The sequence below is a fragment of the Oryctolagus cuniculus genome, chromosome 1 (assembly GCF_051225735.1).
Source record: "Oryctolagus cuniculus isolate XC-2025 breed Fujian yellow rabbit chromosome 1, ASM5122573v1, whole genome shotgun sequence".
Taxonomy (NCBI): Eukaryota; Metazoa; Chordata; class Mammalia; order Lagomorpha; family Leporidae; genus Oryctolagus; species Oryctolagus cuniculus.
The window spans coordinates 164,718,368-164,862,546 of NC_142867.1; the positions used below are offsets into that span (position 1 = coordinate 164,718,368).

General features: G+C 44.8%; 1 protein-coding gene and 1 long non-coding RNA gene across 16 annotated transcripts; one reads left to right on the forward strand and one right to left on the reverse strand.

Annotated features, from left to right (window-relative positions):
• Positions 1-18,587: 18,587 nt before the first annotated feature.
• On the reverse strand, positions 18,588-75,528 carry LOC149128738 (uncharacterized). Of its 5 annotated transcripts, none has more exons than XR_016223443.1 (4): positions 75,421-75,528; positions 70,592-70,684; positions 37,533-37,585; positions 18,588-20,813 (listed from the first exon to the last, which is right to left on the reverse strand). It is a non-coding gene; the product is annotated as an uncharacterized LOC149128738 (long non-coding RNA). The 5 variants fall into 5 exon arrangements; XR_016223439.1 differs by lacking the exon at positions 75,421-75,528 and adding an exon at positions 74,947-75,086; XR_016223447.1 differs by lacking the exons at positions 37,533-37,585; positions 75,421-75,528 and adding an exon at positions 74,947-75,086.
• Positions 75,187-116,002, forward strand: VLDLR (very low density lipoprotein receptor). 11 transcript variants are annotated; one of them, XR_016228948.1, is made up of 20 exons: positions 75,187-75,324; positions 75,766-75,902; positions 91,581-91,700; positions 96,125-96,247; positions 97,618-97,740; positions 99,859-100,230; positions 100,333-100,455; positions 100,542-100,664; positions 101,113-101,232; positions 101,336-101,461; positions 101,932-102,103; positions 102,774-102,927; positions 104,174-104,292; positions 104,994-105,133; positions 105,464-105,605; positions 106,528-106,674; positions 107,548-107,631; positions 108,006-108,086; positions 108,864-109,033; positions 110,671-116,002. XR_016228948.1 is itself a non-coding variant. In XM_008255864.5 (20 exons), exons 2-20 carry the CDS (start codon positions 75,821-75,823, stop codon positions 110,704-110,706), a joined length of 2,622 nt encoding a protein of 873 aa, XP_008254086.1. In that variant the 5' UTR covers positions 75,187-75,324; positions 75,766-75,820; the 3' UTR covers positions 110,707-116,002. The 11 variants fall into 11 exon arrangements, 8 of the variants coding, with proteins under 8 accessions (XP_008254086.1, XP_069923834.1, XP_069924002.1 ...); XM_008255864.5 differs by having other exon boundaries at positions 102,709-102,927; XM_070067733.2 differs by lacking the exon at positions 107,548-107,631 and having other exon boundaries at positions 102,709-102,927.
• The last annotated feature ends 28,177 nt before the right edge of the window (positions 116,003-144,179 follow it).

Here is a 144,179-nt window from a genome sequence, read left to right on the forward strand (position 1 = left end):
CTCTCTTTGTCTTTCTCCATCACTCTGCCTTTCAAATCTAAGTAAATAAATCTTTTAAAGATAGTTTAGTTGAAATAAAGGTCTACCTCCAGCAGGGTAAGTTGTATCTTCTATTTGGCTCTCACTTTCCATGGGGACATCCACAAAGAGACAAGAAGAGGAACCCATCCCATCCAGCTCTGACACCCAGCTTATGGGTGACTTGCTCCTTTCAGGGGTCCTTGAGGCCCTCCTCCACTCCCAACCCTCTGCCCCTTCCCATGCTGACTAGCAGAGCTTCAGCCCTCAGAGACAACTCAGATGGCATCTATCCTCCTCTCTGAACCCCCTTTTCTTTCCTCCATATCCCCAGTGTCCCTCTTGAATCCCATGGGAGTTTAGTAGATTTCAGGAATTAAAACTAGGATTTTAAAGGCACTAAGCATTCAGTAGGCCTTTGTAGAAGTAGGATTTCTGGAGTGGCAGAAAAGTACTACTAACTTTAATGAGATTTTATTTACGGATAATCTTATATCCCTACTGGTAAAAGGGATTTGATCATAATTAATAGTATTCACAAATAGCCTAGTAACAGAAAGTATGATTTACAAACAGCTGAATTATATACTCAATCTTTGAGAGAGATTATGCAAATTTGAGGCTATTTATTTTGTTCTCTTTGCTTTTTGTTCCTTTTACTTTTCCACAGTAACCCATTCATTGATCATTCAGTAACTATTCATTGATCTGCTCCCAGGCACCTGCTAGGTGCTATGACTAAGACCATAAATAAACTAGAGATTCCCTCCCTTGTGGAATTTCCATTCTAGTGGATCTGATGGATATCCAAAGAATGGGGGATGGGGAGATGTAAAAGTAAAACTGCAATGATAAGTGGTAAAAAGGAAGGCAACACAGGACTGTAGTCAGAGATCTCCTTCCATCTAGTCAGAGAGGCCACAGAAAGCTAGGTCAAGGCAGCAGAAAAGAATGTTCCAGGAGAGGGAACAGGTGCAAAATCCACCTAGCAGAGGCAGCCTGACAAGGCCAGGACAGGAAAAGAAGCCCATGCCAGGGACTCAGACAGGAAAACAAGAGGTACAAGACAAGGCTGGACAGGTGGACAGGAGCTACACTGCACTTTAAGCAACAAAATGCTTTACCTGGAAACGGGGACAGGATCAGTTGGGAATGTTAGGAGATCACTCTAGTCCCAGTGGAGAGACCTGGTGATGGTGTGAAATCTACTTACAGAAGGCCAGAGCTCAAGCTAACACCAGAAGTGCTGACCACAGAGGTTAGGGCAGATGCAGACAGACTCTAGATATTGTTCAGCAGGAAAATACACAGCACGGGGCAGTGGCTTGGCATTCACGTTCAGGAAGCAGAGAAATGACTTAGCTCTCCTCTGTATTCTATTTGAATGAGTTAGCCCTTTGCTTCCTCATTTGTTGCTTGTCTCTGGTTTTAGGCACTCACTATTTTTCTCTCTTCATGCTCCTGCTTCACCTTACAAGAAAAAATCCCTAGTGCTTCAACACGAATAATGTGCAGCACAATATTATTCTATTGGTAGAATAATAGCATTATTCTACCAAATCTATTTTTCATATTATAGATTCCCAAATGATTTTTGTTTATAATTTTTAAAGTAAGTGTGGTCCCTACCCCTTGTGTATTTTTCTGCCTGGTATAATTTCTTTTATTGAAATGGGAAATGTGATAGCTTGATATAACAGTGGAGGGTATTGAGTTACAAATAATCAAACCAACTTGAATCAATTTTAATACTAATGGGAGTTTATTATAAGGGTGTCTCATGGAATCAAATACAGAAACGCAACCAAGACTTAGGAATTGGTTAAAATCCCTCAGGATTCTTTCTGCTCTTCTCTGGGTGGTGGCTTTACTCTTTTATCCTATAAGGCTGGCTTTCTCCAATCTTCAACCCACAGAATAGCTCTGTAATAGCTACTGGGTTTATATGCTTCAGGCTTAACCACAAAGACAGACGCTCAATCTCTCAGTGTCTCAAGGGTGGGAATTTAGCCCAGTGATGATCAGGTGTTCAGCCCTGGTCAGTTAACTACAACTGGAAGAGGGCAGGTGTGAGAGTTCAAGGAAGAACCAGCCACTGCCAATTCTGAGTTTCCAGAGAAGGGAGAATTGTTATAAACTTGGCAGACACCCCAAACGAAGCAGGAGGGAAACAATGGCTCCTTTGCTTCAATGAGCATGTGTTCAGCACCAATCACGCTCCATGACTAGGCTGGGCTCATGGATATAAAAATAGGTGGAAAACATTCTACCTTCAAAGAATCTAACATCCAGTGCTGTGAACACCTTGACCTCTATGTACAGCCATGCACCTGTTCTAGACACCTAAAGACCCATGGTCTGCGCCACAGAAACAACATGTATGATCTTCCTATTGTAGAATCAACATTTAGCTCTCATCTTGGATGATAACAAAACATTTCAAAAGGAAAGGTAAAGATTCCAAGGTTTTATTTCCAATTGCATTCAGATGCCAATAAATGAGCAATAAATACCAAAGTTATAATGCAGATTACTTTGGTATTCATATTTGCGATCATTCATCCATCTGCAAGGTGAAAGGTATCTATCTGTCCATTCATTAGAACAAAATGTACCTTGAAGACTTAGGTCAGTGAAGTTGCTAGGGAGGCCCAGATCAGAGGGGTAGAGAGTACCTCAGATTTTGAGTCACACCCAGATTCTGGTCCTCCTGACTCTGTAACCTCAGGACATAGGGGGTCACATGAGTCTGATCCTTATGCTCCAACTGTTCATGTGGGCAAGGTAAAAACGAAAGGAATAGAGGCCAGCACTTTAGTGCAGCAGATTGAGCCCTCTGTGATGCCAGCATCCCATATGAGCACAGGTTGGAGTCCCAGCCTCTCCATTTTTGATCCAGCTCCTGGCTAATGCACCTGGGAACCCAACAGAAGATGGTCCAAGTACTTGGGCCTCATGTAGAAGATCTGGATGGAGTTGCTGGCTCCTGGCTTTGCCCCAGCCCAGTCCAAACCACTGTGGCTATTAGGGGAGTGAGCCAGCAGGTGGAAGATTCTCTCTCTCTCTCAGCCTTTCCAATAAATACAAAATAAAATAAATCTTTTCAAAAATGAAATAAAAGGAATAGGGAGTAGAAGAGGAAGCACTGAGGAGGCAGTCAGGTAGAAGGATCTGTTTGGAGCAAAAGTCAGGAAGTGGGAACTCGAAAGAACTGTTGGGAGTCTTCAAGGCTGATCTAACAGAAAGGTGTCTTGGAGAGGGAAAGAGGAAGGGCTACTGAGGACTCACAGCGGGAGGTGAAGGGCGGGGGGGGGGGGGGGGACAAAAGCAATAGACGCAAACAGATCAGGCAACAGAAGGAGCCCCTCCAGACCTGAGACTTGACTGCCAGATGTTAACTCCTAGGCTGTACACTTCCAATCTTCCCTAATGTGTGACAAGCCTCGCACTTTGCAGACTTGGTCACGTTTAATCTTTCCTTGTTAAACACAGCAGAAAAAGGGTACTTTGTTACTGTAGTAACTTCGACCCACAAGAGAGAAAGGTTCACATTATTTCCTTCAGCTTCCTTATCCAGCAGCCTCCCTCCAGCCCCCGCCTCAGGAGCGCTCCTTTCCTGTCTCCACTTGATGACGAGCTTACATTCAGATTAGCTGTCCCTCTCGGAAGCTTTCAGCTCCTTTTCAATTTCCTGTAGTTTCACCCTCTATCAGATTTTTTTCCACATTTTCAGATTTCACTAAATCCCCATTCATTTGTATGAGCATTGCTGTTCTTTTAAAATACTTATAGCATTTCATATCAATGGTATTATTTTTTGAGTTTTCAACTGTCATCTCCATATGATCCTAAGGGAATAATAAAATATATGAAGATAATTTTAATTAATTAAAACATCATAACAAAAACACATTTTGCTTTCTGACTTCACTCCTCTTTTACTTAGACCATGCATTCCCAGTGGTGAACATTTTGTTTATGGAGGTAAAAATAATCTTGTTAATCACAATGGTTTGTGGTCCTCCAAGTCCCACTCTTATTAAACTATATAACCAGACATACAGAACAGCTATGGAAGCAAAATTTCATGGAGAGAGAAGGAATTAAGAAAAAAATATCTGGCCGGCGCCGCGGCTCACTAGGCTAATCCTCCGCCTAGCGGCGCCGGCACACTGGGTTCTAGTCCCGGTCGGGGTGCCGGATTCTGTCCCGGTTGCCCCTCTTCCAGGCCAGCCCTCTGCTGTGGCCAGGGAGTGCAGTGGAGGATGGCCCAGGTGCTTGGGCCCTGCACCCCATGGGAGACCAGGAAAAGCACCTGGCTCCTGGCTCCTGCCATCGGATCAGCGCGGTGCACCGGCCGCAGCGCGCCGGCCGCGGCGGCCATTGGAGGGTGAACCAACGGCAAAGGAAGACCTTTCTCTCTGTCTCTCTCTCTCACTGTCCACTCTGCCTGTCAAAAAAAAAAAAAGAAAAAAAGAAAAAAATATCTAAGAAATGTCCTTGGGGACAGGCATTCGGCACAGCAGCTAAGCCACCCGTTGGGATGCCCACATCCCATTCTGGTGAGCTTGGCTTTGAGTCACAGCTCCAGTCCAATTCCACCTTCCTGCTAATGCAACACTGTGGGAGCAGCGGTTGACGGCGCAGTAGCTGGGTCCCTGCCATGCCTGTGGGAGACCTGGCCCGAGTTCCCAGCTCCTGGCTTCAGCCTGGCCCAGACCTGACTGTGGCAGGTATTTGGAGAGTGAGCCAGAGAATAGATCGATCTCTCTATCAAACACATGCAATAAATAAATACAAAATAAAACCCTTCTTAATGTAGCAATAATGAAAACTACAAAAATTGAAGAAAGGTTTAGAACATATAGTTGCACAATGCATCAGTTTACAAAACAGTTAAATACAGTATTTCATATGATCGCCACAAAAAAAAACAAAAACAAAAACAGGTGAACTGGCTACTACTGGCCCCTTTTCTGGATATCCAGCTAGATGCTACTTTCCTGCTGTGTAACTTTGATGGTGGCAAATCCCTCCTCCACACACAACAGCATTGCACATCCACCCCTTTAGAGCTATGTGGGCATGACTGGCATTTGAAGTTATATGTCTCTGGGTGGGAAGGCTGTCTTGTGTATTTTAAGATGCTTAGTGGCGTTCCTGGCCTCGACTAGTGATGACTCCCTATTACCATCTAATGGGACAACCAAAACTGCCTCCAGACACTGCATGTCCCCGGGGGAGTAGGGTAGAAGAGAGGACTCCTGGGTGAGAACTACAGACTAAAAACCTGCTTATAGGGAAACAGTACTCCCTACCGTTTGAGAAGTCAGACACGTTTGATGACAGCAGGCTGTGAGTGTGCAGACTGGTACCTCTCACGCCCATAAGGAAACCTAAGCCATAAGAATTGCTAGTAGTATGTTACAAAGCTGGATGTATGGATGCTGATGCTGCATTCATATCACAAAACGATGCTTCAACTCTTCATCCAAATATAACTATTTTGTTTATACAAAATAATCTACATCATGATTATGGCTATTATGCTGACTTTCAGTTTAAACTCAGGTCTGAGCATTGAATTCCATACCATACCATACCATACCATACCATACCCTGCAAAACCAAAACGACCTCACCTCCTTGTCTCACCTCAACACTGTGTCCCCTCTGTTGCCCATTTTACACGCAAATTTCTTGACAATATTATTTTTCATCTATTAATCTTTTTATCTATTGATTTACTTACTCTTTTTTTAACTTTTGTTTAATAAATATAAATTTCCAAAGTACAACTTTTGGATTATAGCGGATTTTTCCCCCATAACCATCCTCCCACTTGCAACCATCCCATCTCCCACTCTCTCTCCCATCCCATTCTTCATCAATATTCATTTTTAATTATCTTTATATACAGAAGACCAATTTAGTACATACTAAGTAATGATTTCAACAGTTTGCACCCACACAGAAACACAAAGTATAAAGTACTGTTTGAGTACTAGTTATACCGTTAATTCACATAGTTCAACACATTAAGGACAGAGATCCTACATGGGGAGTAAGAGCACAGTGACTCCTGTTGTTGATTTAACAATTGACACTCTTATTTATGACGTCATGATTTACTTACTCTTAATGTACTCATAATGAAATTCTAGTAAAAAGACATCTCACATAAAGTGGATGTTAATAAATACATTTGTAAAACTTCTAACTATACGCTTAGCTTGGTCCCACTGAATAAAAGGTTACACACATTGTAGTGTTCTCTCTCTCTCACATACAGGCACATACACTGCAGAAAAAGGCCTGGAACTGCACAGTATCATCTTAACAGGAGCAGGAGAATGAGCATTTCTAATTGTCCTTTTGCTTACCTATAGTTTTTTCTATAATAATTCCATTTTTAAAAGATTTCTTTATTTACTTGAAAGCCAGAGTCACACACATACATACAAACACACACACAAAAAGAACGAGAGAGACAGAGACAGACCGAGAGCGAGATCTATCTGCCATCTGCTGGTTCACTCCCCCAAATGGTCATAACAGCTAGGGCTGGGCCAGGCCAAAGCCAGGAGCCTGGAACTCTATCTGGGTCTCATACTCAGGTGGCAGAAACCCAATGAGCTGGGTCATTACCCGCTGCCTCCCTGTAAGCAGGAAGTGGAGTTAGAAGCCCAGAGTCTGCAGGACGTGAAACAGCACTCTGATGCAGTACGTGGGGGTCCCAAGCAGTGGCACAATAATTCCATTTTAAAACTACACACATTGGGGCCGGCACCGTGGCTCACTTGGTTAATCCTCCACCTGCGGAGCCGGCATCCTATGGGCGCCGGGTTCTAGTCCCAGTTGCTCCTCTTCCAGTCCAGCTCTCTGCTGTGGCCTGGGAGGGCAGTGGAAGATGGCCCAGGTGCTTGGGCCCCTGCGCCCGCATGAGAGATCAGGAAGAAGCACCTGGCTCCTGGCTTCAGATCGGTGTAGCCCTGGCCGTAGCAGCCATTTGGGGAGTGAACCAACGGAAGGAAGACCTTTCTCTCTGTCTCTCTCTCTCACTGTCTGTAACTCTGTCAAATAAAAAAAAACTACACACATTATGATTTTTTTAAAGATGCACAGGTAATCAGAGACTAGTCTAGTGGTGTTCAATTCTCTAATAAGACTGAATAACATCCTGCTCCAAATTTTCAAGAATAATTAAATTTAGCGGGAGAATTAAAATTTCCCCTATATACATTCCTTAAATCTCGGATATTTGCCTCTGCTTGTTTCTAGTGAGATTACAAAAAGGCAAAATAAGCATCAAATAAATATTTGGGGTGAAACTGGGATACCTAAGTAGTTTCAAGTATTTATTTGTGGGATAGGTATTCATGCAAACATATTATTTCCTTTTTGCTGATACAAGTTAACGATGAGTATTTCATGACTTCTAAGTACTGGGGCAGCTAAATAGGGTTGAACTAGACTGAGTACCATGGAACAGCTGCACCTGAGTTTTTTTTACAACTCACATGAACGAGCATGTTGAGGGAGCCCATTACATTATTAATGAGTTCTAATGAATGAATACAATGAAGAAAAGCATTAACTGTCCTAACAGGAATAAGAGAAACAAATGACATGAGAATTCAGAGGACACATGCTAGGCTGTGCTGGGACAAAGACTGGGCACAAAGTTGGACAACAGCTCCCAGCATGCCTTGCACTGAAGTGTGGAAATATGAGCCACTGATATTCAAGGGGTGTGACAGAAAGCAGGAAACCACTTCTGGATCTGGCTCAAGCAATTCACCAGCTGAGAGGAGAGGGCACCAGGACCTGGGGGAAGTCGGAAGTCTTGGGCTGCTGATTAGCAGACACCTGAGTTGCTGAAACACTGCCGGGGTGAACAGCCTGCCCAGCATCCCCTGCACTGCACTGTTCATGAGCAAGATATTAGGCATTACGCTAAGCCTTTGGCATCTGAGAGCTGTTTGTTACATCAGTTAGCTGCGCTGGCGAATATGCTGGGTGCAACCTGAAATCACAAATGCCCAGAACCAACACCGGCCCTGGAAGCTTCTGCACACAAGCTGCTTCGTCAATCTCCAAGTGAAGCTGCCTCCATCTCTTGTCTCCCTGCCTCAGTACTCCCGCTATTAGTATAAAGGCAGGGATGCAGAAAGAGCACTTAGGGCCACATCCGCACTAAGGCATGTGGAAGACGAAGATTCTCTTGAACTTAATGCACTTCCAAAGGCCTGTGTTCATTTCCAAGTGCCCTCAAACACTACAAAGGCCATGCGTGTTTCCACTACCAGCAGGAGGTAAATATTAGCATCTAGAGATGTGGCAAGGGCAAAACTTGTCTGTGAAAAAAAAAAATGTGGACAGGGTTGTCTAACAAACCCAGGGTATTTATCTCAGACGTTCTCTCCCCAGACATCCCGTTTCTAAATAACATTTATTGAGCACCTACTATGTGGGAGTGAATGTGCTTGACACTGGAGACTTAAACATGAAAGTGGCAGTCCCTGAACTAGGAAATATCTGTTCAGGGGACAAGAACATCCCCAGTCAACTTTGTACTGCAAAGTAGATGTTTACAGTCATCTTCTCTATTTAAATAGACATAGACTCCTGAAGAACAAGTGTTTACGACCTCTACCTGCAAGGATTTCCAGAGACAGTGCTCCTTAACAGGCCCAAGTCTACCCTTGATTAAGTGGCAACTTCTTCAGCTTGTCTCCCATTATACATAAATTAACAGCTTTGACTGAACATTAGCTAGTTATCCAGATGAGAAAATGCAATGAAAAAGAATAGATGCTCCATTATCACCAAGAATTTGAGCACATACTATCTATTTACCCCTATCTGCTCGTCAACATCAGTCAATACTGATGTGGGAAAGCTTCGATAGATAATTTTAAGATCATGAGCTGAAAGCTACACCTCCTTCTTTCTGTGTTGTCATGCTCATCCACCTGTCAATCACGGGAGCCCTCCCCAGGAAATACCTGCTCTTACCTAGGATGTCGGGGTGGTACCACGTAAACACTTCCATTTTTCTAAGCTCATAAAAACCTAGTAAGAATGGCATGCTCTCTTCTCCACGTGGACTCAGAACCAGCAGAGCAGGGTATGATATCCCCTTTCTTTGGCTCCATTCTCTCTTAATAAAGTCCTAATGGGCCTGTGTATTTTTCTCACTTTGTTCTTTTAATTTTTTTTATTTGACAGAGTTACACAGTGAGAGAGAGACAGAGAGAAAGGTCTTCCTTCCATTGGTTCACTCCCCAAATGGCTGCTATGGCCAGAGCTACGCAGATCCGAAGCCAGGAGCCAGGTGCTTCTTCCTGGTCTCCCATGGGGTGCAGGGCCCAAGCACTTGGGTCATCCTCCACTGCCCTCCCGGGCCACAGCAGAGAGCTGGCCTGGAAGAGGAGCAACTGGGACCAGAACCTGGCGCCCATATGGGATGCCAGCTCCGCAGGCAGAGGATTAACCAAGTGAGCCACAGAGCTGGCCTCATTTTTCTCACTTTGTAAATAGTTTATAACACTGCATGATGTGTTTGGACCTGTATTTAGAATTCTTCTCTAAGTAAAAGGCAAGAACCTGGAAAATTAAGTTAGGCCCCAACCCACCCCATAACAATACTACAAAAATACTCAGGGAAAACTATGCAGTATTAAATTTAGAATGAATATAAATTTACTGTATTTTTCCTTATAGTTAATATATGCCCTGGAGGAGAGACTTTGTGACTACCCAAATCCTTTTGTTCCTCAAAACTTTGCCCACTGTGTCTAGTATCCACCAGTGGACCCACTTGCAACAATTATCACCGTGGATACAGCAAATTGGCAATTTTCCATGTCCCTCATTTTTTGACATCTACTAATTGGCATGTTTTTAAAAAGAGCGGTCAGCTTCCCATACATAATTTATCTTCACTATGAATAGGTTCCACTTTCAAGAATTTTCCTACCTGCTAACATTTACTAGTAACCCTCAAACCAGCACTCAAGGCATCTTCTTGGTCACTCACAGACATGCGGAAAGCAGCAAAAAATGTTTTGATGCCCACATCCCTCGCTGAGGATGAACAAAACGATAATGCCTTTTTTTTTTTTTTTTGACAGGCAGAGTGGACAGTGAGAGAGAGAGCAGAGAGAAAGGTCTTCCTTTTGCCGTTGGTTCACCCTCCAATGGCCGCCGCTGCAGCCGGCGCACCGCGCTGATCCGATGGCAGGAGCCAGGATCCAGATGCTTTTCCTGGTCTCCCATGGGGTGCAGGGCCCAAGCACCTGGGCCATCCTCCACTGCACTCCCTGGCCATAGCAGAGAGCTGGCCTGGAAGAGGGGCAACCGGGACAGAATCCGGCGCCCCAACCGGGACTAGAACCCGGTGTGCCGGCGCCGCAAGGTGGAGGATTAGCCTATTGAGCCACGGCGCCGGCTCGATAATGCCTTTTTATCTCAGTTCTCGAACTGTCAACAAGTGTCCTTTCTGCAGTCTATTTAGTGCCACACTTTTCATATTTTTGTGCTTTTCTTGGTGATTTTGTTGCTCAAGACAGCTGCAAGAATGGTGCTGAAGTGTGCGCAGCGCTGCTCCCCACGAGAAAGCTGTGACGTGCCTTACAGAGAAAACGAGAGTGTCAGGTGCGCCTCAGTGAGCCCCGACTGTAGTGCTGCTGGCTTTGAGCTCAATGTCAACAAACCACAAAAAATATTCAAGGAGGCATTTAAAAGTAGAAATGCATGTACCACAAGATTATGTAATGACTATTCACCACAGGCTCATAGGAATAAAATTTGTATTTTTCCTTTAAATGCTGTTCAGTATTTGCTATGTCAGTATTCAGTGACTTAATAGAAATATTGTGAATAACAAAATTGACTGTATCTATTTAACCAATTATGTCTTTGCATCACTCCAAACGGTTATTTACATTATTTTACAGTTTATAATCCAATACTATCATTGTGCACTGTGTTGCTCAAAATGTGTGTTCTTTGGCCATTAGGATAGTCACTTTATAGTGGAAAAGCTTAGAGGTGAAGTTCCTCACCAAGTCACCAACACCAACATCACCAATAATGCTAACATTATGTAGCATTATCATAATGCTACTCCAATTCAATGCACTGAGAAGGATGAGGCAACATTTTTTGTATGGATAACCTCAATCCAGTCATGAGAAGATCCCAGACAGGCCTACATTAAGAGGCAGGAAGCAAAATAATAGATCCATGCTCTTCAGGGGAGTCAAAGTCTCTCTCTCTCTCTCTCTCTCACACACACACAAAACAACAAAAACAAGAAATGACTAAGAAGCTGTTTAAAACAGCAAAAGACCACGAAGAAATAATAGCCAAATGCAATGTGTATTCCTGAATGAAACCTTGAGAACAATAACAACAGAGGAAAAAGTGGAAGCTTCAGAGTGAAGTTCAAATGGAGGCTTGATAATACCAGACAAAACAGACTTTAATACAAAAACTGTTAAAAGAGACAAAGAAGGGTATTATGTAATTATTAAGGGATCTATGCAAAAGCAAGATGTGACTCTAATAAATATATATACATGCAATGCAAGGGCACCTAGCTATTTAAAACAAATGTTAATGTATCTAAAGGGAGACACAGACTCCAGCACAACAGAATTGGGCGACTTCAACACCCCACTTTCATCGATGGACAGATCAACTAGACAGAAAATCAACAAACAACAGAGCTAATCTACACCATAGACCTAATGGATCTAACTGGTATCTATGAAACCTTTCATCCCACAGTTAAAGAACACACATTGTTTCATCAGTGCATGGAACTTTCTCTAGGTCAGACCGCATGATAGGCCATAAAACAAGTCTCAGCAAATTCAAAAAAATCGAAATCATACCATGTATCTTTTCTGACTGCAATGGAATGAAGGTGGAAATTAACAACTCTAGAATCTCCAGAACATACACAAACACATGGAGACTGAACAACATGCTTCTGAAAAGTGGGTAATAGAAGAAATCAAAAATAGAAATAAAAATATTTCTAGAAATATTTCTAGAAATGATAAAGATGACAATACAACATATCAAAACTTACTGGATACAGCAAAACCAGTGTTAAGAGGAAAGTTTATAATAATTGGAGTCAACATGAAGAAATTGGCAAGTCACCAAATACACGAGCTATCAATAATCTCAAAGACCTAGAAAAACAACAACAGATCAAACCTAAAAATTAGAAGGAGGAAATAAGTAATTAAAATTAGAGAATAAACAAAATTGAAACCAAAAAAATACAAAAGATTACTAAAATGATAGATTTTTAAAAAATAAACAAAATTTATACACCATTAGCCTAACTAACCAAAAAAATAAAAAATAGGGAGAAGAACCAAATAAATAAAATCAGAGATGAAAAATTAAATATAACAACAGATACCAGAGTTCTGTCCCAGCTGCTCTTCTTCTGATCCAGTTCTCTGCTGATGGCCTGGAAAAGCAGTGGAAGATGGCTCAAGTGCTTGGGCCCCTGCACCCACATGGGTCACCCAGATGAATTTCCTGGATCCTGGCTTTGCATCTGCCCAGCTCTGGCCATTATGGCCATTTGGGAAGTGAACCAGCAGGTGGACGACCTTTCTCTGTTTCTCTGTCTCACTGTCTATGATTCCACCTCTCAAATAAATAAATAAAATCTTTTTTATTAAATAAAGTGTTATCTTACCTCTGTATTCACTGCAGCTGAATTCATAATAGCTAATATATGGAATCAACTAAGATGCCCATCAACTGTGACTGGATAAAGAAACAATGGCATGTTTACACTATGAAATACTACTCTGAGGTAAAAAAACGATATCCTATCTTTTGCAACGAAATTTATTACAACTTGAAACTATTATACTTAGTGAAGCAAGCCAATCTCAGGAAGAGAAATACCATATATTTTCTCTGATCTGTGATAACTAATAGAATACATAAAATGTAATATATAGCAGTGAAATGGACATTTTGAGATTCGATGACTGTTTACATCCCTTATCTCTACTGTTGACAAACAGTATTTTTTTCCTTATACTATTTGTTGAACTCTTTATTTAATGTAGGGTTAATCTTATGAGTATAACATAAACTGAAAATAGATATTTGTAAATATTAAGGGTGTGAATAGGAAAGAGAGGAGGAAGAAAGTTGGGTGCATGGGTGGGAGAGAGGGATGGGTGGTATGAATTACCATGTTCTTAAATCTATAGATAGAATGTATGAAATTTGTATAACTTAAATAAAACAAAATGAAACAAATGGAGGATTGAGTTCATTGTACTATACCAGTGTTAATTTCCCAGTGGTGATAATTATACTGTGATATATAAAATGTTAACAGTAGCGAATAGTAAGGAATTAAGATATTTACAAAGATAATGTAGAAAGTCTATTTTGTATTTTCCTCTAAGTCAAAAAGTAATTCCAAATTTTGACCATTAGGTGGTCTTGCATAGCCTTGGTTGCAGAAGTTGCTGTAGAGGGTAGGGTAGGGTGGGAAATTGCATGTCAGAGATCAGGGAGATTAGAAAGTGCTCAATCTTCCAGAAATTCTCTCTAAATTAAAAAAACTGGGGAATAAGAGAATAAATAGATGCCTTCTATTTTAAGATATTGCAGAAGACTCGCTTGCTCCTAGGCAAGATGCTTTCCTTCTAGCTGGTGACCTTGGGCAAACTATCAAATCCATTTAGTCATCCACAGAATGAAGGAGTTGAAATGATACCTGATATTCCTTAGAGCAGAAAATCTTGTGAGTCTAAATTAACCTTGTTATTCAGCATTGGAAATCAGGTACTGTAAGAATACCCTTTGGATGCTAATGTATTCTCCTTTCTCTGTAAAAAGCAGCAATGTTGACATTTCATGGGAAATGAATCCCAAGAGTTGGAAGAAATTCTGCAGCAGTGCCCCCTGAAGCTCATCTATATAAAATCGATACAATTTGTATGCTCAGAAACAGCACAGACATTCCTAAAATGTCAAGAATTAGACATCGCTTAAAAATGTGGAAGTCACTGAAACATTATTTGGAAAATTAGATCATAAAAATGCATGTGTATAATGATAAATATTTTCTGACAAATATTTTTAGATGGAGATTTGGTAGCATTTCTGATTATATCATAGAAGAGTATTATTTTATTAGACTTAAGTCACTGAAATAAGAAAAATATATCCAGGGCCAGCACTGTGGTGCAGCAGATTAAGCTGCCATCTGAAGTGCCAGCATCCCATATGGGCACTGGTTAGAGTCCCAGCTGCTCCACTTCCAATCCAGCTCTCTGCCATGGACTGGGAAAGCAGTAGAAGACGGCCCAAGTCTTTGGGCCCCTGTGCCAGTGTGGGAGACCTGGAAGAAGCTCTTGGCTCCTGGTTTCGGATTGGCAGAGCTCTGGCCATTACGGCCGACTGGGGAGTGAAGCAGCAGATGGAAGCCCTCTCTCTCTCTCTGCCTCTGCCTTTCAAATAAATAAATAAATCTTAAAAAAAAGAAGGAATTAAAATAGGATAATGAAAAGAGTGAAGCTCTGTTTGTGTCATTTCACACAGGTAATAATTTTCTGACCTATTTTATGGGATGCAATATACTCTGCTAAGAAATTTAAATTTACATATTTTGAACTACAATTAATTCTCAGCAAATTATTTCTTCAAAAGTTAATAATGTAAGAAGTTTCTAAAAATCTAATGCATTAATCACTAATAAATCCAATTTAAATAGCAAAGTCTAATATTAAAAGAGCAATATGGTCACCAAATTAGCAAAAAATTAAAAATGTAGATTCTTGTCCATTTGTGTTTTTATCCCTATTTATCCTGGTCAAATAACTTCATTCTCAAGGTCTTATTTTATTAGCTGCAGTACAAAATAATATAGGCTATACATACAGGATTATAATGAAGATTAAATGCAATAATGCACATAAAATTCTTGGCAGAGCATCTAGCAAATGTACTATATAGAAGGAAAATCAGCATTATATAAGTTTTAAACAGATAAATTATGTACACTTGTATGTGTGATGTGAGTATATAAAAAAGGAAGAAAATAAAACAAAATATAAGCAAATGTTGCCTTTGTATAGAGGATAATAGTAATTATACCTTCTTTTATTGGATTTCTTTCTTTTGCCAAATTTCCTACAACACATATTTCTTCTATAATGAGAAAACATAGGTAATTTTATAAACCAAGCAAGGTAGATAAGGACTAAACCCACAAATGCATTATTTTATAACTTCCTTTCCTTTTAATGATATTTATCTAGTCACTTCTGACCCAGGGAAAAAGACATGTGGAGCTGGAAGGTTCATTTTCACTCGATCTTGGTTAACGTTAGGTTGAGTATGCAGTGTGGCTTCATGGGCAGCACTGAAAAATACTCACAATTCCTGGGGGAGGTTGAAGAGTAAAGGTAGGAGACCTCCAAGTAGTGGCAGAACGAGACAGAACAGCCAGGAAAGGAAGCCCTAAGCGAGGGCTACTGCCAAAACTCTCGGTGACCCGCAAGAGGCTGCCAGCGAGCATGAGAAGAAAGAACAGGTTGAGTTTTTGACTATGGGTTAGTCTGTATACAAAGCATCCACAGAAACTTTAAAAACACCTAGGGCCTATAAAGTGTGCTTGAAAGTCACAACTCCATCCCAGCCATGTGGAAAAATCTCAACCAACTGAAAAAGCAAAAAGTCATTTTGAATCTCCAAGAGAAGTGAGATCAAGGGGCAAGGGGCAGACTCCCACACTGCAGAGGAAGACAGGTGGATACAGAACCTGTCAACTCACCAGAGCAGGAAGTCGCCAGCAGAAGCCTTCACAGAAATCAGGGCCTGAACAAATCACTGGTGGCTCTGTGTGAACAGCTCAGGGTGAAACACTCCAGGGAAAACCGTGTCCCTGTGGGACCTCTGCTACTAAGTTCTCCCAGTGACTACCGGAGAAAAGGAACCAAGTACACTAGAGCATTTTGTTCTGCTTTAACAGTGTCTGCCTTCAGAAGAGCATATTTAACCAAGGCCTCACCTATTCCAGGGTTACCACAGCCTAAATGACCTGGGGGATGTGGCATACCCAGCTCCAGGCCCCTGCTGCCATCCTGTCCCACCTGAAGGAGTTGGAAACGCTAAGAAACAAGCGTGACATTCACGGAGCCGAGGCACAGGCTTAGTCAAGGACTGAGAACTAATGACAGCATGCTTTCTTTTCCTTCGCACCTCACCTCCACCACATTACTCAATGCCTGTGTACAGCAGTTTACTTTAGCCAGGACATCGTGTCCAGCTATCAGGAAAAATTACAAGGCACACTACTAGGCAAAAACACACACGTGGAAAAGACACAGCAGGCATCAGAATCAATTCAGTTATGGAAGGGGTGTTGGAATTATCAGCCTAGGCATTTAAAACAGCTATGCTTGATATGCTGAGGACTGTAATTTATAAAGTTGATAGTAAATAAGAACAGATGACCAGGGGGCAGTGTTGTGGCACGTTGGTTTGAGCCTCCATTTGCAATGTTCACACCCCATATGGAAGTGCGTAGTTTGAGTACTGGCTCCTGGGCTTCCAATCCACCTTCTTGCTAACACATTCTGGCAGGCAGCAGATAATGGCTAAGGTGCTTGTGTCTCTGCTACCTATGTGAGAGAACCTGATTGGGTTCTGGGCTCCTGGCCTTGGATTGACTCAGCCTGTTTGTTGCAGGAATTTGATATATAAATCAGCACATGGAAGAGATTCTCTCTCTTTCACACATGCACACACACACACACACACACATTCTCTCTGTCATTCTATCTTTCAAGTAGATGAAAATAAATAAAAATATACATTAAAAAAAAAAAACAGAAGACCAATATGAAAAGAGAGATGTAATTCTAAGAACAGAAATGAAGAATGCCTTTGATGGGCTCATTATTAGACAACACAGTTGAGAAAAGAAGTTACATGTGAGCTTGAAGATGTCTCAACAGAACCCTTAAAAATTCATAAAACAGAGAAAAAAAGATGGCAATAACAAAACAGAATATTTAAGAACTGTGTGTGGGACAACACAAAAGTTGAAACACATAAAGGGAATATCAAACAGAGAAGAAAGAAAGAAACAAAATAAATGTTTGAAACAATACTGACTGTGAATGTGCCCAAATCAATGTCTGATACCAAACCACAAACCTAGGAAGTGTACACAATATTAAATAAGAAAAATTCAAAATGAAAACAAAACATCAGGTAGGTCCATCATTTTCAAACTACAGAAAATTGATGATTTTTTAAAATGTTATAGGAAGTCAAAGCAGGAAAGAAAGCCTTTATACAGAGAAGAACAAAAGTAAAACCTACATATGACTTCTTTTCAGAAACCATGCAAGCAACAAAAAAGTAGAGTGAAATATTTCAGAGGCTGAGAGTAGAGAATCACCAATCCAGAATTTTGAACTCTGCAAAAGTGAAGAAAATACAGAAACTTTCCCAAACAAAATTTGAGAGAATCTGTTACCAGTAGAACAGACTTGCAAGAAGTACTTAAGGAATATATATATATATATATTTTTATTTTTGACAGGCAGAGTGGACAGAGAGAGAGAGATACACAGAGAGGTCTTCTTTTTCTGTTGGTTCACCCTCCAATGGCCGCTGCGGCCAGCACGCTGCATCTGGCGCATTGCACTGATCCAAAGCCAGGAGCCAGGTGCTTCTCCTGGTCTCCCATGCAGGTGCAGAGCCCAAGCACTTGGGCCATCCTCCACTGCACTCCCGGGCCATAGCAGAGAGCTGGACTGGAAGAGGAGCGACTGGGACAGAATCCGGCGCCCCAACTGGGACTAGAACCCAGTGTGCCGGCACTGCAAGGTGGAGGATTAGCCTATTGAGCCGTGGTGCCAGCCTATTTTTATTTTTCCTACTTTAAATTTTGTTTTGAACTACAAATAACAATTGTTTATATGTACAGGATAAAATCTGATGCTCTGATCCATGTAGACATTGAAGAAAAATTCCATCAAGCTAATGAACATATCTATCACCTCACCAACTTAGCTTTTTTTGTGGTAAGAGCATTAATAACCTAGTCTTTTGGCAGTGTTGAAATACATAATACATTATTGCTTTCAGAGGTCACCACCCAGTGGGAAATTTATTTCCACAGCTGAACTAAGACTTTGTATCATTTTATCAACATCTTCCACTTACCCCACCACTCCTCTTCCCCTACTTCTGGTAATCACCTTTCCAGTCTGTTTCTATAACACCAACCTTTTTAGATTCCACATATGGGAGAAATTACACAATGTTTGTCTTTGTGTGCTTGGTGTATCTGAATTAGCAAAATTTCCTCCAGTTCTATCCACATTATCACAAATCACACAATTTGCTTCTTTTAAAATGTTGTATGGTATTTCATCGTGTGTATGTATATTATACCTCATTTTCTTTATATATTTATACACTGATGGACATTTAGGTTGCTTCCATATCTTGGATATTGTAAGTGATATGAAACAAACACAGGAGTGCAGGTATCTCTTTGACAAACTGATTTTAATTTCTTCAGATATATACCAAGAAGTGAGATTGCTGAACCATATAGTAATTCTATTTTAAAGGGAACCATTATACATTGTTAATAGGAAAATAAGTTAGTATATCCATTTTGGAAAATAGTATGAAGGTTCTTCAGAAGGAAAAAAACCACACAAACAAGTTCCTTATGGAGAAAGAAGTTGATATAATTCAGAAACTTAGATTTACAAAAGAAACCAAGGATATCAAAAATGAAGAACATAATTGTTAAATCATACATATGACCAGTCTTGAACATTTTAATGCAAATATATATTTTGAAAAAAATATACATGGATTTCAAAAATTTTTTCAACAAAATATACTTTTTAAAAAAAGATTTTATCTTATCTATTTAAAAGTCAGAGTTACAGAGAGAGAGAAGGAGAGGCAGAGAGAGAGAGAGGGAGAGAGAGAGAGGGAGGGAGAGAGAGAGGGAGAGAGAGAGAGAGAGGTCTTCCATCCGCTGGTTCACTCCCTAATTGGCCACAATGGCCAGAACTGTGCCATTCTGAAGCTAGGAGCCAGGAGCTTCCTCCAGGTCTCCCACATGGGTGGAGGGGCCCAAGGACTTGGGCCATCCTCTACTGCTTTCCCAGGTCATAGCAGAGCTGGATTGGAAGTGGAGCAGCCAGGACTCGAACTGGCGCCCAGATGGGATGCCAGCACTGCAGGTGGCAGCCTTACCCACTACACCACAGTGCCGGCCCCCAAAATACACTTTTTAAATTCTATTGTTATGTACTTTTTAAAGTCTCCTTATATTAATTCAACTGTATCAAGAATCACTTTGATCTTTCTCCCTTTCTCTTTCTCTGTCTCCTTCTCTCTGCCTCTCAATAACCATAAAACAAAGCAGAACAGAACAAAACAAAACAACCTGTAAATCTCAGGCCAGTCATGATGGTGCAGAGGGTTGTTGGCAACCCATAACGGAGCAGATGTTGTGATGCTGGCATCCCATAACGAAGCAGAGTTCAAGTTGCTCCACTTCTGATCTAGCTCCCTATTAATGTGCCTGAGAAAGCAGCAAAGATGATCCAAGTACTTGGGCCCCTGCCACTCTTGTAGGAGACCAGGATAGAGTTTCAGGCTCCTGAATTCAGTCTGACACAGCCACAGCTATCGTGGCTATTTGGGGAGTGAATAAGAAGATGGAAAAACTCTCTCCCCATCCCTTTCCTGTCCCCTCTCACTCTCACTCCCTCTCTCTCTCTGTCTGTCTCTGTCTCTCTGTCATTCTTTCAAATAATAAATTTTTAAAATTCAGATAATGTGATACTGGTAAAAGAATAGAGGAATAGATCAGTGAACAAAAGAGATTGCAGACATATACACACATACACACATGATTCTATACACACACAAGCACAATTCCAGAAACAGATACATCCACATGTGTAGATACTCCTGGAAACAAACATATACACAGACACCTGCTCCCACAAACAGACAGACATATACACCCTATACACATAATATACAATTGATTTTGAGCAAAGGCAATACAATGAAGGAAAGATGGACTTTTCAACAAATGATGCGGAACCTAAAGAATAAAATGAATCTAGATACAAACTTTACTCCCATCAAAAAATGAACTGTAAAACACAAAACTATAAAATTCCTAGACTATAATAAAGGAGAAAACATAGATGACCTTGGGAGTGGAAATCTGTTAGATACAACACCAAAGTCACGAACTATAAAAGAAATAATAAATCAAATTTGATTAACACTAAAAATTTCTGTTCTGTGAGAGACTCTGTTAAAAGACTAAAATGACAAACTGAAGACTGGATGAACATAATTATGACATATGTAATAAAAGACTCACCCAAATTACTCAAATAACTTTTAGAACTCGACAATAAGAAAACATACAGACCAGCTCCGCGGCTCAACAGGCTAATCCTCTGCCTGTGGCTCTGGCACCCAGGTTTTAGTCCGGTTGGGGCGCCGGATTCTGTCCCGGTTGTTCCTCTTCCAGTCCAGCTCTCTGCTGTGGCCCGGGAAGGCAGTGGAGGATGGCCCAGGTCCTTGGGCCCTGCACTCCCATGGGAGATCAGGAAGAAGCACCTGGCTCCTGGCTTCGGATCGGCGCAGCGCACCAGCCATAGCGGCCATTTGTGGGGTAAACCAACGGAAGGAAGACCTTTCTCTCTGCTCTCTCTCACTAACTCTGCCTGTCAAAAAAAAAAAAAAAAAAAAAAAAAAGGAAAAACATACAAACCAATTTAAAAATGGCCCAAAGATCTTAACAAATGCTTAACCAAGGAAGATATTCAGATAAAAAATACACATATAAAAAGATGCTCCACATCCTATGTCACTAGAGAAACACAATCAAAAACACAAGACATCATTACACAACTATTGGAATGACCCAAATCCAGAACACTGACAACACCAAATACTGGCAAGTATATGGAGCAACAGGAATTCTCATTCATTGACGGTGTGAATGTAAAATGGCATAGCTACTTTGGAACACAATTTAGGAATTCTTATAAAATTAAATGTACAGGGCCGGTGCCGCAGCTCACTAGGCTAATCCTCTGCCTAGCAGCGCCGGCACACCAGGTTCTAGTCCTGGTCAGGGTGCCAGATTCTGTCCCAGTTGCCCCTCTTCCAGGCCAGCTCTCTGCTGTGGCCAGGGAGTGCAGTGGAGGATGGCCCAAGTACTTGGGCCATGCACCCCATGGGAGACCAGGAGGAAGCAACTGGCTCCTGCCATCGGATCAGCATGGTGCGCAGGCCGCAGCGCGCTGGCCACGGCGGCCATTGGAGGGTGAACCAACGGCAAAGGAAGACCTTTCTCTCTGTCTCTCTCTCTCACTGTCCACTCTGCCTGTCAAAAAAAAAAATTAAATGTACTTTTTTCCTGCCAGAAATCTTTAAGATATACAAACTTCATGCATTTCATAAAAGCAAATTTAGGAACACAGTGATTCTTCCCACTCTACCCACCCTCCCACCTGCACTCCCATCCTTCTTCCTCTTCCCTCTCCTATTCCCATTCTTATTCTTTTCAAAGATCTATTTTTTTTTTTTTTGACAGGCAAAGTGGACAGTGAGAGAGAGAGAGACAGAGAGAAAGGTCTCCCTTTTCCGTTGGTTCACCCTCCAATGGTCGCTGCAGCCAGCGTGCTGCGGCTGGCACACTGCGCTGATCCAAAGCCAGGAGCCAGGTGCTTCTTCATAGTCTCCCACGTGGGTGCAGGGGCCCAACCACTTGGGCCATCCTCCACTGCACTCCCGGGCCACAGCAGAGAGCTGGACAGGAAGAGGGGCAACTGGGACAGAATCCAGCACCCCGACCGGGACTAGAACCCGGTGTGGCGGTGCCACAAGGCGGAGGATTAGCCTAGTGAGCCATGGCGCTGGCCTCAAAGATGTATTTTCAACTAACTTTATACACAGAAGATTAATCTTACACTAAGTAAAGAGTTCAATAACTAGTGCAAAAAAAAATCCGTTCCTCAACAGTCAAGACAAGGGCTGTTGAAAGTCATTGCATCTCCAAGTGTTAATTTCACTTCTATAGATTACCTTTTAATGTTCCATTAGTTACCACAGATCAGGGAGAACACATGATATTAGTCTTTATGGGACTGGCTTATTTCATTTAAGTAGAGTGTTTTCCAGTTGCATCTATTTTGTTACAAACAATAGGGTTTCTTTTTTTTTTTTACCATTGTGTTGCATTTCATGGTGTACATAACCCATAATTTCTTTATCCAGTCTTCAGCTTCCAGACATCTGTGTTGACTCCATATCTTAGCTATTGTGAATTGAGTGGCAGTAAACATGGGGGCACAGATAACTCTTTCATATGCTGTTTTCAACTTCTTTGGGTAAATTCCCAGGAGTGGCATGGTTGGGTCATATGGTAGGCCTCAATTCAGATTGTTCTGGTATCTGCAGACTGTCTTTCACAGTAGCTGCACCAGTTTACATTCCCACCATTAGTAGATTAGGGTACCTTTCCCCCCGCATCCTTGCCAACATTTGTTGTTTGTTGATTTCTTATATGAGAGCCATTCTAACTGGCATGAGGTGAAACCTCATTGTGGCTTTGATTTGCATTTCCCTGATGGCTAGTGATCCTTAGCATTTTTTCATGTGTCTTTTGGCCACTTGGATTTTCTCTTTTGAAAATGCCTTTTCAATTGCCCAATTAAATGTACTCTTACACATAAGATCTAGCAATTGTACTTCTTGGTATTTACTCAAAGGAATGGAAAACGTATGTCCACATACAAACATGCACATGATGTTTACAGCAGCTTTATTCACAACTGCCAAAATGTGAAAGCAACCAAGATGCCCTTCAGCCGGCAAATGGATAAACCATCAGCTATCCACAATACTACTCAGCACAAACAAAAGAATGAGCTATCAGCCATGAAATTACAAAGAAACTTACACGTACAATACTAAGTGAAAGAAACCAGCGTGTATAAACTACAGACTACATGCTTCTCACTATGTGATACTCTGAAAAGGGTAAAACTACAGACACAGTCAGAATAGTGGAAGTTTCTAGGGTTAGGGAAGATGGCACGATGAACAAACACAGCCCAGAATCTACAGCAGTGAAAACACTTGGTACGGCACTATAATGGTATATGCATTTCACCATACATCTGCCCAATCCCACAGAGTATATTACACTAAGAATGAACCCTATGGTAAACTCTAATTACATGTGATTGTAGGTTAGTCAACTGTAACAAATATACCATGCTGGTGGAGGGTGCTAACAATGAGGGAGGTCATGCATTTTGGGGAACAGGGGCATTTGGAAATCTCTGTACCTTCTAATCATTTTTGTTTTGAACATAAAACTTCTAAAAAATAAGTCTATATAAAAATCTACTGGGTACCTTAAAGAGAAAATATAATTAGAGTTTCCTGTGACAAACGAATATTGCCATGCCACTGATTATTCTTGAGGTCTTTTTCCCAGTCATGCTCACAGTTTAATAATTATTTTTGTTTCTTTCCAGCATTTTGTGAAGAGACTCCGGACACTGATAAGAATACAAACATTCAAAAGATTAGATGAGGAACTTCCTATTTACACTTTCTACATGTAACAAAAACCTCGATTACCCTTTATGAGTTATTCATGTTGTTAGACAAACAATTATAAAACTAACCCCTTGCAAAGAGCACTGGCCATAACCCCACATAACTGCTAGGTAGACTGGGAGCAACCTCCACTGCCCTTAGCTCTGGGATCATGTGCTTCCCTGAACAGAGCTGGATGCTACTGAGCTACCACTCATCACTGGCACATATTTTTCCAGGGGAGTTAAAATACTCATGCTTACCCAACCGCTTGTACTACTACTTCATCTTCCCCAGGGGCCAATTTGCCTCAGCTGACCATGGTGAAAAGCACAGCCAGTGGCCACAGGAGAGAATCAAGCTGACGCAGTAACTAAGGATGAAATCTATGACTTGGTTTCATTGAATTCAGGAACCAGAATCCTTGAACCAGACGGCTGTCCACCAGCCAAGTCACAAAAGCAGTAGGGCTACCGAGCTGCACAGTATGAACTGGTAGTCTGTGAACAGAATTAAAAATACAATTTAATTCCACTCACTTGTATTTTTAGGAATATGGAGGGGCTATTTACTGGTAAATATTAAGTGAATTATTAAGGGCTACTAACTGTGTTGTTACTAAACTAAACTTAGTATATTGCCAGAGTTTACCAAGGATTCATGCTATATTTTTCTCAAATGAGTTAGTGCCAGCAATGCTTGGCAACATTTGAAAGCTCCCATTGGGCATGCCCCACATATAAATAGAATTCCTGCACATTTGGTAGCAGAGACTTAGGAGGGAGCCTCACCACTGTCAATGTGAGTTGGTCAGGTTTTTAATTACTGCTAATTTTCCTTTTTAATTATAAATTATAAATTCTTCTTGGTTTAGCATCTTCATTATGGATTTAGAATGTTGTGGGTTGTTCAGTTAATACGGGCGACTACTGTGTGAGGGATTAGGCTAGGCCCAAGGCTGACATCTTTATATGCTCATTTGCTGCTCTAACACCCTTTTGAGAAAGATAAGGCTACCATTCTCATTTTATGTAGGAGGAAACAAAGGCACAGAGAACCTAAATAACCTGCCTAAAACCATAGGGCCGAGAATTACAGATCTTCACTGTGTCGGGGCAGGAAGGCATCAGCAAACTTTCTCTGAAAATGGTCAGACACGAAGTATTTTCGTCTCTGCTGTGATAGCCCTAAAGCTGGCATAAGCACTATCGAAACAAATGGGCATGGCTATGTTTAAATAAAGCTTTATTTACAAAAACAGGCAGCAAGCAGACCTTGGCCTGTGAGCTGTAATTTGCTGGCTCCTTCTCCAGAGCCCTCACTCTTAACTGCCATGCCATTAACATTTGCTTCCCAACTTCCACTGAGGCACATACACAGATTAGGAGATGAGAATTCTCTGTTATACCGAGATGCAAAAGCTTCCTGATTCAAGTGTCAATCATCTATACCCTCATTGGTAAAAATGATATAAAATAGGTGCCTGTAAAGAATTAAATTCACTGGCAATGTGAAGAAAGGTAGTTTGTCATTTTTTTTTTGCTGTAATAGATTATCAAAGTGAGCACAGAAAGGTGAGTTAAATTTATATTACAATGTTCTAAGATATGAAGATTATACATAAGTTTATTATTTTAAAGAACGAACACAATCTATATGTATTTGGCCTCAATGTTTTATATGTGGTTGGAACACAAGAGGCGGGGAGGGCGAGGGGTCTTTTTAGCCACTTAGAATTTCTGCAGAATCCCCAACATGAAGGGACAAGCCAGGGAAGCTTCATACAGCTCTCAAATGGCAGCAGCAAGGACAGAGGACATTTTCTATGCAGCCACAACCTAACACAATGGCTGCCATGAAGGACAGTTGCAAACTATGCGTTGAAATGCTAGGTCCTTCCTAAACTATGAGTTTTTAAGTCCTTCCAAAACTAAGAGTTGAAATCCTAAGTCCTCCATGACTACATTTGAAGATAGGACCTTTAAAGAGACAAGGTTAAATGAGGTCACTTGGGGTGAACCCAGCCCAATAACACTGGTATCCTTATAAGAGGAGGAAAAGACATCAAGTTGCACATTCTTATGCACTCTCTTTCCTCCTAGCCCCTTGCACACAAAGAAAAAGCCAAGGGAAGACCCAGAGAGAAGGTAGCCATCTGCAAGCCAGGAAAATGGGCCTCACCAGAAACCAATCCTCTCGGCCCCTGGATACTGGACTTCCAACCTCCAGAACTGTGAGAAAATTAATGGTGTTGTTTAAGCCACCTGGTCTATGACATTTTGTTATGGCTGTTGTCTCACATAATGAATACAGTCCCGACTTTTGAAATTTCACAAGCTATTAGTCAGTTACACATTTACAATCTGTTGACTAAGTATACATAGATAAATATATAAAATATTTTCACAGGGGGCTACAAAAATTCATGGAAAATGTTCATTATCTTTTAATTCCATTTTCCCAGAATTTTTGAAGCTCCTCATACGAAAGCATGAAACTAATTAGGCATAATAAATTCAGTAACACCTGTATGTTACTAGTCACACAATATATAAATATCTTTGGGGGGAATTGTAAAAATATTTGAGAGATATTATTTTATTCACCATCAACTCCCTTACAAGTTATTCCAATGACCCCTGGGTATGCTCAGTCGCAGAGATGGGAATCTTCTATTCCAGGCTCTTCAATGTCTCACTAAACTAGCACTATTCTGGACTAGGTCCCACCCCCACTGAGGGCACGGCACAAACAGAAGAAAGTGTGTCGATCACACTTTGAGAAAATGCCATCATTACAACGATCTCATGAGCCAGCACAGATTTTGAAGAGATGTGATGGCAATGGAATTAAAAACTGACCTGTTGCTATATAATTGACCACATTTGAGGCTTATGTGCCTGACTGAAGGCACATTGGGGAGAAGCACCAACATCTACAACTTAAACTTCTGTGTAAACCCCTTGTGGCATTTATAATTGTAAGAGCTCAGTTAGCATCGTTTATCAGAAAAAAGGTCCAAACTGTGAGTTTCCAAAGTGGGCTCACCATCAATACCATCTGAGGAGTTTTGAACAGAACACGGAACCAATCCTACCCTGAGCGTGTCTGAGGACTTGCTATCCGAGGACCTGCACTTCCACGATGATTCTTCTACAATTCTGATCTGGTCATTTCAGTGCCGTGTCTCAGATCCACATTTGACAATCATGCTAGATGAATATGACCAACGGTCTCAATGAATGGCCACTGCATATCCCCTCTCTTTGCAGCCCCCCCCCCCACTCTTGCTGTGAATTCATGAGAGTGATTTGCTTTGGCCAACAGAATTTTTTAGCAAACTCGATGGAAGTGAAACGTAGAAAATTGTGTGTCTACATGTTTCTATTTCCACCCCTCAACCCTGAGGCTGCAATGAGAATATCTTGGGTTAACCTGCTGGGAGGATAGAAGAGGTACATGGAATAGAAATGAGTCATTCCCCCCAAGTCCAAACTAGACCAGCCAGCCACCACCCTATGCATCAACTGACTGCAGATGCATAAGGAAGCACAGTTAATATCCATCAGGACCAAGCCAGATCAGCAGACTAACCCAGTCATCTGTAGACTGGGAAGAAATAATAGATGGCAATTATCTTAAGCCACTAAAAACTGAGGTGGTTTTGTCCACACCAGAGCTAAGTGACAGAACAACTAAGGTGCTGAGTGACTGTGGGGAGAGCATCTGCATTCATAATGTCAGACTCCTGTTGAAATCTTTCATTTCCACTCTGCTTTGTCAAAGGCAGAGAGAGATTTGCCATCCACGGGTTTGCTCTCCAAATGCTTGCAAAGCCAGGAACTCGGTCCAGATCTATCTCCCGCATGGCTGGCAAGCACCCAAGTACTTGAGCCATCCTCTCCTGCCTCCGAGACATGCTTTATCAGGGAGCTGGAGTCAGGAGAAGAGCCGCGACTCAAACTCAGGACACTGATATGGGATGTGGGCCTAACGCCCAGCCCTTCATTTCTAATGTGTAGGATGATATTGAGATAAGAAAAGGAGACTTGTCAAGGTCAAGTGTCTGAGAAATGATAAATTAAAGCTTAGTTGAGATTTTTTTTTTTTTTTTGCTATAGGATTCCAAAGCCTTTGATATGAATCAAGATAAATCTTCCAAAGGAAGCATTTGTATGCAGTGTTTCCCAGAGTCATTTAACCACAAAACCTCCTCTATCTCACCCCCCATGCTAACAATCATACAGAACGAATATCCCAGAGAGTACACTTTGGAGCACTGTTTAAGATAAATTGATCTTTTTCCTGTTTTGGTGCTTTTCCACAGGAAATAAATGTACTTAAGACGTGAAAATTATAGGAGGAGGAAATGGGGTTAAATAAATTCAAGCAAGGATTTGCCAACCATGAGAGTTCTCCAAAGACAGATTATCTGGCCTATGGAGCAGTGGCTTCTAGCCTCAGGAGTAAAAGCATTCAGAGGGACATGAATCTGAGACTTAGAGGGTTTTTGTGCTGACTCATTACCTTGCCTGACCTCCTTATCCTCAAATGAAGAAAACTGAGATTCAGTTACAGGAAGTGTGAGAGTTAATTTTGTATGTCAGCTTGGCTAGGCTACAGTGCTCTGCTGGGTGGTGTGTGATCAAACACTAACCTCAAGGCTGCTGTGAAGGAATGTTGAAGTGTGATTTAACTTTAAAATCAGTAATATTCTGAGTAGAGTCGAGTAGTCTCCATAATGCAGGTGGATCTTATCCACTCAGGTGAGGGCCTGAAGATCAAAGACTGAGGTTTCCTAGAGGAGGAGGAATTTTGCTTGGAGACAGCAACAGACACCTTGCCTGAGTTTCCAGCCTGTGGACCTGCCCTACAGATTTTAAACTTGCCAGGTCCCATGACCATGGAAGCAAATTTCTAAAAATTAACATTCTCTCTCCTTCTCCCCTGGAAGACAGAGAGCTAGCATGATGTTTAAAAAGTTCCCAATACTGGAGGATGTGTGGGATTAGGGATGCTCAAGTCAAATATTCTTAAATCAAAAAAAAAAAAATCTGAGCCGGCGCCGTGGCTCAATAGGCTAATCCTCCACCTAGCGGCGCCGGCACACCGGGTTCTAGTCCCGGTTGGGGCGCCGGATTCTGTCCCGGTTGCCCCTCTTCCAGGCCAGCTCTCTGCTATGGCCAGGGAGTGCAGTGGAGGATGGCCCAGGTGCTTGGGCCCTGCACCCCATGGGAGACCAGGAAAAGCACCTGGCTCCTGGCTCCTGCCAGGATCAGCGCGGTGCGCCGGCTGCAGCGGCGGCCATTGGAGGGTGAACCAACGGCAAAGGAAGACCTTTCTCTCTCTGTCTCTCTCTCTCACTGTCCACTCTGCCTGTCAAAAAAAAAAAAAAAAAAAAAAAAAAAAAAAATCTGACCCACTTGTGGTCACAAACATTTTGGATAAGGGGCACCCAACCCTTGTCCACACGCATAGCCCTCCCATTGGTTCTCCTTCTTTGGAGAGCCCTGACTAACACAAGCAGATGTCATGTCAAATGTCATCTATATTTCATGCCAGTACTAGAGTATAAAAACCCAGCACTTCCGCCCTGACTGCTTCCTGACTTCCTGAAACTTGCCTTGGGTCAATCACGGTGTCAGGTTTCCCAGATTTCCCGTTTGGGTCCTCCAAGGACTCTTCAGGCAGTCAGCTGAGGCCCAGGCTCATAACTGCATTACAGTGACAGCCAGGCAGTGACATTACTAGTATTACCTTGTTAAGAGGGGCAGATGTTGAGTCACCTTAGGTGGCACAGTAGTTCTGTAGCTGTGTACTGCTGGTAAAGAACTCACAGTCCCTTATGAGCCACACTGACCCAACTTGGCAGGGCCCCAGCACCTATTTATGGCCTGAAATACAGGGGGAGAGGTCACAGGAGGTAGCTGTCTCTTCTGGAATTGAGTCAGACGATAACAATCCAGGTCAGAGTTAACACAACATCTGATTTACTGCACCAGGATCCGCCGATGACTACGCAGCAGCCGAGTGTTCTGCAATTCCTATGCTGATATCCAATATCTAGTCATTTAGTAAAAAGGGAAGAAATGGAGAGACCTCTGAGAAGGTAGACTATACAACAGGAGAGACAAGACAAAAGCCCCAGGGGAGTGCAGTGGTGGTGGGAACACAGACCTGGACCATCTGCCCCACTAGTGAGGTGCTCTGTCCACAGGTTGTCAGAGACTTCTCACACCATAGCAATGACCAGCGTAACTATCCCTTCAGGACAAATGCTTATCACGCTTGCATTTCCTGCTCCTAGTGCAACGCCTGGAACATAGCAGACGCTTAATAAAACGTTCACTGAGTGAAGGAGCCAATTTCACGTCCATTGAGTTGAGCGAACCCAGCATGATCCAGCACCTGAGAATATCTGCTCTAAACTAGCCAGGAAGTACAGACAGAACTGTTGAGTTCTGAAAAAACTTAGTGCCAGAGTTCTATTGTGTGTGTGTGCATGTGCATGTGTGTGCGTGTGTATGTGTGCATGTGCGTGTGTATGTATGCAGCAGTCCGCTGGGGCTTTCCTCACGATGTACACAGATTGAACAGCTGAGACAACAGGAATCTCTTTCCCAGAGGTCAAGGAGGCTGCAAGTCCGAGGCCATGGTGTTCTAAGTCTCTCTCTGTGGCTTGTAGATGCCATCTTTTCTCTGCGCCTGCACGTGGTTTCCATCTGTACCTGGTTGTGTTCTCAGTCTCTTATTTTTAGATGGACACCAATGATACTGGATTAGCTCCCACTCTAATGGCTTCATGAAACTCAGTTACCTCTTTAAAGGCTCCATTTCCAAATACAGTCACATGCTGAAGCGCTGGGGCTTAGAACTTTAGCGTAAAAAATTGGGGGGGGGGGATATAAATACACACACAAGATATACGTAGTATATATGTAAATCCTTTTACAACTTGAAGATCAGGAAGGGACTTTGCTGACATCTGTTCTCTTAACATTTTTTTGTCTGGCTACTTAGATCCCTTTGTTTTTTACTTCTTTTTAAAAACTTATTTTCCATTTTATTTGAAAGGCAAAGAGACAGAAAGACATACAGAAAGAGATCTACCATCTAGCGCTTTATGCCTCCTATGTTTGCAGCAGCCAAGGTTAGGCCAGGCTGACGTCAGGAGTCTAGAAATCCATTCCATGGCCATGACCAAGTCATAATCTTCTTAACTGGAAGTGAAGCAGCCAGAACTCAAATCAGACTCTCTGATATAAAATGTGCACATTCAAAGTGGTGATTTAATCACTGTGTCACATGCTCACCCCTAAGTCCCATCTTCGTGAAAGGAAATGATCTACAAGGCACGCTCTGTGTATTTTTCCCCTAATTAATAATTAATAACCTTCAGGCCAGTGAATTAATTTCTTTTATTTCAAATTCGTTATTTCTCCTTTTAAGATTCCTAAGAGCTGAAAGAAACAGGAATGTAAGAATCTAGAAGTAGCCCACAGAGAAGTTACTGAGTCTGAGCTCCTTGGTTGGGCTTCCCTCTGGGTAGTGTAGGTTACCTGCATTCGTCAGTTTTTCAGCACTGTAACTAAGATACCTGACAGAAGCTACATATGAAGGAAGAAGGTATATTTCTGGCTCACAGTATCGGAGATTCACAGTACAAGATCAAGCAGCCCCATTTGTCTGGCATCTGATGACAGCAGTGGTTGCAAAATGAGTTCAGAGGGAAGATCACTTGGTGAGCCAGGAACAGAGAGACAGCACACTTGTCGTATGTCTTTCAGGTGGCCTCCCTAAAAAACCTCTGATTTAATTATGCAAGTCCCACCTTACCAATCTAATCCAATCTAATCAATGTCTAAGGCAACACTTTCAGACATCATAACTGGATCACATTCAATTCTTAATCCATTAACTCAGGACTCTGGGGATTGAGGGCACCCAAACCACTACATAAACCATAATGATAACCTATATGACCTGGCATATGATAGCCATTCTGAAGATATGTTGCTAAAATAAGGAAAAGTACCTCATGCTAGGCTCCTATTTTCATGGTTCAGAAACATATTTGACCCCTAATGATATACATGAAATCTGTTCCCTTTATATAAATTAAATAACAATAGTAATAAATAAAGCATAGGACAATTCATGCCAGGCTCATTGTACCTTTTTTTTTATCCTTTTCAAACAACTTATTTTTTGAGAGTCAAAGAGATAAAAAGGTATATAAATAGAGAAAAGCTCCTATTCGCTGGTTCTCTTCCCAAATGCCTGCTGCAGCTGTGATTGGGCCAACTTGAACTGAAGCCAGGAGCTGGAAATTCAGCGTAGGTCTCCCACTCGAGTGGCAGGGACCCAGCTGCCTGAGCCACCACCTGCCGTCTCTCAGGGTGTGCATTAGAAGGAAGCTGAAATCAGGAGCAGAGCCAGAACTTGAACTCAGGTCCTCTACCATGGAAACAGGCATTCCAGTTGGCATCTCGATTGTTAAACACCTTCCCTGTGCCTTTGACTTTTCAGAACACATGTATGTTTAATTACTTATTTCCTAGTGTTTCAACAAACTTGTGCTGGTAGCCATTCAAGTTAAAATGGCAGATGAAAGTTTGTAGAACAGTATCTACACAGAAACAAAAATCAAGTGGCATCAATCTATGAGACATTTAGAGATGAACTCCAAGGACAAATACACCAGCAACCAATCACAGAGCTCCCTTATCCTCCACCCCCTTGCAAGAACAGTATATTCCAGTGTCATGCACCTGTCAGGGTTATCCTGGCTCCTGACACAGTCTTTGCCCTGGCCCCAGAGGCACCAACAGGAGCCAAGTGAGGGCACTCGGTTACTCTTCGGTGCCCTTCTTGTCTAACACCACCCAGACATTCCTGTGATGGGCCAGCAGTCTACTGACAAGATCCTGCTGCTGAAACTCTTGACAATTTCATGTCTGACACTCCATATCTGACCTATGACTGGTTATTTGACTCTGATCCTTGAGTGAATGATTCTGACCTGGCTGACCTCTTGGATTGCGTCTCTGAACACAGACCACATATACAGTTAGTTTTTGGGATTCACATTTCCAAACTTCTCAATCAGTTGGGGAACAAAAATTTTCAGAAAAGGAAATCCCATCTATATCAACCATGTACAGATTGTTTTTGGTGGCTGTCATTGTTCCTTGAACAATAGAGTTGTAAACAACCTATTGATGATTTCAAGTGTATAGAATTGTATAGGTTAGATGCAAATGCCATGCATTTTATATAATGGTTCCTGGAACAAATCCCCTGTGGATACAGAGGGATGACTGCTTTAGTCCTGTTGTGACCTGGTTGTCCTGTTGTGATCTGTCTGTGAGGCAGGGCGGAAATAAGCAATTACCACAACGTGGTGACTAATCTATCCGCTCATTCAGAACAGAATGGAAAGAAAACTAGACTCCACATTCTCCCTAGTGGGATGATGGGATCTTGATCAATTCTCTGTAGATGGTTCAGTAACTGCTTGAAAACTTTCATTCTGTCCTGCCAAGGCCCAGAATACCACCTGCCTGCACTCCCTACCATCATCACACAGTTTCACATCACAAGAGGTGGTGAAACATGTGACATGATGAACGCTGAACTTAGGGTCTTAGAGACCAAGGTTCGAAACTCAGTTCCATTATAGCTACATTCTCTAAGCCGGTAACTAAGCCGTCTTTTTCAGACATGCAGATCAGAATACCAGCACTGAATGCTGAAAGAAATTCTGTGAGGATGAAAGAAGGAATCATTCCGTCCAAAGAAAGCAACGTGTATTCACTGGGGGCATGGAGGGAGCCAGGAACAGTTCTAAACTCGGGGATAGATATTACTGTCAACATTTCTGGGGAACTTTTTCTAACAGTGTTGGGGGGTGATGAGTAGACAATAATTAAGGAGAAAATAATGGACAGAAGGAAAGATGATGAGGAACTGAGCGTGTGAGTCTACAAGGTCATTATTTTAATTTGACACATTTGGGTCTTATTCTCTCATGGCAAACGGTTGCAGATGATTTGAGTAACAGCATGGTAGGGGGATACTTGTGTATTAAGGGATCACTTAGGTTGGTGTGTTGTAAAAGAGCGGTAGATGAGAGAGGAAATTAGAAGACGGTTAGGAGTCTACGGCAGGGCCCAGGGGAGTAAGACGGACGGTCTGAGCCAGAGTGACAGCTGGAAGCTGGAGACAAGTAGATGGAACAAGGGAACAATGATTTTAGGCAAAGCCACTAGGATTCACTAATAGATTAGCTGTGGCCAGCGCTACAGTACACTACCCACACTGTTCCTAAACATGTGTTGATTTGGGGGTACTGCACAGAGGCAACCTCAAAAACAGAGATCCAACGGAATGAGTTTCTATCCAGGCACAGATTCTAAAATCAGGACAGAGTGGCTCTAACCCAGATGTGCAGCATCACCTTACCACAGAGCTCAGTACCACAGCCAACAAGATGAGACCAGAACTCAAAAGTCATAATATGGCTAAAGAAGGGACAGATCAACCAAATGGGACTGCCCAGATATACATAAAAAGAAACACATAAAAAAGAGAATTATAGAAGCAAAAGCTGACTGTGCCCTTCCAAATACCATCCAGAATATGGGGAACGTTTGCCAAATGATTGCCCTTATTACGGTCCCACTGGCAGGGCCATCACTTTTGTAGGGACTGATAACAGAAAACTGCAGCCAACTGATTCCGAGAACCCTGGAGCTTTGGCAAGATAAGCCTTCTTGTGGAGGTGGATGCAACTGCCTGGTAAGTATGGCAGGCAGTAACAAGGGAAACCTGGCCCTTGCAGTTACAAAGAAATAGCCATTAACAGGAGAGAAGGCATCCAAACAAAAGGGCAGAAACAGCTCTCTGCTGTGGCCAGGGAGTGCAGTGGAGGATGGCCCAACTCCTTGGGCCCTGCACCCCATGGGAGACCAGAAGAAGTACCTGGCTCCTGCCTTCGGATCAGCGTGGTGCACCGGCCGTGGCGGCCATTGGAGGGTGAACCAACGGCAAAGGAAGACCTTTCTCTCTCTCTCTCTCTCTCTCTCTCTCTCACTGTCCACTCTGTCAAAAAAATTTTAAAAAATAATAAAAAAGGGCAGAAAAATAAGGAAAACCACCGTTCCTTGGCCCAAGTGAAAGAAATGTGGCACACATAGGTCTTCTCTTCTATGGAGGCCCAATCGATATTATCACTTGTCCATTAGAGACTTGTCAGAGGTAGATATGCTTAGGTGAGAGCACTATAATACATTTTTTTCAACCTCAGGGCCAGGTAGTGAAAAATCTGATGAACTGTTTCCAGTGAGGGAAATCTCAAAAATACATTTTGTTAGCTCTTGCATAATGTAGTCAAAAAAGAAAATTATTCTTTTTGAAAATGGTATCCTATTGACTGACCCTAGAAAATCTTTCTGAAGGGGTTTGTTGACGCATGAGGTTGTCAGGTTTCAGGAAACAAACCAGTCCAAATGCTATTTCAAAGGATTGAGTGCTACCCCCAGTTCCAGCAATATTTTAAGTACCTTGACAAAAATAATTCTAAAACAGATTACCCTCGTGCTTGTCCTGTTCAACAAAGGGCACTGGAGATCGTTCTTAAACACTCAGACCTGCTACTGTGAACATTAGTCATCACGAGGCCCTTAGCAACCACTGACCTCTCAGAAGTCCCTGCACTGCATGGCCACTCCTAAAGATGAAATATTATAACAGGCTTTCATTGGTCCCTCCCTAGCAAGTAGCTACTTTCTCTTTAGCTTGCCACTGGTGCATATGATTTAGTAGGACACTATGGGCTGAGTTGTGTCCCATCCTCAAAATTCATGCGGAACCCCTAATCCAGTATGATAATGTATGCAGATGAGGCCGCTGGGAGTGTAGACGAGGTTACGAGGGAGGGGGCCTCATGCTAGGATTGGTGCCCCTGTAAGAAGAGACTCGTGCTCTCTCCTCGCACACTCACCAGAAAATGGCCACACAAGACGACGGCCATCTGCAAGTCAGGAAGCGAGCCCCCACAAGGCCGGGAATAGCTGGCACCATGGCCTTGGACGCTCAGCCTCCAGAACTGTGAGAAATACATTGCTGCTGCTGCAGCCACTTGTTCTGCATATTTTGCTACTGTGGCCTGAGCTGACTGGACACATGGCATTCATATTCCCATTTCTGATTCATTGCCTCTAATCTCCTGTGAGATGCTTAATCAAATGTTGCTTAAAATAAACAGTGTGATGAGAAGCAGAGATGTTATTTCACTTATTTTGACTTCTCAAGGGTCCCTGTCAGCCACTTTGAGGCTCTAAGAGAAAGTCTGCCGATAGCTGAAAACTGTTTAACATAATCAACAATATGGGCCATAATTATTTTCTGGGTTTAATTGCAGGAAAAGTTAAAAATAAAAAAAAGCACTCAGTTGTCTTTCACATCTGAGTTTAGAGAAGAACCTTAAATTCAAACAGAAAAAAGTTCCCTTTCAGAAATGATGATGATACTCTGACTTTTCACATGTTTGGTATGAACGGCTGAAAGATTTGAGAAGGAAGAAACAAACAGAAGATGCACACGCATTTACCGCGTCTCCAGGGATCCCGTTAGGAGGGTGTTTTTAGATGTTAGCCCTTCCACAGAGTTGGAGAGTGTTTAGGAACAGGGAAGGGCTATTGCTAATGAAACCTCTGGAATAATTAAAGTAATTAGGAAGAAGTTCATGTCAAACATAGCATTTCTGTGGCTGGTTGACAAAACAAGCATAAAGTGCAAAAGGGTATTATTCCCGGAGCAAATAATGTGACTTCTTATCCATTTTACATTTGTTCCAGGTGGGGAAGGCAGAGGCTTGCAGGTGGCCCCCTGAGATCTTTCTCCATGATTTTTAGCAGATGACTTAACAATGAGGAGTCAAGATTGCAAAGGACACCCAATGAGGACCCATTTTAGGAAATGAAATTTTAGGATTATCAGTTGCTAATAAGGCCATGTGAGTAGTGATGTGTCACTTCACATATGTGTCATGCCATATATATCTTAGGAAGATTCCAGGACATAAGAGAGGAGAGGAAATGGAGCTTAGTTAAAAAGCAAATAAAGAACCATTTATTGATTTCAACTTCCACCTTTGAAGGAGAGCCAAGCGTGTCATGTGGATAGTACACTTAATGAATACAAATATTCTATGGGCTAGATGCCAAGACTTTAGGAGTGGCAAGTGAAAAATGAAAAATAAGCAAAGCAAGAAAGGATATGACATGACTCTCCCTTGTCTGTGCCACACGCACAAGGTTGCTGTGTAGAAGTACATCTAGGTGTCTATGATCTCTCTCTCCAGCAAATTTTATAATCGGGCCATGCTTAGTTGCTCAGACACAGGAGGGCAGCTAATGTTTGGGCAAGAAACAGCTACCTTTGTGAGACAGTTTACTAAGTGCTCTCACCTAAATGATCCCAACAGAATCATTACACTGCTTTTCCCAGTCTATATATGAAGAAGGCAAAACTCAAGAAGTTCTTCACTCAACATCAAAGAGCTAAGCAGGGTCAAAAATGGCTAACTCAGGTCTGACTCCAAATTCAAGGCTCTTTCCACTAACTGCATGAATACACACCAAATGGAGAAGAATGCTGATCCTACAGTGTAACTTAAAAAAAAAAAAAAAAAAAAAAAAAAAAAAAAAAAAAAAAGCAGCTAGTAGCTCACCCCAAAGTACAGAGATATCTGGTTTAGAAAGACAGATACATGATCCCCATTATGCATCCTTATTCACTGGAAAAATATGTGTTTGCTCACAAACCTCTTGGCTTTCATTCATTGTGCATCTTTCAACCAGCTGTCCGTGGGCACCACCTAAAAACACAGAGCATGTTTACAATGAATGACAGAATAATTGCTAGCAAAGCCCAAGCTCACAAACCAGCAGGAGAAAATGTGTTAAGTTAGACCAAAAGAAAGCCATCATATGAAACAGCTGACGTGGTTTTTCAAAACTGATAGAGTTCCTTCAGCATACACCACAAGAACCATCAAACAACTCACATCTGCCGTTAGTCTGAACTGGAAAACAATTCAAAGGCTGCTGTCACATGGAGATTCTGAAAAGAGATTCTGCTTTCCAAATTCTCTTATTTCAGTTCTTTCATCCTATCTATCTACCTGGAGTATTTCCTGCTCTTTTCTATCATAATCCCTTATAGCCCAATTTACCTCCCCGTGAGACCATGAGGATTCCAGGGGTTCCCCCCATGCTTGGTTACTTTGACCTTTTAAGACATTTAAATCATTATGTTTGACACTCAACACGTATGGCCTATAAGTTCTTCCTATACAGATGTCTTTTATTACTTGTGAGGACTATACCCTCCCAAGGGTATGTTTTACTTATTATACAATACAGGTTATAGCAAAATCCTATGGCCAGATAAAGTAACTGTACAGTAATTTAACAGTTGAGAAGCCCAAGGGAACAGGTCAGCAACATGAGGAAGCCGCTACCACCCTTAGGTGTGGACATGTGATGGGAGGAATGGGTCTTCCAGTAAGAGCTAGAAGCATGGAGGAGGCTGAGTACCATCCAGGACACCACAGGAAGCAACAAATAGAAGTGAGAATACCTTGATTTCTCTTCCCTACTCTCACCCTCTACCTTCCTACTACTGCCTCCTTTTATTTGAATTTTTAAATCACCACATAATATTTATACATATTTATGGGACACTGTACAAAAATTTCATAGATGTACACAGTGCATAATTATCAAATCAGAGTAATTTGCATTTATATCTCCTTAAACATTTATGTGTTAGAAACACATTGCTATGTGTTAGAAACTGGAAGGTGTTTTTCTAGTTATTTTGAAATCATCATAAATAGTTACAGAGAATAGTTACCCCACTGTGCTACAGAACTAATTTCTCCTATTCGGCTGCAGTTTGCTATCTATAACTAACTCTCTTTATCACTCTCTACCTTACTTTTCTAGCCTCAAGTAGCCACTGTTCTACCCTCTTCTGTACAAGTATTTTTGCTTTCTCAGATGAGTGAGAACATGTGTCATTTGTGCTTTTCTGCTTGGCTTGAATCACTTATCATTATGCCCTCTAGTGCTATTCATGTTGAAACAAGACCTCATTCATTTTTTACAGCCAAATAATATTCCATTGTTTATATACACATTTTCTTCATCTACTCATTCATCAATAGACTCTTTGCTAGATTCCATATCTTGTATATTATGAATAATGCTACATTAAAAATGGGAGTGCAGGGGCCAGTGCTGTGGCTTAGTGGGTAAAGCCGCCACCTGCAGTGCTGGCATCCCATATGCCACTGGTTCAGGTCCTGGCTGCCCCACTTCCGATCCAGCCCTCTACTGTGGCCTGGGAAAGCAGTGTAAGATGGCCCAAATCTTTGGGCCCCTGCACCCACATGGGAAGACCTGGAGGAAGCTCCTGGCTCCCGGCTTTGGATCAGTGCAGCTGTTGTGGCCAATTGGGGGGTAAGCTGGCACATGGAAGACCTCTCTCTCTGTAATTCTGACTTTCAAATTAATAAATAAAAATCTTTTAAAAATGGGAGTGCACAAATCTCTTTGATACAATGATTTCATTTCCTTTGGATATATACTGGCTAATGGGATCATTGGATCATGTGACAGCTCTATTTCTAGTTGTTTTTTTTTTTTTTTTTTTTTTTTGAGGAAACCCATATTGTTTTCCATAATGGCTATACTAATTTACATTCTCACCAAGAGTATATAAGAGTTCTACTTCAGGGCCAGCATTGTGGCTTAGTGGGTAAAGCTGCCGCCTGCAGTACCAGCATCCCATATGGGCACCAGGTCAAGTCCTGGCTGCTCCGCTTCTGAACCAGCTCTCTGCAAAGACTTGGGAAAGCAGTAGAAGATGGCCCAAGTCCTTGGGACCCTCCATGTGGGAGACCCTGAGGAAGCTCATAGCTCCTGGCTTTAGATTGGCATAGCTCCAGACATTGCGGCATCTGGGGAGTGAACCAGTGGATAGAAGACTTCTCTCTCTCTCCTTCTCCTTCTTTCTCTGTGTAACTCTTTCAATAAATAAATTTTAAAAACAAGAGTTCTACTTCTGTATCCTTCCCAACATTAATTATGTTTTGTCTTTGTATAAAGCTATTCTATTTGGGGTAAGATGACAAATCATTGTAGCTTTGATTTCTATTTCCCTGATTATTAGTGATATTGAGTATTGTTTTCATAAGCTTGCTGGTATTTGTATATCTTCTTTAGAGAAATATCTATTCAGATCATTATCCATTTTTATATTGGATTATTTGAGGGTTTTTGCTATAGAATTGAGTACATTATCTATTCTGGATAGTAAACCCTTGGATTCATAATTTGCGAATATTTTCTCCTTTTCATCAAGGTTGTCTGTTCACTGTTGTTTCCTTTGCAATGCAGAAACCTCTTAGTTTGACAAAATTCTATTTATTTTTGTTTTTGTTGCCTAGGCCTTTCAGATCTTTTCCAAAAAATATTTTCCTATACCAATGTCTTTGAGTGTTTTCCCTATGTTTCTTCCAGTATTTCTACCAATTTGGGTCCTCTGGTCACATCTACTTGAAAATCAAAGGATCAGAAAGCCTATACCTGTGTTACACATCAAAGAACAGGATCAAGCAGTCGGTCTGAGAACAATCAAGCAGTTTACAGCACTCGGTGATTAATAAGTTTCCATTGACAGATACAGAAATTAATTAATCTGCATGCAGTCACTGTACATTACAACTCAATTTTCCCTTTGATTATTATGAATGAAAACAGGATGATAGGCTGTTTAAAAGACTTGCTTCTAGTAATTGTATACCAGGAGATTTGGTACCTGTCCTCCTGCTGAGGATAACTAACATACATGCACACATACATGTACATATACACATGTTCTACTTGGTAGCTCTGGAGAGCTAACACGACAATAAAAAGTAAAAATGCTTGTGCTTTTTTTCTCTGGGGGCCTTTACCACTTCAGAAAGAGGCAGCACACAGGGTAAGGACATTGTTTGCCATCTCAAGGGATAACGTCGCAAATCCTGGGCTTGGGAAGAGAACGTGAGCCACCCATCATGGGCGAACCAGAAGCAGACTGACTCACAGGGACTTTAGCCAGCTTGGGGCCACCTTTAGTCTCTGCAAATGGATCATGGCAGTTCCAGACACGGGAGCTGCTGGGCACTTAGAAGAAAACAAAAACCTTCCCTGCAGAAAACGATCCTGCACTATCAAATTATTCAGCAAATGACTTTTCAACACAGTCTCTGAAAAACAACACGAGAGCAGGAAAAAAATCCCAAGAGACAGCAGAACCTACAGATACTAGAAACAGACCCACAGTAGATCCAGATATTGGACTTAGCAGGAGTAAATTTTAAAATAATGTTGTTGCCAAATAGGTCTTGTAAGTCCACACATGTTCCCTCTACTTCAGTATAAATCATATTTTTTATTTAAAAAAAAAGTCTAGGAACCAATCTAAAGAGAATCTTAGTTGGTTCTTTTGCCACCACCACTCAAGAACACACTGAATGCCACTGTCTAGGGAAACATCGTTTTCCTCTGGTATTCACTGATACAGCAATGAAACAGACAATATAAAAGCAAAACTATGGTCACTCTTTCCAGGAAATTAAAAAAAAAAACAACAGATAATGAATTCAGCTTAGATATTGATTTTAAAGGACATTTCAGACTGTAAAAGACTTAAGTAAGAATATGTAATCAAAAAATATAATAGCCAAATCTCAAACGTCAATGGATTGGAGGAGAAGAATTTAAACACAGCTGAAGACAGACTGAATGCACTAGAGTTAGAAGACAAGAAAAAGTACCCTCAATATTGAAGCATAAAGAGACAAAAAGTCAAAATGTCTTTAAAAGAAGGTTAAGAGAGCAGGGAAGATAGTGAGAAGTTCTATGATGTCTCTGAAATCCTAGAAAAAAAGGAAAGAATGAGACCAAAGGAACATTTGAAGAGAATAATAGCTAATGAAAAAAAAAATTGTGGGTTCAAGAAGTTCTATGAACTCCAAGAAAGGCAAAGAAATCCTTATGGAGGCAAATCATGACACAATTACTGAAAACCAGACACAAAGGGAAAATGTTAAGTATCCTGGAATAAAAGGCAAATTGCCTTCAAAGATGCAGTGAGGCCAACAGCCATCCTTTAAAAACAAGAACGCAAGTCAGACGCCAATGGGATGCTTCCTTCAAAGCAGCTGCCCTTTCGTGTGATGAAGGAATTATCGAGAGGACAGAAAAAGAGGATCCATGGGCTGTTGGTGGTGTTCTAATTCTTGACCTGCAATTGACTTTGTGATAACTCAGGAGCTAGTTATTCATGAGGGCACTTCCAAAAAGTCCATGGGAACACAGAACTAAAAGATAATCTTATGTTGGTGCAGAAAAAAATTGAAAATACATAGTTTTCTCATAATTTGCATCTTCCATAAACTTTCTGAGGCCCTTTCCTTCCTGCTTTGTGCACTTTTCTTTGTGCTTATAATAATTCACAGTAAGCTTAAACATAGATTTCCAAATAAAGAATTTTATCTAACTATACATAGTCATACAGTAACTGTCACACTGTCCTAGCTCTATCTGAAAGCAAAGTCAATGTACTGTATTATAAAATTTTAGGCTACAGAATAAAGAGTCTAAATACTTTGGGAAAAAATCTTTGAGTCCTATAATATATAACTAAAGCCCGGCTATCTCATCTTTCTTGTTCGTGGTACTAAGGAATCTTGGTTGTAATGAATGAGTATGCTAATCTCAAATATTGTTATCTAAAATGAGCTAAAGATGTCCACAAAATGCTTTGTTGAGATGCCTGACCGCCATTTTTCTCCAAGACCTACCTTAACTATCCACCGTCCACTGATCTTGGTATTCTTTGTCAAAGTTTGATTATCAAAGGGAAAGACTAGGTCTTTTAAGATATCCCCAAATGTAAAATATCACTAATTGTACTATCTTACATAATTTATTTTTCTCTGTAATAAGCTTGTCTGCCATCAGAACTATATAAATGGAGAGAGATTGGTGGAATTCACTGTAGCGGCGGCAAGGCCTTAGCCATACACTTTATCCATGCCTTGTCTCACGCCCCAGGGCTGCCAGGGAGACGGAAAGAGAAGCTAATTGCACACAGTAAGAGTTTTAATTGACAAGTACCTGACTATCACAGCCATTTCCACTTCCAGAAGCATCCCAGCTGACATTGTTAGAGAGCCGCAGAACCGAAAAGAGCGGGACTAATTGGAGCAATTAATTAAAAGCATACAATTAGCTTCCACGGCAGAGATTTTTCTTTCAACTTCTTCTCCTCATTGCTTTGGGCCTATGAGAGTTTTACTGAGTCTTACCACACCGGGGGTTGTCTGTGCTGACAGTTAACAAGGACAGAATGGGAAAGGAGGGATTGCATTCACAGCCCGACCAGCGGATGGAGCTTGGACATCTTGCCCTGTGGCAAGCAAAGACAGTCCACACAAGAGCTGCTAAAACTGAAAAACTGGTTTCTCTTGCCAGGTCCTCCATGGGTAAAATAACTTGACATTCTTCGGCTTCCCAAGAATATGCAGAAGCTTCATCAATGAAACGAATGCTGTGTCAGCAGCAAGGAACACTGAGCAATGCTGTACCCACCTGAGTTTGGGGGATTTCAAGACCTGGCAACTGAATTCCACCATGAAGTCTGATTTTTTTTTTCTTTTCTTAGCACCCCGCCCCCCATGGAAGTTGAGGATAGGCTCCACATCTGAGTGATAAGAAGGAGTCCAAACATCAATAGAAAGACATGGAGAATCAAGAAAGGGAAATAAAAGGGTATTTCAAAAAGATTATGGAAAAATGGAATTAGAAGTGCAAAAAATTTTTAAATCCACACATCCAAGGTATCTTAAAATCCATGGAAAATGCATATTCTGAAAAGACTGCATGGACTTCAAACTTTTTATACTAAAATTAACTTTTAATTCCACTTTTCATAAACTCTTTGAAGCCCACCAGCATTCTCCTCCACCCACTGATCTCTCATGACCCAGCTGTCACCCAGAAACATGCCTAGAACATACTCATAAGTTTAGAGTGCAAGGTTGTTCATGAAATCCCCTTCCATATGTAAAAAGCAAGGCGTCAGCCTGAAGTCTACATCCAGGTTTTCTGACCACAAAAGAAGACGAAAATAAACAAGTGAACTGAAAGCACAGATCATGACTAGTAGGAGCCTTCTCTGGAAAAGGTCACCCCTTGCTCTCATGTGTTAGTCTGCAAAGGATCTACCTTTTCCTTCACAGCTTTTTCCTGGCACTGTCCTGGGAACTAACAGTCCACAAGGCTCCCTTCTTCCCACGATCAAGCTCTGTGCTTATCAGATGGAGCCAGAATCATGATGACGAGCCCATGGAAAGAGGACGCTCCAGTGAGCAGGTGTTACGAGTTAGGCTCCAAAGAAAGCTCGTTTTCATAGCTGCTTTCACGGTCCAATACATGTTATATCTGCAAAAGAAGATGAGCTGGATGATTCTTGATTACAAATAAACCAAGTCTTTGTTTCAGAATTATGATTCCTCCTTTTTCCATTATACTTCCAAAGACTTACGATGACTAAAGCAAAGATAATGGCAAAACACTGACCATTTCCATAAATTCCTACATGTCTTGAGAAAAGCAGAGTGAACAGCTGGAAAACCATGCAAAACCTAGCTAAAAATCTCTCACCTGAAAATCTGAAACAGGTAAGGCTTGCGATCATTTTATAGAAGCAGGAAACTAGATTTGTCTTTATTTTCCAACTTGATTCAACACTTAGCTATTATTGCAATGATTGAACATTTAATATAGTTCTGTGTAACCTCAAACATATTTGCGTTTTCTTGGCCCTCTCCCAGCTTAATGCACATAAACCATAACTACTTGTGTTTGGTAAATATGTACATCACATAGCAAATCAAAAATTTATGATGCTTCAGTGATTGATGCAAAATGCCAAGAGGTTTTAATTGCTTTGTATACCCAAGGCTTCAAGTTTACTCTAACAAAACCAATTAAGGGACTGGCATAACATTTGGCAGCACAAAATAAATATATGTAACCTCAAATTACATTCATTACCAAACTGTTTCAATCATTAAGGGTAAGAGAAATTGCATCAAAACTGGAGGAGAATAATGGTGTTTAGATGGCAAGAGGTACTGATATCCTGCTTGAAATAGCAACCTCCCCATCTTAAAGGGGTTGTAAAAAAGAGAAATCCTCACATAGCAACAGCAATTAGGTAGCAAATAACTATCACTTTGTGTGTTCGGGGGCCACCAGTGCAAAGCTGAAAGCTTGGATAAGTTGCTTTGACAATCACTGCCCCCTCATTTGTTTCTATTTGAATTAAACTTATATAGTTTTAGACCCAAGTGAATTGACCTGATAACAAAACACAGAAATATTATCAGAGATTGACAACAAGAAGCAATGATTATTCCCAGTTCTCAGCCCAAGTCAAGTCCAGGTCTGACCACTGCCACTGCCTCCAGGGAGAATACAATAGAAGGGAATAAAGTGGCTGGGCCACATTCCATGTAGAGACAGTCTTGGCCTTTGTAATTCAGCCATTCATGGAATCAATAGGAAACAGCCAGCTCAAATCAATGGCTAAACATGACATTGACTAATACTTGCGTGAAACCAGGATGTTTGCAATTGGAAAGTCACAGAAACAGATCTAACATTGACTGGACTAAGGATGTTTAGACGAGGAATCTACATGTGGACAACGTTAGTGTCAGTTCAGCAGCTCAAAGGTGGTGGCAATGTCTCTGTTACTCTCCATCCTTTGCTCAGATCTGATACCTCATAGTCGCAGGATGAGACTGCCAATGTCCAGGCATCACATCTGCATCCGAGGCTAGACTAAATGATGGAAGGAGGTGTCAGAGGCATGGCTCTTCCCCAAAGCCCTCAGCAGAATTCGGTTGATATGCAACTAGTCAAAAGCATGTCACATGACCACTCGTGACTGCAAGACAATGTAAAGAATTCTGGGAGGAAGAGCAAGGGATGGATCTGCAGGCAAGACAGAAACAGAGAACGAACCCTCTAAAGACAATCACTTTGAGGCAGGTGACCAGAGTTTGTGGTATGATCGCTAGAGAAGAAACATTACCTTCTCTTATTTTGCATGCACACAAAAATGTTTTAATAAAGCGCAGACCATTACACATCACTTTTCACTAACAGGGTGAGCATAAAGGGTTTCTAGGAACTGATTAGATCAAAACCAGGCTTCAGACCATGGTTGGCGCTTCGAGAAACCGTCATCAAAACTGGTGGGTCAAGCCTGCAGGCTACTCAGAGCCCTCTAGTATTTTATCTACTGAGCAACTAAGATAGGATGCAATTAATGCTGCACTAAGATACAGAAGAAACACTCAGACCTGGAAATTCATGTACTGGGATTGCAAGTGCCTAAATACGTAAAATATCTGATCATCAGTTGAACAGTGATATGGCAAGATAATTGAAATTTACTACTTTGTGGGGAGCAAACCGGACTAGACTGAGTTACTGGAATTAAGACTTATTCTATGCATCTGCTCTCCCACAATATGGCGCTGGGAGAGGAGAAAACAGCTTCTACGCAGCTGCCTCCAGTTCAACTAATAAACTGTAGGACTTGCTCCTGATTGGAGAGCAGCGTACTCGGCGTGTGGGCAGCCGAGTTAGGATTGGCGGAGGAGGACTATAAAGGAGGAGAGAGACGGCATGCACCGGGAACATCTATGGGAAACATCTAAGGGAACCCGTGCAGCCCCCGAGAAAGCCGGCCGGCGGTGTGCCGCTCCCCTGCGGAAGTGGGGAATGCGGCCAGGGGGAACTGCCCTTCCACGGAGGTGGAAGGGATAGTAGCCAACCCGGGAAGAACCAGCAGAAAACCCGGGGAGGGCCGAGCAGACGAAAGAACAGCGCAGGGTCTTGTGTCGTTCCTCCACGAAGAGGGGGAGCGACACTACTTCTCAAAGAATTGTATATATAAAGCTTAAACACAACACAAGAAAAAGTCAAAAAAAGGTCCTACAAGGATTTTCTAAAAAGAAATTGGTAAGATGCTTAGGGGGAGGAAAAGCTCTCCTGGTGCAGGAATGGCCTTACTTTTTCCCAAAGTATATGAAAATCCAGGTGAGGCAGAGTATCTTGTCCAGGACCATAACTTCCCAGTATGTTTTTCCAGCCAATGAGACAGACATATACTATGCAAGTGCTAATGTGCCTTGTTACCAGAAGAGCTTCAGAGGAGAACACTTGTCATTTACTCCGTTAGGAAAGTAGTCTGACCCCTTTCCATCAACTAGCTTCATTTGTGAGCTTTAAAGTTATAGAAGCCTCTGGCTCTTCCGCCTCTCCCACCTCTCAACTCACCAGAAATGCTGATTTAGTTGCTTTGGGGTAAAGTCCAGTCAGAGGCTTAGTTATTTGCTTGCCTGTTGCCCTTGTGTTGATTCCACTGTGAAGTCAGAGTTAAGAACGACTGACTGAAGAAAATCCACTCAGTGGCATTGTAGATGCAGTGAATTCGGAGCACAGTTAAGCACTCATGAGTGAAAGTATCATTGGACTAATACACAAACTGGCAGTATCTCAGATGCCTACACAAACTGATTCCCCTTCTAAGAATATACCCTAAAGAAACGGGCAGAGAATCAAAGATTAATATTCTAAGATGGTCACCAAAGCTTCCATTACCAGTGAAAATACCCAACAATCAGAGTATAACTAAACAGCCTGGCACATTTGGGTTAAAATATTTTTGAGGGAAGCTTTCAAAAAATAAATGAAGTTTCTATAAAAGTAGCTTATAAATATCTATCTATCTATATATCTATATAACAGTATGACTCAAATTATGTGGAAAATGCATGCACACACAAAAAAGAGAAATCAAGTACCACACGGTAAAGTACTGAAGTGACAGCAACACATTAGCAGCAGTCTCACAGTGGAATTGTACTGGGAAAGTTCATCTCCATACTTTCACGTATTTTTCAAATAATCTATGTACACACGTGAATTTTAAGAACAGGAAAGCAAGTATTTTTTTCCAAAGCATTTGCGACTTCCCCATTTGCTGTTGAAAACCCTGAATTTGATTACTGCAGGGTTTAACTAAATACGAGGACTTTTAAAGAAAAACAGGCTTTTGTCATTAAGTGATCAGGCCAAAATATTGATATGATACAATAAATAACATAGGAAAGTTGGAGATGCTCATTTGTAAGATCATTCCCCAGACCTGGATTCTGCTTTCTCTCCCCCTATGTTTCCCTTTGTGTTCATGATCTTCCCCCTAAAAAAGATTTTGTCCATTGGTCCCCTGAATTGTGCTATTTTAGGAGTTATAGTTGAACTATATTTAATTTTCCTTCAGGCCAGCTCATGTATGAGCAAAGCACATCGCAGCATTGGTTTCCAACTTTATATTCCCCAGGGAAACAGCTAGTTTAATGTCACAGCTATTGAGTTCCTTTTTGTTTTGATGACTTGGAATCACGACTTGCATGGTACCCTAATTTAAAGCATTTCAGAAAGTGGGCATGAGCTCTGTTGAGTATGGACAACAGTTACTACGCTACAGAGAAAGAGAGAAGGCTAACTCCTGCACCTCCATGCCACATTCGGTGAGACATCTGAAGAAGACCTGACCACATCACCAGGGCTGTGGGGTGAGGACTCCTTGCTACAAGTATTTGTTTCTGGTAAGGAAAAGGACTTTTTGCTTACTGGTTGGAGCCAGATTGGAGATGCTACTGACCAAGTCAGGAGGCTTGAATCCCCTCGTGGGAAGGGGTATGTAGTTACCATGGCACACACAGAGCACTATTACAGCTTATATGATTATGCTCAGCCTGGTTAGTGCACGGAAGAAGCCAAACTAAGAACCGATGAGATTAGAGGCTGCATTTGTTAAGGGCAAAGACAATGGCCCCTACATGGACTGCATCCCAGGAGGGCCTAGCACAGGAGTGTGATATAAACTAGCTCAGCAGTACCTAGAAAGCAGACAACTTGTCTGTGGGTACTTCTTTACCTGTTCTGCATGCTGGCTTTTCCTCAGCACCAACCCAGATCCTGGCCTTTATTTCCAACAATTGTCAGCAACTTCCCATGAACACCAGCACTCCACAGGGGCTGGTTTGTGTGACCCCACCTGGGTGGCAATGCCGTTGGAAGACATTCACATTTTGCCTTTTTTTAAATTTTTTTTTTTTTTTTTTGGACAGGGAGAGTGGACAGTGAGAGACAGAGAGAAAGGTCTTCCTTTTGCCGTTGGTTCACCCTCCAATGGCCGCCGTGGCCGGCGCGCTGCGGCCTGCGCACCGGGCTGATCTGATGGCAGGAGCCAGGAGCCAGGTGCTTTTCCTGGTCTCCCATGCGGGTGCGGGGCCCAAGCACTTGGGCCATCCTCCACTGCACTCCCTGGCCACAGCAGAGAGCTGGCCTGGAAGAGGGGCAACCGGGACAGAATCCGGCGCCCCAACCAGGACTAGAACCCGGTGTGCCGGCGCCCTAGGCGGAGGATTAGCCTATTGAGCCACGGCGCCGGCCTAAGACAGACATTCACATTTTGGAGAGGAGGGGAGGGAGTATGTGAAAAAGTCCCCCCTTCAAAAGAAAGGAGTTCCCCTGCTGCCTTCCAGTAGCAGCAGCTCCTCTCCCCCAACTCACGCAGCAGCAGCTGCTGTGAGGGGAGCCTACCGCAGCTCCATCTCCTTGCCAGCATCCTCCAAGAGGCAAGAGATAGGGACTACATCATGATAGAAAGGATATCTGAAATTTCACTTAATTATAAATGAACAAATCAATACAGTATTCTTTGGAAAAACCACTGGCTATTTATCTAAACTTCATCAATAGCTAAGCCTACCCCATCTCAACTCTACCAGCACCCCTGAAATCCGCAGGGACCCAGGATTTTTAGATCTTTGAGAAAATACTAATAACTACTTTATAACAACAAAGAGACACTGAACATCCATCATGCTGTAAGCACTGTGCAAAAACTTTAAGTGAACTTGGAGACAACATCATTATCATCATCAATTTCCAAATACAGAAATAACCTCAGAAAGGTGGAAGGCTTTGTCCAGGTGACACAGGAAAGGGTAGAGTCAAGGTCAAATCCTGGCAGTCCTGTGTGAGAACTACGCGTTGGATCACTGTAGAAAGAGGAGGGAACAGAGGAGGAACAGCAAGTATGAGTCAGCGCTAACTCTGTGCCCATACCTCTTGGCTAAGCACTTTTCACACACCGTCTCTGTGTATCACAGCAACCAAAGACAGGTTTATTTCATCAACTCCTGTTTCACACAGAAGAAAACTGAAGTTCAAAGGGATTAGACGATTTGCCTAAGGTCCCCCAGCTGCTCAATGCTGGTGGCACTGGCATCTGAATCCAGACTTCCAGATGCTCCAGGGACCGTCTACCCAGTATCCCTACTGCTGCCAAGAAGAGGCACGCATGAGGCAGAGTGGCTGGGAATCGGAATATCTTCAAACTTCCAGGAGGAGGAGGAACACTTCCATTTCAGTCCCCCTCTGCGCAGTGTTTACATTATTTCGTCTGTTTTCCTTAAAAAGCATGAAAAGGGGACAAGGCAAGAGAGTCGTCAAACATTGCCACCTAACCTTTATGAAAGACGGAACAATGGCACAGAGGAAAAGTGGAACTCTTACCCTCCTCACAAACCACAATGGTACTCACTGAACGGCTTCAAGACCAAAGAAAGCTAAAACATGGAGCATGTAAACACAGAGGGCTACTCTTTGGTGGTAGTATCTTCTTCCAGACCAAGTTTATTCCCAGAGCAAATAACCCATTCAGCAGGGGCCCTGAATCTCAGATGCCTGTTGGAGTTTATTACCACCAGCTTACCTGCTTGGTACTTGATCACAGGGGGAAGGTATGATTTTTTAACATTTTGGCAGGTCAATATTTTCCATCTCCCCATTTATGTGTCCCTACAGTTCACCAGCTGAGAGGACAAGAAAACCGATACAGCATGAGAAAATCAAGCAGACTCCTAAGTCAAGCCAAAGGGAGAAGGAAAAATGAAACAAGGGAGAGAAGCTGAAGGCAAAGCAAAAGAACAGGAAGCTCATAAAGTACTTTGTAAATTAACCACCACACATATAATGAGTGGTGGGGCCAGTGGGAAGGTAGCCCCCACACCCAGCGCTAGCCTAGCACTGTCAAGTTTATCCCCTGTGTCACTATCAACAACTTGCCCTGAGGAGTTAGGATAAGGAAACTGTATTGGATCCCTGTGCTGAGTTTCTGCCTCTAAGTGCAGCAGAACTTGGGGATGGTGTAGATGTTTACGAATATGAGAGCCAAACTATCACGTAGCCAGGGAACCATGAACTAGCCAGGAGACCAGTGTTAGAACAGGCACCATAAAAATCTACTAAAATAAACACACAGAGAACAACAGAGAATGAGATCAAGAATGCTGGAGACACAAGGTAGGTCTCCCGGAAAGGAAAGGAGAACAGGAGCAACCCTGAGGACCTAGCTGCTTACACAGCTGGGAAACCAAAAAGAACTCTGAGCGCAACAGCTCAGGAGAGGCCTGGCTGCACCTGCTCCGGTCACTGCACTTTCTTCTGCCTCATGGAGTTAGCCCATGGGGCACTCAACCTGCTGAACTTCCATACAGTTTGGGTAAGAGTCTGTGGTTATTTTTGCTTCTGGATGATCCACAGCCACTATCTAGCCCACAGCACCCATCAACACAGAATGACCTAATGACCCAAAGCAAGAGGACCATCTTCTACGAGGCTCCTGTGGACACAGCTATGTAGACCAAGAAAGGCCGACAGAGCAGTCTCCAAGCCGGATGAGGCACTCAATAGGGACAGGTTATTTCTAGGAAACCAGAGAAGAAGCAAAAAGGGACCCCAGCCCCCAGCATCCAAAAGGACTTTCATCTGATCTGGAATGCTTTATTCTCAAAAACTGGACATTTAAACTGTCAATCATACGTTTTTCATGGTGTTGCTGTATTTCCTCAATAAATCAAAATTTTAAAAATGTATAAAACAAGGTGATGAGAGAGAGGGAGGAGATCAAAGGATGAGTGCAAGCAGAAGTTGAGGAGGGGGAGAACTTCATCCTGGAAGTGTCTGTGCGCTGAGAACCCCACAGTCGAGTGACACGGGGTCCCACTGGGATCATAGCTTGTAAATAACCAGACTAGGGGCTGGCACCATGGCACCAAAAGTTAAAGCCCCGGCCTGCAGCACCAGCATCCCATATGGGCGCCAGTTGAGTCCTGACTGCTTCACTTCTGATCCAGCTCCCTGCTCATGCACTTGGGAAAGTGGCAGAGGATGGCCCAAGTGCTTGGGCCCCTACCAACCATGTGGGAGACTCAGAAGCAACTCCTGGTTCCTGGATTCAGATCAGCCCAGCTCCAGCTGTTGCAGCCACATGGGGAGTGAGCCAGCAGATGGAAGACTCCTTTCTCTCTCTCTCTCTGTTTCTACCTCTCTTTGTAACTCTGTCTTTCAAACAAATAAAAATAAATCTTAAAAAAATACCCAGACTAAAGGAGAAAGAGGACCAAGTTCTTAGAAACCATGAATATAGAGACAGAAGTTATTAGGGTTCAAGGAAAGATCCAGAGAAATCCCAAGAATGGAGCTCACAGAGCTCCAAAGGAAGGAAAGAAGTGGGGTCAACAGAAACATTCCATCGACTTCCAATGGACACACAGCCCATTCACACAGTCCAGCATGGAAATGTTTCTCTGGCTTTAAGTAGAAGCCAATGAGAAAGGAGAATGCACATTATCGTTAAATTCTGAATCAATGTGTCAGGGAATTGACCTGTTGTAGGATGGGATGCCTACAGCATACTTACATTTCAGAAGCTACGTATGGGCTATACCCACACCAACCACCTGGTGCTGGTCTTCCTGCTGTGCTGTGAACACACAAACCCATTCCCTTTTCATATAAAAAGGGGTGTTTCTTTCTATAAGATTTTTATATCCAGTAGTAAACTAGCAGTTGGTAAGAAAAGGTAATGTTGAAGAGATGGAAAAATTGCAAACACGTATGGATTGTTCCCTTTCACTAAGTGGATTCCCGGTCTAGAAGTGACTTCGTAAGTGCAGGAAGAATACAGCCCCTCATTAATCGCAGCTGCTTAATTAAATCAATTGAGATTTTCTAATTTCATTGTGTCTTTTCAGATCCTCACATTCATTTGTTGGGAAGGGAAGAGCTTAGATGGTTAAAGTCACATTCGGCTGAATGTCTTCTGAAGAATTAGTCTCTTGCTATGAAAGGGATTGTCTGAGGCCATGTGCTGACACATTCCCTACCCTTCATTTTTAGGGCTGACAGAGAGAACATTCCTCACACACAGTGGGGCTGATTTCTATAAGCTGCAGACAACAGAAAGGCAGACGTGAAGGTCCCTCGCTTGACAGTCACCCTGAGGCCCTGCAGAAGGTGGGATCTCTGGCCAGCAGAAAATGACCACCGCGGAAGGAAATGCATTTACCCTTCCCTTCTCAGAAGGTGATTAACAGTAGCAAAGAAAAACAGTGACACGTGTTCAAAGCAAGACAATCAGGTGACAAAGAAATCTGTACAAGGTCAGAAAACCAGTGTTGGGGCCAGCTCTGTGGCGTAGTGGGTAAAGCCGTCGCCTACAGTGCCAGCATCCCATATGGGCACTGGTTGGAGTCCTGGCTGCTCCACTTCTGATCCCTCTCTCTGCTATGGCCTGGGAAAGCAGTAGAAGATGGCCCAAGTGTTTGGGCCCCTGCACCCACATGGGAGACCTGGAAGAAGCTCCTGGCTCCTGGCTTTTGGATCAGCCAAGCTCTGGCTGCTGCAGCCATTTGGAGAGTGAACCAGAGGACAAAAGACCTCTCTCTCTGCCTCTCCCTCTCTCTGCCTATAACTCTGCATCTCAAATACTAAACAAATCTTAAAAAAAAAAAAAAAAAAGATTTTCATTCAAAACATGCCTTCATTGAATCTGTGGTTGCCTTTAAGCATCAGAAATGTTTTACTTCTGGGAGATAAAACTAGAAAATTTAACAAAGTGAGCAGTAAAACACTGGGAAGTGTTTACATATGGGGAATACTTTGCAAACATCAGTGACACCCTCTGTGATTAAGATTACTTTTGCTCCTCCCCCCACCCTGAAAAAAGAAGTTATTGACATGAGAAAATAAATGACCTCTGACCTCTGGGAAAAGTCCTTTAAAAAAAAAACACTTCCCATACAGTATCAGTACCCTTCCATTACTCTACTTATACTTTTTATAAAGCGGCAGCTCTTACACATGCTTATAGATCTATATAAAAATATGAGGGCATTTCAAAAAGTTTGTTGGAAATGTAATTAAAAGAAAAGTTTATTCTTGATGCAAATTTTTTTTCAATCCATGAACAGTTGTTCACAACAATCATTTTCCATGAACATTTTGATGATCCTGCTGTGCGTGGATTTCAAAAATTTTGCATCAAAATTAACATCTTTCAGTTCCATTTTCTGTGAACTTTTGGAAGTACTCTCCTATACAACAGGTACAGGGTACACTTGTTCCGTCCTAAGCTACAAATAAATGGAATCCCCATTTCCACATTCAGTGGGGAGCCTAAAAGGTTGGGAAGTTCCCCTGGGGCTTCCGATCTCCCCCAAAGCTTCCCTGCTTCTGTTCAACCCCTCTGCTCCCTCGGGGCAGAACCCCCATGACCCCTCTGCTCTGTATTATTGATCCCCAATCCACTTAAGCAGCCTCTTTCCGTGGTCTTCCGAAGGCATCACTTACTCAAGGCTCCTGGGTATGTAACACACTTTAGCAAGGGTAGGTCTGAAGCCCTGGTGGAACTGATCTCACAGCAGCCCACACCCACAAGAGTACGAAACATGTGAACTGATTTTACCCTGTTCAGTTACGTGAAAGAGGACAGAGCTGCATGCATACTCTGACTACATTAACATTATCCACACGGAGACGGAAATAACCAAACGTATGAATCGTGGTTATCTTAAGGTCATAAAGTTATGTTTTTTTTTTTTCTTCTCCTCCCTCAGATTTGTTCCACCTTCTTTGCAACATCTGCCCATGGATAAGCAGAGGTGGGCGGCCTTGCCTTCCAGCTCCCTTTTTATATTTATAAGGGACTGTCACCTCTGCGCAGCTGAGTGACCTGTCGCAAGCCTGTGGCTCTGCACCTGCCCGTGTGCCGAGAGGCTGTGTTCCCAGGACTTGGCAGAGATGACCTCCTAACTCCGAGCTGCTCAATATTTCACAACAGTTCCATTGAAAGAGAAGAGTACAAACGGAAGACTGCCTGGAGGTTGTTTCTTCCCCTTTATAGAATTATACTTTGGCAAAAGGTCAGCGCTGAGGAATGTTACACAAAGCAGTGCTAGACAATTCCAGGGCAGCTGCTGTGTGGCACTGGAGGAAGTTGAACACTGGTGTTCGTGCTGTCTCTGAGCAGCTGAGACAATCTGCTTCTGTTCTTGGTGCTGGGGACACCTGAGGGCTCCTGAGAAGCTCCATGTTCGATTTGCAGGTCACCCACTGCGACGTTCCCCTTCACACTGGTCCCTGGGAAGTCCACAGCCAAAGCCTTCTTCCAGAGGCACCCGCTGTCTGTACCCACTTTTGCCTTATTTCGCTTTCCCCGGTCCTCATTTATTTTATAGTCTTATTTTCTTTTTAATGCTCTTAAAGTCTTTATAAGGCAGAGGAAAGGAACTTGGCTTACTACGCAACAGGAACCCAAATCTGAAAACCTGCCTGTGGCAGAGAGGCAATTATCAGAGCGCTCTTCTCCCCTTCACCAAAGACAGCAGCCAGGGTCTTCTTTGGCAACACGGCACAAAGGAAAAGATGGCTTCTCCAACCATCAATAGTTTCTCTATGAATTCTGGTCATTTTCCATAAGAAAGCTGGATCTCTTTAGACGTTCTTAGCTAGCTAAATATTTTTATTGAATATCTTCAAATGGTTTTTCTCTGTGTTTTGTCCCAGGAAAATATGTGTGCATGAGAGTGTCTGGCATCAGATTCAGCACATGAGAGTGTTCACATTGTAGGAAAAGAGTAGTGATAACGGGGCCTGGCACTGTGGCATAGCAGATAAAGCCACCGCCTGCAGTGCCGGCATCCCATATGGACTGTCCTGGCTACTCCACTTCCAACCCAGCTCTCTGCTACAGCCTGGGAAAGTAGTGGAAGATGGCCCAAGTTCTTGGGTCCCTGCACCCATGTGGGAGACCCAGGAGAAGCTCCAGGTGTTTTCAGATTAGCCCAGCTCTGCAGCCATTTGGGAAGTGAATCAGCAGATGGAAGACCTCTCTCTGTAACTCTGCCTTTCTAATAAATAAATCTTGAAAAAAAAAAAAAAGTAGTGATAAGCAAGCTTCCCATGAATTTCCATTCCAGCCTCGTCCACTAACTAGGTTAGTACTAGCTTCCCACTCTGCTTGGCTGGGGGTAAGTCAAGGTGACATGGTGCACTTGAGCTCCGTGGTGGATCCTGCCTACAGGTCCCATTGTATAAAGGTTACTATGTGATGCTCCTAATGCTCTAGTGACTCAGAGCCCCCTTGGCAGTCAGCATGAAGTAGCCAGGGTAAGTACTCCTGAGCTATGAAGATCACACAGCTGTTTTCTTTCACATATAAAACATTTTGTGCTGTGCTCCACATCTGGCTGGCTTCCCCCTTCCCTTTTTGCTCACAGGGTTGTTCAGTGCAGACTCAGTTGTCACTAATGCCCTTCTCTACTACAGTCGGCCTCCAAAGGCTGGTTGTGTCATCATAAGCAGCAAGGGTTCAATGGAGTAAGCTCCTGGAACCACGCAGTCAACTTCACGACCTGATGCGCTGATCTGAATGTCACCCCCTGCAACACTGAAATCTAATCTCCAAGGTGAGGGTCTCAGAAGGTGGGGCATTCAGGAGGGGATCTGGTCAGGGGACAGAGCACTCACGAGTGGGATTAGTCCCTTATGAAAGAGGCCTGGTGGAGCTCACCTGCTCCTTGGGCCATGCAGACTGCACCATCCACGAGGAACAGCCCCTCACCAAACACTAAGTGTGCTGGCCCCTTGACCGTGGACTTGGTGGACTCCAGAATTCTGAGCAAGAAATTTCTGTTTATAACTTACATCATTGAAGGTATTTTGTTACAGCAGGAGGAACAGACTAAAACAGTTACAACAGGACTATCGCCATTCAAGGGTTTAGGCTCAAACCATGAGTAACTTTCTCAAGTTCACAAAGCTACTAATTAACAGAAATAGGATTCATGCTCAGATATGTCTAACTGCCCAGTGTATATTCTCAAACACGATAGGACTGGGACTCTCTTGTTCAGAAAAGGATAAAGTCTAAACTCTCTTTCCATGGCCGGCTCACCCCAATAGATCTATGAAGTCTAAGAAAGTTCCTTGTATGCCAAGGGTCTTTGATTCCTGCTTTCTTTCAGTTAGCTCCTGGCGTCAGGACTCAGATGTACTTCTCGGATCCCAGAAGCATATTTGCTTCCAATGGATGATGGTTTGTTTAGAAACAAAATTAATCCAGAAACATGGTGTCTCATGAAGTTCAAAAAGATCTTCCAGTATCAATTCCTGCCTTCAGTGAAAGGCACCATGACATCCAGCAATGTCAACAGCACAGCACACACCCAGAGAGGGTGTCTGGGGAACATGGGGCACATTTTGATCATCATAATGAGTACAGGTATATTTCTGGCTTTTAGTGGGTAGAGCCCAGGATTCTAGACATTATGGCCTGCACGAGTCAAATACCCAAGGATGTTCCACTGTACTTTAAGAATTTCCCCAGGCTTATAATTATCTCCAAGGTCCTCATATTGTTTTTAAGTATATGTACAACCTATTTTTCATATTTTTAATATAACTCAGTATTGCATGAATGGAATTGCTATGTGCAATAAAGGGATTATTATTATTTAGTTCACTTGGAACATTGTTAAACATGTCTCACTATTGCAAACTGTTACATGAACCACCCACTGGTGCACTCCCCAAATGGCCACCCTGGCCTACGTTGAGCCAAACCAGAGCCAGAAGCCTGAAATTCCATCCTCGTCTCCCACAAGGATGGCGGAGCCTGAACTGCTTGAGCCATTATCCACTGTATTCTCAAGAGCATCAGCAGGGACCTGGATCAAAAGGGAGTGGCCAGGACTCAAAGCATCACAAGCAAGGACCTAACATCTGCCTCACAACACTAAGCACAGACATTCCACCTGTCCAGTGTCAGACTACTAAATATCATCTTCTGCTGTGGCTGGGTCATACCACTGCACTACAAATTTTTTTTTTTACTTATTTTTCCTTTATGTTATACACAGGACATTATTTTGTTATTTCTGTAGATTCATTTTAGGACAGAGAAAGCTCATTCCAAGGTGACTGATTAGAGTTATGGACCATGAATCTACCAAATCGAGGGCAAACCTTTGCTCACAAAACATGGATCTCCAGGTACAAAGATGGAGGGTGCATTTCTCTGTGACTGCAGCGGAGGGGCTGAGGGTGTCCCAGGGCAGAAGTGACTTGGGTTCCCAAGCTCAGATGGACATACTCCAGCCATCTGCTCAAGGAAGAATCCTGCACTTTTGGGAATGAGGCAAGATCCAGTGTCACCGTGCACACTCTGCACAACTCTCTCTGTCTCACAAGTACCTTAATACAGCGACGCTTTATATTCCTGTACCACTAGATTGCTCAGTCCACACTGAAGGTCTCTGTAACCTGAAATCACAAGCAAAGGAGGCCAAGATTTTAGTCCCTTCCTTCCCTAGAGGGCCACCAGGATTCTTAAATAAATTTGCTTACCTCTCTTTCTCCTCCCTTACAATTTGACATGCTGAATATTAACACACTATCAATGCAAAAAACCTCACCAGATACTCCATCAAAGCCAATTACAATCATGTGTATATACTTTATCCTGTTGGAGCCAGAGGAAACTCTGCAAGAGTCAACAGGTAGGACAGTCACGGCATCCTCTCTCCAGCTGAGAAAAGTGAGAGTCAGGAGTTAGGGGACTTTCTCAAGCACACGGAGTTCAGGAGCAGGAGAACCTAGACCCAGAGCCCAGCTATTGAATTGAAATAGCAGCACAGATGTCACCTTATTAAGGTAGTGAGCGTGACAAATGTTGCAGTCATCTCAGACTCAAAAAAGACCCTTCTTAGAATGCCAATTTGATCATTTGATTAGAGTTACTGTCTTGATGAGCAGAGAGAATGTTACTTAAAACTTAGCATTTTATAAGCAATAGAAGGAAATCTCTCTCTCTCTCTCTCTCTCTCTCTCACACACACACACACACACACACACCCTGACACACACAAACGTGCCCAGGGAAATGAACATTTCATCTAGGGGCTGCAATCCTCATCCTGGAATTATCCAACACCACTGGCTTATTAGTTAGCTCTTCCTTCCTGATGCCAGAAGCATCCGAGTTGCCCCTGTTGTGTGGTTTCCTCACAGCAGTAACAGAGGTACAGTCCCTTGCAGCTCTCAAATCCCTCATTGCTTTTTTTTTTTTTTTTTGACAGTGAGAGAGAGACAGAGAGACAGAGAGAAAGGTCTTCCTTTTTCCATTGCTTCACCCCACAATGGCCACTGCAGCCGGTGTGTGGGGAGCAATCCGGACTAGACTGAGTTACTGGAATTAAGACTTATTCTATGCATCTGCTCTCCCACAATATGGCGCTGGGAGAGAAGTAAACAGCTTCCGCACAGCTGCCTCCAGTTCAACTAATAAACTGTAGGACTTGCTATTGATTGGAGGAGAGCAGCGTACTCGGCGTGTGGGCAGCCGAGTTAGGATTGGCGGAGGAGGACTATAAAGGAGGAGAGAGACGGCATGCACCAGGAACATCTATAGGGAACATCTATGGGGAACATCTAAGGGGAACACCTGTGCAGCCCCCGAGAGAGCCGGCCGGCGGTGTGCCGCTCCCCCGCGGAAGTGGGGAATGTGGCAGGGGGAACTGCCCTTCCACAGAGGTGGAAGGGACGGTAGCCAACCCGGGAAGAACCAGCAGCAAACCCGGGGAGGGCCGAGCAGACGAAAGAGCAGCGCAGGGTCCTGTGTCGTTCCTTCACGAAGACGGGGAGCGACATAATGCTGCCGTGACTCGGATATGAAGCCTAGGCAGGGTTTAGTGTCGTTCCTCCATGAAGAGGGGGAGCGACATAATGGTGCCGTGAGTCGGATATGAAGCCTAGGCAGGACTTAGTGTCGTTCCTCCACGAAGAGGGGGAGCGACACCGGTGCACTGCGGCTGGCACACTGCAATGATCCGAAGCCAGGAGCCATGTGCTTCTTCCTGGTCTCCCATGGGGTGCAGGGCCAAGGACTTGGGCCATCCTCCACTGCCTTCCTGGGCCACAGCAGAGAGCTGGACTGGAAGAGGGGCAACTGGGACAGAATCCGGCACCCTGACCAGGACTAGAACCCGGTGTGCTGGTGCCACAGGCTGAGGATTAGCCTATTGAGCCGTGGTGCCCGCCCCTCATTGCTTTGACAGAGCCATTCTTCCTTTCCCGGAGCAAACTCTGGGCCACTCACCGCTGTCCTTTGAGGGTGTCTGAACTCTTGGGTGGTCACGCTGGGCTGCAGCAGAATAGTGAGCATGAGCGCCTCTCAGAGCAAATCTAGATTTGTGCTCCATCTACAGAGAGTGGCTGTGGACCTCTGCAGCCTGGAAAACCAGTGCTTGTGGCTACCAATGGGCACCTGGCAGGACGCACACGTAGGACAGGCATGGGTACCCCCACTGCCTACCCGTCAGAGGTTACGTGTTAACACAAGTGCTTGTTCCATATTATCTGAACAGGTTGAGCATTCCTAATCTGGAAATGCAAAATCCAAATTCAAAACTCTTTGAGTGCCAGCAAGACAACACAAGTGGAAAATTCTACACCTGACCTCATGTGACAGGTCACAGTCAAAATACAGTAACACTAAAAGTTCTATATAAAAATTACTTCATGCTATATATGAGGTACATAAGGAGCACATAAATCTCCTGTTTAGACTTGGGTCTCATCCCCAAGACTTCTCTTTCAGTAAATGCAAATAATCCAAAACCAGAAAGAATTCAAAATCTGAAAACTTCTGATGCCAAGCATTTCAGATAAGGGATGCTCAGCCTATGTCAATGATTGTACCACAGAACCACACTCTGAGGTTCAGATTACATGCAAGGGAACCTTACTGCTAACTTCTTCCCATGGAACAGCTTGAGTACAAGCTAGGTGTCTCTCGGACCCAGGCCAAGGCTGTTGTCGCCACATTACACAGGACCCCAGTATAAAGTGCCAGGTCAACGAGTTCACACTGTGCTCCACATTGGAGTTTCCATCCCGGGAATCTCAGTAGATTACAGAAGGCACAGTACATGTAGGCTGGGTAGAGATATCACCCTCCTTAGTCATGGACAGGGTCCTTTGAGCGTGTGCCTACTGGGAGTCTCCTAGTGTGGGCTCCTTGGTTGTGGTCCCAAATGTTACAGAGACATCAACACAGATGAGGAAACCTTAAAAATTGCATAAGGTAGGCAGAATCACATGGCAAACAGAGAAAGGGCATTGTGATCCCAGTTTTATGGAATATGAGAACATGTGCACGTGACAAATATTCACAGACCACCTCCCATATGAGGCTAGAGATGGAGGTGGAAGGCGCATGCTAGCAAACACACGACCCTTGCAGGGTGTTCTCAGGGAAACAGGACAAGCTCCAGAGACAGGTGGGAGCAGGAGGTTCCAAGAGCCCACACTGAGAGCCCTTGGAAAGAAACACATTGAAAACTCCTCAACAAGGTAATCCGTGCAGCAAGAAAAGTTGACAAGATTCCTTGGGGGCTGTGATTGCAAATGCAGGCCACAAAACATCAGTTTCTGATTTGATTCAACTATATCAATGACTCTCACCACAACCCTTAGAAAATTGAAAGAAAAAAAAAAGGAAAAATGGGGGAGAAAAATACACCCCCCCCATCCAGTTAAACACATGGAAGTCACAATTGACTGGCTGCTTTGGTTGTAAAGCCAATATGTATATTGCCAAGTGTTGAATCAGGGCAGGTATTTACAGCTGAGCAAGATTCAAATGGCCAGTCATGTTGCCTACCTGAGATACTTAGGAAAAACACAGATTCTGGGAGAGGCTGGAGGATATGAGGAAAGAGGGATTGGGAATTTACTGATCAGAGGACACAAAATTTCAGAGACAGAAGGAACAGGTTTGGAGACCTATTACACAACAGGATGATGATCATCAATAATAATGTAAATTTCAAATGTCTTGCCATAAAAATTGATAGATAATTGAGGTGACAGATGTGTTAATTAGATTGATTTACTCATACAGCATTATATACTGTATCAAACATTACATTATACCCCATTCACATATACCATGAATTGTCAACCAAAAATAACATGTATAATTCAGCTTGAAATAAAATTTTAAAAATATACAAAAGATTTTAATAAAGTGTCTTCTCTAATAGACTATTAGATCCATTAGTAGAAATCAACTACCAAAAATCAGTTCATATCACAGAGAAATGCGAAGATTATTTGGCCTGATAAATAGTTCCTGCTTTCACCTTCAGTTTCCAAATAATCCCTGTTGCAATATTTCTGATAATTTCTCCAGTGAATCATCTCTTGAAATGACCCTGATTTGAGGAAATGATATCAGATCTGCAAAGCACAGCTCCACTTCTCTTCATAGCCTACAAACTTTTTTTCCATGGACAGACAGAGCCTGCGGAGATTTCACTTAAAAATTTTTTTTTAGATGAGTATATTTCCTTGAAAGGCAGAGTTACAGAGACAGGGAGGGATGGAGAGATGGTTCATCTGCTGGTTCACTCCCCAAGGGACACCCATAGTGGAGGCTGGGCTGGGCTGAAGCCAGGAGCCTGGAATTCCATCCAGGCCTCCCACAAGGGTGGCAGGGGTCCAAACACTAGGGCATCTTCCACTGATTTTCAAGGTACATCAGTAGGGAGCTGGATCAGCATCTGGGACTCCAACCAGCACTCATCTGGGATGCCCATGTCACAAGTTGTGGCTTAACCCTCTGCACCACAATGCCGATCCTCTCCTGAGATTTTTAAGAGAACAAAGCAGAAGGCACAGAGGGATTGGGGGGGAGGGGAGGAGAAAATAAGCAACTTTATTGGACAAGATTAACATTTTCTTGCAAAGGAAAAAAATAAGGCACAGTTACGACAAATTATAACTACTGCGTTTTGTCCTCTCTCAAGTTATTAACAGATTTTTCTAAGCACCAAGCTTTGCAACAAATCCTAATCAAAATAACATAGGCAGGGCCAGGTGTTGGGCTTAGCAGTGAAGACTCCACTCCGGACAGCTGCATTCCATATCCATGCTGCCCGTCTTCCAGTTTCCAGCTTCCTGCCAACCTGAATCCTGGGAGGCAGCAATGATGACAGGTGACAGCAGGTGACAGCCAAACTGCGTTCCTGGCTCCTGACTTCAGCCTGGCCTAGCCCTAGGTATTGCAGGCATTTGGGGAGCAAACCAGCAGATGAGATCTCTCTCTCTCAAATAAACAAATATTTTGAAAAAAAAAAAATCCAGAGGGAGTAGAGAGAAAGGAGAGGGAGAGGGAGAAGGAGAGGGAAAGGGAGGGGGAGACAGAGACAGAGAGAGAGAGAGAAACTTCCATCTACGGTTCACTCCCTAGAGGAATACAATGGACGGGGCTGGACCAGGTGGAAGCCAGAAGCCAGGAGCTTCTTCTAGGTCTCCAATGTGGGTAGCAGGGGCCCAGGGACTTGGACCATCCTCTGCTGCTTTCCTAGGTGCACTAGCAGGGAGCTGGATCAAGTGGAGTAGCTTGGAAAGGAACCAACACCCATATGGTATGCTGGCCTCACAGGCAGTGGCTTTACCCACCATGTCACAGTTCCAGCCCCAAAAGGATGCTTTCAAATCCCCCTTCAGGGGATACTGACTCCAGGTTTTACCTGAGGTTATCCCAGGGCTATGTCTTGGTAACACAAACACTACTTGGTATCTTTTGTTTTGTCTTCATTTTATTTTTGCTTTGCTTAAGAAAAAAAAAAAAGATATTAGATGAAGGCCAATTCTAAGTATGCCCATTTGGAAGAAAAGAATAAGAAACTATAAAAATTTACGGTCTGCTTCTTTAAAGCATGAGACAGAGTTTATGAAAAGATCTTACTGAGATTCCATCTAGCCACATTAAATATTCATGGCCATTCTTCTATGTGTGAGGTCTAGAACGCAGACAATCAGGGCACACATAGCATCAATGCCGCGAGGACACGAAACTGGGTCTGAGCTCCTCCAAACTGCTGAAGAGAAATGACTTCCTCCCACTCAGTCCACATTCTGCTCCCAGGGAAACTGACATCATGTGTGCAGAGAACTTGGACCCTACTCAGAAGAAAGTCAGCGTGTAAATTCGAAACCTTCTTGCCACACTTAGTAGGACACGGCTACCATTTTTATGTTTCACATTTAGAAAACCACCCCTTATGCCAGCAGCCGAGCTCTGTAAGTCACCATACAATGAAGAAGAGACTGTCTTTGACTCCATGGATTTGCTACTGGGCATGCTGAACAGCTTGCATGTCAACCAACATCTCTCCCTCTCCTCTCTGTGTTTTCTTGCAGCCTCAGGCAAAGAAATGCAAGGGAGGAAGGAAGAGACGTAAGGAGAAAACCAGTGATCCATCTTCCTTGTTGTCAGTCCCTGAGAGTTATCTGTCTGGAATGCACCAAGAGAACCTGATTGAAAGATATTTTCCCAGGGCCGGCGCCGTGGCTCACTTGGTTAATCCTCCACCTGCGATGCCGGCATCCCATATGGGCACCGGGTTCTAGTCCTGGTTGCTCCTCTTCCAGTCCAGCCCTCTGCTGTGGCCCGCGAAAGCAGTGGAGGATGGCCCAAGTGCTTGGGCCCTGCACCCACATGGGAGACCAGGAGGAAGTACCTGGCTCCTGGCTTTGTATCAGTGCAGCCGGCCATAGCAGCCATTTGTGGAGTGAACCAATGGAAGACCTTTCTCTGTCTCTCTCTCTCACTAACTCTACCTGTCTAATAAAAAAAAAAAAAAACTAAATATATTATCCCATATTCCAAATCATTTCCACAAACAATGGAAGCTCTTACAAACATTAAATCATATATATATATATATACACACACTTTTTTTTTTTTTTTTTTTTTTTTTTTTTTTTTTGCTTACAAGATACTTACTTCTTACAGCAGAAAAAGAGTCAGTTTTGACTGCAAAGGACACCAGTGACACTGGGGCATTATGGTGAAGAAAAGGAAAGGCGAGCAGAAATCTCAGGTATGTCTCATTCCCACACAACCCCATCCCAATCCTGATACCATGCTACCAACAGGGAGGCCTCAGATCCCTGGTTCCAAATGGCCTTTTGTTATATTCTTCCCAGGGCAAATCCAAGTCAATTTAGGAAGGAGTTCTGATTTGGGTCATTAACCATCAATTGTCCTTGAATTTGGGTCAATAACCATGAACTCTTCAACTAGACAAGGAAACCTCTCCAAAAGGGTGATGTTTTACTTCCCTCACATGCATGGAATGCCAATTCGGAATGACAATGAGACCCAGAAATTGGCTGTGATAAACATACCTTCTGAGAGAGCTCAATTTCTCCAAGGATGGGGAAATAATTCTTAAGATCCCAAAATAGAATGTCAATTTCTACCAGGTCTTAACTCTGTTCCCCCACAGCTTAGCAAAACAACCCACCACCTGGGGCCTTGTCATCCTATCAGCTCAGATCACTGTTCCTTTAGGTACCAAAGCCTCCTTTTCCTGGGAATCTACAAGGCACTCAAGGCTCCTTGAAGATTTCAGTGGGAGCCCCAGCCGCTGCTAAAAGAACTTCTCCAATCACAATAGAATCCCCTTAACTCTTTGATCTTCCTGTCCATTGATTCCGGACTTCTGACTCTAGGAATCATTAAGTGGTCTTTCCTCTCGCAGATGGCAAACTCTGTCATTCCTCATAATTGAGTGGGCACTCGATGAATGAATGCTACAGTGCCCTGAGAAAGAACACACTTCCTATTGGCAGCAAATCCAAGAGAAAGTTCCTAAGAAGAAAGGACTGTCAATTACCACTTAGCAAGCCTGAGTTGGCTCCACAGAAAGCGCAAACAAACCCTTAGCAACTTGCTCCCCCTACCCAGAGCAGCCACACTGCCCTCCAGTCACCTGGCACGCCGCTGGTCTCACAGAGGCGCTCCACAAGTCCTTGCTGGTAGATTGATTCCTTCGGGCATGAGACTGGTGATATGTAATCCATCACCTGATAGGTAGACGCCAGCTGGGTTCCTAACAGTCTGGCTGGTGCCCAGCTTCTGACCTCCCAGGATCCTTGGCTCTCTTACAGATGACAGATCAAGCTGAGCGTCAGATGCTGGGCCAGGAGCAGGATGCGCAGAGGCCCCCGGGGGCTATTCTGGAACACGCGGAGGGGATTTGCTTTTGCCTCTCCTGCAGGAACCACAGTAACATTCCTGAATCCCTAAGGGTGTAGCCATGTTCAGATTTCACTGTGCGGTTTTCCTTCTCTGCACCTCTGGGCCAGGGCTTCCAGTTTGACAGCGAGCGATTCACAATTCGAATGTACAGCAGACTGGTCTGGGCAGCCTACAAACGCTCATGCCCTGGTGCCGTGACCAAACATCACACTTAATGGCCCCAAGTGAGGTCCGGTGTTGATGCTTCTACAAGCTCTCTAGGGATACGTAAACTGCCTTGCAATCGGGGTTGAGAACCACTGCTTTTTTTTTTTTTTTTTTTTTGACAGGCAGAGTTAGACAGTGAGAGAGAGAGACAGACAGAAAGGTCTTCCTTCCGTTGGAGAACCATTGCTTTTACATGGTCAACTCCTGGGCCTATTCTTATGCCTCTCTTCTATATTATCATCGCCCTCATCGTCATCACAATAAGAAAAACGTCATTAACAGTAGCTAACACTCACCGAGCATTTATCACATGCCTGGCACTGTTCTAAGTGCTTCATTTGTATGAATGCACTGAACCTGCCTAAGAAGCAGGTACTCCGGACATTCCCACTTTTTAGGTGAAAAATCTGAGGCATAGCGAGGCTAAATAATTTGCTGAAGATTTTACAGTAAATAGTAGAGCCAGGCTCTGAACCCAGGAAGCCTGGCTCTAGCACCCACTCTCCAAACCATTAACCCACATTGTCTCTCGCATTCACACAGTGCACATAGACTTTCAAGGGTCACCCGGGTGCCCTCTTGATCTTGGATGGTACAATCACCCTCTCAGATGGTCTTATTTCCAAATATGCACATTTGATCCCAGTGTCAAAAACCTTGAATGGCATACTAATTGCTTTGGGGACAAAAATATACAAATAAGAGGGTCTCTCCAAAAGCATCTTGAGGGGTGAGGTTTGGCCAAGGGGTTAAGACACCTCTTGAGACAGATTCCACATCAGAGTGCCGAGTTCAAATCCTGGCTCCTCTCTCAACTCCAGCTTCGTGCTCATGTGCACCCTGGAAGGCAGCAGGTGATCACTCAAGTGCTTGGATAATGTCACCCACATGTGAGACTCTGCTCCTGATCCAGCTTCCTGATAACGTGCCTGGGAAAGCACTGGAAGATGGCTCAAGCACCTGAGCCCCTGCCACCCATGTAGGAGACCCGGATGGAGTTCCAGACTCCTGTCTGATCTGGCCTGGCCCTAAATGTTGCAGCCGTTTGGGGAGTGAACTGTAAATATTTCAATTCCTTCCTTCAATGCCTGCCTGCCTGCCTGCCTGCCTGCCTGCCTGCCTTCCTTCCTTCCTTCCTTCCTTCCTCCCTCCCTCCCTCCCTCCCTCTCTCTCCCTCCCTCCCTCTCTCTTCCTCCCTCCTTCTCTCTCCCCCCACACACACCTTTCCTTTCAAATAAATAATTGAGAAGGGGAAGGAAACATATTCATTAAGATACTCAATCCTTCATGGAGCTCAAGCAGTAATGTAAGAATTTAAATCACAAGAAAATACTAGATACTCATGTTTAACTATGCACCAAACTACACATCTCCTAAAAGTTTAGAATGGAACCATCAGCAGCAGGCGAGGTGCTCAGCCCAGGCCAAGACACTGGCTAGGAAGCCTGTGCTGCCATACTAATTGCCCAGCTCTGGTGCTGCACCCCACCCCGACTCCAGTTTCTTGTTCCCGCAGACGCTGGGAATGCCTGGGTGATGGCTCAAGTACTTGGGGCCCTGCCACCACGTGGGAGACCTGGAGTGATTTCCACCTGGGGAGTGAGTCAGTGGATAAGAGGTCTCTCCCTGTCTCTGTCTTCTCTGTCCTCTCTGCCTCTGGAAACTTTTTAAATGCAATGATTACGACAAAATTGGACACACTTAAACAACTTGATGCATCATCACAACTCACAGATTAAAACTCTGAAGTCCTAATAAGCGAGGCACAGCTCGTTAGCTTAGTCCAGGGTACAAAGCTGCTAGTTCCACAGAAACTCCGGTCATAACAGTGTTTGAAATGCCATCAGCACTACACTCCAAAACCTCCTGTAAATCACATTTCTATTAAATGACAACAATCAAATTTAGGACCAGAATCATTGGAATTAATTATCTGAGTTCCCAGAAAGTTAAACGGTCCAGCATCTCATTTCTGAATTGAAAAACAAACTGAACTTGACCCTTAGCAAAAATAAAGGAGACCGATGAGTTCACAATGGATCCTGTATCGTGTCCTATATGATCTACTGCCAGTTAAAATGTAAACTACTTGTAATTGGCTTTATAGTGAGTTAGCTGAGGGCATAAGCTATGCTGATAGGCTTCTGCGTCCCCAGACTGCAAGCATCAGAAAGCCCCTGGGAACTTGTTAGAATTGCACATTCTTCCCATTGTATCATCTCCCTGCACACACACGTGCATTTTCATATAAAATATTAATTTTTTTCAATTACATGTGATGCTGGTATTTTCACTCAGCCTGTGGATTGTCTTTCATATTCACTGTGATGCTTTTAATCAAAAAGAGATTCTGTTGTTGGTGGTGTGTTTTGTTTGGGGTTAACCTGTTTAAATGATAACCTAGTCAAATTCATCATGTCTTATCTTCTGGCTTCTGCTTTTTACCTCGTTCAGTAACATTTGCCATTTTCAGAGGTCTTAATGGTATTGTATATATGAGTGCTTGTCAAATAAATGTGGCTTTTTTTTCACATTTAGATCTTAATCAGTTTGAAATTTGTATTTCTAGGGCCAGCTTTATGGCATAGCACATTAAGTCACCACTTTCACCACCGGCATCCCATGTGGGCACCTGTTTGTGTCCACTCCACTTCCAAGCCAGCTCCCTGCTAATGGCCTGGGAAATGCAGGGGAGGATAGCCCAAGTGTGTGGGCCCCTGCTACCCATGTGGGAGACCCGGATGAAATCCCTGCCTCCTGGCTTCAGCCTCACCCAGTCCTGGCTGTTGTGGCTGTTTGGGGAGTGAACCAGCAAATGGAAGTTCTCAGTCTCTGTCTCTCTGTGACCCTCTCTCTGTAACCCTACCTTTCAAATAAGTAAATCTTCATTTAAAAAAAGAAAGAAGTTTGTATTTCCATATGGAATAGACTAGACATCCAATACCATTTCTTTGCTTTTTTTTTTAAGATTTATTCTATTGGGGTGGGCGCTGTGGCACAGCAGGTTAACGCCCTGGCCTGAAGCGCCGGCATCCCATATGGGCACCAGTTCAAGACCCAGCTGCTCCACTTCTGATCCAGCTCTCTGCTGTGGCCTGGGAAAGCAGTAGAAGATGGCCCAGGTCCTTGTGCCCCTGCACCCACATGGGAGACCCAAAGGAGGCTCCTGGCTCCAGATTGGCGCAGCTCTGGCCACTGCGGCCAATTGGGGAGTGAACCATCGGATGGAAGACCTCTCTCTCTCTCTCTGGCTCTCCTCTCTCTGTGTAACTCTGACTTTCAAATAAATAAGTAAATCTTTAAAAGATTTATTCTATTTATTTGAAAGTCAGAGTTACAGATAGAGAAAGAGAGACAGAGATCTTCCTTCTGCTGGTTCACTCCCCAAATGACCACAATGGCTGGGGCTGGGCCACACTGATGCCAGGAGCTTCTTCCAGGTCTCTCACATGGGTGCAGGGGCCCAAGCACTTGGGCTCTCTTCCACCGCCTCCCCAGGCACACCAGCAGGGAGCTGCAACTGAACTGGAGGAGCCAGGACTTGCATCGGAGCCCACATGAGATACTGGCATTACAGGCATTGGCTTTACCTGGGGTAACAATGCAGGTCTACCAACACCATTTCTTTCTCTATAGATAATCTATTTTCCTCCAGTATTATATTCAATGTAAAATTATTTAGTGACTGATTTGTAATACTACTCATATCCTATATTAAATTCTATATATGTAAAAAAAAATTTTTCATGCACCACCCCAGAGCTAGTAAGTCAGAAACTCTCACAGTGGGACCCTGCACGCTGCTCTTTGACAAGTCCTCCAGGAGGTTCTGATAGAAACTAAAAGTTGTGACGTATTGGTTTACACCTGCTCGCCCTCCGGCTGGGACCTAGAGAGGGATGAATTGCCCATGCATCTTATTAGGTTGTCATGGTATTAGCAGATGGCGGGGCCCCGGGAAGTCATCATGACAATATCTGAGACGGGGTTAGCTCTTTTCACTTCTCACCTGCTAGGCCGAGGCTTTGGGCCTTCAATGCTGCACGGCAGCCAAGTGGTCTGGAGGGTACTTCTGAGGCCCATGTCTATGCGTCCAAGGGTCCTGAACAAGGAAACGATACACATTAGCCTTAGCATTTCCTATGGGCCCTGAATCACGCCCTTCAGAGACACTGCACAAAGAACTTTACACACATGTCACAGAAGTGAAGCCACCGTGCAATTCAAACCTGCGTGGAAGCAGTCGTTCTCTGAAAGAGTTTCTTAATCAGTGCTAATGGCAAGAATCCACTGGAACAGGTAGTTCCCTGAGCTCCGCCCTGGACCTGCTCAATCAGGATCACCAAGGGAGGGCCCTGGCAATCTGTACTTTCATCAGACATCGCCAGTGATTTATATGGATCATATGTGTCTGGACAGCATTATTCAAAGAGATAAAGCCAGAGGACTGGGGAGAAGAATCTCCAGGATGAATTGTATGAGCGTGTCTAACTCTACAAACAGTAGCTTCTTCCTCTCTTTTCTTTAACATCCTCCCTTAATACCAGGGCCTCTAACTACTTTTTCTTCCTCTAGTTTTATTCTACTCTGCCCTCCACAAAATTCACCTTTCATACCATAGTCAGAGTGACCTTAAGAGGATGGCAGGCCTCCGCTCAAATTGCTCCCCAGTCTGCCATTGTTCACAGGGTAAAACGTCATGAGCGTGGTGTTCCAGGTCCGCTCAGTCTAGCCCTTGCCTTCCTCTACCTCACCTCCCACCTGAACTCCACCCTCAAGCCACTCCGAATCCCCAGAACTGATGGGAATACACGGCAGTGGGTTGGGTAGGATTTCAGTATGTCTGCAGATTCCTTGCTGGGAAGCTTGCGCCCAGTGTCAGCGCTGAGGTGTGGAACCGTTAACGGGTATAGTCTCGTGAAAGGAGGTTAGCTCACTGGGGCCAACTTGGGACTAGTGCAGTTCTCTCAGGAACCCATTTGGTTCTCACAAGAGCAGGGTACTAGGATAAGAGCCAGCCTGGCCTCCAAATCTCAGGGTTGCCTGCCTTGCCATGTGACTTCTCCCTTCTGCAAAGGACCTGTTCCCTTTTGGTTTCTCTTCTAATTTTAATGCAGTCAGTGGGGCCCTCCCCACAGGCCAGAGGGGGTCACCAACCTTACACTTTCAGCCTCCAAAGCTGTAAGGTAAATAAACCTCTTTTTTAAAATTTATTTATTTATTTTTATTTTTTGACAGGCAGAGTGGACAGTGAGAGAGAGAGACAGAGAGAAAGGTCTTCCTTTGCCTTTGGTTCACCTTCCAATGGCCACTGTGGCTGGTGCACTGCGGCCGGCGCACTGCGCTGATCCGATGGCAGGAGCCAGGTACTTCTCCTGGTCTGCCATGGGGTGCAGGGCCCAAGCACTTGGGCCATCCTCCACTGCACTCCCGGGCCACAGCAGAGAGTTGGCCTGGAAGAGGGGCAACCGGCACAGAATCCAGCGCCCCGACCGGGACTAGAACCCGGTGTGCCGGCGCCGCAAGGCGGAGGATTAGCCTAGTGAGCCGCGGCACTGGCCAATAAACCTCCTTTCTTGATAAAACACTTAGCCTCAAGGTGCTTTGTTAGAGCAACACCAAAGAGACCAAGACACACATGATACTCTTGCCTCTGCCCCCTCCACTCACCTTGGAACCCCTTTGTTCTCTACCCAGTGTATCATCCTGGTTCATGCCAGGATACCCTAAGGTAACAAAATCTCAGCAGATGAAGGTAACAAAGATTTATTTCCCACTCATCCCATGTCAAGGGTTGGCAAGTCTTTCCTGTAAAGGGCCAGATGATAAATATTCTAGGCTCCGTGAACAATATACAGTTGTATGTCCTCTGTTGCATGCCCTTCCTCCTTCCCATTGGTTTGTTTGGTATAACAATTGAAAAATGTAAAAACAACGCTTATTTGTAGGCCACACAAAAACAGGTCACTGACTAGATTTGGGCTGTGGGTCCGATTTGCCAGAGAACGTGTGGACAGCAGGGAACTATTCAGATGAGTAGTTCTGAAAGAATTTAGTCATTCACAATCCTGGGCCCACAGCATAGCCAACTTGAAGGTTTCTTGTCACAGGCAAAAAGATAGGGTCTCACACAGCCACAGAATACTCTAGAATGGAAGTGGCAGCTTGCACCTTCTGCTCAAAAAATAGACAAAGTTCATCTTCCTACCTACCCCACTACCAGTGGACCAGGAGGTGCAATCCTGCCGTGGAAGCAGGGAGAGTTGGAAGCACTTGGTGAAAACGATGAGCGCACTCAGCTCACAAACGCTCTGCAAGGCCTTCTGTGGGGTCCCCATCCTGCAGCCAGGTAAGCTGCTCTTTCCCGCTCATCTTACAGCACCTGAAGCAGCTTTCGACTACAACAGGCCACAGCAATTGCCCACTTCTCTGTCTCCACCGCATCCTGAGCTTCCCCAGAGAAACACCTCCGGATGGCCTCTGCCTCGTACAGTGTGTCTCCCACAGATGCTGTGCTGCTGCAACAAACACGGGAATACGATGCATGTGGAAATGAATGGATCGCCCATGCTTTTACCCAAAACCTTCCAGACTCCAGCAATAGCAGGCTCCTTGAGCCCAGGTGGTTCAACCAAGGCAACCTCTACTCATCATCAAGTTATCTTTTTGGTTACTCATTACTTATTGCATCAATCAGAGACATTCCTCCTCCAGACCCTTTTCTTCTGATAACCAGCACTTCACAGAGCTGCTTCTTGAAACCTCCAAGCCCACTGATGTCATGTGTTGCTTTTGTTTTCCACCTATAAGTAGAGGCATCTCTGGCTCAGGTGGCCGTCGCAGACAGGCACTGTGATTTTTCCCAAGTTACACAGCCAGACGTGGAATCAATAGTTATGCTTCCTTTTGATTCAACCAAAAAGCTGCAGGACTGAACACAGGACTGCAGCTAAGTTCACCAGGAGTTTATTTACAGCTCTCAGAGAGCTGAAAAGTATAATGCATGCTTGTCAAAGATAAGTCTTACTACGTTCTATCAGTGTTTAGCTTGTCGGGTGCAGTTACCTGAAAAAATTTGAAAAATACGCAGACAACTGCTGAGTAGTGCTGTGCCATTTTCATACAGATTTCACCCAGCCCTTCTCCCTCCTGCCTCTTCTGCAAAGTGACTCAACATCACTGACCCTTCTGAACCCCAAGAATACTGAAGGCAGGGTGCACTGAAGGCATGACCATCCCCCGCCAGGGCGTGTGAGGTGAAACACCACCAGCATGCATCTTCACTACGTAATGGCATAAAACACATTTCAGTTCAGTTTCACGTGCAACACGAGCACGACACTGCAGTGTGTATCAGCCATGTAACCAGAGGACTGGATAAAACAGGTTTCAAAAGGGGCCTTGGTGCCAGACCCCCTCTGTCCAGAGAGGAATGCTCCTTCGTGTTCATCTGCCACAATCTGGGTATCTTCTGGCTCCAGCCACAGGTACCCTGACTTGAAACTTCCTCTCCTCCCTGTCTCCAGGGTGCGGTAAGTTCCTATGAAGCTCCTATCTAATGGCTAGCTATGACAAAGGCCCAGGACAGCCAGGACAAGGACACAGCCAGCCAGCGCCCACCCATTCTCAAACCACCAAAGGCGTGGAGACCCAAGATGACCTTACTAAAATCTGCCAAGTTTGAGTCACTCAAAGCTAAAACAACTTTTTAAAAAAATACCTAAAACCCCTTTTATTTAAGAAGGTGAAACAACGGGGGGGGGGGGGGTCCTCTCTCACTCCACGTAGAAGCTTCACAGACAAACACACTTCAAACAGGGGCAAGCCTGCCAGAAAACCAAAGGAGGCTTTTAAAAGTCAAATGATAGGCTGAGGTACTGCCAGGCACCAGAGTTGCTCCCTCCTAGGGGCCCTGGCCTCTGCTCCTTCTGTCTTTTAGGGAGCCTCCACATTGCATGTTGCAAAGTATATCCAGAATAAACCTACCGGGTCCCTCTTCCAAACAAGGAAAGGTTTAAGCTTTTAATTACAGGCCCTCAAACTATCATTTTGTGCAATTAGCAATTAACTCTCAACACTGATGAGAGAAGGCAGAGCTGAGCGCTAGCGACTCCCCGCCTCCTTATCCCAGACCGGGTTATTTCAGTCCCGTTCTATTCCAGAGGGCAAACCACAACTGCTCGCTCGCTCACTCTTCCGCTCCCTCTCACTTAAAGACACATTTCTGGTTTAGGACAATGGCATCTCCGCGGGCGACGGACCAGGCAGCTGGGACCCCACACCCCAGCCGCGTGAACGCCCGGAGCCCCTCCTGTTCGTCACTTTCCGGGCGGAGAAAGGAGGCCGGAGGAAGATGCTACCTACCAGCCTCTGTGAGTGGCGCGGGCGGCAGCCGTGGACATGCCGGCGGCCCCCCAGCTGCCGGCCCCGCGAGCCGGCCGCAGTGGCTGTACCAGCGCTAGGCGCTGCGGCCGCGAGCCTACGGTAACGACCGTAGGGAGCGCAAGGCTGCTGCGGCGGCAGGTTCCCTGGATCAGGAAATTAGGACAGGCACCGGGGATTGGAGGCGAGGGCGGCGCGCGAGCCAACCAGCGGCCGCCCCGGGCCCCCGTGAGCCCCGGGCGGACGCGCCGAGCAGCCGGGCCGCGGGAGCAGTCCAAGCGGCCACGGCCACGGCCACGGCCACTCACGCAAGCTCACACTCTCACACTCCGGGCCCAGGCACCGGCTGCCCCGGGGCGTGTAAGAGGAGCACGTCGAGGGGAGGGAGGGCCGGAGCCGCCGCGGCCCCCGCCCCCCGCTGACCACTCCCCCTCCCGCCCCCTCCCTGCCGCTCACCCCGCGCTCCAGCCGCCGCCAGTGTGGGTGCTGCACCGCCGGCTCCTCGCTCTCCAGCCTGCTCCTCTGCTCTCGGCTCCCTACCCCCTCCCCCTCCCCTCCCTCCCCTGCCCTCCCCTCCTCTGCAGCGCCTGCATTATTTGCTGCCCGCAGGCTCGGCTTGCACTGCCGCTGCAGCCCCGGGGAGGTGGGAGGGTGGGTGGGTGGGCTGGCTGGTGGGCAAGCGGCCGTGCAAGTTGTCGGGGAGGGCTGCCCTCTGCTTCCCAGCGCCCTCTCCCCTGCTAACTCCTTCCCCCTCCTCCTCCCCTGCCCCTCCCCGCCCCCACGCCTTCCTCGTCTCCGAAGGGCTGGTAACTTGTTGTGCGGAGCAAGCGGCGGCGGCACCATCCAGGCGGGCACCATGGGCACGTCCGCGCGCCGGGCGCTCTGGCTGCTGCTCGCGCTGTGCTGGGCGCTCCGGGAGAGCGGCGCCACCGCAACCGGTGAGTAGGGACGCCCCCTCCGCAGGAGGCCTGGCGCCGCGGCGTGGGGGGCGGGCGGGGGCCCTGGGGCGCCAGTCTCCTCTTGCCCACCCCCTTCTCGGAAGCGCTTCTTGCCTCTGCTCGCCTTCTCTCGCTCCCCACCCTGGCGGCGCCTCCGAGCCGACTGTCAGCGCCGCGGCTGCGGGGCCGGTTGCGGAGTGTGGGGGTACAGGACGGATTGGGGTGTCCCGAAGCGTCACCTGAAATAGTCTGTATTCTGCTGCCCGCTGTCCCCCAAAGCCGCTGTTATGCATCGTTTTTTCACCACCACCCCGCCTTGACAAGGGCTGGAGAACGTGGGCTTCCGAGCCATTGAACAATGGTTCTGCCTGCCCTGTCGGGCGGAGTGTTAAGGAGGCAGAGGGCCGGCTGGAGAGGTGCATGGCAGCCGGGGGCGCACCCCTCGGACTTCAGTTGGGTGGGAGCAGACGGTGGAGGAAGGGGGGCGCCTGGAGGGGCGCGGGGTGCCAGGTGCCGGCCGGGGCAGGGAGTCGTCCTGCGGCCGTGAGCAGGCGCACGTTCGGTGGGCGGCAGCCGGGAGGCTCGGCTCAGCCGCGGGAAGTGCGCAGCCTGCGCACCCGAATTGCGACTCCCCAGGCCCTGGGCCGTCTGTCTGGCGTGCGGCTTAGAAGAGTGTAGCTTCAACGAGAACTCCCCTCTGGGTGCTTGTCCCCTCCCCTGCCCGCCCCCGGGCTGCGTTCGGAAGCCTCTCGCGTCTCTCCTGTAGCTACACGGCGCTGGGGAGGGAACCCAGACTTAATCAGGTTAGTTTGCAGACCCTCGTTCCCAGTGACGCTTCCTCCAGGGTACCTGAGTCTTAATCTAGCGGCTGTAATTAGCCTCCATTCTGAACAATAGATCAAAGAGTAGTGCAGGGGCTGGTGTGTGGCTGTGGCTGTGAGCCAGGGCGAATGGGGGGGGGGGGTGACAACTCCCGGGTCCCCTGGGGCTGCCGACCCGGGCCTGGGTTCCCTCGCCCACTTAGGACCTCACAACTTCCCTGGGCAGGCAACTGGAAGCCCCTCCGAGCGGGTTGGGCAGCGATCTGAAGACGCGACCCGGGCGAGCTGACTCCCAGCGCTGGGATGTGGGACAGCTCTGGATCCCGACGCCACAGCCTCTGGCTCGGGTGGCTCCCCCCCGCCCCCCGGCCCCGGGAGGCCCGGGGGCCTACAGTCACGTGTGCGAAGGGAGCCTGAACTTGCCAGCGTGTGATCCCGGGCAGCCTCCTGGGCACTACGTGGGGTTGTGAACGCTCCAAATGCGCCTGCCCTTTGCTTCCGACTGTCCCGTCCCGAGCGTGTGAAGCTGGGACGGGCTTCCCTGCCCTCTGCGATTGGTCCGGCAGCGCGGTCGCGCTGAGCTTGGTCACATGGCTCCGTGGACTAGTAATTTAGCAGCCTGCGAAATGCTAGCTGTTAGGGAAAGTGAGGAGCCCACAGGCTCCAACCGGCCGTTCTCTCTCGTGCGTTCGGCTTCTAGGACTGAGAGGCCTCAAAGTGCAAAGTGAACACAGAAACAGGTGTGCTACCCCAGTCCAGGCCAAGAAAAGCCCCACTTAAGGAGCCTTGCCAGAGGCTAACCTTAGCCATTAATGAGTGAGTGATACTAACTTATTAAGCATATTCTCAAAATAGTGCCGTGACCTGCATTCTGCTTTTTTTGGTAACCTTTCAGAACACCCAGGGTGACCAGGAGGTGCTGCTAATTACCTGGGAAGGTGGGAGAAGGTGCATTTTTGTGGCATGCACCTTCATATTCTTGGAATTTTAAAGGTGCAATGCATCTCCATTGGAGACTAACTTTCCCCAGCAGAATGCTAGGAATGCACCTCACTGTTGAAATGAGTCAGTCCAAGGTGGAGGCGCACCTTGGATGAAGAGCAGGGGAGGATCCCCATGCTTCCCTTAGTCACATGTCAGCTCTGGGACATGTCCTGAAACAGACACCCGTGCGAACTTGAACTTCTCTGAAGTGTGAGAGGTGGGTCTTTTCCCGCTGGAGGGAATCTGGAGTTTCCTGAGGCAGATGTTGACCCACAGCCATTCCAGACTGGCTCCTGGGGCTTTTGTTTTTTGAGATTTGTTTGAAAGTGAGAGCTATAGAGAGAAAGGAGAAACAGAATGAGAGAGAAAGAGGAGAGAGAGAAAAAGCGAGATCTTGCATCTTCTGGTTCATTCTCCAGATAGCTGCAATGGCCAGGGCTGGGCCCTGGAGAAGCCAGGAGCCAGGAGCTTCTCCCAGGTCTCCCACATGGGCAGCAGGGGCCCAACACTTGGGCCATTCTCCAGTGCTTTCCTAGGCCATTAGCAGCGAGCTGGATTGGAAATGAAACAGCCAAGAACACAAACTGGCACCCACATGGATGCTGATGTCCCAGGTGGCTTTACCCGCTATGCCTCAAGGCCAGCTCTTGGCTCCTATTCTACGTTCAGATTCCCTTCGGGGCTGATGTTCTTGCCCCTGGTCTTCTACACTTACCCCTTCTCTATACCACCACACTCACGGTGCTGCTCCAAAATACTCTAGGACAGGGCAGGTGGGCACGAAGACTCTGGCAAGGAACGAAAACATGGCTAGCTCGACAAGTCTGGATAGCCCTTTGTAATATCCCTGGGAGGGGTCTCGGGTAGTTTCCCTCAAGCTTTGTGGTCAAGATTAAGAGCTGGAGTACCACGTATTCTTTAAGGCCAGTCTAGAACAAGGCAGGTTTTGTGAAAGCTATTGGGCTAGGCCCAACAACTAGCAAGAGTATCAACACTCTGCTTTTGATATGGGGCAGGCTTGGTGTTGCTGGCAGTACTGACAGACCTGGAGGTAAAACATTGGAAGATGAATAGAAACCATTCCTGGCTTTTCCAGGTAGCACCAAGACGACGCATGGTGATGATGGCCATTCTCATGTAAAGCAACACTAGGCACGTGCATAGGTACTGTTTAAAGGAAGAACACCAGCCAAGCCCTTAGGGGGAAGGGACAGTTTCTTAAAGTCTCTAGAAGCTTTGTTTCCGGGGTCACCCTCTTGCCCTCTTCACCTGGGTCATTTTGATTCTTTGTTTTCATTGCTTGAGTGCCCACATACCCAGAGCATGTCGTGAAAGGCCAGAGTCGGCAGAGTTGCCATGTGTTCAGCCTTTAGTATCACAAACCTCATACTTAAATGCTAAGCATTGCTAGACAAGGTAACAGCCTCTGTCCCCAAAGGAAGCAAGCCATAATGGAAGTATGTCTGCCTTTTTTTTCAAAATTGAGTAACCCTAAACTTGACTTCATAAGGGTATTTTATTAAAGCTCTAAAAGAGTTGGAAAGCAGTCCCAAGCCTCTTCTGGTCCAGTAAGGATATCAAAGCGTTAAGACTAACTAGGAAGTGCTAGAGCAGAATATGGCCATAAGAACAAGGGAACAGATAGTACCCAGCTCTGTGGCTTCAGGTTTTGATCCAAAAGCCAGAAGACTTGGCATACAGCATGGAAAGATAGATAATTCATATTAAATGTCTGGGCCCTCTTCTGTTTTTTACAAAATGTGAATAAAATTCTTCTCATTCGAAGGAAGAGTGATCAAGATGAAGCCGTTACCCAGTTTAAGTCCTGATAAAATTTGCTTTGGATACTGACCTTCCTTTCAAAGTCAGCTTCACAGTTCCGAGCACAAAAGGGTGCTGAGCTGCTGGCTTCAAAACTGCAAGGTTCAGGTTCATTCCCTTCTAGTTTCAGGGACTCTCAAGAGAGTACTTAGGCAACAGTGCAACAGACTACTTTCAGGGCAAACAGTCCAAATATACCTTCTGCTGAGGTTCTGGGGAGACGCCATTATTGAGTAGAAGAAAGGGGTCCAGGGACAAGTGTCCCCTCGGCTTCGGAGTTTTTGACCAGGGAATCTGAGGACTGACAGCCTTTCTGGGATTCACAAACACAGGATCATTAGCTCCAGGAGGCTCTTGCTCTGTAAGTGAAAATCATCTCATCTGTTCTCTGTGCATTTTCCACTCTCAGCCAGTGTCTCTTTGCTAAGCTCCTCTATTGGCTCACAACAAAAACTCTAACACTGTTAAAACCCACGAGTGGAAGCGTCAGTGGCAACGCAGGAAGTAAATGGGATAGCAGATGACACCTTAAACATAGCAGCTTTCTCCTTTGTGTGAAGTTCCCCAAGAAAGCTGGTTCTGCCCATTACTATGAGGCTATAAATTCAGGAAGAGAATCTGTGTGAGCAGGTGGAGAGATTCTATTAGTGCTAGGTGGTGTGTGAGCAGGGGTGGAAATTCTACTAGGAGTGTCTTGATGGCTTTTAGATAACCTTTGCCTGCTTTGTACTATAGATTTTGCTGTATGGGTGGACGAGGGAGTATGTCTGTAGTTAAGTGATAACATTGGGGAAAGAACCTGAGAGATGGGATCACTGGCTAGAGTGGCTGACCTTGCCACCAACATGGGGCATCTGGGTTGGCCATGGTGGTTAGTAGCTTTAGCAATGGTCTTCTAAATGTTCATGGAAAATGTGTATTGTGGGAAAAAAAACTATGCAAAATTTTTTTTGCACCAAAATAAAACTTTCTTTTAATCCTTTTTTTCCATGAACTTTCTGAAGCACACTCCTGTGTATCCAGACACGGTGTGCAGTGTGAGGCCTCAGGTTTGCCAAGCAAGGGAGATGATAAAGTCTCGGTGGTAGCCTACATTTGCCACTCACTCCACAGGTTCTAACCCTTGTATTTCCCCTGAAAGACTATAAATGGAGTTCTTCTTTTACAAACTGCCTCTCATCTTCAGAATTTTTTTTTTAAAAAAAGATTTATTTGGCTGGCGCCGCGGCTCAATAGGCTAATCCTCCACCTTGCGGCGCCAGCACACCGGGTTCTAGTCCTGGTAGGGGCACCGGATTCTGTCCCGGTTGCCCCTCTTCCAGGCCAGCTCTCTGCTGTGGCCAGGGAGTGCAGTGGAGGATGGCCCAAGTCCTTGGGCCCTGCACCCCATGGGAGACCAGGATAAGTACCTGGCTCCTGCCATCGGATCAGCGCAGTGCGCCGGCCGCAGTGCGCCGGCCGCAGCACGCCGGCCGCGGCGGCCATTGGAGGGTGAACCAACGGCAAAGGAAGACCTTTCTCTCTGTCTCTCTCACTGTGTCCACTCTGCCTGTCAAAAAAAAAAATAAATAAAAATAAAAAAAAATAAAGATTTATTTTTTTGAAAGGCAAGTGACAAGGAGAGAGAAGTAGAGAAAGGTATTTTCCATCTGCTGTTCACTCACTAAAAGCCCACAACAGCTAGGACTGGGCCAGGCTGAAGCCAGGAGCCAGGAACTCCATCCAGACCTCCCATGTGGGTGGCAGGGACTCAAGTACTTGAGCCATCATCTGCTGTTTCACACGCACATCAGCAGGGAGCTGGATCAGAAGAGGAGCAGCAGGGCCTCAAACTCACACTGTGATTCAGGATGCGGGAGTCCAAGTGTTGGCTTAACCTGCTCTGTTGCAGCACATGCGCTTCATCATTAGCTTGCTTCAGAACGCTTTCCCAAGGTCTGAGTTGTTAACTGACCTGTAGGCTCCCTAAGTAGGCTGTAGACTGATGCCAGTCTTCGGGGTTCATCCGCTTGAAACCACTTGATGGCCATCTATGGAGCACCTAGCATATGCCACAAGGTGCCAGTCTTGGGGGACACAATGAAGCCAGGGTTGCCCCCTTCCTTTGTAGTGGATAGTCTGGTGGGGAATCAGTGTTCCACAGACAGGCTGGGATAGGTGCTCTGAATTGGAGGGAGCAGACGCGGTGTGTAAGACTGAATCATAAAAGAGGCAGACAGCAGAGGAAAATCGCTGGTGTTCCCACATGCCCCCTGGGTTACAGCTTATGAATTTCCCTGAAAATCGCCAGGATCGCAGGCTTCACTATGACAAAGCCAGAAACTATTCCATGTCTGCAGAGCTCTTGCAAAGGTGGTATAATTCAAGCAGCCATGCATTGCTGCCAACACTACCAAAAACCATCGAGACGTCAGGAGTGCAATCTGGGTGTGACACACGCACTCCTAACCTCCCACTCAGCTGCCTTCGCCTCCAGGTCGGAACCTCTCTCCCTGCATGGAAACGGGGCCAGCACACCCACCCTGACACACGCATTCTGACAGACACATGTGTCGTGAGTGCGCTGTTCCTAAATGAGAAAGCGCCACAAAGACGAGGTGAAAATACCTCCCCAGGGCATACAGGACGGGGGCCTTTGAACCCAGAGTCTTTTGAAGTATTCTGGTGAATCAAACAACTGGTCTCCCTTGGACTTCAGTTCAGAAATGCTGAGAAGAATGCCTGGATGAAAGTCTAGAGTTCAGGCCGGCTTTGTTAGTGACCTAATAAATCAACTCATGCTTCCACGAGTGCTAGCATGGGCACCTGGAGAATGTGTGGGTGTCAGGCACCTGTAGTTCATTACAAGGATAAATATTGGGCCCTGCCTTAGGGGATCTCTGTAAGGAAAGGTGGAAACAGGGAAGTGCGTGCTCAGGTCTCAGTGCACGACACCCCTGGGACAGGCGCAGGGCACCTTGGTAAAACTCCCGGTTCTGCCAAGAAACTCATGGAGGGCTCGTTTGGGAGATGCCATCTGAGCCCGCCCTGGTGGCTAAGTGAACAGGAGTGGCCCGTGGCTGAGAGACAGAGCAGGCATGAGGACAGGTAAAGGCAAAGGGAAGGAAGCAGGGCCCCTTGGAGCTGTGAGGACGTGGGCGATGACCAGCAGGGAAAAGTCTGGAGAAATTGGAGCTCAGTCCTAGAGGCAGTGGGAAGCCAGGAGATGCCCCTGTCCTTGGCACTTGAGGCCATCTGCGGTTGTTTGGATCACCATCTTGATTTAGAGATAGAGTCTAGCAGCCCGGAGGTAAAGCAGCAGGAGATGCAAACTTAGATCGAGCGAGAGAGGAAGGCCAGAATGTGGCCAGCACTTCATGGCCAGAGGTCAGGGGAGAAGAGTCTGGGCTCCTTTCTGGACCGCTGAGGTAGAGGAAGTGATCCACTCAATCGAAACTACGGCACACAGGGAGGGGCAGATGCATGCTAGAAGAACCTCTGTAGCACGCCCTTCTGTTAAGGCAGCCAAATTTTACGACATAAGGGGCTCAGGAGCTTCAGCCAGGCTGTCATCAACATGTCTGTTGTAAAATACTGGCATTTATCTCCTGTGTCCTTCCAGTGATGGGCATGAGGCCTTATGGGGGTTAGTTGTATGCTCGGTATTACAGCCTTCAATATGAAAAGGCTATTTCCATTATGAGTAGAATCTGCGGCTGCTTAACCTTAGTGCAATGGTTCTCAAAGTACAGAGTTTCCTGGCCGGCGCCGTGGCTCAATAGGCTAATCCTCCACCTTGCGGCGCCGGCACACCGGGTTCTAGTCCCGGTTGGGGCGCCAGATTCTGTCCCGGTTGCCCCTCTTCCAGGCCAGCTCTCTGCTATGGCCAGGGAGTGCAGTGGAGGATGGCCCAGGTGCTTGGGCCCTGCACCCCATGGGAGACCAGGAAAAGCACCTGGTTCCTGGCTCCTGCCAGGATCAGCGCGGTGCGCCGGCTGCAGCGGCGGCCATTGGAGGGTGAACCAACGGCAAAAGGAAGACCTTTCTCTCTCTGTCTCTCTCTCTCACTGTCCACTCTGCCTGTCAAAAAAAAAAAAAAAAAGTACAGAGTTTCCAAAAATGTTGTTGCTAAGTAAGTTTCATGAAAAACCCATGAATTTCATGATTTTTTGCACCAGAATAAAGTTATCTTTTAATTTCATTTTCCTCAAACTTTTTCAAGTATGCATATGGTCTGAGACCAATAGTGTCAACAGTATTGCATCTGAAAAGCAAGCTAAGGTCCATGTTCCACCTCCTGAATCAGAATCCCTGGGATGGTCCTAGCAATTCTTTTTTTTTTTTTTTTTTTTTTTTTTTTTTTTTTTTTTTTTGACAGGCAGAGTGGGTAGTGAGAGAGAGAGACAGAGAGAAAGGTCTTCCTTTTTGCTGTTGGTTCACCCTCCAATGGCTGCCACGGCTGGTGCACTGCGGCCGGAGCACCGCGCTGATCCGATGGCAGGAGCCAGGTACTTCTCCTGGTCTCCCATGGGGTGCAGGGCCCAAGCACTTGGGCCATCCTCCACTGCACTCCCTGGCCACAGCAGAGAGCTGGCCTGGAAGAGGGGCAACCGGGACAGAATCCAGCGCCCCGACCGGGACTAGAACCCGGTGTGCCGGTGCCGCTAGGTGGAGGATTAGCCTAGTGAGCCGTGGCACCAGCCCTAGCAGTTCTATATGTTAACTGGTCTCTCAGGAGATTCTGGATGCACAGGAGAACTTGAGAACCACTCACAGAAGGCAGTGATTTCCAAGATAAATCAGGTAGAAAGCCTTTGCTCTGACTTGACCAATGTGTCCCAAAAAGAAAACCAAAAGCTGTAGTCTTTTTGAAAAAAAAAAAAAAAAAGACTTGTTAGGGAAATGCTAGCAGCACTTTGAAAAAGTGGGATGGAGATGGGAGAGAGGGCTCCATCTCAACACTAAGGGTGTATTATGAGAGCATCATCTTGACAAGTAAAATCCCAGAATTCTAGATTAGTTTAAGGTGGTTCCACTTGCTAAATTTCAAGTCCACGGAATATTCTAGAAGTACATAGTTCTGGAGTTGAATGTTGTAGTTTAGTCGCATGCTCAGTACAGTACAGTATCTGGAACCAGACTGCCTGGGCTCAAGTCCCAGGTCTGCCCATGGTGATCTTGGGAATATGTCTATACTTCCCTTCTCAAACAGGTTTCCTAGCCTGTGACAGCAGAGTGAAAATGCAAACAGTGTAGCACTAAAAGTTAAATGAGCTAGGAGACATGAAATCTTAAAGCAGTGCTTGGCCGACAACAAAAAGCATTCTATTGTTTCTCCATGATAGTTGAGATGATCTCAGTAAAACGTAAATTGAACTGACAATTGAACTATGCAATTTGCTTGTCTCAAATGGAAGGATTAACCCAAATGTCTAACAGTATAGAGTTGCTCCTTAACTGGTTCCTGATGCTTCAGAGACAGACTTTCAGGCCAGAGCCCAGCCTTTGCACCTGACAACTTGGAACTTCTTCCTTAGCACTCCCTTGAGGTCTTTTGCCTCATATAAACTCTCTACCCTGTAGGAAAACGTCTTTGCTGACTCAGAAATCTTCCTTGTCCTAAAAGAAGTTTTAGTCTATGAATAGAATGGTTGGCATTAAAGGAGCAAACAGAAGACGAGGACTAGACTAAAAATAAATGGCCCCAGGAGTGCCAAAACAAATGAACTGCAGAAATTCCAGCAGATACCAACCACCCTTATACTGCAGTCCTGAGACAGGTGAAGGCCTGGTCCTGGTGGCACCAGCAGCGTGGCAGCAAGAGCCGGTCTGTGCAGACTGCAGGGTGTGCTGGGTTTGATACCCAGACAGGCTCTCCATGGGCATCTGTGCTGTAGCACTTCTGCCAAGATGTCACTCAGAGTCCTCCAGGGGAAATTGGGAGCTCATCCTGAAGTCTTGGTCTTCACTCTGAGGTCTTTGCTGCATTCCTTAGCTGAAATTTACATATTGTTCTTCCATGTTAACCCTTGCAGGGACAGTTAGACAACAGCAGGCTGACCTCTCTATGCATTAAAAACCCTGAGCCGGCACTGCGGTTCACTAGGCTAATCCTCCGCCTTGAGGCGCCGGCACACCGGGTTCTAGTCCTGGTCGGGGCGCCGGATTCTGTCCCGGTTGCCCCTCTTCCAGGCCAGCTCTCTGCTGTGGCCAGGGAGTGCAGTGGAGGATGGCCCAAGTGCTTGGACTCTGCACCCCATGGGAGACCAGGAGAAGTACCTGGGTCCTGCCATTGGATCAGCACGATGCGCCGGCCGCGGCAGCCATTGGAGGGTGAACCAACGGCAAAGGAAAACCTTTCTCTCTGTCTCTCTCTCTCACTGTCCACTCTGCCTGTCAAAAACAAAAACAAAAACAAAAAACAAACAAACAAAAAAACAAAACAAAAAAAAACACCTGAGTTTCTGGGAGCCAGTAAACTACGAACGTGTGTGGGTAGCAGCATTTACTGTTTAGGTAAGCAAGGCTCCTGGGACACGGGCGCCTTGATGTAAGTTTGCAGAGTCTGATTTCATCGATAAAAGTGGACAAAGTGAGCGATGCATGCACACCTCGGGGAGTTCATTCATTACAACTTCAAGTTGCCATGAATAGGTGCAAATGACTTCCAGTGCCCTTGATCCAAAGGGGCAGAGACATTCATTCTAAGTATTAGAACTAGATGGAAACCTAGACCATTTCATTTCTACACTTGATCTTAGCCAAAAGGCCAAGAAGCGATGGCCATTTCATTTCTTAAGGCAGAAGAACCATTTTCATACTAGCATGCAGCATTTCAACATTCAAAATAAAGTTAATAGAAGCATAAGTGTGACTCCTCCGCACCCCCCTCCAAGAGCCCCTGCCTTCAGAGCCTTTCCCCCACTTTGACCACTCCCTCACCGCTGAGGCATTTCCCACAAAACCCTGTGGCTTCGAGGAACAACTGAATTTTACTCCAACTTTTCACTAGAGAGTACCTAGTGCTTCTGTTTCTTTGAGACATGATTGGCGTCAAAGAATGAAAAGAACCTAGGGTTCAGTATAATACTGAACTTGAGACTTAACATCGCTGGATAGAAATAGACTACAAGTTCACAGTCCTGTAATCCCCGAAGCTTTGGAAACGCAAAGCTTCTTAACTCCTTGGGTGCTTTCTGTTTCATGGGACCTCTCTACAGCGGCGGTCCCAGCTGAGTACCACCGTTGGAAAGGGAGAACACTTTCGGAACTTGGGAGCCTTCCAGTCAGGTGACTGAGCGCTAACCAGTACTAGGGAGTACTTTCTGCCTCAAAACAAAGTGCTTAGGGAGCTACGAGGCATAGCCGTAAGGCTTCAGGTCCTTAGCGGCCTCTCTTGAGAGAGTCCTTTATAGAGCCGTCAAGCCTTCCCACTCTTCCCTGAGCCCACTGCTCTCTTTGGCTGGGAGGGCTGTTTTAGTAGCACACTGGACTCCTAATGTCAGCTGAGTGGGAAACAACTCGAGGTGGGGTGCGAGTGAAGGTGAAGCAGCATCATGACCGTCAGGTGAAAGGTAGATGAGATGGACACATCTTGGATAAGAAAAGGTAGAAAGGGAACCTCTATGTGCCTTAGGGTAGTGGAATTAACACTGAAAATGCTAATCCCTGTCCTGAGCCTGCTCAGTATATACTCTTGCCACAGACCTGCTGGGATTTCATTATTGTTTTGTCACTGTTGGTAGCTTGCTTAGTGCTACTAAATTCAGGTAACAGTGGACTGCCTGCCTTAGGGTATTGTATTCACATTTGAATCCCAAGCCAGCTATGGTATCTATAAGCTCTGTATCTTCAAATTCATCTGGGGACAGGTATTTGGCCTAGCGGTTAAGATGCCAGTTGGGACACCTGCATCCCACATCAGAGTCCTTGGGTTTGAGTTTGGGCTCCTAACTCAACTTTCTGCTAATGCAGACCCTCAGGTACTTGGGTCCCAGCCACCCACATAGGAAGCCTGGATTGAATTCTAAATTCCCAGCTTCAGCTCAGCCCAGTCCAATCCCGGATGTTGCACACATCTGGGCAATAAGCCAGTGGATTCAGGAGCTGTCTGTCTTGTGCCTCTTTTGTCTGTCAAATGAAACAACCAGAAACTTCATTTTTAGGGAGATATTGCAGGTGCAACATGCTGAAGTACAAAATCACCCTTTGACATCAGCTTTTACATCTGAGTATGATGATACGGTTCTGTGTTTGACTATGTAGGTATGAACTCAGTGTTTTTGTCTCACTGTGACTTGACCTTTGGTAACTAAAATCAGCTCCCCAGTGCCTTTCAGCCCTCCGTGGATTCCCGCTGCAGCCCCAGTACTCTTCCCAAGCATATTCATAGCCATGCTCTCTGACTTTATATTTCTATTTTAGTGCTCAGAGTAGATTCTTATCACTCCAGTTGACCTCAAAGGCAGTGAGGAAACTGAACTCAGCAAACAGCCTCTGGAAACGTGCACCCCAGCATGGAGAACATGCACAGTACTTGCGTGTTAAGAAGACAGAGGCAGTGGAGCAGAGGGGAAGAGACAGGCAGGTGCCTCCTGTCGGCAGTCCAAAGGGAAGCCTTTAGCCTAGCGGTTAAGACACCTGTATCCCGTGTCAGAGTGCCTGGGTGGAATATCTCACTCCAGCTTCCTGTTACTACAGACTCTGGGAGACAAGGGGGATGCCCCAACTAATTGGGTTCCTGCCACTGAGGTGGCGGGATCTCATTTGAGCTCCTGACTCCCGACTTCAGCCGGGCCCCGTCCTGGCCAGTGCAGGCATTTGGAGAGTAAACCAGCAGATAGGAAAATGCTTTCTCTGTCTCTCTAGTAAATACATTAAATGGTTAAATTATCGTAGTTTGGCACACACAAAAAAGACTGAAATCCTTGCACAGTTTTTCATAGCATGTATTTTGCAACAACTTTTTGATTACCCACTATATGCACGGATTTCAAATGCTTTTTACAAAAAAAAGAAAAAACCCCTTATTTCAAAATTCCATTTTCAACAAAACTTTAGAAGTCCCCTTGTATAAAGACAAACAGGTGGTGCTTCCTAATAGCCATCACCACACTCCTCTTGTTCTCTATTCCAAATTCCTGGTATCTTACATGTAGATTGAATAAATATTCTGGAACATAGATAGAAAGTGCCCTTAAGCCATACTGCTCTGTAGCTGGGTCCTAGCTTGGCTAGTCTTCGGGGAGGAGAATGGTAGATAGTAGCTCAGAAGGTGATCACATCTGTGTGGTAATCCTGATTCATACCAAATCAGAATCTCGCTGGGAATTCGTCACAAAGCACAGAATGCTTCCAGACAGCAGGGAGGAGCTGATGCGAGGGAGACCAACTGCAGTATTGTGCACGCAACACAAGCGTCCCAGTCTGTGCTAGTCTCTGTATTATCCCTTCTTACGCCAGCAGGCCACAGCTGCAGAGGCTGAAAGGTGGCAGGAAATCGCGAGACTTCTGCCTACAAACCCCTGCGTAATCAACCCCAACTGTAAGAGTCTACTGGTTTTCTTGAGAACTTGTGTACATTTGCTTTGAGCAACCACATCTGTGTCATTTGTCTCGTATCTCAAAGAAATCGCACCCTCCAAAGGGACATCACTGTGAATGATAAGAGACACCTGCCCAGTAGCTGTGCCAGGCACGAAACTGAGTGTCCTGCTTAACAAGTCTTAGTTCATACTGTTGTGTGACTTAAATCTCCAAACACTGAGCCTGGGGAAACCGGCAAAAACCAGGTCTGTCTCCACCACAAAATTAGAAATGATCTCCCTTTGCCTCTTAACTATCTATACTTGCTTGACACTTTTAATTTTTCTTGGAGCTGTCTTGCAAATGTGGTTTTCCAACTAGAAGTCAGTTTCTTTTTTATTTTTTAATTTTTTTTGACAGGCAGAGTGGACAGTGAGAGAGAGAGACAGAGAGAAAGGTCTTCCTTTTGCAGTTGGTTCACCCTTCAATGGCCGCCGCAGCCGGCACGCTGCGGCCGGCGCATCGTGCTGATCCGATGGCAGGAGCCAGGTACCTATCCTGGTCTCCCATGGGGTGCAGGGCCCAAGCACTTGGGCCATCCTCCACTGCACTCCCTGGCCACAGCAGAGAGCTGTCCTGGAAGAGGGGCAACTGGGACAGAATCCGGTGCCCCGACCAGGACTAGAACCCGGTGTGCCGGCGCCGCAAGGCGGAGGATTAGCCTAGTGAGCCGCGGCACCGGCCAAGACGTCAGTTTCTAAGATGTGGAACCGTGTGTTAAACCTCAGTTTGTACCCTCGCCTTGCTGCCCGTTTATTTTGCTTGTAATGGGAACATTATTCATGAATAATAGTAGGGATGTGGGCAAGAAACCCAGTAAGGGACTAGGATTTGGCTGTGTGATTATTGCAACACAAGAGGCTGAAACAAACGAGAGCTGAGTCCCTGGGTAGATGTAATACCCTTTTGGACAGAGTGCAATCTGGGTTCCTTCTATCTTGGCTCCCCTGGCCTGAGATCATTCTTCCAGCCACCACGCCTAATTTCAGACAAAATAAAAGGAAAGAAATGAGGCTTCTGTGTTTTTTAACAGTACAGTCATGGCATTGCTCAGTGATGGGGATATGTTCTGAGAAGTGAGTCATTTGGTGATTTTGCCATTGTGTGAACATCATAGAGTATACTTACATGAACCTAGATGGTGTAGCCTATTACACACCTTGGCTGCATGGCACAGCCTGCTGTTACTAGGCTACAAAGTTGGGCAGTTTCCATACTAAACACTGCAGGCAGTTGTAACAGTGGTGTTTGTAAACATCCCTAGACATAAAAAGTACAATAAAAATGAAGTATATAAATAGAAAATACAGTCCACTTGTATAGGGCACTTCCCATCCAGGGAGCTTGCGGGACAGGAAGTGTCCCTGGGGGATTCAGCAGGAGTTCAACGTGATCTCCTGTATGTAGGCTACTGTAGACTTCACCCACTGCAAACCTAGGGTACCCTCAATTTATATATTTAAAAAAAAACTTCTAGTAAATGAACTTTGACTGATAGTAACTTCTTACCTTATAAGCCTTACAATTTTTTTGGCCTTTTGATGCTAATAAAAACTTGGCTTGAAACACAAAAACACTGTCAAGCTGCACAAAAAGATTTTCTACTTTCTAGCCTTATTTTATAAATTATATTCTATTTCTAACCATTGCTACTTTTTAAAACTCTGTGTTTAAAAACTCACTCACACACACACTGGGCCTCGGCCTCTACAGAGACAGGATTGTGCATCCCGCTGTCTTCTGTGTCCACATCTGTCCCACCGGCTGGTCCTCAGGAGAAAGCACAGGCAGGGAGCCATCGCCTGTGCTAACCAGGCCTTCACCTCCTGAACAGCCTGCCAGACATGGTTCTGGAGCAGGTGTTGTGCTTTTCACAACCGTGTCCATGGTGGTTTGCTTAGTGTCTGTTTTCATAGATGTACATACAAACTGATATTGTACCATGAACTCTGCTCTTCAGTAATGGTAGCCTTAGAACTTATTGAGGCCTGCAGAAGTTTCTGCTAACCCTTCGCAGTGAGTTCTCTTGGGGGTTCTTTGTTTTCTCATGCAGTTTGCTTCACTCCTACCTGTTCTTCAGCCATGCATTCCCAAGGCACTAGGAATCTTTCAGCTCTGTTATAACCCGGTGGTACCATGGATGCCTATGCAGTCCATCGTGACCAAAGTCTCGTTAATGCAACTCTGCTTCCTAGAACTTGTGTGTTACCATTGCTGTTTCCATTCCATAAGCCAGAACTTAGTCTCTTGGCTATCCCTCCCTGCAAAAGAGGATGGGAAATCTAGTGTCTAGCCGTAGCATGTGCCCAGCCAGGCGCTCAGTGACTGTCAGTTGCTGCCTCAAGACCCTCCCAGCTCTGGCCCCCAGCCTGCCAAGTCTGCAGCCGGCCCTCTGAGAGGGTCGCTCCCCACGGGGCTGGAGTAACTTGGCTCTCTAACTCATCACCCTCTTGTGTTTACTTTGCTAAGTGTTCCTTCCTGATTCTAGGGAGAAAAACCAAGTGCGAAGCTTCCCAATTCCAGTGCACCAATGGCCGCTGCATTACTCAGCTGTGGAAATGTGATGGCGATGAAGACTGTGTGGATGGCAGTGATGAAAAGAACTGTGGTGAGTGCAACGTGTGCTAATCTCACTTGCCACCTGCCTTGCACTTACACATTTTATTGAAATACGATGATGTTATCTTGGTTTCTGCAAATGTTCCGATATTCTGCAAATAAACTCCATTCCTAAGAAACACTGTGAACCCGAGTCCAAAGAATCTCTACTTCCTGGTCCAGAGGGATATCATTGGATGTCTGACGCGAGGTTATCGACTGGAGCATGGAATGTTGCAGGCAGAGTTCCTTTCAAATGACAGGACCTGGTTTATCTTAGATCAGGCAAACATGTGGTCTAGGAAGCTGGGGGAAGGGTTGGGGAGGACCAGAAATAGAGGCACACAGAGAACTGCTTAGAAGTGACTTTTTTAAAAAAAAATTCTCAAATGGTTCTGATCCCAGAAATCAAAGAAAGCATGGACACCACAAAGCCCCCTACAATTTCAGAGCGTTGATTAACCCCTGACATGGAAACGACAAGCCAGCACAGATCAAAGGTCAGATAAGGATTCTTTTTATAGTTCTCTGTCTACAATAGTGGCTAATTCTAAAGCATTAAACAGGGCGGAAGACAGTGTCTTCCCAAGAGAATAGGAATCTAACCTCATAGCCATTGATCAGCATCTATCACAAGATCCCTGTGAGAAATGCCTGTGTCTGCAGTCTCTGTAGCCTCATGTCAAGGTCACATTTAGGTACCTTGAATACGTGCTGAAGTTTGCCTATGACCCTTTTGTCCTTTGTTGTACAAATCCTGCCACAGTGTTGTGTGTGACTATCGGTGCTAGCACTGTCATGACTTTTTGAAAGATGTTAAATGCAGATATTCACTATAGAAACTAGAACTACAAAGGCCAAGTAGGAGCGAAATGTAGGTTCCGTCACCGGCCATCTTCTCTGCCCTTATATACTTCACGTATCATTACAATGCCTCATGTCTCTGAGCGATACCATGTTTGTTTCCATGCCGATATGCAGATCAGGAGCTCTTTCAGAATCATAAAAAACCCATTCCACAGTCTCGGGGAAGAAACTTATTTCCAGCCTCAGGACCAAGAATAGTTCTCGTGTGCAATCATTTGCATTTTTAACACCAAGATTTTAATCTATTCCACAAGACATTGAGTTCCATGCTATTTCTGGGTTACCTAGGTGATGTGGTTCTCTCACTCAGGGTTTCACTGGAAGGTCCTCATTCTTGTTAACTCTTCTCTTGGGGGAGCCATCCCTCCTCTATTCTGAACTGTGTATTTGCAAAATGCATTTCTTTTTCTACAAAGTCATTCTCTTCATGCTGTGGAAGTCTTCTTTTATCATCAAACCAAGTCAGTAGAAAATGTCCTGGGTCATCGCTGACTTCTTCTAGAGTAGCCTTTGCCCAGACACCCTCTGCTGGTCACATGATAGGGGAGTTTTAAAAGAGAAGGAGGTGGGCATGCACTACATTAAGTCATTCAAAGTGGGGAAAGCCAGATAGGTAAGTGTGCTGTAGAATATTTGTGGAAAACGGAATTAAAAGATTTATTGATCATGGTGCAAAAGAATTTGACATCCATGTTTCATTTTTCATAATATCTATTGCCCATGAGGTTCAAAAGACCCCTTCTAGTCACGTTGCTGCCTCCCAGGAGTGAGGGGAGAGGGGGAAGTAGAAGCATCACTCAGCGAAGCTCTAAGTGCGGATTCTGGGATGTCCCCTCTATGAAACAAAAGCTACACAATTGCTGAAAACCTCCAAAGCCACCTCCTATTTTTTCTAACCCTTTGATATGGAATCTGCTTACAGTTTTCACTGGGCCCCTTCTTTTAAGGTTTTATGTATTTGAAAGGCAGAGTTACAGTCAGAGAGAGAGAGAGAGACAGAAAGATCTTCCCTCCATTCTTTCACTCCCCAAAGGGCTGCAACAGCCAGAACTGGACCGATCTGAAGCCAGGAGCTTCCTCAGGGTCTCCCTTGTGGATGCAGGGTCCATCTTCTGCGGCTTTCCCAGGCCATGGCAGAGAGCTGGATCGGAAGTGGAGCAGCAGGGACACAAACTGGCGGCCATGTGGGATGCTATTGCTGCAGGCTGGGGCTTAGCCTACTGTGCCACAGCGCCGGCCCCCTGCTCCTTCTTGAAAGCACATCAACTTGACTTAGATTCCATAAGCTGTGTGCTTCTATTGGTCCCAATAACTCATTCTTTCCTAAGTGTGAGGCTGAGCTGCTTATTCTGTAACTTGGATGTCTTCAGTATGTCACTGGCAGTTCGCTTCCTCAGTGGCACATCCAGATTTTTACCCATTTCTTACCCTCCCAGTTTCTCTGCAGATGAGAGAGAGATGAACTCCCAAGTTTTGTCTGTCCTAATTTGCTTTGCTCACTTGTTTTAGGGCCATTCTTTCACATCCTCGTGACATTTTCTGCTATGTAACATCATGCAGTCTCCTTATAATTCGTTCCCATACTGTCTTTGCAACTTCTGAAGAATACCAAAGACTTCAATTAAAGCAGCTAACCTCTGGCCTCTTCCTCCACACTCCCAGAACACAGGGTTTAGACAGCACTAAATCCGTTAACACTGGGGTCTGAGCATTTGGGTGATTTTAGAAACAGGTATGAATCTAAGAGTGAATGTGGCCTTTCTTGTTTCCTTGGCTACACAATTCAAGGAAATGAATAATGCTTTGTGAATCATCCAACTTCGTCAGTGTCATCTCAAGTTCTAGACCCTGACTATCATCACAATCTCTTCACTATTTTAAGCTACACCATAGAGTTCTTCCCGGGTTAAATCCCTAACTTTGTAAATCTTCAGCAAAATGTACACTTGTAACTGAATTGCCGTCACTCAGTATCTGTGTGAGAATATTTTCAGAGGAAATTCAGGTGGGAAGAACAGGCACACGGGTAAAGAAGAGGATCTGACAAAGACAAGCCTAGGGAAGCCTGTGTGGCTACTTTGGCAACACTCTTCCAGCTTGGACAGTGTAATTTGTTGTATTATAACCATAAATGTAGGGGAAAGGCCTGCCCCAGGAAGAATTAGCAGTGGGATGAATACCTTGCCTTAGGCTGTTTTAATGCTAGAGTTATGGATGTTAGCCCTGGCAGCTTCAGTACCTTTCCGCTGGCTGATGTTAGCCAACCCTTTGGCTGGAAGGGCTCAATTGTCATCTGCCTTGAATTCTAAGTACACCTATCTCTTTATACTTGCCTTTAAGTCACCTCCTTTTCCTACTGGGTGCCTTCCTGTGCCTGAGCACACTGCTGGGAGCGGCCCTACTTGATATTGGAGTTTGGTCTTCTGTAGCTATATTAAATAGATGGGTTCAGTTGCCCTTAGAAGAGGGTCTTGATGAGTTTACCTTGCTGTAAGAAAAAATACAAGAGACCGGATAACTTAAATACCAGAAATTTATTTCCCATAGTTCTGGAGGCAGGGAAGTCCAAGATCAAGGTCCCAGCAGATCGGATGTCTGTGGAGGACTCTTCCTAGTACATAGACGGCCTCACATGGTGCAGAACAGAAAGCAAGCAAGCAAGCTCTCATGTTCTTTTCATAAAGGCGCTAATCCTGTTCATGAGGGCTTCCCCCTTCTCAAAACCCCTGCGTCTAATCCCATCACACCGAGAGCTAGGATTTCAACATGTGAACTTGGGGTGGAAACATTTAGTCCATAACAAACAGGATACTATGACCTCGCCAGAGGTTGGGGTGTTTGGCTCTTTTACTGCTGTGGTTGGAACATGGTTTGTCCCCTCTGAAACTCACGTTGAAATATGACTTCCCGTGTGATGGTGCTGAGAGGCAGTGGAATATTTAAGAAGTGATTGGATTCCTGAGAAGCACTAAGGATCAGGTTAGCTACTGTGAGAGCAGATTGTTTTATCTCTTCCATATACCGCTGCTTTCCATTCCACTTTACCACCACGGCATGGCACAGCACAGAGCCCTCACCAGAAGCTCAGTAGATGCTGGCACATGCTCTCGTACATCTCAGCCTTCAGCCTTGAGAGCCAAAATAAACTTTATGAATTATCTGTTCTAGCAAAGGAAAATGGACTATAAAACTTACAAAGTACTTGAGTGACCTGGAAGAAATTCAGAAAGAGAATTCAACTGTTACAAAAAAAAAAAAAAAAAGAAGTTGATTGTCAGGTATCCTGAGTTTGTAAAATAATGGGCCATCTTTGTCTGATGGGGCCACCTTGGTCTTGGCTTGACTTTAGTATCCTTCAAGTCTCTCAAATGAATGGTTTCCTCCTCTGGAACAAAAAGAATGTTTTTTTCTCCCAAATTGTCCTAGATTTTGCCAGTTGGATAACCATCAACTCAGCTTTAGTTTTAGAGGACAACACACTAAAATGTAGTTTTAGCTCTGATGTGAAGGGAGTAGGTCTCTTGTGTGGGTGACTTCAAGTTTAATCCTCTAAATAAACTTTTGTAGTAAAGAAGACATGTGCTGAGTCGGATTTTGTGTGCAACAATGGCCAGTGTATTCCCAATCGATGGCAGTGCGACGGGGATCCTGACTGTGAAGATGGTTCTGATGAAAGCCCAGAGCAGTGCCGTGAGTGTGACTTGCTTTGGACTTCAACTTTCCCAAGTCATCGTTGTGTGTCTCATTTTTCTAAGCACTGTTGTATTTACTACCTGGTGTTGGTTTTCCTTTGCCTGCCTTAAGGTTTAGGCCAATTGACTCCAAGGTCAGTTGAGTTATTAACAGTTGATTAGTCTCCTTTAAAGAATGTTCTCCCTGGTCTAACAAGACTGACATTCTCTTGGGTAGCTTCAATATTGGATATTTAAGACTGAAGCCAGCAGATTTGATTAAGAACTCCTTGACTAGGTGCATAGATTTCAAATGTTGGGTAATAATGACTCTGAGCAGATGGTACTCTGGTCCTGGAAGCTAAGTCAAATTGTGAAGGTTCCCTATGGGACAAATGAAAGCTTTTAGAAGCAAAGATTCCCATTTTATGAGAAAGCTATTACTGAATAGGTAAAGTGTCTAATAATAGGGTGATTTGGTGATTTTAACAAGCATGCAACCTACAGTTACTAAAACAATAGGTATACATATGAATGTTTCTGTCCTTGGGTGAATCTACAGTCAAAAGTCTATGAGGCCATTAAGGATGATGGTTTGGGATCATGTAAGTTAAAGTCATTTGCATGTCAACCTAAAGAAAGTCTTAGAGTTCTTTTTGAGGCAATCTCTAGAGGATTGTTGAAGTGCTTAAAGAGGAGGGGTACCATGAAAAAAGTTTTGACCAGAATGTAATTATAAATGAAAATAAAGCAGGAAAGAAGACAAGGCTGTTACTTTCAATTTTCTAGGTAAGAAGTCAGGGTGTAGTTGTAATGTTAATCAAGTCAGGTGAGTTAAAGACCTGTGAATTAAGAGAGAGTCTATAAAAGATTCAGCCTCAAGTTTTAGTGGAGAATGATCTGGTGAAGTTGAGAATTAGGGCATGTCCCTACTCTGCAAGATGTAAATATTAGGAGATGAGGAGGGAGGCTTACAAAGGAATTCAGGCGGTGGAAGATTTCATAAGTGTTAGATCAGCTGGCCTTTAAAGAATTTGGGATTAGGTGATAATGTCTGCATATGGCCACTTGATATCCAACAGATAAATAATGGTCCAGGAGCAGGCCAGCCAGCAAACTTTACTGTGCCAAGTAAAACAAAAGCCAGAACTGAGCACGCCGTGGAACCTTGAAGGGGTGACATGGTCAAGGCTCTTGGGTGCACTGCCAGGTGGCATAGATTGGCAAGGCTTCTAAAGAGTGGAGCTGCTGAGGGATCTCCCCAGGCCTGGAGTAGGCGAGGCAGATCTCATCAGGGTCCAGGCCACTGAGCTACAGGTGTTACCACCTCCAGGCAGCACAGGGAGTCACCAGTTTTGAGGCTCTTTTGAGACTGTATATCATCAACAGATATGAGAACATGCCGCATAAATGAAATCAGCTGTGGCGCCCGTTCTACTCAGTGCATCCCAGTGTCCTGGAGATGTGATGGTGAAAGTGATTGTGACAGTGGAGAAGATGAAGAAAACTGTGGTAAGAAGATCAGTGTTGAATGGCATTTCCCAAAGACCCTTTTCCCCCCAGAAAGGCGGGCAGGGGAAGCCGACTTCAGCATGAAGACACAGTTGCCTTGACTCAATTTTCAGTACCTTCACTATCTGCTCAATGACCTGTCCTCATAACAGCTCAAAAACTCTGAAAGATGCTCACATAGTGACTGACCATTGCTTGGTGTTTCTTTTAGGCAAATAAAAAGAAGAAGGTAAGTGCATCAAGGTATCTACATGTAGAAGTAGCTCAGTGAAGCAGCACTCGTGTAGGCTTTTGTCTCTGTTAGGACAGTAATTCATGGGCCTTCCTCAGGTTGGCTCAATAAAACTAGAAGGTATTCATAATCCAAACTAGACTGGCACATTGCAATAAATTACTTGAGTATCAAACAAGCTTTTCTTATCCCCCAATGTTGTAAAATTTGCAAAAGTTCAATTGGCACAGAAGCAGGAATTAACATCTTGCTAGGAACTGCTCCCAAGAAAAGCCTACCCAACCTTTGTCTCCTGTCACAGAAAGCTAACTCTGTTTCCTATTCTTTCATGTTTCTCTTCCTGGAAAATCTATAATAAAGTGTTACATGTCAAAGGTGAGGCCCTGGGAAAATCTCTAGGTTGAACAAACATTGCTTTCAATGCTCTTTCAAGCTACCGCCCTTTTTATAGGGCCTCTAAAATCTACAGCTCCCAAGTGTGACGAGCGTGGGCCTCCTGACACAGTAGGATACGAGGGAGCTCAGGAACTTTACAGGTGAAACACCAGTCTTGGACGTAGAAGTCACCTCCTTTGAGGTCAATACCACTGCACCTAGTCTAATGAGTTTTAGTGTTCAGTCCTAGAGTTGAGCTTTATGGATTGGCAAGCCCTGGAGCTGCCAAGTGTTTCCCATGTAAATCTAGTCTTTGCTTCCCAAGAGAGTCCTGGTCTCCATCCTAATTGCCACCATATTGTGACCTTAATATGTTTGGCAGGACTTAAAGTACAAACTGGCTAGTATGAATAGCTTATCGTTATTAGCATACCTGGTTGCTGGATTGTGATGTTAGCCCTAGGAGTGATTTTTGAAAAATGCTAAGTGTTTAAGTGTTTATTTCTGATCTTCGTTTAAAGGACCAAAAAGGAAGAGCCATGTATGGTGGCATGTGGCTTGCTTCTTTTTGTTGATAGTGTCCTAATGCTTGTTTTATTTTTATTTTTATTTTTTATTTTTTGACAGGCAGAGTGGATAGTGAGAGAGAGAGACAGAGAGAAAGGTCTTCCTTTTGCCGTTGGTTCACCCTCCAATGGCCACCACGGCTGGCGCACCACGCTGATCCGAGGGCAGGAGCCAGGTGCTTATCCTGGTCTCCCATGGGGTGCAGGGCCCAAGTACTCGGGTCATCCTCCACTGCCTTCCCGGGCCACAGCAGAGAGCTGGCCTGGAAGAGGGGCAACCGGGACAGAATCCGGCACCCCGACCGGGACTAGAACCCGGTGTGCCGGCGCCACTAGGTGGAGGATTAGCCTAGTGAGCCGTGGCGCTGGCCCTAATGCTTGTTTTATGAGGGATCTTCAAAAGTTCATGGACAGTATATATTATGAAAAGCTTATGCATGAATTTCAAACAATTTACACCATGGTAAACATTTCTTACTTCCATTTCCATGTACTTGTTGAAGTACCTTCATATTATCTCACCTGTTTACCTAATGCATGGTACTCTCAGCTAGTGAGAGAATCTGACCTAACCAGCAGCATGCTGATAATAGGGATAGCACAGTCTCTGCCTTCCACAATGAATTCTCTTGTTATTATTTGTTATGGATCACTGTCCCTTTATGAGTTAATTGTGGTTCTCATCGAGTCTTCAACTATTTTCTTGGTTCAGTATTTCCAGTTTTAACTTATTTACAATGTGCCTGCTTTTTTTTTTTTTTAACACGGTGAGGCTGTTTGCTAACATTCCAAGAACTTGTTCTTCATATCACTCCACTTTAGCTTTTAAGTTAAACTAGGAAGATAAGAGTAATGGTCAAAAATCGGTAGATTGGATTTGGGGCTAAGAGTCTTGCGGGGACCAGTCTTGATGTGTTTTCCATGGGACCTCCTCTCTCTTGCTAGGCAATGTAACGTGCAGCTCTGACGAGTTCACTTGCTCCAGCGGCCGCTGCATCTCCAGGAACTTTGTGTGCAATGGGCAGGACGACTGCAGCGATGGCAGCGATGAGCTTGACTGTGCCCCGCCCACCTGCGGCGCCCACGAGTTCCAGTGCAGCACCTCCTCGTGCATCCCCATCAGCTGGGTGTGCGACGACGACGCGGACTGCTCCGACCAGTCCGATGAATCCCTGGAGCAGTGTGGCCGCCAGCCCGTGATCCACACCAAGTGCCCTGCCAGCGAGATCCAGTGTGGCTCCGGCGAATGCATCCACAAGAAGTGGCGATGCGACGGCGACCCTGACTGCAAGGATGGTAGCGATGAGGTCAACTGTCGTAAGTAGCTCTGTCGTCGGCATGGCTCGTTCGGTTGTCTTCCACGTGTCAACCGGAGAGGGCGTGGCTGGCTTCATCCCGTGGTGTTCCCTCCCATTGTAGCTTCTCGAACCTGCCGACCTGACCAATTCGAATGCGAGGATGGTAGCTGCATCCATGGCAGCAGGCAGTGTAACGGTATCCGCGACTGTGTCGATGGTTCGGATGAAGTCAACTGCAAGAACGGTGAGTCTCTTCTCATCCTTTAGGAAAGGGGCAGCTGCTCCGATCAGATCCACTAAGACAGTTTGCTTCTGTGTTTCTCTTTGTAGTCAACCAGTGCCTGGGCCCTGGCAAGTTCAAGTGCAGAAGTGGGGAATGCATAGATATCAGCAAAGTGTGTAACCAGGAGCAGGACTGCAGGGACTGGAGTGATGAGCCCCTGAAAGAGTGCCGTAAGTGAAGGGCTGCCCGGGCCGTGGAGCTGGGCCCTTGGATGGGATCCAGCGCACCCCATGTTGGGAGCTTGTGGGATGCCTGGTCAAATGTTCAGTGAATTAACCTGCAATCATTAGGTTTAAGAATAAGATTTTATGGCTTAATAACCCAGGGAGTTGCAAACTAGTTCATTACTGACCTTCCTTAAAGTTAACTAGTCAACCTCAGAGAAACTTGAACAAACACTGCTTTACAAACTGCTCATTTGCCAAAAAGATAGGGTGCATGCCTTCCTCAGTCCTGAGATGTGCATCTATAGAACAAATGGTTAAGTCTTAGAAAACGTGGGGGTTTGATCAGGCCAGCTAGGTAAGTTATCACAAACAATATGTATTTGAAATGTGAATAAGACAGATATTGACTGGGAATACCTTGGCACATGACTTCACTGCATTTTTGTTCCAGATGTAAACGAATGCTTGGTCAATAATGGTGGATGTTCCCATATCTGCAAGGACTCGGTTATAGGCTACGAATGTGACTGTGCGGCTGGGTTTGAACTCATAGATAGGAAAACCTGCGGAGGTGAGTGCGAGAAGAGAAGCTGACCCCGCAGGGTGTTGGGAAAGGGCAGTCTCTATCTAGTAAGGTATAGGAACAGCAAGACTAATTGTAATTTCCCTCCTAGATATTGACGAATGCCAAAATCCGGGAATCTGCAGTCAAATTTGTATCAACTTAAAAGGCGGTTACAAGTGTGAATGTAGTCGTGGCTATCAAATGGATCTTGCCACTGGCGTGTGCAAGGCAGTAGGTAAATGGACTTGGGCTGGTGTTGCACTGGTACCTTTATGAGTAAGTGCTTATAAAAGGTACAGCCAGTGACTACAATAATCAAATAGTATTTGAGAGCAGGGCTACTAACCTCCTGGTGCAGTAGTACAGGTTATAAAGCAGACTGTGCCCCAAACACTTGCCTGCCTTGGTCCTTCCTTTTGCATATGAATACGTGGGAGAGTTTCAGGCTTTCTGCTTCCGAAACATGAGTGCAATTTACATAGCTTGCTCATCAGCCACTTTGCTGTGGAATGCGGTGACCTGGGGACAGCCTTCCTGAAGAGTGGGAAGCCCTTGCAAGTCCCAGGGCAGGAACTCCGGGATGGGTAGCGCTGTGTGTCCAGCACTGCCTTTATTTCTGAAGTGCTCCTCCGCTAAGAGGAGGTGACTTAGAAGGACCTTCCCTTCTTGCAGCCAAACGCAGTAAACCTGACTCCTGTCTTGCAGGCAAAGAGCCAAGTCTGATCTTCACTAATAGAAGAGACATCCGCAAGATTGGCTTAGAGAGAAAAGAATACATCCAACTGGTTGAGCAGCTGCGAAACACCGTGGCTCTTGATGCTGATATTGCAGCTCAGAAACTGTTCTGGGCTGACGTCAGCCAGAAGGCCATCTTCAGGTAACTTGCACTTCCGTTCTTGCTGTCTTGGCGTAAGTCTTGGGCACTTGCCCTGTGGGAAGGTTTGGAGCAGTTTCTCTTGGCTGTGGCTCCAAGCTAGCAACTAAGTACCCGGGAATATGAAATCTAATGCAGATTCTTCCATTATAAATTTCTCTCAGTTCCTAATTAGAAACTAACCACTGTTGACGAAGTAAAATCTGGCTACAGCCGTCACGCCCTAACAGATCGTCATTCCTCATATTTTCTCCCATTTCTCTAGAGTTAGTTGAGAACTTTCCACTATTACTACAAATAGAAGTGGGATTGAATGCTATTTCTTAATAGGAACTGTTGAGACTCAGATGTGTTGTTACTGAAACAAATAGTTTCACTTAGAATTTTGTTGTGCCTGAGTATAGAATATTTATCAGCGACTAGATACCTTGTGATATTACTGGCTTAGCATCAGTGAGAAGCATGGTTAAAAAACATGTGTGATGAGCTATGGTATTCTAATAGTCCTTTCTACACAAAGTCATTGACCATTTTGCAAGCAAAATGTCCGTTCTCTTGGCTCTAATGGTGACAAACTCTTAAATGTTTTGTGACCTATTCTGTTTCAGTGCCTCAATTGATGACAAGGTTGGTAGACATGTAAAAATGATCGACAATGTCTATAATCCTGCAGCCATTGCTGTTGATTGGGTGTACAAGACCATCTACTGGACTGATGCGGCTTCTAGGACTATTTCAGTAGCCACCCTAGACGGAGCCAAGAGGAAGTTCCTGTTTAACTCTGACTTGCGAGAGCCTGCCTCCATAGCCGTGGACCCACTGTCTGGGTTTGTATTTCGTGTTTTCTGTCGCTTAGCCCTTAGGATGTTATCTGTATAGGTCAGGGGCTTTCTTCATACATGAATTATTCCTAAACCCTCAAGACTTTTTAGTACCTGCCCCACAGAGACAGTAGTACCACAGCTGAGTGACCCTGGGACGGCCTCATCTATATGACAGGTCCTGCTTGTCTGACTCCCATATGTCTGACTTCTGCTTGACATTAATGAAACAACCTTTCTGGTTTGATGTGTACCAAAAGCTATATCTGGACCCTTATGCCCACCCAGCTTCCATGCAAGTGATATTTTTGTCTGAACACCTGGCTGGGTTAACTCTGCACAATCAAACCTGAATAGCGGCCGGTGCCATGGCTCACTAGGCTAATCCTCTGCCTTGTGGCACCGGCACACCGGGTTCTAGTCCCAGTCGGGGCGCCGGATTCTGTCCTGGTTGCCCCTCTTCCAGGCCAGCTCTCTGCTGTGGCCAGGGAGTGCAGTGGAGGATGGCCCAAGTGCTTGGGCCCTGCACCCCATGAGAGACCAGGATAAGCACCTGGCTCCTGCCTTTGGATCAGCACGGTGCGCCGGCCGCGGCGGCCATTAGAGGGTGAACCAACAATAAAGGAAGACCTTTCTCTCTGTCTCTCTATCTCACTGTCCACTCTGCCTGTCAAAAACAAACAAGAACCTGAATAGCAGCATAAAGAGTAGGGATTTTGAAAACTATTCAACAATTTCACTTAAAAGTACACATTTTCTGAAAGTCCCATTAATACCAACAGACCTTTCTAGAAACATTGCACTGAAGGGTGTCCCTGAATTGCTACTAAGTAACAGGGAAAGGCAGGCAAGGGAGTTGATCAAGGCTACAGTCATCCCAGTTGGCCCCCATGAAGCCTCGGTAGAGTACAGGCAGGCAGCCCTTACTGTAAACCTTAGAGATTAGTCATCTCTCAGGCCTTGTAAAGAATTGGCCTTTAAAAAAGAAAACAACATAATGCCTTATGACTGTGGGCTAAAATTTTTATGTTCAACTGATACTGATGAATACAGTTACTAGTGAGCTTGTAGATTCTTAGTGTTAAATTTTATTTACCCAGAATATAACTTAGATCCTTGAGTGTTACATATTTGTCTCTACAGACATTCAGTCCCTAGAACTTTCTGCTCATTCTTTAGGCTTTTCTTGCAAGCTACACCTTATTCCTTCTAAACCACTAAGGCTTATTATTTCTCATCAAATTCTTTCTAGATTTGTTTACTGGTCAGACTGGGGTGAACCAGCTAAAATAGAAAAAGCAGGAATGAATGGATTTGATAGACGCCCACTGGTGACAGTGGACATCCAATGGCCCAATGGAATTACACTGGGTACGTAAGTGCTTCCTTCTCTGTCGCCACTTCCGCTGTCTTCATTCATCTCCAGGGTTAGTTCTGGACTACCACAGACGATTCTTCTGGTTCCTCCCATGAGGGTAATTCTAAAAGTTCATGGAAAAAACTGTGAGAAGGTAAGTATTTTGGTGCAAAGAAAATTGAAATCCTTGCATGGTTTCTTTCATACTATGCATTTTTCATGAACTTTTGGATATACCCCTGTGTAATGGCAACTATGAGTGAGAGCAAGTGAATAACACAAGTAGAACAGTACAGTTAACAAGTTACATGCTCCATCATTACTGGCCTGTTGCCCATAGGGGCTTTATATATTTCAAATTCAGTCTTAGGAGACTCATACTAAATACCTCAGGCACCTCTAAAACTTTTCTTCTAGTTTATCTGAGGAGAACAACAAAATAACCCACTTCTTCTACTTCCTGTCGGCTCACATGTCTGAAGTCAGTTACCCTGTGAATCTTAGTTACCATTAGTTCCCCCCGAATTGAATGTAAGTTCAGACTGCTTCCCAGGGTTCGTGGGAACCCTCCCCACCCTACCCTGGCTCATTGGGAACTTTTGCTGGAGAAGGAACCATGAACATGAAAATAGAATATTCTCTTGCCTTAGCTATTTTAAATGGAAGCCAGAGCTATAATGGCTTATCATACAGTGTCAATTCTTCTCCTACCTAGACCTCATCAAAAGCCGCCTCTACTGGCTGGATTCCAAGTTGCACATGTTATCGAGTGTGGATTTAAATGGCCAAGACCGCAGGATAGTACTCAAGTCTCTGGAGTTCCTAGCTCATCCTCTGGCACTAACAATTTTCGAGGTAAGATGAGTGTCTCACATCTAACTGTACACCTTTGACTTTGCCAACGTGCTACACGTTTTGAGGAGAAAGAATGGATGTTGGGGAAGGAGGGTAGGGAAAGGGAAAATGACTTAAAAAATGGTTTACACGTAAAACCTGGGAGAAACTAGATATACGAATTGCTTGAAGTACTTCAAGAAGCCCAGACTTACTCTTCTTACAGCTTTACATCTAATGTCCAAGATCAATACCCAAAAACACAGTCCTCTACTGGCCAGTGAATAGCAATTATCTTAGATAATGACTTCATCTTAAGTGTACGTGCTAATTGGGGGGGTTCTGTTTTAGGATCGTGTCTACTGGATAGATGGGGAAAACGAAGCAGTCTATGGTGCCAATAAGTTCACTGGATCAGAACTGGCCACTCTAGTCAACAACCTTAATGATGCCCAAGACATCATTGTGTATCATGAACTTGTGCAGCCATCAGGTAATGTGCAGGAGCCCTGTCCTGGATGACACTGTAAGGGCACAGCATGACTCAGAAGCAGCAACTCAACTTCCACAGGGAATCGTTGCCTCCTGTAGCCCTCCTCAGACATGCCACACCTGGGCTCTGGCATCTTTCACTTACGTCTTAACCCAAAGGGCTTCACAACTTGAGATGTGATCTTCCTTCTAGCCCTGAGTGTCACAGCTTTTATTGGGTTTGTAGGTGGCCGGGTGCTCCCTATGTCTACTCGTGTCGTCTTCCCTCTATAGATGTTTGTGTCCAGGTCTCTTCTTGAGAGGACACAAGTCATTTTGGATTAGGGCACATCCTAAGGGGCTTATTTCAACTTGATCTCCTCTGTAACTATCCTGCCTCCAAATAAGGTGACATTCTTAGTTCTTCAACATGTGAACACTAGGGTGGAACACCATTCAGCCCTGATGTTTACATCTCCTTGTGACACAGCTTATATAGGATTGTGCAGATTCTTAGAAACATCTCGTCATATTGTGCCATACTCAAGTTGCCTGGCTGGTCTAAGCAGTCTTCTTAGACTTCTCTGTAACTGAGTCTGCTTCTGCTTTATAGGAGCAAGGCGAGACAAAGCCAGGAGAACTAAGTTTCTGTCTTTTGAACCTTCCCTGTAAGCCTTGAACAGTAATGACACTCCCCTGCTTGCATTTGCTGTAGTCAGAAGTTACAGTCTGCCTCGAAGCACTGTCTTTGAACCTGGTGTCCTTAGCACATGCTACCTGCTATTCATTAGTCAAGAACTGCATTGAAGTTATGACAGAACAGACAGGTCTGAATTCCTTAGGACATAAGGAAAGATTCAAGTTTGCACCACTTAGAGCAAGGTTCTATCTACAGTGCTGTTGGATACCTATTCTTAAGGACTTTTTTTTTTTTTTTTGACTAGGTAAAAACTGGTGTGAGGAAGACATGGAGAATGGAGGGTGTGAATACCTATGCCTGCCAGCTCCACAGATTAATGAGCACTCTCCAAAGTATACCTGTTCCTGTCCCAATGGGTACCACCTAGAGGAAAATGGCCGAGAATGCCAAAGTAAGGACTTTCTTGTTTTAATCGCAAGCAAAACATACAGCAGGCAATGTGATAAGACACTAGCTATGAAATTTAAGAATTCTGTTTTAACTAACACTTAAAATAGATTTGAGAACGTATCTGTTACTGTTGCATGTCATCTGTTCATGTCAAATACTTCAGAACTCACTTTTATCCCACTTCAACATTAGATAAGTTTATAGATGACCAAAGTGTCAATATTTGTCATATGTATTGGTTCCAGTTTAGTCCTGAAAAAGCAGTTAGCTAGCCAACTTACAGATAATTAAACAGTGTGAAGATTTTCCTGCAAAGAGGATAGAGTGAATTATGCTTCAGGAACATAGGGACAACAAACTTCATGGCCTCAGTGGATGACACCCGCTTACTTGAGTTTTCTGGTCTTAGCTTTTGATTCAATGGCAAATTAAATTTGCTTGTTCTGATCAAGGAACCCACATGGTCAGGTTTTCTTTCACTTCATTCTGGGTCCATGGCAGGGACTAGTTCACTTGACAGAGACAGTAGTTGCAAGACAGTCTGGTGTGCCTGGTCTACCAGGGCATCCTGAGAACATTTCTAGTAACTTCCAGGAGCCTCGATATTTAGGGGGATCATCAGTGTGGCTGTGCATCTGTTTGAACTGTCAAATTCCAAATGCTGACTGTTCTGCCCCAAGTTTGATGTATCTCTGTTTTGGCGTGAGACTGCCGTATCTCTCAGTTTTGATACACCCACCATGTAACTTAGTTCAGCAGTGGTTTGTGTATTTCCCCTGGTTTGAAAATAACCTTTTGCATGGCTTGTCTGAACTGAACAGTTAGCCACTCTGGAACCTTGGCATTAACCAGGTTCTTGGTTTTTATAATTCAGGTACTGCAACTACTGTGACTTACAGTGAGACAAAAGATACCAACACTACAGAAATTTCACCAACTAGTGGACTAGTTCCTGGAGGTATTGGGTTCAGTACTGCAAACTGTTAATCTCAACTAACAGCCACACTCTTTGTATCTATAGCTTAAAAATTAATGCGGCCTTAACTCTTAGTTCTGCCCCTGACTGATAACCTGTATTTAAACTCCAAAGACTCAGAACCTGCATATCTTAGCCTGACCTGACTTATTAAGGTTTATGCTAGATGATTGTTAGTGAATGGCTATTCCAGTATGTGACTGAAGTGCTTCAGTGCTAGAGTTTGTCCTGTATACACTTTTAATAGATGCTGAACACTGATACTGGGTACAAGGTGTGAGGCTCTCTAAGGATGGGTAAAATTACTAAGTCTGAATTTAGGTCATTGTAAACCGATTCCTTATATTCCCCTGTAGAGATCAATGTGACCACGGCAGTCTCAGAAGTCAGTGTTCCCCCAAAAGGGACTTCCGCTGCCTGGGCCATCCTTCCTCTCTGTGAGTAGATCCCCTCTACATCCCTGTCTCATCAGCTGCTTCGATACTAGATGGATATTTCCGATTCCGCACAATGCCCTACACTACAGTAGCCCTTGTGACACTCAGTTACACTCACCCCCTCCCCAACATGGTACACTCATTCAAGGGTCCAGGCCTTCCTCTTGAGTGCTGGCCTTAGCTCAGTATCTGGCAGGAATAAATGTTCACATGAATGGTGCCTCCTGCTTTCTACTTAAGTGTTGTTAGCCTGGCTTATCCGCTTTCATAGTAAGTCAGTTTAACTAGAGTACTGTTCCCTTTCCCTTTAAGATATGTATAATGCCATGGTGGGTGTCTGGTGCACCGGGGATGCCCACATCCCATGTCAGAGTGCCTGGTGCATGTCTTGGCTCCTCTGCTTCTGATCTGTCTCCCTGCGAGACCTCCCTGTGTACCCTGGAAGGCAGTGAATGGGGGCTCAAATATTAGGTCTCTACCACCAATTTCCAACCCAGGGTGAAGGACCTCTAAGGCTGTTATCAAACCTGTGAATTTGTAGGCGCTCAGCTACACACCAAACCTGAATAATTCTCCAGAAGCTTCTGCCATTTTAATTCAGGCAGCACCACTGAGTTCAACCTCCTGACTACTGATATCCCAACTTCAACTTCCAGTTATCCTAACCTCATAAAACATGGAACCTTATTAATGCCAGTTATTGTGGATTGCTGCACATTGCCTTGTTTTGCATGTTCTCAAACTAGACCCCACTCAGTCACCTCTGACCTCTCTCAGTGCTCTTAGCGATGGCAGCAGTGGGTGGCTACTTGATGTGGCGGAACTGGCAACACAAGAACATGAAAAGCATGAACTTTGACAATCCTGTGTACTTGAAGACCACGGAAGAGGACCTCTCCATTGACATCGGCAGACACAGTGCTTCTGTTGGACACACGTACCCAGCAGTAAGTCCACTTTCTGTCTTTGCATGCCTTGGCTTGAAGTGAGAGCTGTGAGAGGGGGAACCACTAACCCGAGCCGTGGCTAACGGGGCTGGGAAGAGCCCTTGGGATCTCGGCGTTACCACACACTTCATCTGCCACCTGAATTGTGGACAGTCTAGCCCACACAGGTCAGCGCACTGATAAGCATCCAGCCCACACAGAATGACAGATAGGCCATGGCAGGGCTGGTGGTGTGGTGCGGTGGGTTGAGCTGCTGCCTGTGACACTGGCATCACGTATCGGGAGTCCCCATTTGAGTCCCAGCTGTTCTGTTTCCGATCCAGCTCCCTGTAAACAGGCCTGGGAAAGCAGTGGAAGGTGGCCTAAGTGCTTGGATGCCTTCCACTCATATGAAAGACCAGGATGGAGTTCCTGGCACCTAGCTTTGGCCTGGCCCAACCCCAGCTGTGTGGCCATTTGGGAAATGAACCAGCAGATGGAAGATCTCTGTCTCTCTCTGTCCCTGTCACTTTGACTTTCAAATAAATAAATCTTTAAAAAAAAATAGGTCAAGGTCCTCACAGTACTATTTGAACTATTTGTGGTTACTGAAATGACATGTAAATAGCAGCATGAACCAAGAAGCTCCCTTTTGAACTGGGAAATCTGTTGCCTACTCTTGTCTAATTTAATTTTAATTAAATTAGCATATCACATATAGGGGAGCTGTATTAAAAGCAGTGTACTAACATTCACTTAGCCAAAATTACTAAATGCTTTACTCAGAAAGCATCCCATCCCACCGAGAAAAGCTTTGTGTCAGCCACAGTTAATCGCTTCTTCCGATGAAAAGCAAATGAGTTTTTGGCCATCACTAGGAAACAGGCCGGACAAAACAAGTGCTAAGCCCTCATCTCTGAAACCCTCTGAAACCTGGGACAGTGGTTAGTTCCTGGCACACGCGTGTTTTCACATTTTTCTCCAAGACTTACGATCCCTATGTAGAGCAGTCAGAATCAGGCATGCTCTTTTCTCTCTACTAAATAGGTATAAGCTGACTACCTCTTATCCAAGGTGTTCCAAATTTGGACTGTTTTTTTGGATTTGGGAATATTTGTATGTGTACACATACATTCATTGAGAAATACAAAAAATTAGATTGCTTAGGGATAGGACCCAAGTCTAAGATGAAATTCACTATGTTTTACATATATATTATATATCTGTATATATGTTTTACATATATAATATACATATTATATATACACCTATATACATATTACATATATAATATATAATATACATATTATACATATATGTCTTATATGCACCACCTGAAGATCATCTCATGTGATATTTTTAGTGCACCTGTGTTTTGACTGTGTGCCATCACATGAAGTCAGATGTGCAATTTTCTACTTGTGGTATCATGTCAGTGTTTCAAATGTTTCATATTTTGGAGCCTTTTGGATTTCAGATTTTTGGGCTGCAGTTGTTCAGCCTCTGTGACTGAATTCAAGTTAAATGCCTGAACGATGCAATTAATACTATTTTGTTTCTGACACACCTTCTAAGTACTCTGGATCTTTGAATGACCGACTCGAAAGCAAAGTCCCTTGCAGAGACCAGGCTCATTCTGTACTTTCTCTTTTCTGCAGATATCAGTTGTAAGCACAGATGATGATCTAGCTTGACTCCTGTTCATGACCTCTGAGGTCTAACCCAGTAACACCCCCTCTCCGGAACGGTAACCGGGCCAGCAGCTGAAGTCTCTTTCTTCCTGCCATCTGGAAGAACGTCAAGATATCTTTGCGTGGATCAAGCTTGTGTACTTGACCGTTTTTATATTACTTTTGTAAATATCCTTGCCCACATGCTACTTCAGCTTTGGATATGGTTACCAAGTATCTGTAATCTATGAATTTCTAGACAGTATTGCCGCCTCTGGCCAAATATGCACTTTCCCTAGAAAGCCATATTCCAGCAATGAAACTTGTGCTATAGTGTACACCACTGTACATACAGTGTATAGGCCACCTGTAAATACTCCAGAGAACAATCACTATTCTTAAGCACTTTGAAAATATTTCTATGTAAATTATTGTAAACTTTTTCAATGGTTGGGACAATGGCAATAGGATAAAACGGGTTACTAAGATGAAATTGCCAAAAAAAATTTGTAAACTAATTTTGTACGTATAAATGAACTCTTTGACCTCAAAGGAGGTTTACAAAGACTGAGTGTTCAAACTACTGTATATTTCTTCTTTTCAAGTGCTCAAACATTAAACCAAGCAGTGTAACCATGGTTTGTGCCTATTCCTCTAGGGTGAAGTCCTCGAACGGCCTGAATAGTATGGAATGTTCTCTCTCAGTGTATGAGCTGTCACTCCTGACATTGTATAAACCTGTCATTGGGCTAGTTTCTCTTACAACCAAGTACTAACAAAAGAACGAGGTACCAGTTGACATTTGGTTGTTATAAAAAGGCTCCAGGGTCTTATTTTGCGAAAGTTTAGTTTAGTCTGTAGCTAGAATTCCTCTTGCGTGGGAGAGAATTCCTTTCTTTGTTAACATGTTTCCTAATGTGGAAATATATGCTCTGATTTCTATGAATTCTACTTCTTCGTGCTTAAGTCTGTGTGTTCCATGTTCTGTCATTACATGCAGGTCAAGGACAAGTGCCTTCTAAGGCATGGGAAAAGGGTTTGTTCTTCGGAATGTCTAGACTAGCTTACCAGGAAGGGTGGCTAGGGAAGATAGCAGGTGGCAGCATTCTGGCGCCATCGGAGGCAGTGGTTCTCAATGTACTCCAAGGCACAGCAGCAACTGCATCACCTGAGAGCTTGCTAGAAAACCTAAGTGTGCAGGCAGGCCCCTTCCCAGACCCGAATCAGAAACCCTGGGGGTGGCACCCAGGTCTGTATTTTCAGGTCATACTGAGGTTTCTAAATAACTAAGGTTTGAAAAACACTGTATGAGCTCCTCTATTTTTGGGCTAAGATAAATGATGGATTCCTTCTGTGGACAGTTTCTGGAACTTTTGAGTGTGAAGAACAGAAAAGGAATTGAAATAGAAGAAAAAGTGGAGTGGGTAGTTGAACGAGTTTTCCATCTGTCTGGACATCCCTTCCTTCCCATGTAGCCTCAGGATCCCTGGAAGCAAGGGAGGTGGGGTGCACCACGGAAGGTTGGTGATTCCCCTGGGACTGATGCAGTAGCCAGGTAATAAAAAGATGCTGTGAGTAGTTAAGTGGATTGGTAGATGACTCAGAATTCACTTGTGTATGGAATGTAAGGCAGTTGAAAGTTTGCTCCTGACCAAGAGAAGGAGCCCAGTAACCCTAAATGAAAGGCAAGTTGTTTCTGTCATCTTACCTGATGGATGCCCCCTGGTGATTGAGGACAAAGGGTCAAAGAGAAAGGATAAGCTTGGGCCTTGTTTGTTTTGTCCACAGAAGGTATGGAGGTCGAGCGTAGAGAAGGAAGAGGCTGTAATCATCAAGGTAGGACTGCCTACTTTCACCTCTCTCTTGTGCTACAAATAGTCACACTGAACAGTGAACCCACTCAGTGCGGTCTGCCAACACACAGAGACTCAAGTGCGCACTTGGTAAGTGACACAGCATTCGCCAGATCTAAACTCTGTAGGCCATTTGTTGCCCTGCTGTGGTACAAAAATCATTGTTGGCTTTTTTAAATTGGAATAATACGAGATGCCCTGTTAGGTTAGACACCAGCACTTGCTGCCACGATAAGGACCATATGGTGTCCATCAACCATCTGGCCCACAGTCACATGTCTACCAGTAAAGCAATATTTGCCATCATTGTATTCTGGGTTCCAGTCCCTAGTGTGTTCTTACAGATTCTGGGTACTAATTTCCAATCCCCAAAGAGTCTACAGCATCTCCTTTTGGAATCTTGTTTTCCCCACTAAGAAGCCAAGGTAGAATGCATTGGACCTGCCTTAAGAGCTACAAACTCACTTGGAGAAACAAACGAACCTGATGTGTCTACTGAGATAAGAGTATTTATCCAGCCAGAGTGCTGTCCGCTTGGCTCAGCAATATCGTTCCCGAGGGACCACCGCCTGGGCTTTATTACCCAAACAAGAACGTAAAGAATGCCGGGTGAAATGCGCTGGAGCGGGTCTGCCGTGTCCCGAGAGTTTAATGTCGCGGGAGAGTTAAGAGGTAGAGTACAGAGCTCAGCAAGGACTATAGCAGATATTTAGAGCTGAATGAGCCTGTTACACAAAGTGACTGGAAGTGGGCTCTCCAGAACCATAAGAGATTGCTGCAGAGGGTTGATGAGAGAGGAATAAACAAATTGGTAGTCTCCGGTAAAGAAATCCAGCCATGTTCCTGTGTTGTACCTTTGTAGGTGGGTTCTGCAAGCTATCTGCTTGGCAAAAAATTAGTCCCAGCTGTTCAGCTGGCTCCCTAAAAGCATTCTTAGAACTGCTTGAAAGGTTAGTATCAATGTTAAGTCTTTGAGTATTGATGAGCACGCAACCAAGAAGCGGGAGCCTTTAACTACGGGACTCGCTTCTGTTGCTTTTCTGATGGCATTAGCTGTCAGAGAGCCCTCATGGAGGACGAGAAGGCAGGCTCTCACCCTGAAAGCACAGGGCAGGCCCAGCACTGCCGCCTGGGTTCCCAGCACTGGGACAACGGGAGACCTATCTAAAGCCTGCCTGTGAGCTATCCTCACTGCAAGCCACCAGATTCTGGTGGGGTTTCCTCTTGCAAAAGGGGTCTAACTGAAGTTTTTTTCCCAGGACTGTTACCCACGAAGATTTTATTCAGTGAAACACTTTGGAGCCCAAACAGAAGCTATACCCTTTCCTTTTCATGGTGATGAAGCCTGCAGAAAGCACAGATGCTTCTGCTGACTCAGGTCCAAGGGCAGAGAGTGCAAGCTGCCATTTTTGACCCTGACCTTGAGCCCTTCAGCTTCATCACCCAGTGTTTCCCACTGAGTCTTTGGGAAAAAGAATTTTTTTTTCTCATGCTGCTCTTTCTGCTTCTGTCACCTCATAGACCTGGACTGTAGGGGTTCAGGAATACAGAAAAATAGAAATGCTTTTGGGGTAATTGTTTCCACATGCGGTGCAAGGAGGGTAACAATGAAATAAGGACCAATTTTAGATTTCTCTCCAAGTCAGAATGGAAGTTTCCAGGTCAGATAACTTCATGGGAAGGATCATCACTTGCCTTTGCATACACTTCATTCACGGCCACCTTCACACATGAAAGGCTGACTACGAATTAGCAGAAAGGCCCGGATGAGAGACTCAGGGGTCCTTAGACAGGCTACTGAGACCCGTATTAAAGTAGTGGCCCATCTCTCCATGGTGTAGCATTTTGGGGCCTGGCTCGCCTAAGAAACAGGGGAACCATGCCTGACAATTCTACCTATGGACACTGAGGCTGGAGCAAGACAGGCTGAGAGCAGCGGGTTCGGGGCTCTGTGCCTTCCCTAGTGCTACATCCAAAATGGTTTGCTTCTTCGGCGTGCTTCAGGGAAAAGTCAGGTGGCTGGTGGAGTAGGTCTATCGAGAAATAGTAGGCAGCATAGTTAACAGCGTGGGCGGGCGACTGAGCCCTTTTGTACAACAGTACAATAGTAATGACACGGGCTCTGTCTCCCTGTGACGAGGCCACAGCGAGGGAGAGGCACACAGAGCCCAGCAGGTGCAGGGCCTACATCTCGCCTCAATGTCACTGTCCCGCAAGGCCTCTGCATCTCCTCTCCTCTGGGGCAGCCCAGGATCTGGTAGGTGACATCCCTGCGAGAATTACAGGAACTCACCTCCCTGTTGAGTGTAAAGTGCCTTCAGTCCTCTCTCCCTGACTAAGGAGGTCAAAGCTGCAGTTTCTGGAGTGCCATCAGATTGTGCAGTAAGAAGGCTTAAGCATGATATGGGTGAAGCCTTAGAAATATAGCCGGTATGGTAGGGATCCCCCTCAGCTTTTGCCATCTCTCTGTGTCATCTTGAGACAGACATTTGGGGGCCTGTAGAGTTTCTGGAGGGTTCCAAAGCACTTCAAGTCTCCCTTATCTTCTTACCATGTACTCAATGGCATGCCCGATAAATTCTCTCATGTCCTGTAGTTGATCTAATGAGAACGCTAACAGGTAAGTTTCATCTCCGTAACTGATTCCAAATCCTATGTGTTAGTACTGCCCTCCCCTCCCCTAGAAGAGGAGGCAGTGCTGTGCGAAGGCTAGGCTGGGTGTCACATCCTGTGTTTGCTGAGCCCTTCTACCACTAACTGCGATACTTCAGCAGTTTCTGAGACACCCCTTCCAATACAGGGAGGCGTGGAAGCGAATCTCATGCTAGCACCACCACAGCAGGTCAGCACAGAGCAACTCAGTTCTCTGTCACACTTTCAAGATGCTAGGCAGTCCCGGTTTTCCTTGGCCATCCAAGTGAAGTCAAACTATCCTATCAGATTGCAAACAACAAAGATTCCCTTGGGGAGTTTGTAGACAGGTAGCATCATTCCTCTTCATAAGGTATTGGGGAAAACAAGCTGTAACACGATGATTCTTAAGTTTTAAGGCTCTCCTAAAGGGAGGGACATGGCCGTGGTGACGGGAAGAACTGTGCCTTGTCTACTGAGTTATGATGCTGTTACTCTGGGATTGGAACTTAGGTATTCTAGAATCTACCCCGAGCCCTGGGTATTTTTCAATTTTCACACATGCACAAGAGAAAAAGTATTATTTGAACAAAATAACTGGCTTTCAGAAAACCATCTTGCCCTCTCTAAATGTCATTTGAAACTAAAATGTGATTTAGGAGCATGTAACGCCTCGGGAGTCAGGTGCATACAACCAAATGGTCAGGCTCAGGGGCTTCGGGATTCAAAAGGCACACGTGGGGATACATTCAGTCCTGCTGACCTGTACATAAACATTTTTCCTTTTATTAACAAACTGTACATGTAACTTAAATAAAAGTTTATTTTTGAAATTATTGGCGTGAGCCTTTCTTTCTAGAAACTTTTCATGGAATCTTTTCACTCAAATCTATCTCATCTGAATCATGGGAGACCCAGTCACTTCCTTTTTGGGAAATGATAAAAATCCCAGGCTCTGGATTCATCAGGCCAGAGGAATGAGCACCTCCCCCATCTTCTGCCTTACATAGCAAGACAACGCCTCACCCTAGGCAGTGTGTGACCCTCTCCACTCCCCTATCCCTCCCCCTCCTAGGAAGGAAACAAAACCGAAGGCTGCTGCTATCAATGACTGTTTGTGCACGTCTTCCAGCCTGTGCACAATTGCGAACAGGCGATACCTGGCTAAGGCGGGGTGCTGGAGGCTATGGGACAAGACAGGCCTGGACAGACCTGTCAAATCCTATTGATGCTCTCCCCTCATCAGCACGTAAAGGGTCCAAGCTGAGACACATTTATAGAAGGCTGCATCCTTGTGAGCCTTCAGAATACTCCACCTGAAGCTTCCCTAAGTAATGGTCTCTAATTATTTGGATTACATTGGATGCTAAGTGTTGAGTTTGATTCAGGTGATCCAAAAGAGTATTAAGAAAATCAAGGAAAGAAAATAGATTGAGAAAAATCTCAAAGTTTAGCAATTGGGTCCTTAAGGAATTGGCCATTGAGTTTTGGAGAGGCTGAGCTTCCTGGCTTTGCAGTGACCAGGATGTAAGTTTCGCTGTTCTACTTAGCCAGCTGTGGCCATGGCTGACTCATGTAGCCTGTTAGTCTCTGTCCTTGTCTGAAAAATCAAAGCAGTCACCTCCACAGGGAGACCACAAACACAGAGTGCCTCCCAGGGTGGGCGTGTGGCACCGCAGGGCGGTGCAGTCACCACTTCAGACACCCACATCCCATACCTGAGCTCTGCTCTGCTTCCAATCCAGCTTCCTGCTGATGCGCACCCTGGGCACAACAGAGGATGGGTCAAGTACTCGGGCCTCTGTCACACATGTGGGAGACACAAGAGTTCTGGGCTCCTGGCCTAGCCCTGGCTATGGTGGGCATCTGGACAGTGAACCAGCAGATGAGAAGGTGTCTCTCTGCCATTCAAATAAAATAATTCACTCGAGGAACAACTGCTGTTTTCCTGCTAGCACCAAAAATCATCATGATTCCTTTTTTAAGAAAAGTTAAAATCCTTGACTTTTGTTCATTTGGGGATCTTTGTTCTATAGCTGCGCATTAAAATCCCATTTGCAAGTATGCCTTGTTAAATTTGCCCTTGAAATGTTAGCATTTGGTAATCTTTTAAAGTCCAAAGCATCAAGGAGATTAATCGTCCTGCACCCATTAGCTTTGTAGAAGCCTCCTGTGTGTGACCTTCTGCTGATTAAACAGCACAGGTGATTGGCTTCCAGTCACCAATTAGCCAAAGGGGGCTTTTTAATCAGCCGGGGAAGACAGGTTAGACTCTGCACCCCTCAAGAAGGTGAACTTAGCAAGCTCTTTGGGTTTATTGTGCTTAGCAAATGTAATTGGCTCATCATCTAGGACACACTGAAGAATGCTAAATTGTGGGTCTGAAGATCTACTGAATGCTGCATTCTGATTCAGAGGGCAGAGGTGCCTTTTCATCTCTTAGCTGCTGATTGTATGTTTTTTATTTTTTATTTATTTATTTATTTTTTGGACAGGCAGAGTGGACAGTGAGACAGAGAGAAAGGTCTTCCTTTTGCCGTTGGTTTATCCTCCAATGGCTGCCACAGCCGGCGCACCGCGCTGATCCGAAGCCAGGAGCCAGGTGCTTCTCCTGGTCTCCCATGCGGGTGCAGGACCCAAGCATTTGGGCCATCCTCCACTGCACTCCCGGGCCACAGCAGAGAGCTGGCCTGGAAGAGGGGCAACCGGGACAGAATCCGGCGCCCCGACCGGGACTAGAACCCGGTGTGCTGGTGCCGCAGGCAGAGGATTAGCCTATGGAGCCGAGGCGCCAGCCTGATTGTATGTTCTTAAATTCACCCATTTACATATGAGACAGGCTCAAGATTAGTTCTCTAAAGCTGAATGCCGATTCCCCTTCTGGCCTGGTTCCCTAGGAAGGACTTCATCATGCTGGAGGATGGTTGTAGATGACTAGATAGTAGTTGGCATTCCTCCCTGGGTCTCAGAAGACTTAGCCTTCCTAAAAGCTTCCATGATGATTTTATAATTGACATGTCCTAGAGTGAACACCAGTTTGGGGAAACATGCAAGCGTTTCCTGAGTTTTAGTGAACCTGATCAAGGACACACGGACAGATGCTTCCTAAGTTATCTGTACCCATACACACACACACCCATCTGCATTGTCTTGTCCTCCCTCATTTACTCAGCTCCAGTCACTGTTCTGGGTCCTGGGGATCCTGGGAGAACAGGAGAGGCCAAAGCCCTTTCTTTTGTGGTGCTTGTTCTAGTTCGGAGTCGGGTACTTAACAGTATAATATGCCAGGCAATGGCAGGGCTATGAGGGAAAGCAAAGTATAAGGGACGAGGCATTGGTAGAGCGTGCTATTTCAGATGAAGTGATCAGGGAAGCCCTCTAGGAGGTGACTTGAGCAGAGAACCCAGAGGAAATACAGGGTGAGCCTGCCAAGAGAATACAACATGGAGGAAGAGCATGCTTGGTTCCTTTGGGAAAAGCAAGGGGGCTTTGTAGCTGGAGGTGGCACAGGCAGAGTGGGGAGGGAGAGAGAGCAAGGATTAAACGATAGCATCCTCCAGGGCTGTGACTGAGCCTCGGGAGTTTGAGTGGGTGGGACAGCGCTGGAGGGCTTGGGGAAGTGCAGTGGCATCCAATTTTAGAAGGTTTGTTCTGGTGTAGCAGGTAAAGCCGGTGCCTGCAACACCAGCATCCCATATGGGTCTGGTCCGTGTGCCTGCTGCTCCACTTCCGATCCAACTCCCTGTTAATGGCCTGGGAAAGCAGTGGAAGATGGCCCAAGTGCTTGGGCCCCTGCATCCATGTGGGAGACCAAGATGAAGCTCCTGGTTCCTAGCTTGGGCCTGGCTCAGCCCTGGCTGTTGTGGCCATTTGGAGGGTGATCAGGTGTATGAAAGATTTCTCTCTCTCTTCGTAACTCTAAATAAATAAATCTTTAAATATATGATATAATTATATATAACCTTTATAATTATATATATAATCTTTAAATTTTATATATATGTACACACACACATACACACAAGTACGTGTACAGGTAGAAGATTCACATTGGCTGCTCTGTTTCGAAGACGGTGAGGAGGCAGGAGTGAAACAGGGCAATAAGTTAGGAGATGATGGGAGCACCCCAGGTGGAAGGCTGTGGCTCGGGCCGGGATGACGGGGCTGGCACTTGCAGCACATCTCACAAGAGAGCATGTGCACAGGCCGTCTCTCTGGAATAGAGAATTCGGCATGCTAGATGGCCCGCTGCCCTGGCCAGCAGAGTCTTGGGCTGCCCCCATGCCTGGGCAGGGATGAAAGGTACAGCACTACCCCTGCATGGGAAGACTCAGCCTGTCACTGCAGAACCTGGGAGGAGGGCCATGCTTCTCTCTACACAAGGGAAAGCAGAGCCTGCAGCATCAATCCCAGGGCACAAGGGTGCAAGGGCTTCAACCTTTCGAAGGCAGACCTTTCACAGCCTCCCCCTCCTGTGGCCGGTGGAGCCCCTGCAGGAGCACACCTGGCAGGGTCGTGCTGCTGTGGGCTTCTGCACCAGCTCATCGTGGATGCTCTCTGGAGCCGCATTTTCTAGGGACGGCCATGTTTTTCAATGTGATAGCTTTGCAGGGATCTAGTATTTTCGATCCAAATGCTTTCTATTTCCCTTCACCCACCTGCTCCCTAAAGGCACTGGACAATGATCAAAACTACTTCGCCTACAGAATTTTAAAATCCTGGTATTTCTGAGTTCAAAGAGACCCAAGGGTAGCGAGTTGGAGACTTTTCTGATAGAGGAGGTACAGTTCCCAGAGGAGAACGCAGAAAATAACTGTGTAAAGTGTCCCAGGAAGGACACCTCTTCAGCAGACAGAGCCTCAAGTTGTCCCCGCAGCAACCGCGCTCCCCTAATCACCGTAGGAATTCAACAACAGCTTGTGAACCTTTCATTCAGCAATCAGAACAGGATTCTGTTTTGGCAAACAAGACCTAAACCTGGAGGACAGGAGAGGATTTTTCCAACGTGTTAAGAAATGAGGTGAGCCCCTGACCTACAGCCATGCGTGTCACAGACCAGAACCCAAGCAGGAACACACAGCCTGCGGGCCCGCGTTCAGAAAAGGAAGCCAACCTCGTGTATCTCAGCATCGGATAAGCTCCAGGAAGAGCTATGCTGAGAGTCGGGACTACGTGCCACGCAGCAGGCACCGTGTTCCCAGCCCTCTGAGGTCTGTCTCCATTCCCAGACTGATAAGATTCCAGGGGGCGCATTAACATTGCCACTTCACCAGCACGCAGTGTACCAGCTTGTATGCACTCTAGTTCTCCAACTAAGCCAGGAAACCGGCAGTGGAAAAACATGATTCCAAACCAAAACTAACCGTAGCTTCCTTTGCCCTGCAGCAGGGCTGGGAGTGTCCCCTAGGGAGTAAGATTTCTGTTTGGCGATGAAGGAAGGAACATCTTTGGATGTGGCAAAGGAGATGGTGAGCCAAGTTTGGGGAGGGGCTGTGGATGGCTGACGGAGTGTGCATCTATGAGGAAAGCAACCAGGTCACAGTAGGGGAGGGGGGTTTCGGTGAAGCAGCGAGGGACAGGAGAGTGCAACTCCGGGCTGTGCCGTCCAAGTTTGGGGCTCATGGTGGCCACAACAGGAACAGCTGTGGACGGCTGACATTTCCTGTACTGTAAACCCCTTCAACCTCCCCGAATTTTCAGTAAAAGCCTGTGGCACATGCCACCAACTTTAATGAAGATCAACAAAAGGAGCCCTAGACAGGACTGGCCCAGCAGCAGGTGCAAGCAGCTCAGAAAAGCCCCTTCACTGAACTCAGTCACTGCAAGAACTTGGGGCCCAAGAGCAGGGGCACCCCGGGGTTGTCAGACCCCTTGGGCTGGGACAGTGGGCTTTCTGCAGGATGGGGATTGGAAGCGCAAGCCCGGATTAGCTGCAGCTGGAGGCGTAGAGTTGTTACAGTAGATGGGATCACATGGCATGGAAATGACACACACCTAGCACGCTGCCAGCCAGTGTACACAGATGATAGCAATGATCTGTTAGGGCTCAGAAGGTTCCAAACTACGGAATCACCCTTCCAAAGCCCAAGCGTGATCGTGCCATTCCCTATCTTAGCTGACGTCATGTTGCCTAGAGAATGAAGACCAAGGTCCTTTGGTGCAGGTCTGAGCCCTGCTGCCTGGTCCTCCTCCGCCCACCACCTGCTGCTTTGGTGATAGCCCAGTGTTTGTGACCCTTCTCCCTGCCATCTCCCCGTGCCACTGTTTCCTACACGATGGGGTTCTGTACTCATACTCTTCCTTCTGCTTGGAACGCCTTTTTCATCTTCCTGCACCTGCCTCTTCGTTGTCTTCCAAGTCTTGGCTCAGGTGTCACCTCCTCCTGGGAGCCTTCCTTATTGTGTTGATTTAGGTCATGTGTCTCTTATCTAACCTAGCATATAATTTTACAGTTCAATATTTGTTATATTGAGATTCCCTACTTACATATGTAGCTTCCAGAATGAATTGAAATACAAGCTTCCAGTCATAGCATGAAGCTGGACTACTGTAAACACCCAGATACTGAAGCCTAAACTAACTATATCCCAGGATTGCAAGCCGTAGATTATTTTGTAAATGCTTAATGCCTCCAAAGTGAGCATTGTCTAGAGAATTCCCCTAAAAGGCCGGCGCCACAGCTCACTAGGCTAATCCTCTGCCTGTGGCACCAGCACACCAGGTTCTAGTCCCGGTCGGGATGCCGGATTCTGTCCCGGTTGCTCCTCTTCCAGTCCAGCTCTCTGCTGTGGCCCGGGAGGGCAGTGGAGGATGGCCCAAGTGCTTGAGCCCTGCACCCCATGGGAGACCAGGAGAAGCACCTGGCTCCTGGCTTCGGATCAGCGCGGTGTGCCAGCCGCAGCGGCCATTGGGGGGTGGTGTACCAACAGAAAAGGAAGACCTTTCTCTCTCTCTCACTGTCCACTCTGCCTGTCAAAAAATAAAATAAAAATAAAAACAAATTAAAAAAAAGAATTCCCCTAAAAGGTTATTTGCCTATTCCAATGATGTTCTTGCATCTCACCCAAGGCACAGGTCCTTTTGTGGATTTCTGTTCAGGGAGCACCCTGCAGATTTTGCATACAGAGCACTGTAGCAAATCTTAACACCCGTGAGAGTAGATTTAATCTTTTGAAACAGCAAAAGCTGTTGAATTCTCCCATCAGGGAACACAGCAACTTTTCATGCTGGTTAATGGCATTTTTAGAACCTTCCTGGCGATCCTAATGAGGAACTCTGACAGAATGCACTTACAGCCCACAAAGCTGTCTTTGGAATAAACATATAAGCAGCTGAGGTAACGACAGCAAATGGGGCAACACGCATCCGGGTTACTACACAGTGGGGAGAGGGACTGCTTCGAGTTACCCGTAACTGGACAGCCATCCCTGGTCCTTGTTTTGTGTTTAGAATTGATTCGCAGCTAACTACCCTCATCGAGCCTGCATCCAATAAAACCCTTCCTGAGTTCTTAGCCTTGCTATCCGAGTATTCGGAGTGAGCTTGGAGGAGCCTGTGATGTACCGAGCTACCTGTACCTGCTGCCTGTACAGCAGGATCGGAATACTCTGAAGCACACAGAAACGAGGGAGTTGAAGTCCCTGCTATGGTTAATGGCTAAGTAACAAAGCAAAGCTGTGCTCCATGAACCCTGTAAGACGGCTTCAGACAGTACATAGAAATGTGTATTACAAAAAACCTCTACAAGGATGTTAAAAAATCAAAATTAATACGTCATTTAAACCCACTTTTCTACCAACTTTGGGAAGTACCTTTGGTTTAGTCCATTTTCTGTTGCTGTAGCAAAATACCTGAGGCTGGGTACTTCATAAAGAGGAGAGGTTACTGTAGCTCACAGTTTTGGAGCCTCGAAGCTCCAAGGAGTGGAAAAGGACAAAGGGGCAGGCTGCCTGCGGAAGGAGCCACACATCCGCTCTTTTCTAAGTTGTTTTATTCTTTTGATTTTTTTAATTACTAAGCTTTATGACTCCGGGCTTGTGCAATCAAGACTCTCACGCCAGCTTTCTGCTCCTTGACAAGGAAAGCATGCCTGATCCCATCACAGACACACTTCGCACTCGTGGAACCACCACGGGCCCTGGCGACACAGGTTTCCATGTTAGCCAGCCTCGTAAGAACTTGAGGTTCTTGAAGTCCGGCTGGGCACCTGTCACAGGCAGGTTCCGGTGCCTCCGCAAGTGTGTCGGCAGAAAGGCCAGGATTTCAGGACTGTCTAGTTCCGTTGGAGGCTGCGGTGCAGGAAAGCCTCCAGCAGTGTGTGAAGTACTGCACCAGCCCCAATGCCTGCAACCGCAGCCCAGAAAGTGCAAGAATCCAGTCTTGCAAGAACTCAGGCACTGCAGCAGACCAGCGATGAGCCCTTGGGAGAGCAGCACCCCCACCGGCCCAATTTCCTCTTACTCAACCCCACCTCTTCATGGTTCCGACACTGTCCAAGCCACCATGCTGTGAACTAAACCTTCAGCACACGAACCCTTGGGGACAAGTAGTATGCAAACCATAGAAGGTACCCAATGAAGGTGACAAGCAGGCAGTAAGATCTCTGAGAGCTCAAGAGACAGAGAAATCTTCGTGGGCTGCCTCCGTCAGACAGGATGAACTGTTTTTGTGCCCACCAGAGTGACGGTTCCTCGAGAAACAGACCTCCCTTAGAAGTCTGATGAAACCAAAGGACCCTCCTAGGAAAAAGAGTCAGCCCTTCATGTGCAAAGATTCTGCGGCTGAGGATGCGCGGGCAGCAGCTGCTTGCTGACTTTGATTTAATTGCATCTTTATAGTACACATGCAGACTGTTTTCCTTGTCATGATTCCCAGACCAATGCAGTACAACAACCATTTATGTAGCATTTGTATCATATTAGATGCTGTAAGTACAGGCTGAGTATCCCTTATAATGCTTGGGACTAGAGGTTTCCAGACTTCAGAGTTTTTTGGTTTTTGAATGTTTGCTTGTATGAAATGAAATATCTCTGAGGCGGAACCAAGCCTAAGCATGAAATTCACTTAGTTTCATGTGTCTGAAGCCTAATGCACTTAATCTAAAGTTTACTTTATATTTTTAATAATCTAGAGATGATTTAAATTATACAAGAGGTTATGCGTTGGTTGCATGCAAATAGGAAACCATTTCACGTAAAGGAATTGAGCACAGGCAGATTTTGGAATCCACAGGAAGTCCTGGGACCAATCCACCAAGGGATGACGGTACTGAAAAAATTGTACATTTTAGTTCAGAGGTCCCCATATCTCCTGATGTCTACCTATGCCTCTAAAGATGTTCACCTCTCAGGTTAAAAATCTCTAATTTGTTCATTTAAATAACTTCACATTTTTAAAACTGTTTCCTTTTGGCTAAGAACCTACTAATAAATTCTCTGAAATGCCATTTATAGAATTAATATCTTACTTAAAAGCAAAACAAAACAGTCCTTTCTCTAAGGAATTGCCACATTTGCAAGTATTACAGGGATGTAATACTGGCTTGCCTTGTGTCATACGCCAGGTTTGCGTATTTTCATTCTGCAAACTAGTGACGCTTCATCACCCCATATGGACTTTTACTCTAAAAGGACAGTGTGCCAGCGTGGTCAAAGCCTCAGAGCCACAGTTAGAGGATTTCAATTCCGATCTCAGGTTTGCCACTCACTGTGTTATAAGCCTGGTAAATTCTCTTCTATCTCCCAGCCTCCATTCCTTCCTCTGTAAAATGAGCCAATGATAAAATTTGACTTAGTCACTTCACAGAGCTGTTAAGAAGACCAGATGGGGTAACAGATGTGTGCTATCCAAATGCGAGCTTCTTGTTGTTGTTCAGGGTTGTCTGAATGGAAGACATTTGCCATGTGTACATTTTGCAGGTTCACTTCCCGGGAAGAAATTTTATTCAAGTCTGACATCACGGACTTTCGCCTTACAATGAAATCACTGTGCAGGATGTTTTGTGTTTAAAATAACACCACCCATATTGACAATGCCAAGTCATTCATGCTCACGCCAAGTGCCAGCCATTCTCTAATCCTCTAAATCTCCCAGAGATGTCGACAGTGCTTCCCTCCCAACACCACCTCATTACAGGGGGAAGATGTGCACGCTTTACTGACAGATTAACAGTGACTCAGTACAAAAGGCTATGGTGAGGGATGCTCGCACAGGACTTCTATTTTGGGAAATACTTTTCACGAGCTGGAAGGGGCTTGTACAATACAGTATAGTGTCGGTCTTAAAACAGATCTATGTCACTGCTTGTTCGGTTGGAGTTACTAAGCTTTGGAGCTGGCACTGACCTACCCTGTCCCGAAAGCTGATGCAATGAAGTGAAACTTACTGCTAGTAGCCCTCGCAATCAGATGGATCAAATTGCAATATTGTTCTTGAAAAATAATCAACAGTACAGAATGAAGTATGTTGGAGGCCATGCCCAGAACAGGAGGCTGTCCTTGTGCAAAATGACACATCTCCCATGTTGGGGGTGGCAGCAGTTTCACAGAGCTGTGCTATGAACACATCCCTCAGATTTGTGTTCCTTTATGACTCTAAACCTGTAAAGAAATCTAAAATAATCTTTGAAAAAAATCCTGCCACTTAGAAATGCTGCAATCTAACTGTGGTGCTGGCACTTCAATAGCAAGCGTCAAGCCAGCCGGCATTTATATGGCTGAATCAGAAACAGGAGGGTTTTCAGGGATGATGTGTGCAGCCCTCTCCTAGCCTCTCCATCAAGGGGGAAAGCTGCTCACGGACCATTCCCGGTTTTCATCGATGCGGGTCACTCTCCCTTCTGTGTAGGGAACTCCCTCAAGCCTGTGAGAAGCCACACTGAAGCTGTATCTGCTGGAACCTGGGAAATGAGAATATAATGTTTGCTTCAGTGTCCCCCTCCTCCCACTGCCTCCTTGTCTCCTGCCACCACTGCCATATTCATCTTCCCAATACACACTTTACTGACGTCATCATTGGATTGTGAGGAACACCTTGGGGGTTGCTGAGCAAAGTTCAAGCCCTTGAGTCTGGCCTTCAAGGCTCTCCAAAGACCTGGCAGGCCAATTCAGTCCAACATTTAGGAAAACAAAAATACCAGGGCTGGCACTGTGGTACGCCATCCATATGGGTGCCAGTTCATGTCCCGGCTGCTTCACTTCCAGGCCAGCTCTCTGCTGTGGCCCAGGAGTGCAGTGGAGGATGGCCCAAGTGCTTGGGCCCTGCATCTGCATGGGAGACCAGGAGAAGCACCTGGCTCCTGGCTTCGGATCGACTGGGCTCTGGCTGTTGTTAATTCACCTGGGCAATAAACCAGATGATGGAAGACCTCTCTCTCTCTCTCTCTCTCTCTCTCTCTGTATCCTTCTCTGCCCCTCAAATAAATAAATCAATATTTAAAAAAACAAAAAAGTAAAAAGAATACCAAAATATCATTTCTTCCCAATCTCTTCTAGAAAATTGAAGACGATACAGTCTTTCTCAACTCATTTCAAGATACTAACATGTGATACCAAGACCAAACACGTCACAAGGAAGCTGTTCAATATAGCTCATAAGCATAAACATAAAAAGTCTTAGAATTAGCACATCATGGGGCTGGCGCTAAGCCATAGTAGGTAAAGCCGCCACCTTCAGTGCTTGCATCCCATATAGGTGCTGGTTCAAGTCTCAGCCGCTCCACTTCCCATCCAGCTCTCTGCTATGGCCTGGGAAAGCAGTAGAAGATGGTCCAAGTGCTTGGGTCCCTGCACCCACATGCGAGATCCAGAAGAAGCTCCTGGCTCCTGGCTCCTGGCTTTGGATTGGCACAGTTCGGGCCATTGTGGCCAACTAGGGGGTGAACCAGCAGATGGAAGACCCCTCCCTCTCTCTCTCTGCCTCTGCCACTCTGTAACTCTGCCTTTCAAATAAATAAATATTATGGCCGGCGCCGCGGCTCACTAGGCTAATCCTCCGCCTAGCGGCGCCGGCACACCGGGTTCTAGTCCAGTCAGGGCACCGGATTCTGTCCCGGTTGCCCCTCTTCCAGGCCAGCTCTCTGCTGTGGCCAGGGAGTGCAGTGGAGGATGGCCCAGGTGCTTGGGCCCTGCACCCCAAGGGAGACCAGGATAAGTACCTGGCTCCTGCCATCGGATCAGCGCGGTGTGCCGGCCGCAGTGCGCCGTCCGCGGCGGCCATTGGAGGGTGAACCAACGGCAAAGGAAGACCTTTCTCTCTGTCTCTCTCTCTCTCTGTCCACTCTGCCTGTCAAAAAAAAAAAAAAAAAAAGAAAGAAAAAGAAAAATCAACTGTCTTTCTATAAACTAGCAAAGTTTAGAAATTGAAACTTAAAGTAACAATACCTTACCTCATCAAAAATGCTAAATATTTAGAGGTGAATTTGACAAAATATGTAGACCCAAAAACAACAATGCAGTCTAACTTGATGAATGTCACATGTACAACCTTAAAAGTACATGTTGCTGAGTGGAGTGTTCCATAAATACCAATTATGTCAAAATAGTTGATGGTGCTCTTCAAATTTTCTATATCCTTGCAGACTTTTGGTCTGCTTGTTTTATCGGTTACTGAGAAAGGTGCCAAAATCTCTAATTATAAATGTGGACTGTCTGATGTTTTTTGCACTTCTACAAGTTTTACCCATGTATTTGATACTCTGCTTTCAGCTAAGATAATCAGTTCCACATCTGATAATGATAACTTGTGTGCATTGATACACAATCACACACATACACATCCCTACCTATCACTGCCATTTATAAATGCAAATGAAAATGCCCCAGACAAAATCCTAGCAAGTAAAATGCAAAGATATAATAAAGGGCATAATCCACCATGACTAAGCCATAATTCTTAAGCTATGTGATATAGTATTAAGTAATCTAATATGGCATATCAATACATTAAGTTACAGTAATCATAGGATAAAAAGTCCAAAAGGCATTCAGTAAAATTTAATATGCAATTTTAAATAAAAACTCTTCAAAAACCAGATTCACAAGGACATTCATTACAGCAATAAATATCTATCACAATCTGTAATCAATAGCCAATTTTATGCTTAATGATAAAAATACACTAGAAGCATTCCTTCTGAGAATCTCCATTAATAAATTTCTGTTTCTCTCAAAAAGGTTTACAATTTGTCCACGTTCACTGTCCATGGCATTTCCCTCCCAGCCCCACGGTTCTTGTGCTTCCTCAGTTCACTCCAGAGAAAGTAGCTGCAAATACTGGACCTGTCACAAGGTTTATATTTCGCTTCCAACTTTGGTCAAAGTCATGGCAAAAGCCACCTTGATTTTTAAAAGTAGAAAATAAGGGGGCTGGTGCCATGGTTCACTTGATTAATCCTCCGCCTGGGGTGCCGGCATCCCACATGGCCGCCGGTTCTAGTCCCAGTTGCTCCTCTTCCAGTCCAGCTCTCTGCTGTGGCCCAGGAGGGCAGTGGAGGATGGCCCAAGTGCCTGGGCCTCTGCACCTGCATGGGAGATCAGGGAAAAGCACCTGGCTCCTGGCTTCAGATTGGCATAGCTCCAGCCATGGCGGCCATTTGGGGAGTGAACCAATGGAAGGAAGACCTTTGTCTCTGTCTCTCTGTCTATAACTCTGTCAAATAATTAATTAATTACTTAATTAAAGTAGAAAATAAAAAGTCAAAATGATTGGGAAAGCTATTTCCATGTAGCCACATGAAATGGGAAAAGCTTTTTTGAAAAGGTAATTTTCTAGTCTTATTTTTTTAGAGTTTTAGCCCCTAATTTATCTTTTTAACACACCCTTTGTCATACAACTGGAAAGAATTATATAGACAGAAATTCTACAGTGAGGAGGTTGTTAGCTGGGTTTTAATATTTAATCATATTACACATAATTTATGACCTTTACTTTTCACTTAGCCATATACTGTGATTATTTTCCTACAAAATAAGTATGTCTTAATCATTATTTTACAAGCTATATGTCATGATATCGTTGTAGCATAATCTCCTTAACCTTGTCCTGTTGGTGAGCATTCATGTTGTCTCCAGTTTCCCCAAACTTGCCGTTTTAACAAATATTCCTACTTCCTCCCACCCACACAGCAAATAGGAAACCCCTGACATTTTTCCCTATAACCCAGATTACTCTCTCCCTAACCCTGATAGAATCTTTCAAGTTTACATACTAGACTAGATAAATCAGAAGAACTTTGGACAAAGAATTGGAGGATGAAGTCGGGGGTCAACATTGTCCAGTTTCATAGCTCTGATTCCCTTATAGCCCAGCATGTTTGTGCTAGATTTCTGCTCTTGTCTGCATACACACCCCAGGAGATTAGAGGTTTTCATACGACAAGGGAAAAGAATCTGTGATACCAAATACCATGCTAGGAATTCTAAAAACAGATCCCAACCTAAAATCACGTATAGCACAAACCACCAGTCAACAAGCCTGCACAAGAACAGAGTTTCCATCAGCATTTTAGTCCCTCACTTTGAAGTTTGAACAGCCAGAAGGTCAGCTAGTACTTCTAAAAGTCTTCCAATCTGAAAAGTGGACTAAACTGAACCAAGAGAAAAGCAGCAACTTCAGAAGAAATCATGCCGATGGAGAGACAGAAGGAAGTGTGCAAAGAAAATCTCTGTAGTTCATAGTTTTAAGACCCAAGACATTGCCTGTATAAAACAAGAACAGGACACTAAAAAAATGAACAAGAAGAATTCTTGGAAGTTAAAAAAAAAAACACTATAACCAAAAATACAAAGCTCAGAAAAATAATTCAAAGACAAAACTGAAAAAAAATGCATAAAAATAGAACATATGCCCAATCCTGTTATCAGACCTTCCAAATCAAATATCTGGGCGTGGAACCCAGGCATATTTTTTTTAACTCTCCAAGTGATTCTCGTGTGCAGCCAGGGTTTAGAACCACTAGGTTAAGAGCAGTATGATAGGTTTTTATTCAGTAGAATATTATGCATCCAATAAAAATGTTTTTTTGAAAAAAAAAAAAAGTAGAAGGCCGGCGCCACAGCTCACTAGGCTAATCTTCCACCTTGCGGCGCCGGCACACCAGGTTCTAGTCCCAGTCAGGGCACCGGATTCTGTCCCAGTTGCCCCTCTTCCAGGCCAGCTCTCTGCTGTGGCCAGGGAGTGCAGTGGAGGATGGCCCAAGTGCTTGGGCCCTGCACCCCAAGGGAGACCAGGATAAGTACCTGGCTCCTGCCATTGGATCAGCTTGGTGTGCCGGCTGCAGTGCGCCAGCCGCAGCGGCCATTGGAGGGTGAACCAATGGCAAAGGAAGACCTTTCTCTCTTTGTCTCTCTCACTGTCCACTCTGTCAAAAAAAAAAAAAAAAAGGTAGAACAAAATTCAAAGAGGGAGAAAATAGGAGACAAAATTCATCACAACTAGTGGATTGGTTCAGAAGGCCAACCATCAGAGAGTTCCTAAGAGTTCAGAGAATATGAAGCGCAGAATATCAAAGAAATGAGAATTCACTGTAAGACAAAGGTATCCATGATTGCTAACACAATAAACAGCTTCAGGCACATCATCACAGCACATCCATACACAGAGGACACAGTGGATACCATCGATATTTCCAGAAAGAAAAACTGACCACAAGTAAAGAGAGGTTAGACGACGGCATATCGTTAAACTTCTCGACAGCACCAGACACTACAAAAAAAGAGGGAACAATGGTTTAATAATATGAAGATTAGTTAAATCTAGAATGTTATATTCAAACTACCAACCAAATAGGAGAGGAGGTAAAATAAACATTTTCACACCTGCAAGGTTTTAAAAGGATTTATCAAACAAATGCAAAGTTAGGTAATTATTATTTCCAAGGAAATAATAATTATTTGTACAAGAAGAACAGGAAGAATACACTAGAGTTAGCTGGGAATAAGACTTTCATTGTTATAAAAATGCACATACTAATTATTAATATAATCCAAAGTTATGCAATGGAAGAATATAGGGAGGGGGAATATGGAGGCAGGGTACCAGGAGAAATTTGTAAAAATGTAAATGTATTGTATGTATTTAAAAGGCAGAGATAAAGAGACTCATTAACAGAAATAGTCCATTCACTGGTATGCTTTCCAAATACCTACAAACACCTAGGGCTGAGCCAGGCCAAAGTCAGGAACCTGGAACTCAATCCAGGTCTCTGGTGCGGGATGAAGGGACTTAGGTACTTCAGCCACCATGTGCTACTTCCCAGAGTGTGCACTGGCACGAAGTTGGAATAGGAATCAGAGCTAGGGCTGATCCCAAGCACTCTGATATGGGATGTGGTTGTCCCAAGTAACACCTTAACCATTGCACTAAATACCACCAGGGGAAATTTTGAGTACACTTTTCTTATTTTATAGCAACAAGTCCAATGAAAACACTGAACCAAAAGCCAAGATATTGGACTAAAAATGTTATCATTTAGAAAATGGTAGGGAATATTAGCAATACGAATCCTTAAAGTTAACAGTACTTGTGCCTGGATTGTTGGGATCAAGGGTAGGAATGTGGTGAGAGAGGAGACCACTGATCATCATTATAATCGTTGTAGAACTTGGAAACTTCACACTACACATACATACTTTTTTGTTTGTTTTACAATAGTAACTTTAAAAGGGAGAGTATGCTTCCAGAGATTCAGAGGCAAAAACACATGGGGCTGAGGAAGTTCCCTTATGTGTTGGTACAAGAAGATAAAAATATGCTCCAAGAAACACACTGGAGGCTGAATTCCAGCAATGCCAGAGTTCAAAGAGGAAGCTGTGCTCTGGTTCAGATGGCTGCAAAGACGCTTCAAAACATACACCTGTCCTAGGAACTCCTTTCTCCACAGGAGCTCTTGCCTGAGTTCAGCCAGGCTGAACACCATGTGTCAAACATCTAAGCCCTGGACCAAAGGAATACATTGTGCAAAATCAAAGAAAAAATATGGCCAAGATAAAAGAGAATGGCAGAAAGACAAAGTCAGGAAGATGCTGGGATGAGGAGGAAACAGAAACATCATGAATGAAACATTTATGAATGAATCATCATCAGTGACCATGCCCAGCATGGGTCAGGCCCTGCGTTAAGTGTGTGACTAACACAGCAATGTTTATCCTCCTATCACAGTTATTAGGTATTTCCTGCTCTCTACTCCATGACGGAGAAAGCTGCAACTCTGAGAGGTGAACTCACTTGACCAAAGCTACTCCATTAAGGATGTGGGGCTTGGAATTGAGACAGCTCTGTCTGATGCCAGCCTTCTGTGCCATGACAAAGGAAAAGTGTCAGAGAAAAATGATAACATTTCATTTGCCTTCTGGGCATATCAAAATGCCACATTTTTAAGAATTGTGATAATATATAAATACAAAAAAAAATTTGCCATTCCAAAATTTACCCTTCCAAAGTGCACAAGTCAGTGACATTAAGTACATCCCTGGTGTTATACAAATGCCATTAAATGCCATTTCCATCCATTTCCAGCCTTTTTTATCCTTCCAAGTAGAAACTTTAGATCTATTCTATAATAATCCGATTGCCTCTCTCTCCAGCCCTAGTAACCTCTATTTTGCTTTCTGTCTCCATGAATTTGTCTACTCTGCTTACTTAGGATATATGGAATCATACACTGTCCTCTCTTGCCTAATTAAGTGTAATGTTTCCAAGGCCCACTCATGGGCCTGCATCAGAACTCCATTCCTTTTATGGGCTTAATAACATTCTATAGCACGCACAGACCACTTGTGGTTTACCCTTCCTCTGTGGCTGCACATCTGGGCTCTTTCCTTCTTCTGGCTGTGTGAATACCGTTGCCATGAACATCACCGTACATGCATTTACTCAAGGACCTGCTTTAATTCTTTGGAACACGCAAGTCATTTTAAAGCCCGGTCTTCTCTTTATTCATTGTTGTCTAAATGTTCCAAGTTTTCTCCGAACTCTGTCCCTAAATCATTCTTCCACCTCCACTCTGTGCTTCAAACCTCTCCAGTCCATGGAGGAAGACCACAGGAAAGCTGGCTTTCCAATAATTCCTTGACTCTCTGGACTGCTTAATTAATGCTCAATTCATCTTCATTCATTAACTATTTTGAGCACTTCTTCTATACCTGATACTGTGCCAAGAAAATGGGATGCTTCTGCCATCATTCAGTGTATATTTCACTTGCTGATTTTTCTGCTCCACATTTATCAGAACATTTCCAAAACACTGGAATGGCTTTTCCAAAATGCAACGCTAGGGGCAGGTTATGTGGTTGCTGCCTGTGATGCTGGCATCCCGTGTCTGAGTGTGGGTTCAAGTTCCAGCTGCTCTGCTTCCAAGAGGATGATCCAAGTACTTCGGCCCCTTCCATGCAAGGGAGGGACCTGGTTGGAGTTCCTGGCTCCTGGCTTTAGCTTGGCCTAACCCTCGCCACTGCAGCCATTTGGGGAATAAACAGCAGTTGGAAGATCTCTTTATCTGTCTCTCCCTCTCTCTGTCACTCTGCCTTTCAAATAAATAAAATAAATCTTAAGCTAAAAAAAAGGATGCAGCTCTTAACATGAGTGAAAGGATGGAAGACGTGGCCCTGATGAAGATTCAGTGTCCTTCAGAAAGGAAGTCTGAGCCCCTCCTCCATCCAGAGGAAGCGATGAACACAGGGAAGCAGCAGGAGGAGGAAGAAGCAGGAGGGTGAAGGAAGAGCGAGGTTCCAGGATTAGCCTAACTCACTGTGTAAGTCTCATTCCCAAGAGCAGATACGGAAGCGTCTGCATCCCTTTCATCGCGCTGTTTGGAAGCTTAGAGTCCCAGCTGGTTTCCCAGGATGACTTAGTAGATAACAGGCAGTATTCTATTGGATTCAAAGACCACTGTGGATTCTAAACGAAGCTTAAACTCTCTAGCAAGTTAGAAAAGAGGACTTGTGCAACTTGGCTCCATATAAAAACACAGCCTCCTACATTTTTAATGATTTAAACAATTCTGGTGTTATAGTTTCTAGTACACTGCTGAATCTGCAATCTGTGTCAGAAAGAGCCATGTCTTTCTTGGCTCTGAAGGCTCCTGAAAATCTTCAGTGCTGTTTCAGATGGGAGCATTGGGTTTTCCCCAAAAAGCACAGATCTGGGGCTCAGTAACTGGCATCAACTTAGAAGTACGTCTGAGTTGAGTTCAGCCCCAGCTACCCAGCAGGTATCTCAGCCTAGGGATATTTTTTTCCTTTTTTATTTAGTAAATATAAATTTCCAAAGTATAGTTTATGGATTACAATGGCTTCCCTCCCCCATAATTTCCCTCCCTCTTGCACCCCTCCCATCTCCTGCTCCCTCTCCCATTCCATTCACATCAAATTCATTTTCAATTCTCTTTATATACAGAAGATTGATTTAGTATATATTAAGTAAAGATTTCGTTTGCACCCACACAGAAGCACAAAGTGTAAAATACTGTTTCAGTACTAGTTATAGCATTACTTCACATTGGACAACACATTAAGGACAGATCCCACATGAGGAGTAAGTACACAGGGACTCCTGTTGTTGACTTAACAATTTGAGACTCTTGTTTATGGCATCAGTAATCTCCCTGAGTTCACAGACTTCAATCTTATTCCGACAGGGTCATAGTCAAAGTGGAAGTTCTCTCCTCCCTTCAGAGAAAGGTACCTCCTTCTTTGATGGCCTGGTTCTTTCCACTGGGATCTCACTCGCAGAGATCTTTCATTTAGGTCTTCTTTTTTTTTTTTTTTTCCCCCCAGAGTGTCTTGGCTTTCCATGCCTAAAATACTCTTATGGGCTCTTCAGCCATATCCAAATGCCTTAAGGGCTGTTTCTGAGGCCAGAGTGCTGTTTAGGACATCTGCCATTCTATGAGTCTGCTGTGTATCCCACTTCCCATGATGGATCGTTCTCTCCCTTTTTGATTCTATCAGTTAGTATTAGCAGACACTAGTCTTGTTTGTGTGATCCTTTTTTTTAAGATTTACTTATATATTTGTAAGTCATAATTACAGAGAGAGAGGGAGAAATACAAAGAGGGAGAAATGGAGACAAAAAGAGAGAGCAATCTTCCAGCTGCTGGTTTACTCCTCAGACGGTCACAACAGCCAGGTCTGAGTGAGGTCAAAGCCAGAAGCTAGGAACTTCTTAAAGGTTTCCTATGTGGGTGGCAGGAACCCAAACACTTGGGCCATCTTCTACTGCCTTTCCCAGGCCATTAGCAGGGAACTGGATTAGAAGTGGAGCAGCCAGGACTTGAACTGGCACTCATTTGGGATGCTAGCTTTGCAGGCTCTGGCTTTATCCACTATGCCACACTGCCAGCTCTGAGTGGTTTGATGTTTTCAGGAGACTAAGTAGAATTCCATGAGAAGCAAACAGGTGCACATTAGGTATTCTAGGTCAAAATGAAGATTACAAATTGACAGTGCAAAGTGATAGTGAAGAAGTATTTTCTCTGCTTTGGGCAAAAGGGGTCAGATGAGTAAAGAATTGGTCACGTTCAGAGCCAGCACACCATGTTCTAATACCCAAACATCTTGACTGGAAGCTAACCCCAGCAAAGCAAACAGAAACAGGGGTATCACTATGACATTACCTGTAAACATTTTATAGGTTTTCATTATTTTTCATTTATTTAATTTATTTAGTCAGAAGGTGGAGAGAGGCAGACATACAGAGATCTGTCTGCTGGTTCACTCCCCACAGGCTTGCAATAGCGAGGGCTGAGCTAGTCCAAAGCCAGAAGTTAAGAATTCAATCCAGGTCTCCCAAGTGGGTGGCAAGGACTTGACTTCGGCCATCACCGGCTGCCTCCCACAGTGCACATCAGCAAGAAGCTGGAATTGGGTGAAGCCAGGATTTGAATCCAGGTGCATCTCAGCTGGCATCTCGAATCTTATGCCAAACACCTATCCCAGAAAACTTCCTTCAGTGGATTTGACATCAAGCCCAGAAAGCAGCTGGGATGATGGCTTCTTGGATCCTTGTCTTTCCTCTTCTGCCATCTAATTTCCCTAAATGCAAATGCTATCTATCCTAGTTTTTCTGGGACAAGGATGTTCTTTAGAAAACCAAGATAGTATAATGTCCTCGGGCAGTCAGTTTCAACAAATGACTATTCAAATTAATTTGAAGCCTGGGTTACAATCATGAGAATTTTTATAATGTAAATGTTCAAATGGCACTGTCCCTTTGGAGGGCCTCAGGACATAAGAAAGAAAAACACATGCTAAGAAGGAAGCTAACGTTCCCTCAACGGGGTATGGGTGTGTTGTGCTGCAAAGCTACTGCCGTTACACTGCATGGGCAGACCTCATGCGTTTAACGAGGGCAAGGCACCCGTGTGCATCCTCCATAGCCAGCACTGAACACATAAGCAGCCCTGAGCTTCCCAGCCCTGGCTAGGAGGCCCTGGTTCTCTTCCCTCTTTGCAATGTGTCTTTCCACCTTTCTTCTCTGCACCTGTTTACCTGTTGCTTGACCCATGGGCGTCATCCTGCATTCCTAGCCCTCACTCACTTTTAGATGGGCTTTGCACCTTCTCCTGGGTTTTTTTCGGTACCTAATTCCCGACTCTCGCTGCTCTAGAACTCATGGGCTAACTACATTACCCAGGCAAGCCACAGATTCTCAGGCCAGCATCCTCAGTGGATCTGTCTGTGCCTCTGCCCACCAAGGGAGACTAAGACTATACTTGTCACACTCTCTCCTCCGGACTGTACCTTTAGAGGTGACCGCAGCAGGCGGTGAGGTTAAGGTCGCTGTGTCACAGTCCCACACAGAACACCATAGGAGCCTAGAGTGGAAAACATACAGCCCTGAGATTTAAATAACTGGGTCCCACCCTAGGGCTACCTACCACTTTCAGGCTGTGTAGCCAAGTGACCTGATCAAGTTCCGACTTCACCATCTCAGCGCACGAGGCCCTTGATCATGGGATTCCTAAGCATTTCTTTGTGTTCTCCTGTCACTACCTCCATCACGTCATTCCATCCAGTCATACGGCCCCAGGATAACTGCTCGTGCTCTGGCTACCTGGTTGGCTTTGTGCATGGTCTCCCCTCAGCCTAATCCACTCTTCCCCTTACTTCTTGTCCAGCCTGTGCTCTGGGGGGGGGGGGGGGGGCATCATCCCAGGGCAGGCTCCTCTGTCACTGCGCCACCAGCTACATCACGACCTCCAGCCTCCTCTGCACTTGATGAACACATCTGCCCTCCACCGTGGACTGCGAGCTCTTTGAGATCAGGCACTGTGATAATTTCCTGTTTCGACATATGCCTGGAACAGAGCAATACTCAATAACTGTTTGCAGAATGACTGAGTGTTCACCTGCCTCGCATACCGTCTCTCATTTAATCACCACCAGACTGGCATTAATACACCATTTGACAGTGAAGAAACTGAGGCTTATCTTTTACTGACCAATTATCTGGGTAAAGTCACAATTACAGAGTGACAGAGGTGCTTTGTGAACTCGAGCCAGCTTGATTCTAAACCTCAATCTTTTTTCATCACAAAAGGGTTCTCCCATCAATGGAACCAATTTCGGTGATGGATTTGAAGTATGCAATTAACTTCACATGGAAATAGGCCAGCTCCTGAAGCCTTCTAGACTTTAACAGAATAGGATCTGGCATGTCTCACTATTTGCAACTGGTGCCTTTACGGTTGAGAAGGGCTTTGTATTTGCAGAAAGCTGAAAGCCCACTTTCATATTTGTGCAACATGAAATTTACAACTCCTGAAACCCACAGGAAAGCAAGAGGGAGGGGAAATGGCCAGGGTCCAAAACATGGTAGGGAGAAGAGAAAATAAATGAAATGAAATAATAGTGGTTATAAGATCAAAAAAGCTGACAGCTCATGACTAACAATGTCAAGATCACGTGACTCAATGGGAAGTCTTTGTTGCAACTGGTAGAACCTGTCAATCAAGGTCTCAAAGATCTTTTCTTCCAGCACAATCAGAGAGCTGCTGTGTTTCTATGTAAGAACATCTATTGTGTGGTAGTCAACGCTTACAGCTGCATGGTGCCTTCTATCAGCAAAGATGGCTTGGGAATAAGGGCACCAGGGCAGGGTTGTGCATACCTGTCATCCATGATCTTGGGAAAATTCAGTGCACCTAAAAATTAAGCTTGCAGCGTGTTTTAGACAAATGTTCACCGTGACCCACTGCCAAAGTCCAAAATGTATGTGTGTGTGAGTATGAGTGAGCAAGAGAGAGAGAGCAAGAGAGAGATACTGTACTGAGGCAAAGAAGAAATGAATGTAGCAGTGTTATCCAGCAGTTAACAAATATTGACAGGTCTAATAATAGTTTATCCTCAGCTAATCCTATAATGTACTCCCTTAGTACTACAGCAGCTAATCATGTAGAGGCCTGGACTTGCAGTGAGCTAGCCTCAGCACACCACTTCCTGCTGAGGGTGGGACTCCGAGTAAATACTGAATTCACATTATTGACATTCCTCTATTGTAAGGATCCCAATATAGCTGTAGGTGTTTTACCTGTATTTATTGATTCAGTTGTTAATGTTAGAATCTTGTTCTTGCCTTAGATTCCATGCATGAGGGTACATGGAATAGTACCCTCAAAATAGTGTTTGTGGAAATGTAATTAAAAGATAAGTTTATTTTGGTGTAACAGTGTTTTGAAATCCCTGTATAGTTTTTTTTAATAATATGCATTTTCACAAACTTTTTGAAGACCCTATGTAGAATTTAGAATGACTTCTGCTTACCTACAACTTTAAAAAAAAATCAAAAGTTAAAAAATCTACATTATCGGCCGGCTCCGCGGCTCACTAGGCTAATCCTCCGCCTAGCGGCGCCGGCACACCAGGTTCTAGTCCCGGTCGGGGCGCCGGATTCTGTCCCGGTTGCCCCTCTTCCAGGCCAGCCCTCTGCTGTGGCCAGGGAGTGCAGTGGAGGATGGCCCAGGTGCTTGGGCCCTGCACCCCATGGGAGACCAGGAGAAGCACCTGGCTCCTGGCTCCTGCCATCGGATCAGCGCGGTGCGCCGGCCGCAGCGCACCAGCCGCGGCGGCCATTGGAGGGTGAACCAACGGCAAAGGCAGACCTTTCTCTCTGTCTCTCTCTCTCACTGTCCACTCTGCCTGTCAAAAAAAAAAAAAAAAATCTACATTATCAATTATAATGTTACCCCATTTGAGACTGTGAATTTGGAGCCTTGTAACATGGTGGTGCAGCAGGTTAAGCCACTGCTTGTGATACAGGCATTCCATACAGCAGTGCAGCTACTCAGCTTTGATAGCTCCTTGCTGGAAGAACCTGTACGTGAGAAAGCAGCAGAAGATGGCTCAAGCACTTGGGCCCCTGCCACCCATGTAGGAGATCCCACTGGGGATACTGCCTTTGGCCTGGTTAGCCCTGGCTGTTGTGGCTATTTCAGAAGCGAACAAGCGATAGAAGATTCTCTGCCCCTCCCTCTCTCTGTCATCCTGCCTTTCAAATAAATAAATCTTTTTTTAAAAGTGGCAATATTCCACAATATCTGTCCTGATAAATGATTTTTTTAAAAATAGACCTACTCATTGTAGATTTTATAAATCATGGGAGGACATTTGAAGTCAATGCTAGACTCTTCCCTATTTACTAAGTTTTGCTTCTTAAAATTCTTTATAACATGAGAAAGGACAAAAACAAATGTACCTTTATGTTCTCATTAGGTTCCAAGATGCAATGAATGAGGACTCTCAAATTTTCCCCAGTCAACTGCACAGTGACCATGAAAGTGACATATTATTAGGATGGTCTGGGCTGAAAATCATAAAAATAAACTTGTCTGTACCATAAAGAATTTATCATTTTACTCATTAAAAATCCAGAAAGAGAGCTGTTCCAGAGCTGACTGCCCCAGAGGCTCCCAAGAGTCATCATGCACCCAGATCTTGCGTTGGTCTGCTTCATTACCTTGTGCATCCCAGCTTGTCCTCACAATGACTCTCTCATGATTTCAGGATGGCAACAGTAATTTCAGAAGACAAATAAACACAACAAGGGGAAAATGCTTTCTTTAAGGAATCCCATCTTATCAGTGAGGGCGCTTTCCCAGGGATGATCCCAGCAGCAATTTCCCCCCAAGGTATCTGATTGGCCTATGCTTAGGCAATCAACCAATCACAAGAAAAACAGAATTCCTCTGATCAGCCAGCACCACTGTCCAGTGCTGTGCTTGAAGGTCACGTTCCCCGAGACTTAGGGCAACGTGGAGAAGCACAGACTCTTTAACTCAGTTCTGTTATGAAGGAGAAGAGCAAGCGACTGTTGGGTTAGACAACAAGATTCTACAACAAATGCCACAGCAAACGTTTCTGCTATCTGCTCACTGCACGTGCTCATTTTTTCCTCACTTATCAGCTGCTTCCTGCATGTCCTCTGTGTGTCATACAGTCTTCTAAGGAGCAGAGAACACCAGAGTAAGACCACGCAGACCCTGTCCCCGTCCTGATGGACTTCCATCTGCTGGGCTTCTCCTGATCACCCACTTAGGAAGCGTGCATGTCAACACACTCATTTCAAAGTGAGAAAACAGAAGCCAAGAGTGACTAAGTTATTTGCTGAAACAGTGACCCACATGAATTTGAATTATCTACTGTTTGTGCTTTTTGTGGCATTGATTATCCTGAGTACAAAACCTTTTCATACGTGTAAACAGAACTTATCAAACACCAGCCCAAAGTATAAGTGCTAAAACAAATCACTGTAGGGCGAACTATGTACTCTGAGAAATGACTCCATAAGAGTCGCTTAGATGACATTGATACACCAATTAAATAAAGCTTATTGTAAAAATTTCGTCATGATCTTTTGAGGAGGAGTAATCTTTTCGTAAACCATGAACATTTCTTCCCATCATGTCCCATTCCAAATCCTCTGGCTCTCTCCTGTGCAACTCTAGGGTGCCAGGTAGCCCTTGTGGGTGCTAAGGGAGTGGCTAATCCACATTTGACAGGTCAACGGGAGACTTCGGAGCACCCTGAGGGATGAGCCCACCACCTAAGCCTTTCCCTCTCGTTGGTAGGTAAGTTGTGCCTGTACCTACAGATTTTGTCCACATACCCTGGGATCCCTATTAACAGGTGATTTCTGAAAAAAATCAAAACTACCCAAGATACTGTTGTGTCCTGGAAAGGAAAACTTTAACAGGCACGTCCAATTCTCTGGTCAAGAACTTTACTTCAATGGTGAATTGTTAGTCTGATTATTCTTTTGTGAATTTATTCTACAAACAGGATCATGGAGGTACACAAAGACAAGTGTCCAGGGGCCAGTGCTGTGGCATAGTAGGTTAAGCTTCTGCCTATGGTACCGGCATCCCATGTAGACATCGGTTGGAGTCCCGGCCACTCCACTTCCTACCCAACTCTCTGCTATGGCCTGGGAAAGCAGTAGAAGATAGCCCAAGTGCTTGGGCCCCTGCACCCATGTGGGAGATTTGGATGAAGCTCCAGGCTCCTGGCTTCAATCTGGCCCAGCCCCAGCCACTGCTGCCATTTGGGGAGTGAACCACTGGATGGAAGATCTTTCAGTCTTTCCCCCTCTCTCTCTAACTCTTTGAAATAAATCAAAATTAATCTTTAAAAAGAAAGTTAAAAGGGAAGTCTTTAAAAAAAGAGTATCTACTGTAGCATTACTTGTGAAGTTGAAGGAGAAGGAATCCTGTTCCTCAGTACGTCACAGCATGTGACTAAACATCATATGACTCACAAAAATGAAAGAGGGAATTGTACAAAGTGGTATGAAATGACCACAAGAAATCTCAGTGGGAAAAATCCACAGATGCCTATGCCCTACAATGGAATACCTGGATTCAATCCTTGGCTCTGCATTCGGATTTCATCTTCCTGATGATGCGGACCCTGGGAGGTGGCAGTAATGACTCAGGTGACTGTACCCCTGCAAGTTCTCTCTCTCTCTCAAATAAATTAAAAAATGTTGTGTGCAACATTTGAAAAAGCCCAGAGAAGAACAATACATATGTTACAGAGCCTATTTATAAGCAAACAATAAAACAGAAGTAATATATATATGTGTGTGTGTGTGTGTGTATATATATATTTATATATGATTAATATGCACAGAATGATTAATATGCACAGAATGACTCTTGAAACAGGTGTAGAAGACTATGGCCCAAGGCCCAAATTTAGTCTATCCTCTGTTTTTATTATGAACTGTACAAGAAATATATACACATTTGTATATCTAGGTTAACTATGTTTTTAAGTTAAAATGATGTTATTGCATTTTTCAGCTCTTTAATTGTGCATATTTATGGAGCACAGTATGATGTTTCAATATATGTTACTAAACATTCAGTGTATCTATACATCATGAAATGATCAAATTAGAGTAATTCGGGTATCTATTCCTATAAGAGTCATCATTTCCTTGTGGTAAGAATATTTAAATTGCTTTCAGCGATTTTGAAATATACATTGTTCTTAAGAATAGTCAATTAGATGTACAATAAAACACCAGAACTTAGTCCTCCCACCTGTCACTTTGTATTCATCAACCAGTATCTCCTCTGTATTTTATTGGGATTGAAAAAAAAATGACAAAAGAGCAAATTCAGAAGAAGAAGAAGATCATTTCCTGAGATGTATATAAAGTTTAAATTTCAACATCCATCAATAAAGCTTTCTTGAAACACAGACACACTCTATGTTGTCTGGCCGCTTCCATGTAACAGCAGTAGGGTTGAATAGAGACTTGGTGGTCTGCACAGGCTAAAATATTTATTAGCTGGCCCTTTACAGAAAAAGCTGTCAACTCTGCTCAAGAATTTATAACAACTAATAACTACAGTCTCCTCTGGGAAAGGGGATTGGGCTATAAAGTCAAGGGCAGGAAAATGACTTATGCCTTACTTTCTACCCTTTTGTATTTAAACTGTTTGTGATATGAGAGCATTACCAATTTAAGAAAATAAGCAGCTATTATTCATAATTTCCTTAAATTCCTTAATTAGCAGCACAATAAATCCTTGAATTGTCTGCTTCAGATAAGAAGTAAGGTCTCTGTGATGGCTCATGACCCCCAAGTCATTTTGGGGAGAGTCATGGAGAACAAAGGAGTTGATCAGTCTGTATCCTGCTTTATTTACCATTCTACTTACACTAGTCATCTCTGAGGGTTTGTGTTTAGCTCAGTACCTGAAGTCACCACTTGCGACACCCACGTCCCATGTTGGAGTGCCTGGCTTGAGTCACACCTACACTGTTTCCAATCCAATTTCCTACTAACGCACACTCTGGGAAGGCAGTAGATGATGTCTCAAGTACTTGAGTCCCTGCCACCACATGGGAGACCTGGACTGAGTTCCTGGCTTCAGCCTGGCCCATCCCCAACAGTGGCAGAGACCCAGCAGATGGAATCCTTCTCTCTCCTCTCCCATCCTCTCCTCCCTCTCTCTCTAATAAAATAAAAATACATATTTTTTTAAAAAATTAAATATTTGGGGTTAGCATTGTGGCATAGAGGGTTAGGCCATCTCCTGCAACACCAGCAGCCCATTTGAGCACCGATTCAAGTCCTGGAAGTCCTGGAAGCTCTGCTCCCAATCGAATTCCCAGCTAATGCATCTGGGAAAGCAGTGGAAGATGGCTCAAGTCCTCAGGCTCCTACATCCATGTGGGAGATAGATATATCTCCAGGAGTTCTGCCTCCTGGTCTCGGGCTGACCCAGCTTGGCTACTGTGGCTATTTGGGGAATAAAATAATAGATAGAAGATCTCTCTCTCTCTCTCTCTCTCTCTCTCTCTCTCTGTTACTTTTTCAAAAAACAAATCTTACAAAATAAAATAAAATATATTGAAACAGTCGTCTTTGTTCTGGGGAATTAAAAGGAGGGTAGGGAAATAAAAATACAGACTGCTTTCATATTGTGTGCAGCATCACAGTACTTCATGATCATTTTATTTATAGCTACTTCAGAAAAGGAAGTGATGGGGCCGGTGCTGTGGAGCA

What these genes read in the sequence shown, in the direction of transcription:
- VLDLR (XM_008255864.5), top strand. Translation starts at nt 75,821, where the DNA reads ATGGGCACGTCCGCGCGCCGGGCGCTCTGGCTGCTGCTCGCGCTGTGC. An exon ending in TGAGCCCCTGAAAGAGTGCC is followed by an intron (nt 100,665 to 101,112) that starts GTAAGTGAAGGG and finishes TTTTTGTTCCAG; the next exon opens with ATGTAAACGAATGCTTGGTC. An exon ending in CTGGGCCATCCTTCCTCTCT is followed by an intron (nt 108,087 to 108,863) that starts GTGAGTAGATCC and finishes GACCTCTCTCAG; the next exon opens with TGCTCTTAGCGATGGCAGCA.